This window comes from Anguilla anguilla, chromosome 3 (assembly GCF_013347855.1).
Source record: "Anguilla anguilla isolate fAngAng1 chromosome 3, fAngAng1.pri, whole genome shotgun sequence".
Taxonomy (NCBI): Eukaryota; Metazoa; Chordata; class Actinopteri; order Anguilliformes; family Anguillidae; genus Anguilla; species Anguilla anguilla.
In genome coordinates this window covers 12,556,120-12,698,002 of record NC_049203.1, presented here as the reverse complement: position 1 = coordinate 12,698,002, position 141,883 = coordinate 12,556,120, and the positions used below count along the sequence as shown (strand labels likewise).

The 141,883-nt window shown below is 45.1% G+C and overlaps 9 protein-coding genes across 18 annotated transcripts in view; 2 read left to right on the top strand and 7 right to left on the bottom strand.

The window, feature by feature from the left end:
• The window catches only part of rab39bb (RAB39B, member RAS oncogene family b), an 8,956-nt gene extending 8,126 nt beyond the window's left edge, over positions 1–830 (top strand). For all 3 annotated transcript variants that reach the window (XM_035411830.1, XM_035411832.1, XM_035411831.1), the window contains one exon: positions 1–830. This exon is cut by the window's left edge and continues 2,763 nt beyond it. The gene's annotated coding sequence lies outside the window, so the exon portion shown is untranslated.
• A 1,577-nt stretch (positions 831–2,407) lies between these two features.
• Positions 2,408–6,500, bottom strand: vbp1 (von Hippel-Lindau binding protein 1). The gene is made up of 6 exons (XM_035408055.1): positions 6,359–6,500; positions 5,206–5,330; positions 4,671–4,737; positions 4,455–4,553; positions 3,660–3,798; positions 2,408–3,168 (listed from the first exon to the last, which is right to left on the bottom strand). Exons 1-6 carry the CDS (start codon positions 6,437–6,439, stop codon positions 3,092–3,094), a joined length of 588 nt encoding a protein of 195 aa, XP_035263946.1. The 5' UTR covers positions 6,440–6,500; the 3' UTR covers positions 2,408–3,091.
• A 1,132-nt stretch (positions 6,501–7,632) lies between these two features.
• LOC118222207 (serine protease 23) lies at positions 7,633–13,691 on the bottom strand. Of its 2 annotated transcripts, none has more exons than XM_035407605.1 (2): positions 13,329–13,691; positions 7,633–9,981 (listed from the first exon to the last, which is right to left on the bottom strand). In XM_035407605.1, exon 2 carries the CDS (start codon positions 9,961–9,963, stop codon positions 8,773–8,775), a length of 1,191 nt encoding a protein of 396 aa, XP_035263496.1. In that variant the 5' UTR covers positions 9,964–9,981; positions 13,329–13,691; the 3' UTR covers positions 7,633–8,772. The 2 variants fall into 2 exon arrangements, with proteins under 2 accessions (XP_035263496.1, XP_035263497.1); XM_035407606.1 differs by lacking the exon at positions 13,329–13,691 and adding an exon at positions 12,863–13,246.
• Positions 13,692–38,812: 25,121 nt separating this feature from the next.
• Positions 38,813–45,435, bottom strand: ubl3b (ubiquitin-like 3b). Of its 3 annotated transcripts, none has more exons than XM_035409532.1 (6): positions 45,280–45,435; positions 44,232–44,267; positions 40,328–40,436; positions 39,729–39,815; positions 39,302–39,379; positions 38,813–38,944 (listed from the first exon to the last, which is right to left on the bottom strand). In XM_035409532.1, exons 2-6 carry the CDS (start codon positions 44,256–44,258, stop codon positions 38,892–38,894), a joined length of 354 nt encoding a protein of 117 aa, XP_035265423.1. In that variant the 5' UTR covers positions 44,259–44,267; positions 45,280–45,435; the 3' UTR covers positions 38,813–38,891. The 3 variants fall into 3 exon arrangements, with proteins under 3 accessions (XP_035265423.1, XP_035265425.1, XP_035265424.1); XM_035409534.1 differs by having other exon boundaries at positions 44,232–44,379; positions 45,280–45,428; XM_035409533.1 differs by having other exon boundaries at positions 44,232–44,383; positions 45,280–45,424.
• A 1,844-nt stretch (positions 45,436–47,279) lies between these two features.
• slc7a3b (solute carrier family 7 member 3b) lies at positions 47,280–68,764 on the bottom strand. Its single transcript, XM_035409530.1, has 12 exons — positions 68,436–68,764; positions 58,383–58,820; positions 56,327–56,488; positions 55,813–55,984; positions 54,721–54,839; positions 54,166–54,388; positions 53,332–53,471; positions 52,717–52,819; positions 51,989–52,218; positions 50,875–51,041; positions 50,564–50,672; positions 47,280–50,128 (listed from the first exon to the last, which is right to left on the bottom strand). Exons 2-12 carry the CDS (start codon positions 58,750–58,752, stop codon positions 49,983–49,985), a joined length of 1,941 nt encoding a protein of 646 aa, XP_035265421.1. The 5' UTR covers positions 58,753–58,820; positions 68,436–68,764; the 3' UTR covers positions 47,280–49,982.
• A 4,680-nt stretch (positions 68,765–73,444) lies between these two features.
• Positions 73,445–82,617, bottom strand: si:ch211-126c2.4. Of its 2 annotated transcripts, XM_035409432.1 has the most exons (12): positions 81,241–82,617; positions 78,375–80,450; positions 77,877–77,922; positions 76,678–76,839; positions 76,169–76,267; positions 75,749–75,865; positions 75,470–75,511; positions 75,125–75,175; positions 74,424–74,501; positions 74,200–74,250; positions 73,631–73,701; positions 73,445–73,536 (listed from the first exon to the last, which is right to left on the bottom strand). In XM_035409432.1, the coding sequence occupies exons 2-11, from the start codon at positions 80,415–80,417 to the stop codon at positions 73,670–73,672; spliced, it is 2,721 nt and encodes a 906-aa protein (XP_035265323.1). In that variant the 5' UTR covers positions 80,418–80,450; positions 81,241–82,617; the 3' UTR covers positions 73,445–73,536; positions 73,631–73,669. The 2 variants fall into 2 exon arrangements, 1 of the variants encoding a protein (XP_035265323.1); XR_004764414.1 differs by lacking the exons at positions 73,445–73,536; positions 73,631–73,701; positions 74,200–74,250; ... (1 more) ...; positions 75,125–75,175; positions 75,470–75,511 and having other exon boundaries at positions 75,848–75,865; positions 76,678–76,810.
• A 139-nt stretch (positions 82,618–82,756) lies between these two features.
• Positions 82,757–92,694, bottom strand: LOC118223189 (sorting nexin-12). 3 transcript variants are annotated; one of them, XM_035409435.1, is made up of 6 exons: positions 92,424–92,694; positions 88,732–88,827; positions 88,313–88,437; positions 88,073–88,163; positions 86,120–86,130; positions 82,757–85,882 (listed from the first exon to the last, which is right to left on the bottom strand). In XM_035409435.1, exons 1-5 carry the CDS (start codon positions 92,586–92,588, stop codon positions 86,125–86,127), a joined length of 483 nt encoding a protein of 160 aa, XP_035265326.1. In that variant the 5' UTR covers positions 92,589–92,694; the 3' UTR covers positions 82,757–85,882; positions 86,120–86,124. The 3 variants fall into 3 exon arrangements, with proteins under 3 accessions (XP_035265326.1, XP_035265325.1, XP_035265324.1); XM_035409434.1 differs by having other exon boundaries at positions 82,757–85,047; positions 92,424–92,693; XM_035409433.1 differs by lacking the exons at positions 82,757–85,882; positions 86,120–86,130 and having other exon boundaries at positions 88,061–88,163.
• A 2,372-nt stretch (positions 92,695–95,066) lies between these two features.
• Positions 95,067–106,713, top strand: foxo4 (forkhead box O4). Its single transcript, XM_035411703.1, has 3 exons — positions 95,067–97,686; positions 99,987–101,573; positions 102,258–106,713. Exons 1-2 carry the CDS (start codon positions 97,255–97,257, stop codon positions 101,541–101,543), a joined length of 1,989 nt encoding a protein of 662 aa, XP_035267594.1. The 5' UTR covers positions 95,067–97,254; the 3' UTR covers positions 101,544–101,573; positions 102,258–106,713.
• A 3,698-nt stretch (positions 106,714–110,411) lies between these two features.
• si:zfos-80g12.1 (sestrin-3) lies at positions 110,412–130,335 on the bottom strand. Of its 2 annotated transcripts, XM_035411705.1 has the most exons (10): positions 130,123–130,209; positions 127,911–128,089; positions 118,129–118,329; positions 117,546–117,728; positions 116,125–116,370; positions 115,628–115,742; positions 115,314–115,438; positions 115,012–115,178; positions 113,642–113,786; positions 110,412–113,276 (listed from the first exon to the last, which is right to left on the bottom strand). In XM_035411705.1, the coding sequence occupies exons 3-10, from the start codon at positions 118,324–118,326 to the stop codon at positions 113,187–113,189; spliced, it is 1,269 nt and encodes a 422-aa protein (XP_035267596.1). In that variant the 5' UTR covers positions 118,327–118,329; positions 127,911–128,089; positions 130,123–130,209; the 3' UTR covers positions 110,412–113,186. The 2 variants fall into 2 exon arrangements, with proteins under 2 accessions (XP_035267596.1, XP_035267595.1); XM_035411704.1 differs by lacking the exon at positions 127,911–128,089 and having other exon boundaries at positions 130,123–130,335.
• Positions 130,336–141,883: the final 11,548 nt, after the last annotated feature.

Below are 141,883 nucleotides of genomic sequence, written 5' to 3'. Positions count from 1 at the left end.
ATGAGGCAAAATTAGGGACTCTATGGCAGGTCCCTACTTAAGATCACCTGAAAAATGACCAAGGCAGAAGGAGTGCCCTTACTTGAACAAAAAATGGCTGTTTGTGTTCTTCCTTCCAAACCCAGCCTCACTGAGATCGACCAATGAGAACCCACCCCATTGTACAACACTGGCTAAGCATCTTTTGTTTTCCACAGTGGTAAAGGAAATGTTAAACAAAAAATCAAAGAACATTCAAAAAAACATTGGCTTCTCTTACTATTCCACATGCTCTGTGTTTCTCTCTGCCAGTTTTCTTCAACATGTAGGTGCTGGACTGAAATTTTCCAAATCCGAGCTGTATGATGTCATGTAGCCATTTTAAAATGGGTATGGATCTCTCTTGTCTAGCAAAAGCTGAATTGTACTAAAGATAATGAAATGTGACTTGTAATTTTTTTCTTCCTCGTTAAAACTAAAACAATGTACTGAATATTTATTAAGTTCTTATAGTCATGACTTTTTTTTAATCTCCCAAAATAGCAGGTGTCCCAAATTTTTAGTCAAAGGAATTTTAATGTGCTGACAAAGTACGGAGGTATTCAAAATAACATGCTAAGACAGAATTGATATGGATGCTGCAGCATTCTCGTTCCAATCTGAACTTAACTGAAACAGTTGGTCTATGCAAAAATTCAAGTTTGCCGTTTGAAATGTATTTTCACATGTGGAAGACCACAGGTTTACTACGAACTGGTATGAAAATGCAAATTTTCAATAGCCTGCTAGACTTGCCCTGGCAGTTCTTACTCTCACACTCCATGTATTCAAATAAAATAAACTACTACAAATGCAAATAGGTTTGAAAATAGATTGTCTGACACACCAATTAATAATTTCCAGACTTACGGGGCTGCAGTCTTTTCTCGTTGTGGGTTCATTTTTGTTAATTCATCTGTGGTCTTAAAAGTTGGTGATCTGGTTTGAATAAGAGACTAATAATGACTAAAGGACAGCAGACTCAACAAGGACAGGGAGTGCCAACAAGTCTACAAGTTCTAAGTGGTATGCAGTGTACTGCTATTGCCACAGCACCAGACAGAAAGCAAGAGTGCATACTACCCAAACCACACAAAAATCATCCAGCCATCGAGCCCCAAGTGAAACAAGTGAAACAAGTTAATACTGACCGGAGCAACAAGAGAAAAATGCTGTTCTGCATTCGCAACAGTAACTCAGCAGCCCAAGGGGGAAGTGAGCTCCATGTCACACTGCTTGTGCCCAAAGTACACTGAACAGAAAGAGCATGCGTCAATCAAAGAATAATTACAAGCTAAACCTGGCTAGAACAAAGAAACTAGGGGTGCAACATGAAATTCGTCAATGTCTAAACCAGGAACTCGCAGTCCTCATCTTCATGAAACACAGGGTCTGCTGGTTTTGCATTGTTACCCAGCCCTTGATTGATCAGCTCAAGCAGGTAATTACAGTCGTCTCACCTGAGCTGACTATAATGGGGGAAAACAGACACCAGGGCCTTTCAGGAGCCGGTTTGCATACCGGTGGTCTAAACAGATGAGTTTAACTATCATTCAACAATTTTCACATAAATTAGCTGAGACAGTGTGGTGTCTGAAAGCACGCTCTGGACAGCAGAAAACGTAGTCAGTGGTTAAGCCATGAAGTATTCTTTAAAACCACCTTGTAGACCCAGTCAGTGGTTTACTGCTTCACAGTCATTTCAGACCTGTGCTAAACGGGCCACGGTTCTTCTCCAAAGGTTTTTACTTTGGAGATTTTCAAGCTTGAATTCGACCTCTCAGCCTTTCTGCCTCTGGGTAAGCTTCAACACTGTCACTTAATGGCTAGGACTAGATTAGCTGGCGCCCACTCTGGTGAAAACAGGCAGAATTTGAAACCCCAGGTAGGTAATCGGTGTGGAGCGCTCCTTTGGCTTTGAGTGAAAACGAACATGTAAGGAGATCTGGGCCCGTATTCATAAAGCTCAGAGGAGGAGCGCAAATCTGGGAACAGTTTTGCTTTTTAAAAAAAATAAAAGGTTAGGATATGAATAGGGGGAGCCTGATCCTCCATCAGCACGACTACTCCGAGACCCTTTATGAATATATGCCCTGAAGCAGAAATACCCCGCTTTCCAGTCAGCTTCCTCCGTACGGGTTTGGTTCCACAATGTACAGGGACTGACATATTAACTTTCACTCGCTCCGTCCGCTCTTGTATTGAAATCGGGTATAAAATGAAGCATTGTTGAACTTACCGAAAAGGGAAGGTAAACGTGGTTTTTGCTTTCGTTGGGTCACCACAAATTTCCCTGAAGCTACATCTTCATTCAAAACGATTCTTAGCAACCCAGATTTTAATACATTGTTAAATTACAGCACGCACGCACACAAAACATGAAGCACCATATTTTAAATCACATTTGTCTTTTTAATTTTTTTGCCATTTCCCCAGTTTTCATCCTTCTTTTCCAGTATTTATACAGTGTGACAAATAAATACCACAAGACCGAAAGAGAGACAGAGGGGAAAACATGCATCAGAGGACGGGTTAGCTGAGGCGTGGGACTGGGGGTAGGGGCGGGGGGGTGTTTGTGACAAAAATCTGGGGCCGCTGTCTGGCCCACTAAAAAATAAGGTTCAGCGCAACTCTTGCCGACTGTTGTAGGATCAAAAGGTGCCCCGCGGAAAAGCCGCTGCACTGCTAGCACCTCCGATGCCACGGGCCGAACCTCACAGAAACATCACACGGACATTTCCTGGTCCTCAGACTCCAGCTGTGCCAAGCACCTGTAAGGGTTCAGGCTGCTGCATATAAATAAACAGACTTTTAAAAAAAACGTAATCACCATCCCCTAAGTGTAATCTGCCAACATCAAAAACCAATAATAATACAAACAATACAAAAAAACAGAGACTTGTTAATTTTGCGGTCTGAAAAATAAGCTTCTTAAAAAATATATATATAACTCAAATGACAATGGAGAGACCAGGTGGTAAAGTATGCAATGGTTTTTTTTCTTTTTTTAGAGGGGGGGGGGGGGGGGGTGGGGGGGAAGGGGAGGGTGAGAGTTATGGTGGGAGTTGCGCTCTTAAGACTTCTCAGCAATTTTTGAGAGATTGTCTTTGCTCCTTCTCTTGACGTCCCAGTTGTAGACACGTGCCATGTCTGGAGGGGAGCATGGGTTAAGGACTGTTTTTTCTTTTCTTTTGCACCAAACAGAAGTCTTTAATTATGACGGTTTACCGTGAAGGGGGCTGCAGTCGCCTCCCGAGCGACGGCACGTTTACCTTTACTTACCTGGTTAAAGATGTGATTTAATTCCTCTGAGTTCGGAAGGGAAGAGCTGTTCTCGGATCAGAATTCTCCTTTCCGCATGCTAATCTTGTCCAATTACAATCCAAACTGAACATGTACCGAAGTCATCACTGTGGTATCTTTCCACATCAATCAACAAAGTTGCATTACATCTCCCTCTAGCAACTGCACATTGTCACATCCATACTTAAAATTATCTTAAAACTATGAACAATAAAACCTGCCTTCAGATGCAGTAACAGTAACAAGATGACAGTTAAATCTGCGTGTTACACCTTCCTCCGCTGATTCACAAATAGTGCCCTCGCTCATTTGCACCCAGTGCTCAGGTGGAAGGATACTGACTTCAGTGGTGGTGAACTGGTCTCTCAGGAAGTTCAGGTCCTCCTCCAAGGAGTCGAGGTTCCGAGAGGCAGTGGCCAGGTTCTTCTCCAGCAGAGACTGTGCCTCATCGATGTCGTACTCCAACATTACATTCGCCTGGGCACGAGGATATATACATCAGACAACAACAGGCCCAATCGGCTCATCACGGCTCATCAATTACCTACGGTCTAGAGTATCTAGCATTGTGTCAAGCCTGGACTTCAGCACACCCAAGAGCATCACGCACATGGAATGTAACTTGTACTACCAACTAACAGTTGGTAATGATTCACAAAGCTAATGCCTATTGAAATGTTTTTCCTTTAAGTGAATTCAGCATACCCACATACAGCATGCAACAATTCAGTCCATTTTACCATCATGGTCATGTTAAACAGCTATGGCATAGACCATGTACGGTATATTCATTATGGTACTGTGTACCATAATGAATGTGTCTGTGTATGCATGCACCCATGACCAATTTTGAAGTATACTGGAAAACCAGGTACAAGTTTCATATATCTGTCCTCTTAGAAGTTCCAGATTCCAAATCCCATCACCCCCTTTGTAGAATCTGTTCATTTCAACTTGTTACTGTCACATTTAAAGGGTCAAAATTGTCCATGTGCATTTGACACCCCTAGATTTTATTGCTGATCCTTGCACAAGACAACTGCAGACAGAGAGACCCTGCTAATCCGTGAGTGAAAGCGATTTCTGACATTGATGGATTTTTCCATTTGGGAAGAGTTCTGATTAAGACTCACCCCAAGCCACAAGCAAACTTTGTCTGTGGGCGGTACCAAGGCCTTGCAGTGCACATTATCAGCCAACAGGAAGCGTGTCTCCATGGGCTCCGTTGTGTCCTAGAAAAAGAAGGGACAGGTAGAAACACTAACGCAATAAAAAACTGACAGAACATCGCACAAGGGATGAAACTGAAAGAAAATGGAAACATGAAAGATGGTAAATCCCATGCTTACCTTTTTCTTCTGCATGTGTCTTAAAATTTCTAACGTCTGCTTGATCTGTGGAATTTGGCTTTTTAACCTGAGAAACAGCGAAGCGAGAACAATTATTAATACCTGCTTCTGCTCCATAAACTTACAACAGTGTACAGGAAAAGACTGCACTCTTATTAGTTCATATGAATTTGCTTTAACATTTTATTTCAATTAATTTCATATTTTAACATTTTAGCCTACATTTTAACAGGGGATCTTTAACTCAATACATTTCTCAACAACTAAAGCTCTCCGCAGAATGGGGTTGACATTGAAAGTTCAATCACTCAAACTGAATAACTTTTTTATATGTCTAGTTTTTAAAAAGAGAATTCGTAACCATAGCTCTTCTTACTTTACTGTACTTTATTGATCAAATCTGCAATGAGATCCTGCTGAGAGCTGTAGAGTCAAAGGGCTTTTTTCAAGAAATTAATAGCCTCCTCATTTTTAGGGGGAACTATCCATTTAAACGAGTCATCGAAAGTTTGGGAACCACTGCCACACCCCATACCTCAGTTTCTTCTGGGCCAGGTTGAGCTCCATGTACTTGTACTTCTGATACTGCTCATCCAGCCTCCTCAGCACCGCGTCGGCCGTGTCATTGCCTGGCAGCTTCATGAAGGAGTCCACATCCTCCTGCACCCGGCACGCAGAGGCAGAGACAGAACAGAACCAGACAGCTCAACAACACAGACAGCTGCGACGGCACTTCGAGACACAATTCCATCTGCAGTGGCGAGTCACCAATCACGAATGACTGAGGAATTTATAGTCTGGATGAAAAAAATCTTCAATTTCTTTTTAAGGCTGCGCTTAAACGCACTTAACGCAAGACATGCATTTAACGCAAGACATGCATTTAACGTTGAAGTGATTCCGCAACACAAGACCACCAGCTGCATGATAATACTTATGTAGCTTTATATTATGTCGTTAATATTTTCTGTCAATAAGTTGTAGCTCAATAAACTTGCCGATTGTCTAGAAAAAAGCGATAATTAGTTATTACGTTGACTGTACTGTACATGGTCCATACACACGTCCGGTTTCTATGAAACAGATTACTACTGTAGTGTTATAAACGTACAATATTACACACTGCAAGTGAAATGCATTTAGCTAGTGCAAAAAAAAATAGCTAAACAACTACTGCTTAACTTAACAAACGTTAACAAACCATCTATCATTTACCGTTCAAGGAAACATATTGCCGATGAATTGTGTCAGTTGGAAAGCTAATATGTTTTTAACGGACCAGTAAATTAAAGTTAACGGATTCGTAGCTGAGGATTGTTAACGTTAATCGTATAGCTGTATACTGGTCGATATAGCTATTGTTGGCACTAGGCTAGCTCGATAGCTACACATGGTCTGAAATGCAGAGATTCTCTCTTTGGTGCAGACCTCCAATGTATTCACTAACGCTACTAGCTTGTAGTTGTCAGATTAAACCTTTGCTAGCCAGACAGCTAACGTTAGCTGCCTTCAAACTACCTTAAAAGGAGAACTAGCTAGCTAACGTTAGCACGTTTAATGGTTGCGGCTGGCTGGCTCGCGAAACAAAGCGAGACACAGTGCTTTGTTCTGCTTAAATTTCAATGCAGAAACCCGACAGATTCTAAAAAGTAGGCGCAGACGTGACAGTTTAACGTTTGTTTTCTCACCACAAAGACTGCTTCAGGGATTCCGAGATGTTTTTTCTTGTTCGCAACCCCGGCATCGCTACTTTCCGTGGTCGTCGCCATCTTGAAAAGATTACCCCTCCCTCCTCACGCAGAAGTTGAGCGTCACGCGCATGGAACGTACGTTTTCTCTCCCCACCCCTCTCTAGAGAATACGTTCCATAAATCAACATTGACGGGGAGTGAGCCAAATGTCCCTCGACTGGTCCGTTACGTATCATCTATCACTGAAATACTGCTTTTCTTGTTTGGCAGTTTGTTAAAATCAAGATGGTTCCTTCGTACTTATTTAATCATCACTGTATTGCTGGCATACCTGTCGCCCCAATTAACGATGTGTACCTGGTACCTGCAATTCAGGTGTTATCCGCTTCGTGTCTATATGTTACTGTTGTTGAATTTATAAAATGGATGTGATTAAATGGTTATACATTAAATAGAAAACGAGAGAGTGAGTTCGGTGACGTAGAAAATAACTTCGTTAAATAAATGAAGCTAGACAAAAAATGTAACAAAAAATCTAAAGGTCTTTAATTTTTTATGTTGGTACAGAATGTGTAGCACTTTGAACAGATTAGATTTATTTGACCAGTTTTTCTCTTCACTTGTGCCTGGCCTACATCCTAACATTCTCCATGCTTACATGTCATATGGTCGTGCTTGTGCAACATTTCTCAGGAGGCATAAAGATTTGCACTTTTTCTGTAGCAGTTGAAATATGGGTGTTTTATTTATTTATTTTGTTTTGTTTTTTGTTTGTAAACCAGTTTTACTTTTAGAAGAAAACAAGCCATATAGAAAAGTTTTGTTATACAGATTATTCCCATATATGATGTGGTCGCCGTCTTTATTTTTTTTATTTATGGGGGTTGAATGTGACAGGAGTTGCTTTGAGAATAGATTCTCCATTCTTAAATACACTCCATCCGATGAAAATTCTCTGTCACATTATTCTGGAAAAACTCCCAAAATACTGAATTGGAAAAACTACTAGTACCTAACCAAACCTGAACCTATCAGGAATAGTGAATGACTATGTGCACATTTGTAGAATTCCAAATGCAATTCATTGTGAGTGCAGAGCTGATAATCAATATTTTATAATGCACTGTGATGATGCCCATCCACACTCTGGAATTAAATATGATAGAGATCACATCCAACACATCTTAAATTTTCTGGATATATAATGTTGTGCTTCTACGGCATACACATGGACTATTAGATAAATATGCATTCGATGTAACACCACAACAGTTGGGATAGACAATCTTTTGTTTATTAAAATAGATAGAAGCATTTTCCAAAAAAATAAAAATGTACTGGCAACAACATAGAGATGCATCAGCCAACCCATCCACCACCACTACCCCACTTAGATAGGCCAGAATCAGGTCTTTTCCAAAAGTCATGTACAACAGCCAAACCTGCTCTTATTTCATTTTTCCTCCAACTTTTCTTTGTAAGATTATGAAGTGCTGCTGTGCTCTGGTGCTAAGAGTGAAAGAAGGATTAGTCTGGTGTTATAACCGGGCTGTAAATCGCACAAAGGGCACAGGAGAACTGAGTCACAGTCCCAAAATCTAAATTATCATTCTTGCTTATGTTTATGCATGCCTTTCACTTCCCACATTTCTTTTACAACTGACTTTCACACCTACACCTTTAAATTCAATGCACTGAAGCACACTGGTTCTGTCAGGAAGAAGCAAAGGCAGCTGCAGCCATGTCCTGAGCAGCTGAGCTCTGCGTTGTCTCTTCTGCAAAGTAGTGGTTACAGCGGAAACATCAGGCACAGTCACCAGGAAATCTCACACTAACACTAGCTTTTCATCTTATAAATAATGCAACCATATCCCAAAGGTTCAGTTGGGAGTCCATCTTGATGAAGGTGAGAAAAAAAACAGGACTGTGTCCCCGCCACTACTAGTGGTTTGTTTCACGTGATGGAAATACAGAGGCAGTGTAAGGCTGGCCAAAGAGAAAGTGCTTTTATAAGCTGCTGTGATTATGTCATCGGCACACTAGTCTGAAATAAATGCACAGCTACATGCCACACTGCCAGCAAACTGTTAGGAGTCAGGCAAGTAAAACAGACACAAAAAACGCACATTCAAGGAGTCAAACAAGATCCATAGTGAGATGCCTGTACCAAACAGCAAAAGGGGGTTGGTCCAGAAAGGAGTCCATACAAAGGTCAAACATTCCTGCTTTTAATCCGATTTAGATTCTTTCTGTTTTCCCCATGTTTAGCGGCTCGGGATTGTATTTCTCTCAAGCTCTGCTGCACTCAGAGGAAGTAGTTTGAGAGTTAATTCTAAACTGAAATAATCTGCCCCCTTTCCTCCGCAAAATCCCTCCACTCTTCCCCCCCCCCCATTCCCCCAGATGTTTTCTCAGTCCTTGCTGCAGTCCACCCGGTTCCCGTGTAGCCAGTAGCAGATCTGGGCGAACTTGAGCGGCGTGAGCCGCACGGCCACGTTGAAGTCGCGGTTCTCGCCGTCGATCTCCAGCCACTGGTGCCCGGAGAAGACGCCGATGACCTTGCGCTCCCAGCGCTCGAGGTCCGAGTCCCAGACGCGCCCGTAGACCCCCGAGCCGCTGGCCCCCGGCCGCGCGTCGCAGTGCTGGTAGATCAGGTCGTTGGACTCGTCCTCCACGGGGCAGAAGCGGTACACCAGCTCGCCGGGCCGGTCGCTGTCGAAACCGGAGAAGTGTATGCGCTTTCCCGCCAGGTCCTCGGAGGAGGGCGCCACCGAGAGGCGCATGAAGGGCCGGCGGTGGGGCCAGCGCAGCTCCAGCAGGGCGTAGTCGAAATCCATGCTCACGTCCTGCGGGCCCTGGATCCACCCCTTGGGGACTCGGGTCCTCCTGACACGCACCCAGCGCACCAGGGGCTTTTTCGGTGGAGCCTGGCCGGGCTTGGTAGTGTTGACCGAGGGTGGGGTCAGGAAGCCCACCCTCAGCTTGCGGGCACCCTTGACATAATCCTTCCCATCATGCACGCAGTGGGCGGCGGTCAGGACATGGCGTGGAGACACCAGGACCCCAGTGCAGCCTGTGGAGATGCGCACCGCTGTGGAGAAAGGGTAGTCGAGCAGGAAGTTGTCACCGCGGATGTTGAAACGCCCATCGGCGCCATAGATCTGCCGCCTGCGCCTTTTCCCGCGCCCGATGGCGGGAGCGGAGCGCCTCCCTCTGGCCAAACGCGGCACCGCGTCCATGATGAGTCCCTCGCTTTCTTCCTCGTCTCCGTCCTCAACGTCCACAGTGGTCAGGGTGCGCGAGCCGTTGTCGTACAGTGTCTCGAAGGCCAGCCAGTCAGCCAGCAGCTCTCGCCTGGGCTCTTGCTCCCCTCGGTGGTAGCAGCTGGAATTGCAGTGGGTGGTGAAGTCCAGCTGAGCCTGGGCACTGAAGCGGGGGCGGGCAAGCGAGCGAGGGGCGTGGGGCACCAGAGAGGGCAGGTGGCCCGGATGCTGGTGGGGTGGTCGCGCCCGAAATGACAGGGCGAGGGGGAGGAGCAGCAGGAGGAGCAGGAGACAGGAGGAGAGAGGAGAGGTGCCCACAGCTCTCAGGTGTGCTGACATGGTTGGGATGACGGTGACCTAAAACAAAGACAGAAGAAGAATAATCAACATATATATACTTGTTGGAAGTTTTCAAATTGTGTCACTAGAGAACATTTACAGTTCCGTATGAATAAATACAAATTCTCAATGACAGTGACCAGGAGAAAAAAAGGGGGGAAAAAATCATGATTTCTTTGCTGTATTCCAGTGAAAAAGCTCACTTTCTCCACGTGGGGGCAGACAAAACACACACACACACACACCCACAAACGCATACGCACATACACGCACACACATGCCAGACACACACTGACATACACACAGACAAACGCACCCATGCACACACATACACACAGATGAACCGACTCAAGTTACAACACAGATTAGGTAGGGCAGCCAGGCAGTCTGCAAAAATGTACTTTGATTAATGATGTTTAAAAAAAGATTACTTTTATTCATCGAAAACAACTGCGGCTCCCCCGGTGCCTGTGTGAAGCTAGTCATTCGCAAATACTGGACGCTTTACTGCCCAACATCTGCATGCAATCAGAACATGGCAGGTGGATTTTCAATCCCCCTCTGCTCCAGTCTGATTGCGAGTCCATGAAACCGTGCGACACCATCTTACATTTGCCTTGCAGGTCTTCACTTCACTTCACGTCCATTATGCCCTCCCGTGATTACAAAGCAGCCATTGTGCCCTTCTCCACGAACACCCCCACCCACTCCGCAGGTTTTCAGCAGGCCTTAAGGATGCTCACGAGGCTTAATAAGAACGTTTCACACAGAAAGGGAGTCGAGCTCGTCGCCCTCGGACATGCCCCGTGGGAAAAGCTTGTGGTCAATGACAAGTTTTTGGATGTGCTGACAAAAGGGCAAGAGGTGTAAGCTTGAATGCGTTTGGCAGCAAGTTGCAGCAGATCCGCTCTAAATGGGGCTGATTAATTGGGGGGACTAAAGGCTCTGGTGTGTGCGTGCATGTGTGTGTGTGTGTGTGTGTGTGCATCTGTATGCACCTGCATGTGCTTGGCAGAAAGGATGTCTTCACTCATCTTTTTGGTTAAAGCTCTGGGGCAAGGTGGGGCTCCTGCTGTGTTTCAGTATTATGGGCTACTCCATGTGTCTGCACTAGCGCATGTGTGGTTTGTGCATGCAGGCAGCTGGGACAGACCGAGGGAAACGTGATCAGCTTTAGGAATATGGACCCTCAGGCTGCGCTGGAGAACGAGAGAGTGAGTGTCTGGAGAAAAAAAAACTAAATCCAACAAGTCAGGGCAAGAAGATAAAGATGACTGCGCTCACAGAGACAAAGGTTACACCGCTGTATGGATCCAACCAGAACAGCACAATCACTGCACTGTTCATCCATATCTGAAACAGGGAAATTTAGTAGTTTGTATTACTTTCAGGAAAACACACAGGGTCATAGCCGAATTGAAACTGAGTCAAGAGCATAAGTGTACACAGAGCAGCTTTTTCCATAATGGGGCAGTCATGTTTTTACACACAGAGTACGTGATTGTATTTAAGTTGGGGAAAACTGCAACGCTGATTTTCTTATGTACACATGAAGCAGCCTTCATTGTTTTCAGACCATCATCAGTTACTCCCAACACAATATAAAGACATTTACAAACTTCAGAGCTTTGCGCTTAGAGAAGGTACAGAGAGGAAGCTCAGTCTGTGTTGTATGAATTTCATCCAGACTTGTCTTTTGCTCCCTGTCCATTTTCTTTCTGAAAGCTACTCTTAAAATGTGGCCAATGGAGGGAGAAATTGTCATGATTTTACAGAGTCAGGATATGTATATATGCTGTTACCTCAATAAACCTTAAAACATCAACCTAAAGATTTCAAAGACCCTCACACTAAACATCCAGTATAGACAAGGAAATTCCAGTCATTATACATGTATCTGGGGCCAAAAGAGGCTGGTTCATTGCAGGGAAAACTGATGATGGCCTGTCAGTGCGAATTTAGTCAATGCATCAACAAGACTGGCATAGGAACAAGATATCCCATAATATCCGACCTCAGTACTTGTTATCCTTTCTGAAGGATCCATTAAAAAGGATTCAGTAGTTTCACCACATGACCTTGAAGTTTGGTCACATGGTTGACTGACCTATCCTCATTTATAGAGGTCTTCCTGTAAGCACAAGGCATTTATGACAAGAGGATAAGAAGTAAAGGACTACTAACAAAGCTTCACAAAGCACAAAGCCAAGATACAGATAATTCACTTACAACTGGGAGTATGGTCAAGATTTGGCCATGGCACTTGACAAAGCAAGAACAAAATATGGATATTGATTAAACAAAATTAATCAGAAATGTTGCACATTAAATATTTTATTACATGGCATTGTTTTTGGAGCTCACATTCATTAAAAAGTATCTGTGGAAAACAATAGGTTTTCCCTCCCTTACATGTGTTTCTTGAAATGGAGAACTAAAGTGCAATGCACAGAAAAATGTTTAGTGTTAATTTGACTCTTAACAGGTAACATTTGGTCCCACATTCTGGAGCGGGACCAAATGCAATCTTATAAGAGTTGAATTGACACTGAAAATGTAACTGTATGCAGTCAGATTGAGTGTGTGCTTATGCCTCCAGTCCTCAGAATATTCCAGAGTCTCTCTATAGACCTTGCAAATACAGACTGCATTCCCGCATTTCTGCAACATCTTTTACCACCTTAAAAAACCCACCCTGGTCTTCCTCTAAATCTCCAGAACATACAGAGAACACATGCGACACTTCCGTGTCTAAATCAACTCTAAATCACAACATTAACAGGGCGTAGGACTCACGTGTCATACAAAGCTACCTTCGTTAATGCAGTTCTCTAAAGTGTCTTTCCCAAACGCAACTCTAACCATTATCTGAGAAACTAAGGAATTCCTTGAGAACAACCTGTTTCCCAGACGTCGCTTTTGTCCAGTGAACCCCCGCTTGGTCTTTTGTCTCTTCTCCCCCGTGAATGACTGTTACACTGTCACATATCAAGTCCCCTAAAACAACAAACTGTGTTTACTTGGCTCTCTCGTTCGTGCTGATGGGCTCAGGACCATGGTGCAATCGCAACTGAAGTTTGAAAAGATCATTTATTCTTTTCTTTTATCTGAAGGGTACCAAAGGGCCATACCGATTAAAATACGTCACTGTCACTCAACACAACTGCACACGTTATCAGAGTAAACCGCGATTTCAGTTTCTGCTGATTTGAAGGCGACTGTAGTAATGCGCAGAGCAGCCTATTGTGATATTGAACTTGCGCCACAGTTCCTAGTGAAGATTATGTTGAGACTAAAGTTACTGAAAGTGAAAAGTTGGTTAATTATACAAGAAAGGACATTTACAAAAAACAAATTACATTTACCTCTGGGACAATAAAACAGAAGGACCGTCCAGTTAAATCCAGATTACGTCTTCTTCCCCTCCAAAAACGCCGGGTAGGCTACTCCGTCTTTCTGTCTAACTCCCATCTCATATCTGTGAATGGCAGGTATATTCCTCCCCTCGGGCCACTTAGAACGAGTCCCTACTTTAAATCACGTATCCGAACCAAGTCGGGCCAAATCGAGCTGATACCGAGGTAAGTCTTAAAGTCTGCGCGTTTCTGTGCGTGTGTGTCAGTCTGCTCGTCCCGTGAGAGAGGCATAGGCAGCCCTGCACTTTCAAGCTTCTTCAAACTACCGATGCTGTTTTCTAAGTGTAGCGTTATTGTACTTTCCCTCGCGGTCCTAGCGCCCAGACGCAGTGTCTGTGGTCACAGACAACAGCGCGGAACGTTAAGCCACCGCTTGTTCACATCCGAAACCAAGATTTAACCACGTAGACCACGATAGAACGTGCTTATTTTAAAACGCACAGGGAATAGGTGCTATGCCATGGCATGCTTGCATTGTGTTTTTATTTGTTGAGGAAATGGCCAAACCGTAATTTTGCTCCAGAAAATTATTCTAGAGGCTTACAAAATACCACCTGCCAACTATAACGGCAAGGCAAGCAAGCCCTGTTTAGCTGTAGGCAATGGAATCCTTAAATAATTAAATGATAACGTTTTTCCTATAATCCCGAGAATTTCATGGTTTAGGGGTTTAGCCAGGTTTATGCATTCCAAAATGTCATTCCAATGTGTTTAACACCCAAGCCCTAATAACAGACTGTTTTTGTGTAACCCATCAAGGTATATATCATAACAACAACCATTGTTTAAGGTTAGAAATGAGCTAGAATTCATAAACCAAGATCCCTCGTCGCTGCTGGTTTTCAAATAGCTCACCTGAAGCAGGTAAGTGAAAGAGAACAGTGAGTGCAATTGTTGCCTCTAGCCATTGGGATTCCAGGAATGTTGGGGGGGCAGGGGGCAATGGCGTCTTCTACTCTCCCCTCTACCCATACCGGGGTCAGCCTTACCCCTCTAACCTTGATCTCACCCAGGCCTTCTCACACCCCCTGCCCTGTGGAATTCGGAACCCCTTTATTCCGATCCAGTCCCAGAATGCACCTCCAAGAGCTCAGAGGCAGGGCTGAGGGTACAAAGATCAGCAGCGGATCATTGTGAAAATCTTCCAGTAGCAACCAGCAGCTCAGCTTTCAAAGAGAATGTGTAGGCAGTGTGTAATGGTTTGGGACTTGGGCTTTTAAAGGCTGCAGGTTCAGTTCCCATGTGGAACACTGTAGTTGTACCCTTGAGCGAGATACATAACACAAACTGCTTCAGTATGTATCCAGCTGTGTACATGAATACTGTGTCAACAATGCAAAAGCTATGGTAAATGGACTGCATTTATATAGCGCTTTTATCCAAAGTTGATGCCTCTCATTCACCAGAGCAGTTAGGGGTTAGGTGTCTTGCTCTGGGACACTTTGACACGCCCAGGGCGGGGATCGAACCGGCAACCCTCCGACTGCCGGACAACAGCTCTTACCTCCTTAGCTATGTCACCCCTTAAGCTATGTAAGTTGCTCTGGATAAGAGCATCTGTTAAATGTCTGTAATGTAATGTAATGTGTATTGAACAAATCGTGCCACCTCCAATACATCAGAAATAAACAAGTGTGAGCATGGACAGCCCCCTTTGCAAGCTTTTCTCTGATTCATTCCACAGACAAAATACAGCCCCAACACATCTGCCAGAATAAAAGTGTCTTCATTTTTTTTTCTTCGTGGACTGCAGCTGACATCACATGGGTTTGACCTGCAGTCATGTCCAAAGGAATTTGGCTGAAATATTAGTTTACACATCTCTTCTGTACACTGTTGAGAAAAAACACTAATCAGCAGTGGTCAAAGGAGCTTTTCTCAGCCTTTGTACATTTGCACAGGAAATAATATGGCTGCTTCTTAGCTGAACTTTGAAGACAGCTTTTTGGATCAGTCACCAAGACAAATATAGCTGATGTTTTATTGCCTCCTGATCCCATTCAGCACCCTGTAAAGGTCAGCATTTTTCCCCAGGTCTACAGTCAGGAGAAGGAGGTCGTTATCGCGCACTGCGCTTCAGTTCAGCGGGAGCGCTGAAATTTTCCCCGCGTCGTTGCTTGCGTGGGAGTAGGGGGTCCGGTCGTAATCCCCAATGACAACAGTGCAATCATTCCAACTTCCCTTCTTATAAAAAGAGGCCTTTTCACATCTGGCGAGAGACAGACAGAGTGAAGCCACCAGCTGAACACAACTCAATTCGCGCCAACGGCAAAAAAATCATGACATTGCACTTATGACTTGTGTTGTTTACATTTGATGTACTTTCCATTCATACAGCTGTATATCGACTGAAGCAATTCAGGTTCAGTACATAGGGCAGAGGCACCAACTGGCAAGCCTATTCTATTAATCTAGAGTGTGGATGGGCCCTACAGTCTGATATAAAGTCTGAGCCATGCTAGTGCTGGTTGTTGCCATGCGATAGATTGGCAGCTTGTCCAGGGTGCGTTCCTGCCTCTTGCCCAATACATGCTGGGATAGGCTCCAGCACCCCCCGCGACCCTGCCCAGGATAAGTGGGTGTAGATAATGGATGGATGAATGAATGAATGGATGGATGGTGCTGATTGTGGCTGGCACCCCTGCAGGCTAGTGCATACATTTTTGTATCTTCACCCTGGGAAGAGAGAGTTCGCAGTTGTAGGGACATCTGTGACTTATCATGCACCAGTGCCACCCCCCTTCTTGGTCAGGCACCTCTGGCCTGCCAGCACAAGGGACACATGATGTGTCCTCCTCAAACTCCACGTCTGTGCAAGCTTAACTGGGGCGTGGGGGGGGGGGGGGGGGGGCGACTACTTAATGAAAAGAAGCAGTAGCTTGTTATCACGCACGTGTGAGGGGAGAATGTGTACAGTATGATGGAGAAGGGGCTTTGTGCAGATGCATGAAAGCAACACGCACATACAGCAGCAGGAGGCCTGAACCTGGAACCTTCTGGTTGCATGCCATCTCCCCAGAGCAGCAGCTCTCTGGCCTGGACCAAGCGGCCTGTCATTTGCAAAGGAGTGCAGACAAGAAACATTTGGAGTTGTAAAGGGACAACCTTGAAACTTTTGAATGGAAGTTGGAAACCCATCTGAATCTTGTAACTTAGTTTCATGATTTTAAATATTGAAATCAGAATAAACCACATCTCTTTCATGATGAAAGCCAGAAAGCAACTCAGAACGCATCGTGGCACAATGAGGGGGGGTTGAACACAAGACAGGGTTGAGCGTGCAGGTGGCTGTTATCAGACTCGACGAACAGCAGATAAAATTTTTCCTGGATCCAGCTAGCAAAGGTCTCTGATAGCTTAGTTTGCATTAAAAATACCATGTCAGGGAAATGGTCGAACTTCCACTTAAATAGTTCACTTCAAGTTACATTATTTTTTGGGGTGCTGGGGTGCATGACACACGGTCCACAGCTGTCCCTGATTCCCATCTTTCCTCTCCTTGCAGTGGTAATTAATATTATACGGCAGTACGTGGCAGAATGCCTAGCAGTCAGTGTGTGAGTCTCACCTCTGCGAGTTACCCCCCCCCCCACTCCCCGTGTGGGAGGGGAACGGGGACCTGGAAGCAGACGGTGTCCAGGAGGTGTAAATCTGCGAGGCCTGGAGCCGCAGCGATATCACGTTCCGCCCGCGGCGGGGAACAGGTCTCCTCTCTGCGGGAGGGAAAATTCCTCCACGTGTGTTGCCAAGGGCCCACTCGCTTCGCTCCCTCATTCCTCCTTTCCCTCCCTCCCTCCCTCCCTCTCCTTCTCTTTCCCTCTCCGTCTCTCTTATCTTTTGCCTGCTCTCTTCCTCTCTCTCCATCACTTCTGGAGTCTCACTGTCCCTTTCTCATCTCCCTTCTCTTTCTCTTTCTCTCTATTTCATCCCTTCTTCCTCTTTTTTCTCTTTATCTCTGCTTCGATTCGAGTTTTCATTTAGTGCTGCTCTTCGGGTTTTTCTTGTTGATGATGGAAAGCCTTTTTATCTAAGTGCACTGAAAAATGTTCAACGTTAATTAAGTCAGGGAAATTCAGTGTATCAGCGTAATGTTATCCTGGTAAAGTGCATTTATATCAACATATGAACTCTTTTCAGAGTTTCTGAATTCTGTCAGAGTTCCTTCGACACAGAATATTTTCCTGTTTTTCAGCTGAGACGGAGAGGAAGAGGGTTTTTTTGCTGGTGGTAATGTACCTCTTCTTCTTCGTTCTCTTGAGCGGTAAGTAATTACGAAGCCGGAAGAAAAGCAGTAAAACACCCTCAAGCTGAGGAATTTGGCTGGAATCTGGCCTCCCGTAACAGTCAGCCTCCTACAGTACAGTACGGCGGTTGTTCTCGACCTGTCCTGGCTTCACTCCCGACACACAGTGACAGAATGCCCCAAGCCGAAGGGGTGTGTAAACAGCGAGGCTCAAAATTCAACACCATTCATCCGTTTGTCACCTCGTCTTTTAAGGTGTCCCCAGAAGGTCCGCTGGCTTTGTGGCTTTCTTCCTCACTCACATTCCTGTGACTTCAGTGGAGCTTGAGCAGAAAATGGCTCCTCTGGAAATAATTCATCATGCAGTTCAGTGCTGGCTTGTCCGCATAATGAACAATTTTAAAATTCACGAGAGGGTTAATGATCCAACAAACTTGCATTTTTATATCTAATATATAACCATGTGTGTATACACACACATACTCACATATCTATAATTTATATTCAAAGATATTCATCTGAGGAATTGATAATTCCATTTTGGATGACGTGACTCATTTCAATCTGTGATTCATTAAAGTTGGGTACATAGAGCTTATTTAGCTACACTTTGGTAATAGACTTATGTACCTTTTTTTCCAGTTGAGGGATTACTGAAAGCTGATTCAGCTGGAGAGAAACCATAAAGATTCCAGGAGCCTGAGCAGGGTGTGTGTGCACAAGGCATACTTCAGATTTCTATGGAAATGACATGAGCGGCACTCGCAAGCTAAAACCTGCGTTCATATACTGCACATGAATGTATATGCACCTGAGGGGCATCTCCACAGCGTTATGCACCTCTTACAGGTGGTGGGCCGCACAGTAGAAGAGGTCACGTGTCTGTTACACTGGGAGGCCTTCTGCACGCCATCTTTTCCACCCATCCACACGCATGCATGGACACATGTTTGCATACACGTACACAGACGTGCGTGGGCACAAGTATGGCCTCGCACATACAACGCATGTACAAAGTTTGCACGCATGCAAGCACTTGCACACATTCAAGCATGTGCACACATTCATACAGACGACTGCAATGTTAAAAATACAGCGATATACACACAGAAGTACAAACAGCACCAATGCAAATTCTCACGTGCATATACTGTACAAATGCAAAAAGATGGACACACACACAAATAAATCTGACGGCGTGAGAGAGCAACGCCAATGCGTACTTATTCCGATACGCTCAACAGCCGCACGCACGCACGCAGGCAAACACACAGCCGCAGTTGTTCTGTAAAGGGGAAGTAATTGCTGGCCTGCGGTACAATGGCTGTCCAAGCATGGAGGGATTATTAAACAAGATCACAGGGGTTCTCCCCTTACTCTTTAATCGGATAATTGGCCCCACGCGCGCAAGCGCATGGCTAAGATACACAACAGCAGAGGGGGCCTTACACAACAATACCCACGGCTCTCTGACCCCCACCGCTTGAGCTGTCTGTCACTCAAGGTCTTAGCAGGGGTTTTTGGAATTTAGAGCCTCCAGTAATTCTTCTGTGGTTCGAGCCAAGAGTGCTAACAGTGTCAAACCTCCTCCGGTGAGTGTTAAGTGTTCAACCTCCTCCTTTACCTCTTCCTGCAAACCCCAAGTGCCCCACCTCCTCCTGCACCTCCTCCTGGGAGCACTAACTGTGTTCCATCTCCTCCTGGGAGTGCAAACTCTGCCAGTGTCCCATCTCCCTACTCTGCATTGGTTTCATTTGAGCTTCTATCTTCTGCCCACCTTATCAGTCAGCTTTATCAATCTCTCTCCATAGCCTTCCTTCTCATGCAGTCTGTCACTTCCTCTTCTTCTATCCTTTCCCCTCTACTGTCACTCTCTTGTTCCATCTAGTTTCTACATTTTCTTAACTCTGTACTACTCCCTCTGTTTCATCTGTCCAGCAGTATTAGTGCATTCCTTTCCATACACTCTTCCATCTGCCATGTTGGTATTGACATAAGATTTTCCAACACGACAACAAATAGAAAACTTCACAAAGAAAAAAAGATAATGCAATGAATATGAACTGTATTCATTCATTAAGAGTTTTGGAGAACATTAACAAGAGTTCTATTGTGTGTATAAATAATTTCAGCATTACTTATCATTTTAGTTTCCCTTTCTCACATCTTCTCCTTTGTATGTCTCACTTTCTCTCACTTTGTCTTTCTCTCATTCTACCTTTTCCTTGTTCCTTTTCTCTCTATCTCTATCTTTCTTGCTTTGCCTCTTCCTCTCTTTGTGCTACTGCTCCTCTTCTTATCTGTCTCTGGTTTTTTTCACTCTCCTCCTCTTCCCCACTCCTTCACCATACCCATCTCCCCCTCTTTCTCCCCTCTCTCCCCCTTTCCCCCATGGGCCCCAGCTGTCCAGCAGGGCCTGCAGGGTATGTGGTCAGACTTGTTTTCCCGCAGCATGAGGTCATCTTCTGTTTGGCAGCAGAGAACTAAAAGGGAAAAAAAATCCTAAAGAAAAACAAAGAGAGAGAGGAAGAAATGAGAAGAGAAGGGACGTGATGGAGATTAATCACTCTTATCAGATACTTAAATTTGAAAAGGAGATCGCTGCCAACCCAAACCTTCAGGTCCCGGCTGGAACGAGGGCAGACCTTTCCCATCCCGTTGAGGTTTTCTTGTCTCTCTCACAGCATCCCCTCTTCAGGCCGGGGGAATGCAATCTCTGCAGGTCAGCAGGCTCAGAGGTGATGCATTCTCTGAACCTGGAGGGTCGATAATCGGTGGGCGCACCCAAACACAAACACGACGAGCTTCCCGTGTCCCCCTGGAGTGCGTGGAGTGCTTATGTGTGTCTGTGCACAAATTAGAGAGAGAGAGAGAGAGAGAGTGGGAGTGAGAGAGAGAGAGAGAGTGAGAGTGGGTGTATGTGTGTTTGAGATAGAGAGAGTGAGAGTGGGTGGATGTGTGTTTGAGAGAGTGAGATCGCGTGATCGGTGCAGGTGCACTTATAAGCGCTTATCATTAGCTTAAATGCGCTGAGCTTGCACAGGATGTGTCCTGTTTTCTTCCGGAGGTTTCCATACAGATCCAGATTGCCATCAGCTCGCAATTCCAGGGCGCTCAAATGATTTCCAGAACATGAGCCCAAGAGACAGCAACTGTAACACAAAGCTAATAGCTGTGAGGAAATAGAAGGCTAGCAGCATGGCTTTTGTTCAAGGCCTACACAGATATTTCACCAGGAAAAAAAAACACACACATACAGTAATGCACTGTCATCACAAGACTACGCTGCCAAAGTTCCATTGCATTGCACTAAACCAAATATGTGCTGCAGAGCTAGCAGAGCAGTCCTCGCATAGCACAAATATTTATTGTTCCTATCACAAAAGCTTAGTGATGAAAAGCACATGTCCTGTGGCTCGACAAAACAGTCCCACATCTTTGCAGCAAACACAGACTGCACACACGACAGTGCATTCATTCCCTTTGTATCGCATTAAAAAAGTTACAAGGACACGCTTTCAGCCTCCCTTCGGCTCTAAGTTGCATAAATGAATTCCTCACTGCACATTTCTCAGGGGTAACTCATTTTTGCCCATTGCAATTACTTTACAGTGATGTATCGGTTGGAGATTGATCTTTTAAAGTCAGCAGGAGCAATGTGACACAAGAAGCATTCGAAAATAAATCCAAAAGTGAAGCGTACAGTGGGCTGTACCACACGTTCACCAAGCACCTGGCTTTCAAAAGGCCTTCAATCTACTTCGCACATGTTTGGTGGGTTTATAATTTGGAGACTGGCTGTGGGGTGTCATTTTATCTTGAGAAAAAGACTACAAACATAAGACCTAGCTACAAGCCACAGAAAAATAACTTCCTAGTGAATCATTTACCCAGGCATGAAGGGTAAATGCTTCATTCAGTGTCTGCTGCAGGGGTAGAGAGCTGGCTCAGCTCCTAGACAGAGAGTGACTGTGTGATTGCAGTTGCTTCAGTTCGTGTATGGGGGGGTTGTGTGCAGCACTCTCTCAGGTAACACCTGTCCATTACCTGTGACAGGTAATTAAGTGGTAATTGCCCACCATTGGCAGGCACAGCAAGATCACCCAGTTCTAGGCAATATCAGGAGTCATGTCCAAAAAGGTTTTTAAAAATCCTGTGGAGCTTACAAGAAGGAGCAATGATAGAGGTGAGAGAGATGGAGTGAGTATCAGAGAGAAGAAGAGTCGAATGAACAGATGGAGCAACGGAACAAAAACGAGTCATAGTGTAAGACGAACGGTCGAGAGAGAGAGTGTTCAGCCCGTCTGACTCAGCAGCACAGCTCATCCTGAAGACTTATAAATCACTGCCTCCCGTCACAGCGTGGACGCCACAGACACTCGGCTCCAAGCGCAGAGCCCAGCCTAGATTAGCCAAGCATTACCGAGGGCCTGGAGCATGTGCTCAGAGCGGCGGGAGCGCGTGGAACATAACGACCGCAGAGCAGGTGAATCCTCAAGGGAACCGCAGCGTTTTTCCATGCCGTTCCGAACGGAAATCCGTCTGCCGAGAAGACTCCAATCCCTTTCACAGGATATGCGACGGTCTCCACAGGGCCTCCCAAAGTGTGCTTCTCCTGCCCGCCTACCCCCCCCCCCCCCCCCAACCCTCATCCCACGTCAGAATATAGATTCCAGATATTTTGCCTGTTTTCAGACAAATTAACTGTCACAGATTTGCCACCTGGGAGTACCCGAGAAACAAAGCCTGTCTCCACTCTGCTCGGATCCTTCTTTCCTTTAATCTTTCCTTCCTTCCTCCGTTCCCCCTCCATCCACCCACCCACCCAAAAACCACACAACCAGAGTTACACATTGAAAACCAATCACACAGAGAGCCAGAAAGGGCAAGGGCCTGTGTTCAGGCGAACGCTCCAAACACGTGGGAGAGATCAGGCCCGCGGAAGCCCCAGGGACAGGAGCCCCGAGGAGTGGAGGGTCCATAAAGTGCCTCCTCCCCGAGCCCCAAATACTTCCTGCAGAGCCCCAAACCAACCACATGGTTCAGTCCCCATGGGGGTGGCTGCCCCCTCTCCGGTTCAGCGTTCAGGACCTGGTTCACTCTCCGTGAAGGCAGGGATTGACCGTATTTGAAATCAGGAATTTAAAAAATTGCCTTTAAAATATGTATTTACACGCCCCCATTTCATATGTAATACAGGTTGCTCACCTGCTATGCCTATGAATGGTTTACGCCTCCCACAAAGCAACTTAACTCCTCCAAACTTCTGATGTCAGTTCAGAAATGTATTTACGAAGGGCTTCTGTAACAAGATACTTTTGAGTAAGAGCGTTTTTGCTGATTCCAGTAAAGACTGACATTATGACAGAATTCAAATGGAACTCTTGCCCCAGTTTTCGGTCTTGAAATCTTGTGTTAACTCCATGTGTGCTTTTGTAATGAGTGTAGATTTGAAGACAGCAGCTGTTTGTTTGAGCAGTGCAGAGGACAGGCCAGACAGAAGGCTAGTGTTAGGGGGGGGGGTGGGGGGGGGTGGTTGGGGTGCATTTCCTCCCCGGGTCCGCGGCTGTCTCTTCAGCGCACGCACATGGCGATGACACTGGGCTGAGCGAGAGGCCGCCTGAATCTGGGCCAGAACATTCCGGAACGCTGCCCGTCACCCGAGGTGTTCCAGCGGGAACAATGACCAGTTACCAGGTAACGCTGGCGTCACGGTGAGCCAGAGGGGAGGAATCCACCCCAGCCCCTGCCCCGGACACAAACACAAACCTGTCGCCAAAGTATCTACTCTCACGGGGGAGGGGAGGGGAGAGGAGTGGAGCGGGGGACAGGAATGCGAGTGTACCTCCACAAACACGGGTTCCTCTGCCAAGCTACAGTACAGGCCATTAATAAACAGCTTTCATATTCAGAACACCAGACCTTTTTCTCTGCACTGCTTCATGTTCATTCAGCACTCATTCGCCATGGCAACCCAAAAACAGACCCTAAATTATTTTGGGGGGGAAAAACAGCTTCGCAAAGTTACATCTGTGAACCCCGCTAGGCAGAGGAGTAATTATCAGCTTCTCAGAGACGAGTCTATCCCTGCACACTCCGAAGAGATCAAGACCCCTATTCCAGACCCAACACAGAGACAAGATACGGCTGTCAGGAGCAATCAATCTTAGGCACATGCTAATTTTTCGTGGCAGAGACATGCAGGATTAATTAGTAGACATTAATCACCGGCGAAATGAGCAGAGGTTTACACCATGTTACTGGTGCTCATTAATGAGAAGTTTCTCCTCCAGTGCTCAAAAGCCTGGGTCTCTCACCGAAATCCTATTGGCAGGTTTTCACCAATCACGCGGCAGCGCGTTCTATCTGCCCAGCAGTACGGTTCTTCCCGTGTGGGTCAGTACAGCCAGCCGAGCCGTGGCGGCGCTGAATGAATCGCGTGGGTCAGTACACACGAGTTCAATTCACAGTGCTGTGCAGCGTACGATAGCAGGGCTAGAACAGCTTCTCTTATTCAACCGTCTCCTCTGCCAGATCTCTGAACCAAGTATTTGGACAAGTTTCCAGAACTGTGCAAAGTGGCTGAGTGGAGGAGAGGGATGGGGGCGGGGGGGGTGTAGAGAGAGGGAGGGAGGGAGGGGACCTGGAAGCATTCGTATTTATTAAAAAAAGTGGGGGAAGGAGGGGTGGCGGGGCAGGGGGGGAGAGAAGGGAGCGTGGCTTCTTTTCCTGCTGCATTCTTTCCTTCATCAGGAATTCACTGAGGTTTTTTTGGCGAGCCACTTTTATTATTGCATTTCTTTCCTCCTCACTTGGGAAAGACAAGGCGGCTCGTTCTGGTCCCCGTGAGGCCCGGAGCCGCCAGGGCTGGGGGGAGGGGGGGTGAGGGAGGGCGAGAGGGAGCGAGGGAGAGAGAGAGAGAAAGGGTGAGGGAGAGAGATAGCTTTAAAAGACTCACAGGCCTCAAAGAAATAAAAGCTCCATCGAGCCCCTTTAATCCTCTAACGACCGTGTATCGGCAGAGTCACAGCACTTTCGCCAGCCCAGTGTCAGACCCATCTTGGGTTTAAGAGGTTATAGCTCCTGAGATCGAGGCCTTTTCAGGTTATAAACAGCACCATTTTTCACCTAGGCAAGATGTACTTTCTTATTTTCCATCTTCTCCTTTCTTTAATATGTTGAAGAGGGAACTGGGGACTCCAGTACTGCAAGGACACTACGGGCTTCATTCCATTCAGAATCATATATGAACTTTTTTGTTTGGACTTTTTATTGGACTAAAACTCACATTGAGCATTTTATTCCCCCCATCTTTAATCCAGGAAAGACGAGAAGGCCGGCGAATGCAGCCGGAAATGGAAGATGGAAAAGCTGCGAGCTGCTCCTACATCCAGGCCACGGCACGCAGAGGAATCGACACACAGAACAATAGCGGCAGGGGCCAGACATAAAAACCGTTCAGCTATAAATCAAACTGCGTTTCTATGTCCAACTGGCAAAAGAGCACGTCTGGGCTCATAAAGTTGCTAATGCGCATTCTGTTTTGAATAAGACGCCCGCAGAATCAGAAACCCCCCCACGCCAAGGCAGATAAAGACGGGAAAAACATCAGCCGCCCTGACAGCAGGAATCTATTTTGGGGAAGCATGAAAAACAAAAAAAGGCAAACGTTGAAAAAAAAAAGAGAAAATTCATCATTGAACGCCTGAACTAGCAACAAAAACCCTGAGTCTGTGCATGTCTTAATCTGTTCAGAGATGACGTAGCGGGCAAGACCAGGCGGCAGCAATAAAATGTACTCTTTTTTACCACCATGTTTTTTTTACTGGTGGTATTTTTTTGGTGAAAGGTCAGGAGATTTTAAAAGCAGGTGATGAGGGTTTGGAACGTGCTTATCCTCAGATTTGCATGCTTTCATTTCCCACACATCCGGCTGCCCGATGCAAAGCATTTCAGCAGAGAGTCGAGGGGTGGGGTATGGGTAGTGCTTCAGGAGGGAGAGAGGGGGTGTGGGGTATGGGCAGTGTGAGGCAGGGACAGAGGGGGTGTGGGGTATGGGCAGTGCTTCAGGAGGGAGAGAGGGGGTGTGGGATATGGCCAGTGTGGGGCAGAGAGAGAGGAAGTGTGGGGTATGGGCAGTGTGAGGCAGAGAGAGAGGAGGTGTGGGGTATGGGCAGTGTGGGGCAGAGAGAGAGGAGGTGCGGGGTATGGGCAGTGTGAGGCAGAGAGAGAGGAGGTGTGGGGTATGGGCAGTGTGGGGCAGAGAGAGAGGAGGTGTGGGGTATGGGCAGTGTGAGGCAGAGAGAGAGGAGGTGTGGGATATGGGCAATGTGGGGCAGAGAGAGAGGAGGTGCGGGGTATGGGCAGTGTGAGGCAGAGAGAGAGGAGGTGTGGGGTATGAGCAGTGTGGGGCAGAGAGAGAGGAGGTGTGGGGTATGGGCAGTGAGAGGCAGAGAGAGAGGAGGTGTGGGGTATGGGCAGTGAGAGGCAGAGAGAGAGGAGGTGTGGGGTATGGGCAGTGTGAGGCAGAGAGAGAGGAGGTAAGGGGTATGGGCAGTGTGAGGCAGTGAGAGAGGCAGTGCGAGAGGAGGTGTGGGGTATGGGCAGTGTGATGCAGGGGCTGAAGTTATTGTTTCCTGTCCTCCCTTTCTGCACCTGTTCATTCACTCAGAAGGCTCTGACATGCTTGTAAACCCGGCCCTCTGCGTGGGCTCAGAGAGAGGCCACCAGGCCCAGGACTCTGGAGTCTGTGACGGATAAAGCCAGCAGCACTGAAGAGAAAGGGGTCAATATCAGGCCACCCAATCCGGCACGTGACTGACGCAACTTTCCACGCTAGATGTCCAGCGATGACGCATCAGGCTCTCGACGTGGCGCAGCCGTTAAAACGCGTTGCTCCAGGGCTGATGGTCCAGACTGGGATGCTGCCATGGTACCCCCGAGAGAAGCCCCCCCCCCACCTCCCCCTCCCCCCTCAGCTGCTCCCTGTAAACACAGGCCCGTATAAAATTGGCAGAAGAGCTTCATTAACATGTTAAATTTTTGCAGCCATTAGTGAAATGTGTGGACCATGTGAACAGAATGTAGAAATGTTAAAAAGTTTTGCTGCAGTATAATCTGTAACAGCTGGGTCTTGTGTTTTTCCCCCTTCAGCATCAAAACTCACTCCCCAACTCTCCAGTTTTTTTCCCCGACACAGATGTGGACATTGTGCAGACAATCAGAGCACTGAGGCACTGAGCTTTAATTGCAAACATAAAGAGTGCACTCTGATGCTCCTGAATGAGGCTAGAGCTAGATGACCAACTGCCACAGCATCACTCCCATGCGAAAAAATTGTATAAATTGTAATTATACTCCAAGTATTCAAAACTATTAAAAAGTAGACTTACTAGCATAGCATACTATTTTTTTACGTGTCTCACTCTGGAAAGACTCATACACAGTCATACACAGTGATACATATTCTCTGTGCCACGGATCTCAAACCCAGACGACCACAGTGTCTGTTGGTTTTTGGGGCGTTTCCACACTTAAGCGCATTTAATTTATGTTACCGATTGGCTAAAGAGTCGCCTCATCTTGTTTCCAAGGTCAGGACTGGCTGCTAATTGAATGGAAACCACAGAAACCAGAAGACCCTGGAGTCCTCTGGGGCGGGAGTTTGAGATGCCTGCTCTACACGTTCTTTACATTACATTACAGGCATTTAGCAGACGCTCTTATCCAGAGCGACTTACACAACTTTTTACATAGCATTTTTACATTGTATCCATTTATACAGCTGGATATATACTGAAGCAATTTCGGTTAAGTACCTTGCTCAATGGTACAACGGCAGTGCCCTACCCGGGAATCGAACCTGCGACCTTTCGGTTACAAGCCCCACACTGATACAGCGCAGCGATGTGCAGCCTTTCCGACGCCAGCCTCCTCTCTAGCACCAGCGCGTTCTCAGACACATCAGCTAAAAGCTCTTTTTGCTCTCGAGCTCTTTCGACCACCTCCCACGCAGATGGTGAAACTCATCGCGGGCGTTTCTAGGTAACGCTCCTCAACGTGTGACTGCTCCCAGAAACCTCAGCGTTGGCTCTGGAAGTGGAAGAACGCCGTTAATTAACGCTCATGACTCCGAAGCTCAGTGCCAATTAGTTCCCTGTTTTATTTTAACAAACCCCTTCCTTACTTCAGCCTCCCCCCATCCCACCCAGCACAATATATAATAAGGTACAGAAGGACCGTAAATCAGTCCAATAAGCACCTTGGCCAATAAGATGTCAGCGTGACGGAAACAGGGATTAGACAATCCAGACACTCTTGAAGACCTTGAATGGTGCCAGATTAAATCCATCTGCAGTTGGCCTCCAGTGAAATCAAACTGGGTGCATGTTTTCGCCCCTGTCTTCTCCTTCTCAGTTTGCTACACTCCTGTTCACGCAGGTAAGGGGATCCTTGCTAACAATGGTGGCCTGAGTCAAGTAACCTGAGCCCAGCACAGCCTGTGTAATGACGTTGCATCTGCAGCTTAACGGCCTGTTTGGGAAAGTGAGCATTAATAGATGTTGATTGATTGGTGGTTTTTACAGTGTAAAAAACGTCCAGAGGAGACTATCAATTTACCTGGCCAGCAATATGGTGGTCTTTCCAGCTTTCCCATTTAAAAAGCATTTCAATGAACTCATGTTCCGAACAATTTAACATAAGCCATCATAATTCATTAGCAATCATGGAGTCATAATCCTACCACATGCTCCATTTCTCTTTCTTCCTTTCTGTCTCTCTCTCTTTCTCTTGCCCTCTCTCTCTCTCTTCCTCTCCATGCTAAATTAAAGTCATTTTTCTCGTGAGGCAGTGCATGTGTCCTGCCAGAGTACACAGGCACAGCAGAAAAAAAACAGCATTTTTATTGAGTGTTTCACTCATTTTTTAATCCAGTGTTCCAAAGGCTCATGTGACCCTGCCCAGCGTGGTTTAACAGCACTCTGCCACCCCAGTAGCCAGAACAGATCCAGGCAGGCCAGAAACAACCGCACGGTCACAGCTGGGCACACCTCAGCTCCACAGCGGGGCTCAGGAATCCAGCGTCTCTGCCCGTGTTTGGCTCCAGACTCTGGGCATGCATGTGCCTGTGGGCCGGGGGGGGGGGGGGGCGGGGGAGAGTGGGGTGCCACCACAGACTGGCTGCTTGACCACAATCGGGCAGCCTTCAACACCCAGAGCTAGTGATGGATGGAGGACTACGTACAAAAGGGAACTGAAAATCTCCAGGTTTTCACCACAAAATTTATTTGGTTGGTCCTGGCGCACCTGTGGGTTTGGCCTTGCCTGAGATTGTGTTGTGATACTTCTCTTTGACCACACGGAGGTGCTGTGAAGTTAAAAAAAAAAAAAAAAAAAACTCTGATCCCTCCCCACAATCTCATAAACTGACTACAATCACAATAACAAGGCCTCTGCACCTGTGACTGGTCATTTTCGCTCGGTTTCCACGGTCACAGATCCTAATCCCATTATATGCTGCACCACTGTCAACCTGCAGCTTTCATCCTGTCACATGACTGCCAAACTGGCTTTGATTCTTTTCAAGTTAATTGGCTGTGCTTTACCTCCCAAACAGCACACATGCTGTTCATAAATCTCAGAAAGTCATAAACTAACAATTTAATGAATGAGCGAATGCCATGAGCTGGTGAAGCTTCATCAGCACACAGATGTGCATGCCGGAGCATCACATAAACACGGTGAAACCAAACAAACGCACAGTCTACATATCCAACTCGCACCAAATCATTGAGGCTCCCACCACAAGCAGAGGGATCCTGAAGAGTGAGTGTAATGGGGCGTAGCAACTGGAAAGAAAAATGGACAGCGGCCGGGGAAAAAGAAAAAACAGGAACCAGACAAGCAGCAGGAGTTTGGAGTGAGACTGAAAAGAATTTGTCAGTAAAAACTTTCAGGTGTCTTTCTTGGACGTGGCAGCTGGTGCCTCCGAGTCCCCCTGTCTCTGCGTGATGGAGCGATCTGACAGGGAGCCAATCAGCTCTGAGCCTGTGATCCGCCCGCCGTCGAGGCTCAGAGCTGGGAAACCGTCGCCCAGCCGACCCAGGGAGGATCCCAAAACTCTGATCCAGGGAAGCCCAGATCCTAAATCCCAAAACTCGAAACCTGGGCCTGGAGACACAGCCGTAGCAGGGGTCACACTCTTTATCCACAGCCTGGGGCTCGTAGAAGCTCCACTCCCTCTCTTTCTCTCTCTCTCTCCAAATTTAACCCTCCAGAATGAGTGCCTCTCTCTCTCTCTCTCTCTCATTTTCTTTGTTCATCCTCCAAGCTTCTTGTTTTTTTTTCATGCCTTATTAGCCTGCAATGCCTGCAAGTGAGCATATCCCATAAAACATCAGCAGGATCTTTTCTCAGCCCCTGAGCACGCTCTGTAACAGCCAATCCCCCCCCCCTCCCCCTTTTTAATGAACAGTGGTGCTCTTCCAAGGCATGAAGCGTGTTGTGGTATGGAAACTGGCAGTGGTGCTCGGCTAGCGGCTCTGCTCTTAAAGAGCAGACCAGCTGTGGGGAGCCGGTCCCGAAACCGCAGCCACTGCAGAGAGGGGGCAGCGAAGCGCCCGTCCAGTCAACACAGGAGCACCGCGCCGCGGGACGGGACGGGGGGAAGCGGCACAGTCCAAGCGGGGGACATTGGCCATTGTCCTGCATCAGGTCCAAATTGTTTAGAGTCATCCTCCATGCCACTGCCAGAAGGCACCATGAAAAGAATGAAAGCCCAAGATTGCTGGAGCCATCAGCTGAAGTGGACCGGAACCAGGCTTTGGAAAAACTCAAGTCCAGGGGTTCCAGAAGAAGAAATCTTTTAGATTCCACAATTAAATTCCCTCTGTGGTCCTTAAAAACGACAGAGAGCAACAGCTTTTTCATCCAATTAAACATCATAATCTATTGGAATAAGTGAAGTGGGCTATGTACCGATTTTCAAGGGAAAAAAACAACTTCCAGGAAAAGAAGACTTCCAGCTGCTTCTCAGGAGCCAAATGAAAGCCACACATTCCCTCACTGACCGGAGACCAAGGAAAAAGCCTTTCATAAAGACTATGTGTAGCAGCATGCAGCAGTGAGAACTCCAAAAAATTTAATTTGGGGAAAAAATGCTCTCCAAATGTCTCACTCTGGAAAGACACATACACGGTCATATATACACATACAGATGTGGGACCATTTAACAGCGGTGATGTCACCGTCTGTTGAGGGCCAGGCTGGGGGGGGAGCACAGGTCCAGAGTGGAATATCAAGGGAACCAATGAGCAGGTCGATGAAGTGGGGTGCAGCCAATCACACAGACTATGAGATCAGGCCTGGTCATAACACACACACACACACACACACACACACTCATGCACACAAGAGGAAAAAACAAACCCTGCTTTAATTTCCCTGAAAACCAGCAAATCTAACTTCATTAGGTCTTTCAAATAAAAATTTGTCATGAGGCTCAGCATCAAACAATCACCCTGCTCTCTGGTTGGTACAGTCATGACAGGACATCGTCATTCGCCACATCACCGCATACAACTGCTCACTTATTACAGTCTGGTTGTTTGGAACCACAAACATTGGAATTACAAGATAGAAATGGGGGGAAAAAAACAAATTCAGATCAAACGGTACATAGCAATGTTTTTTTTCAGGCAGATTCCAGGAAGAAAGGAACATAAGCAGGTTGCAAATGGCGAGCAAAATTCCTTGCGGTTTGGGTGGCATAAATAGATGGTAGGGGGCTGTTTATACTGATTTGTCCCTGTGGCATCAGAAACAGACGTCTGTCATAGCAGAGTTTTGATTACTGCGGTAGAGATGCCTGAGTGTGGCATAGTTCTGCAGACAGACCAGATGGGGGTACTTTTGGTGGAACTGGAGAGCCACACTTTGTAACACAGAAACCTGTGGCTTTCCAAAGCATTTGCAAAAACCAGCCAAACAAAATCACACTGAATAAGTCATTTGGAAAAAGAATGGGGGAAAAAAAGAGTGCTTTTTTAGGTTATGCCATCAGTTGAACCAGTAAATCACTGCATCAAAAGTAAAATAATATCATATTCACAAAATAAAACACACATTTAAGAAATGTTTTGTCCAAGATTGAGTTTTCCAGGCAACAAATCAATTGACTGACTGCGTAAGATCACACACCAGAAGAATATCCCGCATTAGAAGGGACACTGCGAAAATAAAATAAAATTGAGCAATGAAAGCTCCCTCTTTGTTGGCTGCACTCACTTCCTGTCTCCATTGGTTTTAATTTGAGTGTTTTTTTCCCCCTGTGCTTCTTTCCTTTCTAAAGAAAAGCCAGAAGTAGAGTTCAAATGGAAACCACCCCACTCTTGCATTGTTTTAGACCAAGAGTTTGCCAAGCCAAACAATATATCTTTTTTTATATATATATTATGCAAAAATCATACAATAGATGCTGGGTGCAAAAGCAGACTGTTGTCCAGGCCTCATCTGTTTTGCATGAATATTAGCAGCCACAGCTATGCGAACGTTCTGGCGTCTGGTCTCGGGGTTGTTGCCGATGAGGGGCGCGATGCAGGCCAGCTTTCTCCCATTCATGAGCCCCAAAAACTTCTGCCTCCCTCTCAATCAGCCCTCCGTTTAATTTTATAGCAAATGATCAGGGACATGTGGGGTTTTATCCAAAACGAGATAGAGTTAATGTTAAACCTGGCCCCTATAACATATGTAAATGTTTCCAGTGCTGTTAAAAGGTAAGGCCCAAGCAAGCCTTTTCACTGATCTAGGATCAGATCTTCCCTGTCCATATACACAGTATACAGAATACACATCTTATTCATAACATTTGACAGCATGGTTATGTGGGTATATTCACTTCCTGAAACACAATGCTCAGTCAAGATCTTAAATTATTTCCAGTGGCACGAAAGTAATAAATAAAAAAACTTTAATAAACCACTAAAGTCATGATGTGATGGGATCATATTTAGTTTCTAATTTTCTAAACCTAGATTGACCAAGGGGTCAATTTATTTACCGCCACGTAGTCAATTTATTTCAAACATATTTTAAGCCAAGTCATCAGTGCGACAGCTCTGCAAATTACAAATTTTTCCGGCAGTATTGCCTGCCACCTAATCATAGTGGTGCACAGCTCTTGATTTGCATAATTGGAGCCCGAAAAGCCAATCTCCAGACAGTGTGTAAATCACGGGCCACTTAGGTCCGCAGACAGAAGGGTGAGACGTGGAGCCAGAGCAGAAGGCCAACAGTGAGACAAATAAGAAACAAAAAAGGAGAGTTCTCATTCGTTACACTGATATTCAGTGCCTTTGCCATTTAAGGGGTGGAAACGCTGCATTCCCAACATGCTTTGCAGCTCCTGTCCACCACTGCACATGTCTCTTTACTAAGACCCCACCTCCTCCATGCTGCACAGTGTTCACGTTGTAAGACCCAGGTCTTAATCCTTTGGCACACTCTCCTTTCTTTCACAGCAGTGTGTTATTCGGTGCAGGGGAACAGTTGGTAAAACAAACAGGTGTGTCAGAACAACGATGGCCAACCAGGCCACTCCCCCCAATGTCACGCCTCACCGAGCTCAGGCGTGGAATCGCCATGGAAACCCATTTCAGGCCGTGCAGACTCACCGGCTCCTGTGCTGCTTCCGTCCTCGCTCTGGGCATCGTAAGTACGGGGAGTTCCGGTTCGCAATCGGAGCTTTCGCCTCTGCATTGCAGCACAGAACGTCCAGGGCTAGAGTACTGCCCCCAGGTCACGCCCCCCTCCTGGGGTTTGAGAAGATGCTTAAAACAGGAACGTTTCGGCTACAAAAGAAGGAGACGGAATGTTCAACATCAAGAATGTGGAGCAGAGTATCTGGTGGATCAGTACAATCTGTGATAGCATCACGCACAGGAGCCAAGGGGCAGAGTCTGTCTGTGGCTCACCTCTTGACTCCTGGTAGCTGTGTTGACCCCACCGCGCCTCCCTGCTTAACGAACTCATAGAGACGAGGAGGTGCAGAGTGGGGCTCCAGGACTGGGTTATATCCGGTGAGCAGCAAGTGGGAAGTGGGTTCACTGCACACGACCCTAGAACAAATACACAAAAGCTAATCTGACTAATAGGACTACTGGGACAGACAGTGAGGCAAACCGTCGAACACACACACACACGCGCACGCATGCACGCACACACGCATACACACACAATTTCACAGGTGACAGTGGTGCAAAGACATGCTGTTTTATATACCCTTTCAAACCCCCAATTAGGGGAACCTTAGGACAGAGATCCAGGGACATTGTGACACCCTCAAACACCCGCTTCTGTAGGAGCAGTCTGTATCTTATTCTCTGGCTTGTGTGTGCGCATGGTGTGTGTGTGTGTGTGTGTGTGTGTGTGTGTGTGTACGCACACTCACAGCTGGATTTAATATCACTAGGACTGACAGGGTAAGATAGCACTCTCCTCCGCCAGGAGGGAGGGCAGATAGGGGAACAGGGATGGGGAATGGGTGCCTGGCAACATTAAAACAAAAAGAAAAAAAAAGGTATAATTCACATCCCACTGCTAGGATAACGTCTTACACATCAATTGCTTTAATTGTGTTTACATACCGTTTTTAAAACATTTCCAGAGCTTTTTGGAAGGAGTTGAAAAACAGAGCTAGGAGGAAAGACACTGTGGCCTGCAGGAGAGAGAAGCACAGGGTCCTGGAGTACAGCTAGAGAAGAACAAAGTTCTGTAGAACAGCTAGAGAAGCACAGAGTCCTGTAAAACAGCTAGAGAAGCACAGAGTCCTGTAGAATAGTTAGAGAAGCACAGAGTCTTGGAAAACAGTTAGAGAAGCACAAAATCCTGTAAAACAGCTAGAGAAGCACAGAGTCCTGTAGAATAGTTAGAGAAGCACAGAGTCTTGGAAAACAGTTAGAGAAGCACAAAATCCTGTAGAACAATTAGAGAAGCACATAGTCCTGTAGAATAGCTAGAGAAGCAAAGGGTTCCGTAGAACAGCTGGAGAAGCACAGAATCCTGTAGAACAGCTAGAGAAGCACAGAGTCCTGTAAAACAGCTAGAGAAGCACAGAGTCCTGTAGAATAGTTAGAGAAGCACAGAGTCTTGGAAAACAGTTAGAGAGGCACAAAATCCTGTAGAACAATTAGAGAAGCACATAGTCCTGTAGAATAGCTAGAGAAGCAAAGGGTTCCGTAGAACAGCTGGAAAAGCACAGAATCCTGTAGAACTTCTAGAGATGCACAGTCATGTCAGCCCAATTAGGGGACAAAGCACAGTCAGAAGAGGAGAGAGGAGGCAGGGGAGTCACAGGTCCTGCAGCATCTGAACACAGGAACGCTGAGCAGAAGCAATCATTTCCACACAGATGAACGGATACGTACACTGCATATCAACAACTCAGAGTCCCGGACATCACCCGAGAGAGTCCCAGAGACAGGAGAGGAATGCTGGCAGTATCAGTATGGGCAGCAGGGCACATCCACATGGCCACTTCTCTCCTGGACCTCTAACCCACAATGCACCACTACTAGCTTTTTCCACATCTTATCTACCACACTAAATATCTAAAAGGCAATCACGTATGGTAGACAATGTGAATGCCGGCAAGATTTCAATCATTTATCCACACTTGGCCTAGAGTTGTGAGAGAGGGAAAATTAGAATTCTGTCAGTCTCTGCCAAACCCCTAGCGCTCATACAGGTAGGGCTCGTCTCCATGAAGAACGATGCCCCTGTGAGCGTTCCGAGGCCAGTCTTCTGTCAAACGTCAAGCAGGGGGAAATAAAAAGCAGCAAAAGAGCATCCAGATGACACAAAGGAGTGCTAACTGTTTAAGTTGAACAAATACTTTTTTTTTTTAAAGAACAAAGAGGTTTGTTTTTAGAACATAAATCAGGTGTCTTTTTGTCAGCTCTCTCGAAAATCCTCCTGCCAATGTCAACTGGAAAGCTGGCATCCAACACAGCTCCACGTCACAGGCACGTCTTTCTCCAAGACTAAGTGGAAAAAATCATTTGAATAGAGGGAGCTTTACCAAATATATCCCCCTCCCCCTCCCCCTCCGGACAAATAAAGAGTCCTTTTTGAAGAAGGGAAAAGTAAACTTAAGAGACGGGCAAATAAACACATCGGAACCGAAAATACCCAAAATGTCTGCAGAACGAGCCTCATTAACACAATACTGAAGAACCCTTCAGGCTCATCGTTCAAAGAGCATTTTAGACACCGTGCAAATACAAATTAAAACCTCATTCTGGCTTTAGTTTCCAAATTTAAAAAATGAAGCTTTAAAAAAGCCAAGAAACTGTCTGGTCCATGAATATTTTAGATCTTGACAGGCCAACGACTGCAATAAAATACTGAACTTAGAGCTGTGGTACCTTTAATAAGATGCTTGACATTGTACAAAAATGCAACACTGCCATCTACAGGTTGTTGACAACACTGCCAAAAATGATGCGTCATACACTACCAGGGTAGCAGCAGTGGGCAAAAGCAGACTTCTGAGCTTCCTTGCTTTCCCACCACGACCCATTTTTGGAACGGTTGTCATGTAGAAAATCGCAAGCTTTCATTTCACTTGGACCAAAATGGTCTTCCATTATCAGACCTTCACGCCCAAACCACCTTTACAAGTAATCTCGAGGTAACTTTCAATACAGAACAGATTAAATATGAATAGATATTCATACCAGTCGAGAGGTCCCAGCAGGTGCACTAGACCAGGTGTTACATGAACAGTAAAATGAGGTACACCACACTGAGGTTAACTTTTCCCTTGCATTACTCACCTTAATATTCGGCACACACCCACCCCCCCTCCCCCATCAATGGTTAGCACATGGATTTCGGCATGGTCAGCCTCTTATTTTTGGGTTCTATGCCTTCCGTTTCCATTACTGCAACTTCAGAAACTTTCAATGACAAAAGCCCCCATTCTTTCCAAAACACACCCTTTATAAATACCAAAAAGCAGTCAACACTCATTTTGAAACAGATTTATTCATTTATGATACAAGCTTGAAGCACACAATTGGTTTAATTCTTTTTTTAAAACAAATAATTTTCAGCACAAGTTCATAGCATTGACACCGCTGTACACAGTAACACACCCAGGGATGGTCACTTAAAAGGCAGAATGTAGTGGAACATCATTTCCCAGAAACCACCAACTACTCCTCCCTACCCTTTCCCGCCCTCCGGTCCCACACTGCCCAACCCAACACTCGCCCTCGCATACACACACATGCATACAACCCAGCAATCAATTTTACCGACTTTAACAGTAAATTAGTTTTTCCATACAATAGAAATGAGAAATTAAGTACAAATAAAAAGGAAAAAAAAAGAAAAAAATACATAAGCATAAAACCTCTTGAGATCCATCATTAATAATATTAATTCCTTAATCAAGAGCAAACCAGACAGAACAGCATCCAAACATTTAAAGAGGTAAAATGCAAACCTTCCTTTGCCTCTCCAGAGTGAGGCGATTAAGAGCGCCTAAGCCAGCGCTCCCACACCCCCCCCACCCCCAACCCCCCCGGTACCTTTTTCAATCACGTCTCTCCCTCTTTCACCGGATTCCAGCAGGAAGAAATGGCACAAGGTCACTCACAGAAGATGCCCCCCCACCCCTGCCTACAGCTCCCACATCACATCACCCCCACCTCAGCCCCCACCCCAGCTCCCCCGTCCATCCGTCCCTGTGATTGGCTCCAGCTGAGGTGCGGGTCCATCTTCCCTTCTCCCTCATAGTAACACGCGCATCAGGGGGCGGGGTTAAGGAACAGCAGGCTGTAACAGGTGCATGCCAGACGAAGCGCGCGGAGCGCCAGGGCGTGACATCACAAGGCCATTCTCACAGCAGCAGAAACACTCAGTCCTTCCACTCATGTCATTTACAGAAGGACAACACACTGACAAAGCAGAGACGGGGTCTGAGGGGTATCAGTCATTCAGGGTGCGTCTCCGCGGCGACAGCAGGAAGGCGATGACACGGGTGGGTGGGTGCCAATGGGCCCAGGTAATGCCCAAGTGCATTCAGGTCAGCCTTGGTAATGCCCAGGCACAGGTAATGCCCAGGAGGGCACAGGTAATGTCCAGGTGGGCCCGGATAATGCCCGGATGACACCCACCACAGAGCAGCGCCACGCACAGGTGCCGAAACGGCCGTCCCAAGAAAACCTTAAATCGGGGAACGCCCATCACCGTGAAAGAACGAAGACGCAGCCATTAGAGCTGAGAGTTAGGGCCAGTTTGCCCTTGTGCAGGATGGGACAGTTCTCAGGCCGTGCCGGGCCACCCTGGAGGAAACGCTGAATGTAGAGGGAGGTGCTTAAGCGAGAGGGAGGGGCTAGAGCGAGAGGGAGGGGCTAGAGCGAGAGGGAGCGAAATGTCCAAAAAGGCCCGTCACTCCAGCAAAAACACGGCTCGTAACAGCTCCAACACAACGGGGTGTGGAGGGTCAGAGCCGGGGTGTGGAGGGTCAGAGCCGGGGTGTGGAGGGTCAGCGCCGAGGTGTGGAGGGTCAGCGCCGGGGTGAGGAGGGTCAGCGCCGGGGCGTGAGAGAGCGCTAACAGTCGTCATCTCTGCACGGAGTCCAAGAGCTGGGAAAGCGGAGAGTTTCTCAGAGCCGAGGCAGAACCGGGTCCCACGGGCCCCACGCAGTCACGCAGTCACGCGTCGCTCCTCCAGGACTCCACGACCACCGGCTGCCGCTCCGACGCGGCGCTTCACGAGGTCGCGACGCCCCACGCCCACGGACGCTCGGCCAAATGGCGGCCCGGGTGTTTTTTTGGCAACAGGGATTCGTTCGCAACGATTGGCACGCAAGTCAGGAGGCTGAGGCGTAGCCGGGCCCTCTGGAGGGAACAGCCAGCACCCCAAAGCGCTCTGTCCTGCTTCTCCTCCACTCCAAGTGCAATGTAGGTTTGACAAGCAAAAGAATAATTTTTAAAAATGTTTGTGTTCCTGCTGACCCCATCCAGGAGCACTTCCTCAAAAGTTAAGGGTCATCAGGAATAGCCTGGGGTTGAGGTTGGTTTGGGGGGGGGGGGGGGGGGGGGGGGGGGGGGGGGGGGGGGGGGGTGAGATGAAGAGCCAGGCTTCCAGCTTCCGTCCTCAGGCTTAGGGGATGACGAGACCATATCGGGGAAGGGGGGGGGGGGGGGGGCATTTGCGGGTGAGGAGCAGGATAAGGGGGCGGGGGGGGGGGGTTGTGTGCTTTACAAAAGCAGACAGCAGCTGCTCTCTGTGGCCTTCTCCCGGTTCCTCTGACCTGGACAGGGGAGATGGAGAGACTTAAGTGGTGGAGAATCAAACGGGAGAGAGAAATTCCCTCAGCCTTCTCATAATGACTGCAGACTGCACAGGGAAATGGAGAATGGACATGGGTAGGGAACAGAGACACTGGGACATAGGACGTTTAGGGAAAAAAGAAGGGGAGCAGGTAGAGGTGAGACAGCAAACAGGAAGCAGAGCAGGTGTAGGTGAGACAGGAAAGGGGAAGCGGAGGGGGAGAAGGCGAGACAGGAAAGGGGAAGCGAAGGTGGAGAGGCGAGACAGGAAACAGGAAGGAGAGCAGATGAACAGAAGTGAACAGAGGGACAGTAGAGGATCTGAAATGTTCTCTCACCATGGGAGTTCGGCTCTGGCAGTGTCTCCCGCGCTACCAGATGCATGACTGTTGTTCTGCCCGGGGGAAGTTTGAGAGCTGTGGACCCACAGGGTGAGAAACATGCATCAGAGTAGCATAAACCCAACGAGATGCACTGAATCACCACGTCTCTCTCTCTCTCTCTGCATGCACTGCGTGGAAACACTCGGTCATAATCGCCTGGACTCGAACTACACGCGCTTTCAACTGCATAATGTTTTAATTCTACACAATTATCACACAAATTGTCAGAAGAAAAAGACTCATTTAACCCTGCAAGTCAAAACAAAGGACAAATGTTAATTGAACCCAGGCCAGTGCACTAGGACATGTGACAGGAGTGGCTGTACATCTGTACACCACATGCTCAGTGCATGAGAGTGTGAGAAGAGTCAGAGTCGCTCACCTCCCAGAGTGACGTTGCCATGGAGGAATCTGCCCTGAAAGATCAGCCGAAGGATGTTCGGGCTGCTCACCTGTTCCTCCTCCCAACCTGCATTGGGCAGCAGAGCCAAGAAAGCACCACAGCACAAGCACATCACCATCAAGGTAAACCAACAGTGCTGAGATGAGGAAGCAGCTAGCTTTTCCAGTCTGGTCGCTATCCCAGCTGTGCCATGAGCGATGGCGTGTCACAGAAACCAGCACTACAGTTTCGCCTCCAGCTCCTCTGGCACAGTGGTGGCCAGGTTCTGACTTTCCGCTCCTTCCATTTTCTCCTTAAAAGATGAGGGCAGTTCAAACTGACTGCCTTAACTGGTCTGACAACAAAAACCAGCAGGCAGCACCACTTTTGAGAACCCTTGTGGGCTCCTCACACAGGTGAAATCCAGCCAATTGGAGTAATTTGGGCATACAGGGAGGTACTGTACTTTTACTGGCAAAAACCTGTCAACACAGTCAACGGCAAATATGGACGGCCTGCCAACCGTCGACCCACATAACTTAGAGGTGCCCCCCCCCCCCCCATAGAAAGGAGAGCAGTGCCCCCCAAAATGAACTCACCCGTGGGCCAGTTGTCGAAGACGTACTTGGCGATGTCGGTGGCCGAGTCGTTGGGGGAGAAGGTGAAGTCTTTGGTCTTCCCACTCACAAGGATGAGCCGCAGGTTCACCTGGGGGAGGGAGGGGGAGTGAGCACAAAACCCAGCCAAACTGGAGGGGTCAGACCCCCAAACTTGGCACACAGACAGCAGGGGGGAGGGGGAGGGCATTATTCACTTTAGGAGAGCTTTCCCCGATTTAAAAACTGACTGGACCTCAAATGCAAATTTGCGCGAAGACTCGCCATATCGGACACCGGTGTCACCTTCAACGGATTCAACTGAAGCAGTTTCTTTTTTTTGTTTGTTTTTTTTGAAGCGTTAAGATCCCAGATGGCGAGTAGGCAGCTTCATCCAGAGGTTTCACTCAACTGAGCCCCTCCGTTATGCTCTCCATCCCCTCCCCCAACCTCCCCCCATCTGAGCCAACGGTGGTGGCGGACAGAAACACAGCTCCTCAGTGCAGTCGTTCCGGAGGCTTCTCTCCAGGCTGTTGGCTTAATGCGATAACCCCAGGTGTCCCAGACAGCCCCGGGCAGCATTATTAAATTTACATGGCCTGTGCTTCTCCCTGGGGGGTCTTATGGGGGGGGGGGGTCTTTTGTTCCAGACACTTCTCTACAGCAAGCACAGGAGCCCCTCACTTATATGTCCTCCTGATACGCCCACACATCAGGATACCTGAGAGTGGAGTTCTGGGCCTGGTGGAAAGGGCCCTGCTTGTCACACCCTTGTGTGATGCTGAATTTGTAGGAACCCAATCTCAGATTTCTCTGAGCCATCTCTCCCTGCCAATCAAAATTTTGGCAATGTTCTCCTTCCGAATCAGTCAAATATTCTGCCATGGTGTGCCGTCTTTTTAGAGTCCAACAGCGTTAAATTGTGTGGAACTTATGCAATTAATTCCAGTAAGTGATACTCTTTTCTTTTTCTCTATTTAGTTTAGCCTAATTTTCCGAAAAGTGACTCACTCACCGTCCTGAGGCCAGTGTACTGTAGTATGCTAGTTAGCTGAGCCAGAGCAGGAGGAAGAGGGGGCCCCATTTCATGTTGGGCTCTTGTCATTGCAGGGCTTTGCAATATGACTGGGGGCTGCTCATTTTCAGTCACCAGAATTTTGTGTCTCCATTTTATAAATAAAAAAATCACAAAACAATGTTGCGTGCACCTCTCTGCCTCAAAAATGCATTTGGTTCAATTGCTGACTTAAATATTTTGAGCCAAATTTTGAACTTGGATATGAACTGAACTAGGACATTTTCGATTGATCGTTCAATGGCATAAAAACGCTTCTTTCTTTCCCTTTCAGTTAATTCACAGCAAAGCAAAGATTTCCTGTGGCACGGACTCATTTTTGGAATTTAAAATATTTGAAATCTTTTTCAGATTAGCTGTCTGGGCCCAGGTCTGACAGAGTTATTCTAACAGAGCCAGGCTCTGCAGTAATCCCCCTTTTGTTGGTGACAGCAGACCAAGGTCACCTGCACAGAGCAGATCATTTCTGTGTGCGGCTGAAGATTTCATTTCTATTCATTTTCATCTCTGTGCCGACTGCTCCAATAATTCATCCAATTAGTGAATGCAAATTTGAACAGGTTATGACTCACAGTAGGACAGTGTCACTCCATGCCTCTGAAGAAAAAAAAACCTGTTCTGTTCCAATTCCAACTGCACACTTAAAATGTGTACACTGACTTAACCATGTCATCAGGGTTCTCCCCCTTTGTCAGGTTCTCTCTCTTCCCCAGTCTCTCTCTCTCTCTCTCTTTCTCTCTCTCTCTCTCTCTCCTCCTCCTCTCACCCTCTTTCGCTCTTCTAATCTTACAGGTTGCCATGGCGACCAAGATGAACCCACACCGGCATCCTGGCTGAATTCAGACGATCCACAAACCCCATGTTGCAGCACAATGCAGCCGACCACGCATCCGCCCCCACCAATTCTGTCTAGAAAGACCCGCGACCAGAAGCAACGCTGCTCTTTTGAGCGCCCGAGACGCCAAACGTACCGGACGAGCTCCTTCACAGTCTGCATCCATCACTCACCTTCCCGGCCACCGAATTTCAGAGGGAAAACCAGGTGGCGTCTGACCATCCTCATTACCACTGCCCGAAATAGCCTGAGAATCTGACTGCCTCTGTTCACCCCCCCGCCCCTCAAAGTCACTCAGACTTTCCCCGAAAGAACCCTCTTATTCACCGTTTTTGTTTTGTTTTTGTTCCCTGCCCCTCTGCAGTTTTAAATGCACTTCTTCTTTTCTAGGTTTTTCTAAGACCGGCTCCTTCAGCATTACATCACTGCGCTCCAAGACCAGCATTTGGCCCGACTTAAATGCCCTCCTTCAGGAACGAGAAGGGGGAAATGGGGGAGGGTGGGATGGGGGTGGGGGGGGGGGGCACAGTTAGTCTTGGCGGCATGTCTAAAGCCCAGCACTGCCCATGACTCCACCAGCCACAGAGAAAAATAATAAGTGTACATGTAGCAGTTTATGTGTCAAACATTAATTCCATATTTGGACATATGCGAGGCTACATGTAAATAAGGGCTGGGAGACAGAAATGACTGAACTCAGAACTGGACAATAATCTGTAGTGGTCCCCTCTGCCTAGGTCTCTACACATCACAACGGTTCCAGGGTCTCATAAGTCACTGTTAGATCAACAGTCCAATGCATTAATTAAAAGGACACTTCTGTTGTGTACAGCCATCATGTTTTTCCGCCAAATAATTTGGCAAGATAAAAACAGGAAATCCAAATCAGAAAACGATACCCCCTGGGAAAGGAACAGATTGGATTGTAAAAGCAAAGAAAACGAATGCTTTGATTTTGATTTATTTTCAACCACTTGTTTCCAAGAAGAGAACAGAGAGACTAAACAAACATGCACAGGACCTGTATGTTTACTAATACAGCCCTGTGCTTACAAAGCACAGGAAGCCTCCTGCTGGACTGACGGACGTACTGCAGTAAACACACGACAGGGCATCATGGATGTGCCATAGCCAGCATAACGCCCATAGCCCACCAAACTACCACCCCCCACCCACCTACCCACCCACCCACAATCTGTCCCACGAATCACTCAAAAAACCTGGGCCATATCCTCTGAAGTTTTTACACTTAACAAAAAAGATCGACATAAATCGAGTTATTTACTCCGACAAATATGATCGCCTTCCCCTGCACGGAAGAGGAAGTTCATTTGCACGTCATTATTTATTATTCTAGGAAACCACTACAATGCGAACAATTTATTTATTTTTGGTATTTTTATTTTTTCAAGCACAAATTAAAAAAACATTTAATACCACCATCTGAACACAAAAGGTTCACAGCACAAACCATTACGCACTGAACACCTTAAAAACAATACTGTCGCTTCCAGTTTTGATCCCGACAGGACAGTTTGATAATACAGGCTGCCTCCGGGAAATCTCAGCAGGTCACCGGGAGGCATTGTCCTGAATACACAGGGTAGTCTACGTCATTTTAACTGACTGGATGTTTCCCTTGGGGTGGGGTGGGGGTTTAGGGAACGGAATTTAGTGAACAGGAGACCAGATGTGGTACAGAGATGATTGTCTGTTAAATCTGGGCTAATCTTAGAAGCAAGCTCTGACATATGGACACAGCAGAAACGGGTAGTGCGGGAATTTCTTTTACGTACAGCGTTAAAGCCATCTGTTGTAAACGCAGCACCCAAGCCCCACCTCCCACTGTTGCATATCTTATGATTATCAACTTAGCGCAAGGATCCCACACACTGCAAGGCAGAATAGGAGATTTAACTGTCACACCTGCGTCTGAAAGACGAAGGAAAAAAATCCCTCAGATGCAAACAGGATCGGGCGCACAGCTGTGGACTCACCGTGTCTGGGTCCCTCTGAGTCGTCATGACTGTGGTCTGCAACGGCAAGCAGGGCGGAAGCGATGAAGCGTGGAGGGGAGGGGGTTAGACCCTTGGCACAAAGAGCCTGCTATTCGTTTCACGACTCTTCACACTCACCCACTTAACACTGCCTAGCACCAAATAACAAGTTACAAACTAGCAAGATACTTCTTGCATATGAATTGAGTTACCAATGTTTCCAGTTGTTATCCACCAACGTAACGTTAAACTGGAAACATTTACAAGTAGCTCGCAAGACTGTTGCAACCTTCCAATCTTACAGTTAAAGTAGCAACTAGCTACATGTCAAACGCAATCGATTACAATTAGGCTAATTACAGGCAGGCTATATTACAGGCACAAGAAATTCGCCAAAATGCAGCTATCCAATTAGGACGTGTGTTAACGCAGCCGAGTTAATAGTGATGGTATACAAATATTATCTCAAGCACGTTTAACACTCGGTTAACATTATGATCATATTTGCTATTTTATGATTCAAAACGTCTGGTTACCAATGCAATGGAACTTACAAACAAGTCAATTAAAAAAACGGTGTGTATTGCAGCTAGTCTAGCGTACTGTGTGTTCAATTAAAAGTCAATTCTATATATTTCACAGCATTAGGGACTAAAATCGGGTAACTGTTACATGTTAGATTTCTTGCAAACGTTTAGTCAACACCACCAACTAGCTAGCAGTAGCCAACTAACACTACTGCCTACTACTAGTGATAGAACCAGTCAGCTAAGCTGGCTGGCTCGTTATCCTCCACTTAACTGGAAAGCAAGCAACAATTTAATAAGTGGTGAATGTCAAATTTGATAATGTGAACCCTTCAAATAACCTAAGCCAAGTACCTAGACAGATCCTATCTCGCAGTTTGGACGGTTTGTGCGCTGCGACAGGAAAGGGAACTGGAGCGGGCAATAAACACGAAAAGCAAGATTTTCTATTCTCTGTAGCGAACTATCAAGAACACTCGTTTCAGACAGGCTATAAAATTGGACACGATTCGAAAGCATACCAAAGACGATAAGATGTCCGTATCAGCTAAATGTTTTAGAAAGATGAATCCACCATTTGGGACGACTTTCTCAGCCTGAAGAACACCAACGTTAGCGAGCTAGCTAGCAGCAAGGTCCAAATTAATGGCAGAGTATTTAAAGACGACGGAAATCAGCTGGCCGCCAACACAGGAAACGCAATAGGCCAAATGCACACTGGGAGCTATAGTTTTATTAATATGAGCGTAGACATCTAGAGTGAACAGCTAATTTTCCCTCATATCAATTTTGTAATTCACTTCCCACATGTCATGTTTATTATTAAATACCAAAATGAATACAAGGCCACAACCTAATTTGCGGATTTACAATCAATTTGACATTCTGTTTAATTTCAGTTTCTTTCAGTCTCGACCTGATTTTGGGTCGGTAGTAATTTGTTCACATCAGTTGCCAGTAATGTACATACAGCTTTAGTGGCAGAATTATTTTCTTGAGGGCAAAGTGACTTTTTTCCCATAAAAACACATCATAATAATAATTATAATATTATTATGTGTAATACTACTACTACTACTAATAATAATAATAATAATAATAATAATAATAATAATAATCCTTTTTTTTACCAAGATATTTTCAAAAAGTATTGAAAATATAAGCTTTTGGGCAGCATCTAGTTGAGGATGAATTTTAATTGTGCTGCCAACCCCTGATCCAAATTATGGGGGTGGACATGTTTGTAACATCCTTTCATTCTCCCAGTTTCTCACTGTCTTCAATACGTCTTTGTGTCTGTTTTCTATAATGTTTTGAATGAGAGCCAAGTATTACTGTTTCTGGAGGACATTATTCCCCCCATGTAAAAATCCCCTTCAGCCAGAAGGCAGATCAGAAGAGCTTGATCCTGGTTATCAAGACCAATGGGCAGACATTGTTGTCATATTGGTCAGTAGTTTCTCACATTTGAATTCTTTACTTTTATTATACACAATCAACATCTCTGTCCTTCAACAGTTTAAACTTAAAAATTGTATGCTAACAAAGCTTCACTATGTAAGTTATTTAACAATGGCAATTGAATTATAAATCAATTTTACATTAAATAAATGATCAATTGAAAATGCATGACTTAACGTATCTAATCAAATGATTCATCTGGACAGAAGGTCAAACATTCAAATTTTGCCATTTAAAGTAATCTCCTTTCAACGTAAACTCCACCTCAAGGCCTGGGTGATACAAGTGATGAATGGCCATAAAGAAAGTGGGAAACCAATCTCCTTCTCAGAGCCAGGGAGGCAAGTGAACTGCAGTCTGGTACCTGGTGAGAGCATAGCGCAGGTGTCACGCAATCAATCACAACGGAGACCGATTAGGTTCTTAAGACCCACCATTCTGGAGCCCACCCACATTCCATTTCTCTCTCTTTGCGCATGCATCAACACAAACCAATCCCAACCCACATATAACTTACAGAGAAACAACAGGGAGTGGGCAGGAGGCAGTTGTTTTGAACATTTTCCTTTGCATGGCTATAGTGTACGTGTATACTGTGACTGCAATGGGAACGGAGTTGGTTTTTCCATTAATATCAATGGTTGTGTCAGTAAATTGTGAATATTTTCAGTGAAAATTGTTGTTTTGAAGCATTTGTCATATTGTGATGCGATATGTGCCACTGGTACACCGGTTAGCATTGTCATCGCTCCAAACAAATATACCTTTTTTGTTTCAGGCTTTTTTGGCTCTTGGGTCAGTTTCCATTAATGCTGCACAATTGATTCACGGCTGTGAGCAGCCCAGAGACAGAACGGCCTTCTTCATCTTCCAGAGCTGGCGCTGCAGAGATTACTGTGTAAAAGGTACTAATCAGTACTTCTTCTCATCTCAGCAAAATCCTATAACAGTCCAGCAATAAAGCTGACAGTGTGTGCTCTGTCCTCAGATTCACATTAAAATCCCTTAAAACAAAAGGTCTTTGAGGTGAAATGCAGAATTACGCACAAGGGAGAAACCGTGTAATAAATGGTTTTAATTTCAATATTTCAACACCACAGAATTCTCCAGGGTCAAATCTTCCGCTGTATAATACAGATACCAAGTGATTACATATCAAATTAACATGACATTCACATATGCAAAATATTACAATAGAAAATGAAACCCACATAGAATTGAATTGGTTTCATTAAAAAACCTTTTTTATTTTTAGGAGAGACAAGGTTATATATCATGTAAAACTAAATAATTTTATTTGAAATACACTTAATTTAAAAGTTCAAATAGACATAACACATACTGTATTTACAGAACAGAAACACAGAATCAACATGACATATACATAAATAAGCGAATATATATGGATATGTAACAACATTAAGAACACTTAAGTGCTGGTTTTTTTCAGTTGCAAGAAGACATAAGAGCACACCATGACACAAGGGCTTGGCCATACTGGTGACACTGTAAGAAAGACATGTAACTACATCATCCTATGCTTTGTAAGGTCCTTCCAGGACTTCAGTAGTGTAACAGAGCTGGGCTTTCGCTTTGCTATACAAGGCACCTCAATCCAGGGCTCAAAGCTGTAAGAATAATACATTTTTAATCTTTGCCTTACAATTAAAAAGCTCAAAAACATATTCACAAAAATGCTAGTTACACCTGATGGTGCAAGGAACAAATGAATGAAAAAAAAAATTAAATATTAAAAAAAATTGATGCACATATGTACATGTTTATGTACACTTAGAAAAATAGGAGACTAAAATACTGATTACAAAAGACAGAAAAGAGAAGAAGAATGAGCATTCTCGGGGCTGAGGGCAGGAAGAGAATGAGTGAAATTATCGTGCAATTTGACACCACAAGTGTCTTCAAAGCTGAGTGAAGTTTAAAGCTTCAAGCATGTCATCTCAACAGAAGCTAGCCGTTATAGCCTCTCCTAACCGTCTTTAATTAACTTTAAACTGCTGTCTTTGAGAAATCTGTCTGGAAAAATGCTACTGAAATAGTTGCCAAGCCACCAATCGCACTTCTAATTTTAGTGCGGTTTGGAGGCTCAAATGACAGGCTAAGCCAAAAACTAAAAGGACTGGAATATACAAAATATTTATTTTCCTACAAGCACTCCCCTATGCGGCAGTCTCCAGAATATGAATATACTCTTTGGGGAGGGGAAAGAAAAAAAAAAAAAACTTTTGGTGCCAAGACGAAGACAACGTAGGCAAACCCCACCTCCCTTCATCAACACCCCCACTCCCGCAGGGAAACTAGAACTTGTCTGGCTCAAATGAATCAACAGAAGACTTGTAACGGCAGAGATCGATTTCACAAAATTCAGATCAAGATTTAATTACAAGCTCAGTCAGGGGGTTTCAATGACCAGGACAGAGAAATACTATGATAGAACAAGAACATTTATATCTGTATAGGACATTCATACTCATCTCAAGTAACTCCAATGTCCAAAGGCATTAAAAAAACTGATGAAACACTCCCAAATGCATCGGTTAAGAATCCCAAACATCAGACCAGGCAGTTTCATCCGTTTGAAAGTGCACTAGTGTTGGGAATAAATTTACTTGATATTTGTAATGACTATCTGTCAAGGCACAAAATAAATTCATATATATTGCCTCTCTTGGCTTCTCTACCAACCCAGGTCCATTTACGGCACAATTAAGAACTCAAGTAAAAAATAATTATGGGCTCGTCCATATGGGGGAATATTATGTTTCATTCTTCAATATCAGAAATTATATAGATGTCCACTTTTTTTCTGACCTATATATTGACGTATTTAACAAAAATATGTGGACGTATGTCTATATGAGTAAGGACTGCTTAAATACATCAGGATAAACATAAAGCAGTTACTCCTGAATAGAAGCACTCATCACAATACAAGAAAGATGACCTTCACTTGGGTCAAAGATTGTCAACTTCACATCCTCACACAGTATGAAGTACAGGGACTAGGCCCTAGGGGAGTCAGATCTCTTGTATGCTAGAGATCTCCTCCTGGATTCTGCTGGAGCATGTGGTCAGCCATTACAATCAATGAGGACAATGCAGTGACACAGTGGGTGAGAAAGACGCAGCGATACCCTGTTTATACCAGACTGGTCCCGGCAGACAGCAGCGGACATTGCAGCCCAGCGGTTCTGTCTCGGCCACGGCCAATAAGCGGAGAGAACCGGCAACCGTGGCAACCGCGTGTGTGCAGCACGGGCTGAAGATACTGTAAGTTTCTTTTTTGTCTAAGCGACCAAGTTCCCTCTTTTCGATCGACGCGAATGCTGAAGAAAAAAGGAAATACATCTCTGTGACATCCTGAGAGGATGTTGTTACTGAATTTGTACGCTTCATAACTACTTGCAAAGAACATTGGCAAATACACTAAAGTGTACTAACTGTTGATCTGCGCTTCCAACAGAGCTAGGTTTGTTAATACTCAGTTCTTAAACATCTTTGGGGTGGGGGTGTGGGGCACATGAGAAATGTTACTGGTATCAGCCCCATAAGTCAGCTTCACACAACCTGTCGGGTCTGACAGAGATAAACATTTACAGAGAAGGCTTCAGAAAAGTGGCGAGGTGATGCTGATGAGTCTCATGTTTCGCAGGTGATTCAGGAAGTGCGATGCTGTAACAGGAAATGACGGACGGACGGACGGGGGTGGGGGGTGGGGGTGCGTTCCCCACCCCGCCCCCCTCCCTCAGGGCGCCATGGCCTCGGCCTCGCTGTCCTCCCCCGCCAGGTAAATGGGGCTCTTGGCTCTGAGGGCGGGCTCGAATTTCTGGGAGGACCCGTTTGCGGCCTCCGAGCTGTTCCGCACCCCGTAGGCGAAGTAAATGAAGAACCCTGAGAGTTAGAGAGGGGGGGAAAGACAGACAGGAGAAGGGGAGAGAGGGGCAGATGGTAGGAGAGACAGAAGGGGGTGCGAGACAGGAAAAGAGGCGAGGGGGAGAGATTGGGGAGGGTTATATGAGAAAGAATAGCACTCAGGCTCTATTGAGTCTGTCCCTGCCCACCGGAACCATCATCAGGTCACGCTAACCTGGCAGAGACATTCTCAGATCAGATTTCTGTCACACAACGAAGGCTTTTTTGGAAGCGCTAATGCATGCGAGCACGATGCTCTTCTCTGCTCAGCACTTAGGGCGAACTGCATTACGCTTACCAAGAACAGAAAGAGCTTCACCAGAAAGAGCCAGTTTTAGTCTCACTCTTAAAATATTCACACCGCTCTTTCAATGGGGCGAAAAAAGGGACAAATCAGAAAACTGTGTCACTCACCCACAACCATCCACACGGCAAAACGACACCAAGTGCCCAGGTCCAGCTGCATCATGAGGTAGACGTTGACGAAAATGCTGACCAATGGCAGCACAGGGAGGAGGGGCACCTGTTGTACGTGCGTGTGTATATGTGCACGTGCGTATATGTGCGTGAGAATTTGGAAAGGAGAAAAAAGGAGAAACAATTAAGTCATGAGGGAGAATATCAATAACCAAAAAAACAACCAGTGGAAAGAAAGGGGGACAGGTGGGATTAGAGAGAGGGAAGAGTATAAGAAAGAGAGCAGTGGGACTCGGGTTTGGCGGTACCTTGAAGGTGAGCTCCTCCTTGCTCTCGGGCTGTCTCCAGATGATGAGCAGGCAGACCGCGGAGAGCAGAGTGAGCAGGCCGCACAGGGTCACCCAGAGCGGCTGGCCCTCCACCACCTCCGGGCCCCACACCGCCAGCACCACGCAGAGCAGCGTGAACAGCACAGCTGAGGGAGGCGGGCGGGAGGAACGCGGTTAGCAGGAATTACAAACATCCACCTGAGAAACGCGGCGCCGCATTCTTAACATCCCGTCTTCCGCTGACACGCCTTACGAATATTCATGAGGGCATGTGACCAGGGAAAACGTTATTGCGAAAGGCTGTTCTGTAAGTACAGAGAATGGAAGGAACATGCTGTTCTCCTGTAGGATTGTTATGTAGTTACACCAATTATGATGTCATAGAGAGCTACCTGTACTGCCGTGGTAACAATGAAGAACCAAACATCCACAGAAATTGCTCGATTTTCTTGTTCAAATCCTAACCTTTAAAACTTTTCAACTTCTAACTAACTGTCTCAAGTCATCTGTAAGGAAAGCTCAATAAAGAATAGTTCTGCGATATATCTTCTCTCAGCAGCCGAGATGGCAGATAAGTAATCGCACACATCCGCTCTCATATGAGTTTGCTGTTCTGAGATTTTGATGACATCATACTAAGCGCAGGTCTATTGTACACAAAGCAGGGATTTAAAACCCCACTCCCAGCGTGCTGTAATGCTTGCAGGCTTTTATTATCTTCTTTCAATCAAGAGCCAGTTTAGGCCTCAAGATGTGTGGACTCCTCAGTCCATCCATGATATTGCACTAAGCACTCAAGTACAGAAACACTCCTATAACCTGCAGATACTGTGGCCCTCCGAGACTTTTAAAGTTTGAGAGCCTTGATAACGAGCATCCTCTGAATTCATTAAAGGCATTGAGAAGTGTCTTTGTAAAAGACACTGGGAGAAAAAATATAAGCTAACGTGCACAGCACTATTTATACACCTGAAATGCCCTTCAAGCTAATTGTTATTCCTCAGACAGAGGGGGGCGGCAGGGCATGTCGGGGGGGTGACGGGGCACGTCGGTGGGGGGGTGGCGGGGCGGGGAGGGGGGGTAACAGACTCACAGATGACAGCGGTGGTGATGTAGACGATGGTCCCGGAGGTCTTGGTGGGGGAGTCGCAGCTGGGCGAGAGCAGCAGCCTGAAGGAGAAGCGCTCCTTCAGCGGCCGCGTCTCCAGCTCCGGGCCGTACTCGTCCCCGCTGTCCCCCTCCGTCATGGCCATCTTCTCCGCCCCCGCCACGTTCTCCAGCTTCCCGCTGCCGTCGGAGGAGCTCAGGCTGCCCGGCTGGTACCTGCACAGAGAAGGAGGGAGGGAGAGAGAGAGAGAGAGAGAGAGAGAGAGAGAGAGACAGACAGACAAACAAAGAAAGAGAGAGAGAGAGAGAGAGAGAGAGACGACCACAAACACATTATTTATACCATCCCAGCGAAGTGCCAGGGATTCCATTTATACATCTAGACTTGTTTTGCATATTTCAGAACTCACTTAATGCATATCTGCGAACAAAGAACCAAAAACACCCTCATTTCTTTTAATGGACTGTGTACCAGCTCTGCCCAAACTGATATTTAGTTATGCAGGGACATTAAGATAATCGCTCATCTTGCTGCAATTTATGGTCTGCTAAACAACTTCAATCGCAAAAGCATTCTGCAAACATTTGTCGTTCCTTGCGCATTTCAGGACTGGTCACTGTGCGGGTGTGTACTTCCATGTGTGTGGTCGCACGTGTGTGTCTGTGTGTATTTGTATTTTGCATTTGTGTGTGTTTATGTGGTGTTCCTCTAACCTCAGGATCAGCACACACACAGCCACCAGAGTGTACGCCAGCAGGGTCCCAATCGACATTAGGTCCACCAGTGCGGCAAGGTCAAATAAGAAGGCCATGAGAGCTGTGGGGGAGGAAACCAACACGTTGTGAGCACACAGTGGAGGGACCTGTTACACCGGAGTGCAGCATGGAAACAGAGCCAACATGGAGAGTAATTTCACTAGAGTACAGCAGGGAAACAGAGCCAACATGGAGAGGAATTTCACCAGAGGGCAGCAGAGAAACAGTGCCAAAATGGACAGTAATTTCACCAGAGGGCAGGAGGGAAACAGAGTCAAAATGGAGAGAAATTTCACCAGAGGGCGGCAGGGTAACACAGCTAACATGGAGAATAATTTCACCAGGCAACAGCAGGGAAACAGAGCCAAAATGGAGAGTAATTTCACCAGAGAGCAGCAGGGAAACAGAATCAACATGGGAGTATTTTACCAGAAGGTAGCAGGGAATAGAGCTGAAAGAGTGCCTTGAGCCCAGAAAATAGCAGATCAGCACCCACATTACACAAACAGTCACTTTGGGTTGAAGCTGATGGTCCGGAGGGACCATTAGCCCCGCCCCTCGGCCCAGCCTCACCTGCCACGCAGCCAGAGACGATGGTGGCCAACAGGGGGGTCTTGGTCCTCTGGTTGATTCGGGACAGGAAGCGGAAGAGCAGGCCGTCCTCCGCCATGGCGTAGATGACCCGGGGCATGGGGAACATGGATCCCAGCAGACTGCGGGACAGAGAAGTGGGCGCAGTCACCAAAAGCTGGACTACACACGTGTGAATGGCAGACGAACACGAAATGATGTAAAAGTTTATTATTCTCCCAATCATCTCCATCTGACATGCGGGGGAACTGAGCTGGAGCAATGCCTGCCCAGATGTAAACGTTCTCAGCTGATGAGATGACTTCAGAGCCTTTACAGATGAAATGCTGCTCATTTGGAACTACTGAGTTTTAACTGCTGTCAGATCATGAGACCAGATTTAAAAGATGGTGGTTCTGCTCAAACGACTCATTGCTATGGAAACTTTTGATGTGGCCTTTAATGAGTAACATTCAAGGTCCCCCCCCCCCCCCCCCCCCCCCCCCACCATTCTCATTTTGTCTGCTGTGGTTTTGATCTGAAGCTGAGCTTAGCACATTGATTATCTGCTGCCAAGTGAACACTCTGCACTAATTTAATGGTAAGCAGCTGTCCACCAACGTGCCACTCAGTCCAGGAACAAAACTGAAATTCTAGGAAAAAGCTGTCTGGTTTTTGGTATCCTAGCAAGGCCATACTAACATGCATTCCGTTAGGGCAAACATAACTGGTGTAACTTCCTCAATCTTTGCCTCCACCTGATTGGCTACATAATCCTTTGTACTCTCTACCCGCTCTGATTCCCGAGCCTGCGCTCCAGCCCCACAGCGCCCTCACCTGGTGGAGAGAGCACACAGCGACCCCACGGCCACGATGTAGCGGGCGGGACCCCAGCCCACGTAGCTGAAGGCCTCGGGCAGAGGGCTCTGGGTGTTCAGGATGTAGTACGGCATCATGAGGGTGAGGGCGGCGGACACGCCGAAATAGGCGAAGAAGCAGATGAGCAGGGACACCACGATGCCGATGGGGATGGAGCGCATGGGGTTCTTGGCCTCCTCGCCTGGGGGAGGGAGACCGCCGCAGGAGAGAGGGCTGTGTTAGGTTAGGCTACAGGTCCGCAACTCACCCGAAACTCAGCAACAACATAAATACGAGGTCATTATAAATCACACAGTATTGAACTTAGTAATATCTAACAGACACTTCTAAAAATAAATTTCAAACATCTAGCCATTAGCCTCCAGGATCCCATGGGCATGGGAATATAAATTAAATTAGGTTACTTTAAAAATAGAGTCATACATTAAATGGTTGAACACCAGTAGTTTTTAAAGGGGTATCAGTAAAAGTGAGCATTTCTCATGTGCTGCTGGGACAGAGAGAGGGGCCTACTTGTGGTGGCGATGCAGTCGAAACCCACAAAAGCATAGAAGCAGGTCGCCGCGCCGGACAGAATCCCGCTGAACCCAAACGGCGCGAACCCGCCCGAGCCAAACATCTCCTCTATCGACCTGCGAGAGAGGGGTGAGGAAGAGAGGGATGAGAGAGAGACGGGTGAGGAAGAGAGGGATGAGAGAGAGACGGGTGAGGAAGAGAGGGATGAGAGAGAGAGGGGGGAGAAAGAGAGGGATGAGAGAGAGAGGGGGGAGAGAGAGAGGGATGAGAGAGAGAGGGGTGAGAAAGAGAGGGATGAGAGAGAGAGGGGTGAGAAAGAGAGGGAAGAGAGAGGGGGGAGAAAGAGAGGGATGAGAGAGAGAGGGGTGAGAAAGAGATGGGTGAGATAGAGGGGTGAGAAAGAGAGGGGTGAGAACGAGAGAGATGCCGTTTAGTACACATCCACCGCACACTGCAACTCAAAACAGGGAGGGGAAAAAAAACACAAGAAAACCCACTTATTTCCAAAAAGGACATTTTCACAATCTTTTTTTTAGTGAATCAATTCATTCATGTTCGTTCTAATAATGAGTGTTAAGTTGAATGGCAACCAGCCCACATGGGCTAATAAGACACCTTCATGAATTTCATATTTTTCATGTTACCTCCATCCAGAACTTATTGTGGCTTGTATCATTGTCTTGATGTTGTAGCTTCTTAGCATAGGTTAGGTCAGATTAATTGTTTACTGTGAGAAATGAACTTAATGTGTTCATGGCTACGAATAACTGTGGAAAATGAGCATTGTACCTTATCGGACCTGTGTTTTGTAGTTGTTCCAATGACTTTTGGTATGCACGTATTGTACGTCGCTTTGGATAAAAGTGTCAGCCAAATAAATGCAACGTAATATCTACAACTCAATTACAGTATGTATCATTTTCATCAATACACAACAGTAATATAAACTCTGTTTGGTAATGAGTGGCTAGCTATATTTAGAACACAGATGATAACCCTGTGTAATCTGCACCTCTCAGCACGACTTGGCCGATCATTGCATTTGAACAGCTGCATTATCGCCATGGCGATCCCGGCATCGTGACTCACTCTGGCGCGGTGATGTTGGTGCGGTTGCAGAAGTCCTCCACGGTGAGCGCCCAGTTGCGGGTGTCCCCCTTCACAAAGCCCGAGATGATGACGAACCCCAGGACCACCAGGTTGATCCCGGTGAAGATCTTGTTGACCAGCGCGGACTCGTTCACCCCGAAAGCCAGCAGGCCTGCAGGGGAAGGGGAGCGTGTCACCACCCACACATCACAGTAGCCCTTCATTTAGGCAAAACAGCAGAAAGCTCAATAGGATTCAAAGCTACTGAACATACTTCTGGGTCAGGGATGATGTTAAGAGTTAGGTATCACCTATGAAACGCATGACTTATCCTAACACAGCACTGGATTTCTATGGATGACCTTGAAAATATGTACACTTAAGTTAGCTTTGTACCTCAAAGCGGAAGCCCAACTGCCATCTAAGCTCTGAGCCACAACTGGATTCTGTTGTCTCTCTCTTATTTTCATTTTTTGGAGTTATTTTCCTGTGAGTGGAGAGGGGGGTTTCTCACCGGTAAGCAGCATGATCAAGATGAGGGCGAAGAGGTCTGGGTATTCGGCCAGAACCCCCCCAGGAACCTGCATCGCCATGGAGGCCTTGAAGAAGCTGGAGATCTTCTGCTCCACCAGGTTATCGAAGGTGGAGCTCCAGGCTCGCGCCACACTGGCTGTGCCTGAGAGAGAGAGAGAGAGGGTGTGGAGCAGGAGCAGGACAGGAGCCAAGAGAGAGCTACATCAAAAAACGACCTTGACGTGTGTTTGAGCGCCATAAGTCCTTGTGATTGGAGGAGGTCCCCGCAGTGCTTTCCAGAGCCACCTAGGTTCACCTCTCGTCTGCACATCTGATTGGTTCAGGGTTTTGTCAGAAATACAATAGGGACCAAGAGTCTGAGGACACCACCAAGTCCGGGTTGTTTTCATTATTTATCAAGGCATAATGGAATTATGATACTCTGTTTACAATTCTTATTCAAGACTACATTTTCTTTTCACGAGTCAAAAATGTGTGTAGGTATTTATTGAAGGCCAAAAATGTTAAGTACTTGGTGTGTCCGCTTTTCACCTTGTTTACTGCCTTCACTCTACTTGACATACCACCAGCTTATGCAACACCTCATCTTTCATTTCATCACAGCACTTTTCAACACTTCCCATAGATCATCTGATGATGCTACTTGATGTTTGGCCTTTTTCCTCTTCAACTGTTCCCATAGGTGTTTGGTTGGGTTCAGGTCCAGTAACTGTGCCATCCAAATAAGCTCCCCTTGTGCTCAATAATGTATTCTTGAATCAGAATAAGTGTAACTGGAGAATCATAATTGCATTATTCCTTGATAAATAATGAAAGCAACTATGACTTGGTAGTGTCCTTAGACTTTTGATCCCTATTGCATGTTGGTTTTAATTAAGTCTGAACAGCTACCCCTTAGACATACATCTCAATACCAACAACTTTCCTCCAAACCAACACTGTATTTGCACCTGAATGCAAGATCCAAGTTAGTAGCACGTAATTTAACTTTCTGTCACTGAAAAATTAAATGAACATCTTCATGCAACCACCACACGGATGTCACATTCAAATCTTTACAAAAGGATATTTTACTGTTTGTTTTTTTGAAAAAGAAATTGCTTTAGCCAGAAAAAGTGCACATAGAAGTACTAAACATTTCCAGTCGTTTAGCAACCGCACTTTGTTATTCAATGCCGTGCTAAGAGCAGGATGCACCGTGAGAGCGAGAGTGTGAGGAAGAGGCACGTGCTTCACACACAGGACAATTCTGACGCAAAAGGGCAGTTGCATCAGATTCCCAAGGAAAGAATCCTGATTGGCCGTGCCAGTCACACCTCAGCCACACCTTCAAATCATAAATGACCCCACATAGTTTTTTTTTACTGAGTTGAGTTTGCGTCAATAAATAGCAGGACTCGTTTGGACATTTGTGCGCTACTGCTTGTGAAAGTGTTCGCTAGCTGCATGTTCCTTAAAATAGAACCACGAACAGGTAGCAGCCTGTCAAATTACACAGTGCATTAGCTGCCCTCTTCCAGATAATCACTTTAATAAACACTCTGCTAAACCTTTAGAAAAGAGAGCGCATGCAAACTTTCAAAATGGCACACATAGTACACATAGTAGTTTGGCATCTATGGCCTCTCATATTAAATTCCCTGAGTGTCAAAGCTTCTTTTTACATTTTGTTTGGATCCTGCTAATTTGACACGGGGTGTAGGCATACATGTATGTCTCCATACCATGGTTTTGCTTATGGTTTTAATCAGCCAATTGGCCTGGATTCATTTGAAATTTGTCCTACATTTTGACTAAGGAATAAATTAAATCCTTACTTCATTATTTTTTTTTTTCGCCATGTAGAGCTTGGTGAGTTAATATTTGTGATGGCTGAAATTGCCAAGCTGTGCTTGAATTAAATTGTCAATGAAAATGAAGGACAAAGGTTTACTGAACCCAGGCCCTTGCATTGTGTTTAAGTCCCTAAATCGTACTGACACTGCCTCGAAATTGTAGCATCTTTTTTAGCCCACACACCCCCCATCCTGACTCACCAATGACATAGGAGAGGATGAGGTTCCAGCCGGTGATGAAGGCCCAGATCTCGCCTACCGTGACGTAGCTGTACAGGTAGGCGGAGCCGGTCTTGGGGACGCGGGCGCCAAACTCGGCGTAGCACAGGCCCGCCAGCACGGAGGAGAGGGCGGCGACCAGGAAGCAGAGCACGATGGCGGGCCCCGCCTTCTCGCGGGCCACCTCGCCCGCCAGCACGTACACCCCGGCCCCAAGGGTGGCCCCCACGCCCAGGGCGATGAGGTCCAGCGTGGACAGGCAGCGGGCGAACCGCGACTCCTCCTGGGAGCAGTCCAGAGCCCGGCGGCGCAGCAGGGCCTTGCCGAAGGACGCCAACTTTTTACCGGCCATGGCGGGTGCGGGCGTGGCACGCGGGGGGAGCGTGGGAGAGAGCGGAGAGAGGAAGGCTCGTTGGGTTCCTGGTGAAAGGAGAACGGGGGAGAGCGGAGGTTAATACTGTTCACATGCAACGGGACATCACCGACCAAACTACTACCAGTAGAGGAGGAAAAACAAGAAACAAGAAACAAGAAATGCATCTCTGTTAATTTCACTGTCTACAACACCACACCCTGTGCGCAAAAACAAGAATTGCTGCAAAGGATAGTAATTAAGCACAAACCCTTTAAGCTTTGCTGTCCAAATGTAACTTTTTGAGGTACAGTATGCTCCTTTCATTTCACAAACGTAAGGGCTGGCAGGTTGTGCAATGGCAGCGCTTGTAAAAACATCCAGAGTACGACTTGTATTTGCCATTCCCATCAGCAGCTCAGTAGTGATTGCATAAATCTGCACTTATGTAAGATGCACACGCACATGTTCACACACACATACACGCTCACACACACACAAATACACATACACACACACAGTTTTACAGATTTCATTTCTTATTTATTTTTCCTTGCTTTTTATTTTATTTGTCAAGTTTTTACAAATAAAGTTTATTATTATATAACTACTAAATATATTACTACAATATTCTGCAAAAGTCTGAGTGTCTTTCTTTTAAGAGGCGGGGTACTACCACAAAGAAGGCAACAATAATAATAACTAAAATAATAATAATAATAAATTTGCTAAGAGGCTGCCTCTAACCCATTGGGAGGTATTAGGACGTCACACACTCCCTCAGTGATGTACAAAGCGGGCGGCCTCTGTTTACCAGCGGTGCGACCGGGGGTGAAGGTCAGGGACTGCGTAAGCGCTGCCCCCTACGGGGCCGGCAGCCTCCCCGCGTGCTCCCCGCGTTATCTCCGGAGCCCCTGAACCCGCACACAGCCGCACACAGAACCGCGTGCGCTGACACCTGACAGGGCCGCGCCCCGCAGGCGCTCGGCTGCCTGACATTTGAAACGCGATGCCGGTGCGGAAACCATGGCAACAGCCGCGACGCGAGCGGGAGTTACCGCCGCGCTGGCGGGGGAGGCGGAGGGGAGACGTGACCGAGCGCACGAAGGGGCCGTCACGAGCGTTACGCGCGCTCGTGTCAGCTTCCATGTTCAAACGCTCGTCATTAAAGCGCCTGTAGACTTCGCACCTCCTGAAAACTCACAAACCTCACTTTCTAGTGCAAAGGTTGCTTCTTTCTTCGTTTTGGCAAAACAAAAAAAAATAATTCAGAAAGGGAAGATAGGAAAAGGGAAAAGGAAAAACAGAAAGAAAGAGTAGCGAGAGAGGGCAAAGGGGGCAAGGGGCAGACAATAAGAGGGGTGAGAGGGTTGGTCCGAGAAGATGGCGTGGGAAGTTTGAAACACGAACCTCCACAGGAGAGGCGCACGAGGACCCGCTCTACCTGGACCCCGGTCAACAGGTCACACAATAGAGGACCGCGTACAATCGCAGTCATCAAAGAGAAACGGTCCAGAGAACCCGCCGTGCTCTCCACGGGGGGGGGGGGGGGGGGGGGACGGAACAAACAGCGCCCCCATAAAACAATGGCTACAAAGGCTGCGGAGCCAGATGAAGCGCCACCCCCTGGCGCGGATTTCCCCGTCCGGCGCGGCGCGGCGCGGAGAGGAGCATCGGGTTTCTCCGGGGCTCGCTGAGCTCAGGCGCCATCAAATTTTCATCAGGCGCAGTCTGTGCGACGGACCGGCCCGCTGCACACAAAAACCACCTCTCACCTCCAGCGCCTGCACCCAGGGCTCGCCCAGCCACGGACCAGGCTGGCTTCCACCATTACTCAACACTTAACGGGCCCCTTAAAGCAGCCGACCGAGCGACCTCATCCGCTTTTCTGGGATGGATCTGCTCGCCAAACGTCGAGCTGAAAAGACGTTCCAGCCAACCCTGAGGCTTCTCCCACTTCTTTATAATGTCCTTCATCCAGTGGGACTGCCTTGTGCACTGAAGCAAGTCAGGCTAGCAATGCAATGCAATGCTCACCTGCAATGGGTCGCCTAGGAATCGAACCCGCAGAGAGCGCAGCTCCCTAACCGTTAGGCCCCGCCCTAACGCGGGCTCACCCTGCTTGGATTACCGTAACTGAGCTCATTTCTCCCCGTATCAGCACATCAATAAGAACAGGAATCGTTTGTTGTCCTTCCCGTCCCCCAATGAAAGCAAAGTTATTTCAGTTCCAGGCTCCTCGCTCCTCTGCGGGAGGTTCAAAAGGGTCAAAAGATGTCCGAGATCAAACCGTGGGCCGATACCTGCTTCGTTATCGACACGGACGCAGGCTTCCTGCGACACGGCACCCCCAAATATAGAGACGTCCGCCAGCCCGACCAGAAGAAATATCAACACACAAAAGTATGCCTTTATGTAAGCTCAGCAAGTGATCCCACTAATAACAGGGTAGTGTGGGGGGGGGGGCGTGTGGGGGTGGGAAAGGCTTAGCTGAATACTACAGCCCCGTGGAAATTGCCGGAAACACTGAAAGGGAAATTTCTGTGTCTTTCTCAAATGATTTCAGGGTGTAAAACCAGACAGAATCACAGTGATAGTGTTCCAAGCCTTCAAGAGCAGCAGGGCTCTAATTTACACACACACTTTCTCTGGAATGCAAGAGAAACTTCAAACAAAGGTAGTCACACCCATATATGGACAAAGGCTAAGATTTCTCATTTATTATATGTGTTAGTTTTGTAGCTTCATTTCTTATGTTGTCAGCTGCTTATGGTAACTTAATTGAATAAAGTGTATTTAATAAACGGGATCAGTAAAGCATATTCTATTCTATTCAATACTCTACTTTATATTCACTAGGCAATTCATGAAAGTTCCCAGAGTTCCCAACAGCGAGCTAAACAGAAGCCGGCTGAGGACCACAGTGGACGTACTAAGTGCCAAAAATTCTCTCTTTTTTTGAGCCAACAAAATTCCTGTCACAATGAGAAAAAAAAAACTTCTGCCAAAACAAATTAGACCAATTAAAATAATTTTTTTTTTTTAATGGAACAAAAGACTGAACTGCAGACACGGACTGATCAGCCCACCAAGATTGGAGCGTACCATGTGCACTTGAAAGGGGAAGGGGGTTTTGGGGGAGACGGCGCCGTTCTCAAGGCTGGCCCAGCAGCGTTTCCCACCCCTCCGCGGCGGCGGAGATTAGCGCCGTCCGTCCAGGTGACTGAGGTCGTCTGTCTCAGACAAGCGTGACGTGCTTGGGGTGGAATTCGCTAAACCGCTCAAAGACTCTTAGGCACGCAGTGTGATTCTGTGATTTCGGAGGCGGCGGTAGGGGGAAGCGATTTGGGGGGGGGGGGGGGTTTTGGTGTGCAGGAGTGAGAAGGGGGAACTTGAAAGGTAGCACATCTAATCTGACACAGACGTCTACATGCACAGCCCCTGCACCCACACACCTGCGCAGTCCCGTGGGAAAGGGAGAGCCTGGAGCACTCCACACACACGGGGAGCCAACACTACCAAAGGGCTACGGCACACTGAGCCAAACACCGCAGACTCACTGGCCTGACCCTCAGTGAGGACAAACGAGAATTTTAGCACCATTCACACCTGCCTACACAGCCCCAATGGGCTTACTGACTCAGCCTATGACAGGAACAAAATAAACCACCTCATTAATACCATTAGGACTCATAAAAATATGTTTTTAATAAATTAATATTAATTCTCTAAAAAAGAAATGCATTTACTGTAATTGGAAAAATCATAAAAGGTATTTTGTCAAATATTTTGTTTTCCATATCCATCGTGTGACCCACCAGTGGGCCTCAGCCCCCGTCAACAGGCAGTCCACCAGCGCGAGAAGTTTAGAAGAGGTGAGAGAGGGGATTACACTTAAAGGCAGGCTCGAATAAAAACTCATCAGCCATCAAGAGTTTCAGAATGCTTAAAGAAAAAAATGTATTCAGTGCAACCACACAATTTTAGAATACCAGGTGTGATCTTGGGAGATGCAATATGCTAAATCTTCAGGCAACTCAAAACGCAGTTAAAAGACTAGATTGATGCGCACAACTGACTTAGAACTTGTCGTTATGGAAACAGCCATCTAATTTGTTCATCGCAGTTCTGATCTGCATTCTTTTCTCAGTGACATTCCGAAGAATTTGTTTTGAGAACTTAGTTTTGTTTCGAAAACTTACTGTTTCTTGTCCCGTGTGTTCTCACAGCTTTGAACTGGGCGTAAGTACACTTGACACAGGGTACACCTGACACAGGGCTCTGACACACCACACTGCCGTAGACATCAGAGCAGCACAGCAGCCAGTCACAGCTCTCTCCACTGAAAAAGGCACGCAATTCCAGTTTCTGTTGCCGAGGCAACAAAGGAAGTACAAAGACAGTTGGCTAAGGGGCCAGTGACTGCAGTGTTGCTGGGACTCGTGTTCATATGATCCTTGATCCCCCTCCTTACACCACAGAAGGGATCACTTATCGCCTACCCACACGCTCCATCTGTAAGAGAAAGGTAACAGTGACACTAATTGAAATTTTAACAGGCCTAATAGGACTGCGTCGTAGGAGGAGGGGATAATGAGGGGGTGGGGTGGAGACAGGGCTGTTTTTCAAGGTCAGCCTGTCAGAGAGTGGGGGGTTTCACATTTCTATGAATGGTTGTGTCAGCTCCACAGTGTGGCCAGCACAAAGAGGATTATCGCCGGTTACACAACCTTCCACACACAGGACGTAAGCAACTCCCTCAGCCTCTTATGTATAGGTTTTCTGTCACAGACTATATAGATATTTCTGCCTCCCTGATGTTGAAGCCAAACTTTCCAATATGATGTGGAAAATAGGAGCTGAGTATCTGGTGAGTTTTGACAATCTGTGCTTCCTCCTCCTGCTCGGCCATTCCATGCTCATTTACAGCAGTCTCTGGGCTCCTCTGCCACAGCTTGGCTGGCCTTTTATGTTGTCTTGATACTGTAAAGTTGCATCTTCACTGAGCTGTGTCACAGTGACACTTCACCAAGACTCCATATGTGGGGGCTCCACCTAGACAACAGCCTCTAATCACTTAAAATAAGTGACTTCTGCCAAGAATAAATAAGCGTCTATATTCGACACAAAGGAAACGTGGCGTGTGGTCTAGCCCACACAGGAAAATAAGAGAGAGAAGAATTAAGCATTCGGTAATGCCACACCAGTCTTCTTTAACAGCAGCGAGGTCGAGGAAAAATCCATAAAAGTTCAGTGAGCTGAACTGAAATTCCATTCATGAATCACAAAAAGCCCATAATGTTCTATGACGATTTTTTTCAGTTAGGCTAACTAATTCACTGCATTTCATTTCTTGAATTGGCAGCAACTCGGGACAGCAGTCACATTTAAATATCACCGTTCATATTATCTTCTGCCTTCAGGTGGGCAATCACAGCCACATGCAAGTTACCTACTTCAAACACTTTCCGTTCCCCGCTCTCCACCTCCTAATGTGGCAACAGCAAGAAACTTTTAAGGGGGTGGGGGGGTAGAAGATCGCTCGTGAGGTATGCTGAAATCACAGGGTTGAAAACCATGGCAGCTCCTGGAATCTGGGACCTAGGTTGCCATGGTTACCCCCCCCCCCCCCCCCATCTCCACTGCTTTTCTGTGAAAGGATGAGGCGGCTGCCACGAACACACACTCCATCGTTAATCACTATTCACAGGAACACATACCGTGAAAAAAGGGCAAACTCATTACTTCTGCCACATTGACAACACACACACCAGAAGACTGGACCCCCCACCCCCATAGACTCCAACATATCCCAGGACAGTTCTTTACAAAGCGGATACCGGACAGTGCAATGTCTAGGATGCTTAACATAAGTGTCCGCTTAATGAATGTAATGGGATGTAAGGGCTGCTTAAATTGTGACTTGAGAGAGCCAGCCGTTTGTGTGATTCAAATGAGCCCCCTCCTCAATGGCAGGGCCCTGGAGTGCCTGCCGCCCCCGCCCCCCCTCCCCAAACGCCGATGGCAGAAGAGACGGCGACACACGGGCCAGGCACGGAGAGGGCGCCCCGCGGGCACTCGGCGACGACCTGCCGGAGCCGAGCAGCAGCGACGCCCGCCTTTACGCAGCAGATGGCGGCCCCCTCTGCATGACTCACCGCTCCTGGGACCCCCCGGGGTGACTCAGCCAATCTAGACTCATTTACTCAGCCGACATCAGGAACGTTCCAGACCGGCAGCCGCACATACAGATGAGCACTGAGAGGAGAGAGAGAGAGGCGCAGCCAACCTGACGAGGGTGACTCACTACCTTCTGTTTGTCTCATTCACACACACACACACATGCACACACACAAGCCAGGCACCTGCAGGTTGATTGTAACCCAGTTTACCCTCCAAATAAGCTTCCTTTATTTTTCTTTTAAAGGGGAGAGGACAGACTGCGCATCTTTAACACTATTTTTACTTTATTTAGACAGGGGAAATGCAGAGAGGGCAACAGATCAAAAAGGGATTACAGCAAAGGAAGTGCCATAACAGGGGTCTAACCCCCAACCATATGAGTGGGGGTGATATATGCATTGAGAGTCCCTACAGACTCCACGCCACATGTATCAGCAACACTGTAAACATTGAATGCAAGCATTTTAATAAAGCATCTCTGCCTATGCGAGGCTAACTGATTCAAGGCAATGATGCCAATCAAGCCACCCGCTTACCAAGTCAAATTACTGCTGTATCTTTCAAACCAACAATTTTTCACTGTATGGGGATCAAAACTTTAATAATGTTACAAATTTTCGGGCAACAGTGAGGAAAAAATGAAGAAGAAAAAAACCTAAATGAAATGGAAGAGTGAGCAAACATCAAAACCTGCCAACTAACTTCACATACGTGCAGGACACCACAAATATGTTACGTTCAGACGCAAGTCCAGTGTTTACGCTTCATACACACCTGAACAAATACTTGCTGCCAACCTCTTTCCAGCTGTCAGGTCACACACAAACGCTACACGCAGTTTGGCCGCTATAGTAAGATCGCTATACACTGAACCGGATTGAGCAGGACCGTACGTGAAATTCACGCTGCCGACTGAACATGCGTCAGAGCCGCTACTACTCGGACTCGTGCAAGAGTATTGATCACTTTGCCTTTTCTGTTGCTAAACTCGTTCTGCAAGACCACATAACCAGACCATATGCCTGTATTTCCAGTGAAGCTATCTGGAGCAATGTGATTTTTAAAATTCCAGTCGTTTTTTTTTTTTATATTAAAAAGACTTTATTGATGTGCTGCTTTCTTACGAGAAAGAAATGTATCCATCTGCTAACCACTTTTGAATCGTCATACAAACCAATCACGTTTTTTGAGTCAAAGTAGCACCTCAAACCTCTTCTTTCTTCATTTCCAATGCTGGAAATCTCATCAAAGAACAAAGTACCAGACTGCCACACACACACACCAACAAGGATGGGAAGACAGCACTGAAGGGGAGACACCATTCACCATCTCTGGGGAAATAAAAGTCTTCCAGCATCCTATTAGACAGCAGTCTGTCTGCAATCTGTCAGTGCCCATCATTCATACAACTACTGTAAACACTCTTCATTTTCAACCATTATATCAGGAACAAGGGTCGATAGTTCATCTTGTTTGTACAAGAGCAAGATTAAATTTATATAGCTCTATCGCTTTATCAGATTAAAACATTCAGATATACAGCCCAACGCTGGAATCTTCCAATATTACACAGAGCTGAATTATATGTTGATCCTTAATTTCCACATTAAACATCAGAAGCATCGTCCTTGCCCTACATTACAAACTCCCGAAATTCAAGAAGAAATATACACTGGTAAAATTTTTTTTTTAAAAACACTCACTCCTGTATTGAGTAGTCTGAAAACATAATGTTACCAACAGCAGAGTTTCTCCTTTACAAGATTAAGATCTGACTTTGTTAACTGAGCAATGCATGAGATTCCTCCAAAAACACAATGCAAGCGGCTGCGCAATCCATGTTTTACAGTGGTAGGGATTGGCAGGCATATATTTGTGCCAAAAAAGTAAAAGCAAAAGCCTATGGATTTCACTCTACGCATCTAGTTCTAAAATGTTTCCAGCTCTCTTACATAACTCAAACTGATTGGCAAGAAAGTTTAAAAGCCATTTATTCAAAAAGACCCGTAGCCAAGCAGCACTGACTGCTAGCCAACATACTATAACCAAACGGCTGTCGGTTCTGGAACCAGTGACGTTTTAGTAGCGCATTTCCAAAAAAAATCTACAGCAAAATACCTGGGGATCGTCCGTTCTAAAATATCACTTGAGCGACTTAACCATCCATTTTAATATCCAGTCTAATCTACCTAATTCTACGTATGCATATGCAACTACTTATACTAAAATATAAATAAAACCAGTGTCCTAATTACAACAAACGTGACGTTCGAAGGACTTCAACTAGTTCAAGTACAACTTGATCCCGACTGATGGTCAGACGCTACACTAGATAAATTAAGTAACTGAAATAATTCTGGCAGATGTTACTTCTGTAATAGTCTAGACACGTATATAAAATGAGTTCATTCACCGTTATGCACGTTTCTGCAGGAGCGTTGCGCATGTTGCTGGCTAGCCTAAATTATTCATATAAATTCTTAAAACGGCGACTGTTTCTAACGTTATACAGCAATTTCAACTTCGTTAAATTGTCAGTACGAATAAAAATGGCACATGAATTGAGAAAATTGATATGCGCTAATATTGACAAACATTCCAACTGCACGATTTAAAAATTGTTAAGGCGGGAAAGAGCATTTAAAATGGCAAAGCTGCACAGTAGGCATTGAATGTTACTTAATGGTCTGAATGCATATACCAAGCTAGCCAGCTAACGTTTGGTAGGTAAAATTGTAGGTAAACGGCAAACATCAGCCACGGAAGCTAAATTACTTGCATTTGTATGTGCCCTGGGGCTGAAGTGACAGCTGAGTCATTTGACTTGATCCCGTCGTTTGGGTTCGGGTTGTTAGTTAGCTACTGTGTTGTGGCGAGCGTCGTTGTAACCGAGTTACCACAATTTGATAGCAATTAAATCAACAGTTGTATTTGTATGAAACAAAAATGAACTAGTCTGCAAGGAAACTTCAACTGGTTTTCAACACTACGGAGACCAAATGAGCCTTAAATTTATGTATTAACTGATGCGTTGATATGACCCACTTCCACGTTAACTAGACAATCAGTAGCCTATAGCTGATTTTTGCTTGCCAGTGTTAGCTAGCTGAACAAATGCATTAAATACTTTATTGTGCTTTTCATTTTTGTACACCCCGTGGATTAAAACAAACGTTAGCTAACACAAACCAGCTACATCATTTCGTTAAGCGACACACTGGCATGGAGCTATAAGTTTCAGTACATAAGTATAGACTACACTTAGACAGCGCGTGTAAGCGCTCAAATCAAGCATCACTAAGATTGAGTACACATGCAATAATACTCAATAATGCCGCTGTCATTTTGCTTTCTTGCTAGTTATAGCCTATTATTAACCAGCTCGCAAGCTGATGGGCTACGGTCGGCAACTTATTTACTCCAACCGATTTCTAGATATATAGTTTTCTGAAAAGCCATAGAAAAATAAACACAATCCAAGAAACAGCTGGAACACGTACCCTGTTGGTAGCTTGTTACGTCAGTGCAATGTTGGACTGCCAATGCCAAATGACCTTCTCAGCTTCTGGCGAACGAGGAATCCAGTCAATTTATGTTTCACAAGTATAGGCAGAAAGCGATGCTTTGAATGTTAGCGTACTACTAGAGTCACCCGAGCGCGGCGTTGCAGTTTGATTCACTCAGAGCTTACTCGAGAACCTTGTCACAGGACACTGCCGGAAAACATTACCAAATTTGGTAACCATGCAGGTGCGTCAAGGCAGGAGGCTGAGGGTTTGTTGTGGTACAGTAACCAAACTATAGTCTCAAGTGAAGGTATTTGCAACAGACGTGTTACACCCCCCTAAAAAGGGCTGTGCAACTGGTGGAACCTCCATTCTGTGGGAGGGTAAGGCTTACCAGGAAAAGAAAAAACGTTATTCAGGTCAAGGAACTAATTTTGATGGAACTGATTCATCGGCAGACAAGATGTTTGCCTACTTCGATATGATTCAAACAAATATAAACATTTTTAGGAACAGCTATCTTCGCAATTTCTCGGATAGATCAAAGTCTTTTTTTTAATGCCGTGCATTTTTATGCGCAGCATTTCACCCATGATAATGTTAGTGAAACAGTCGCTAAGCCCAAAGTTGTTGTATTTGTTCCACACTGTCATCTAAGATGGTTTTCGCACTTAGTTCATCTGGGAGTGGTTCTAAACCCTGGTGTGTTTAATTCTTTGTCTCAGTTTATCTGCAGAAGTGAGAGAAGTGGTTTTAAACATCTGCGCCTGTAATTAAGTTTGTTCTTAACTTTGACTTTCAGGTAGTTGCAAGTGTTGGACTTTTTCTTCACAAACTCCATTTGTTGAGATAGTTTTAGTGCTTGCTGAAGTCACCAAGTTATGTTTGTAAGAAACAAAATGCATATTTGCATTTAATTCTAATACTAATTCTTATTATGAGTGTGTGTGTTTTGGGCAGTGTGCCATCATCTTGGTTCGCTGAAAGGAGCTTTCACAAGTGAATATCATAAAAAGATGCTGAACTTCAATATTGACTGTTCTTCATTTTAAACCACAGCTTTGTACTTCCTATTAGCTGAATAAGCAACAGTGAGGAATTTTTCCCAAGTTCATTCTCACAGTGCAGAAAAAGTTCACTGACCCCATACTAAAACAATTTTGTAGGTGGTCACTTGTCTGCACAGTCACGTTTTCCCCCCTCCAGCCTGAAGGCTGTCCTTTCACTGGCTCTTTAAAGTCAGCAGGGTGGGTGGCCTAACGAGACAGCCCACACTTCAAAGAATTATGAACTTCAGCCTGTTGTGAAAAACTTAATGTTCTTTGACATTTATGTGCCTACCAGTGAGCAGTTGCCTGAAATGGCCACTTGTTAATGGATTATATAATGGCCCCTACAAGTGAAAATTAATACTACTAATACTACTGTGGCTGTACATCTACCTTTTTGCTGTATATGAAATTTGAGTTCATTTACATGGTGTACTCTGCACTTTGTAAAATTATCAATATGAAATACATTTGGTGTCTGGCTGGCCAACTCCCCATAAATATGCCAAATCACATTCTAATGACACAATTCAATCCTATTACTGATAAAATAAAGGCACGGCAAGCCAATTATCACACAAACTTTCATTTGTTGCCATTCTTTCTATTAAATATTTCCTATGGTTGTTTTGGTTGTCAAAACAAGTTTACTAAAATTACTCATGATGTAGCCCTCCTTCTGTATAAAGGTCTTTGTATTTGGAGCTCGATTCAGAGCATATGCAAAACAAAATCCCATAAATGTTTGGAAAACCGTAACCAACCCTTTTATAGAAACGTCAGATTGTTTGTGTGATTTCTGTACTTTTGTTTTCATTAGTGGGGGCATTCTGCCACTCAGAATGTTGCATGTTTTTGTTTTTTAAATCAAAGGTAATCAAAAACCACTTTTCTTTTTTTTTTTTTTTTTACACACTCCTCCAAGCTCTAACAGACAGTCGAAAGTGAGGGGCAGAAGTGAAGCATTACATTATTAGGCTGCACTCAAACCTGATTACCTGCCTGCTCCCCTCAGCAACACTGAGCCCAGATCATCAAGACCACATGTACGGAGCAAGGCACTCCTCATTTCTGTCAGGGACCACTGATTTCAGATCAGCCACAGCATGTGTATAAGTAGTGCTGCGGCAGCATTTCGCAATGCAGATACCGTCTCGACCGAATCCAGGTTATAGGATATCAGACAATGCAAGACTGATCCAATTGTTGCATATTCATTATACGGACATAATTCTGTCCACTGGCATAAGTGTGGGACGACAGTCACAATTTTAGTCAGGAGATGCACTTCTAACTTAATTTAATCCAACTGGATATGGCTGGAAACTATTGGCCTTTTTAAAAGGAGGGAAAATACGGTTATATTACTTGGACTCCAATAGGGGTTGTAAGGGCACAGCCAAGGTCAGTGTTAAAAGGAGGACATGTCAATCAGGTGGTTTATGTTGATGAATCATCCCCAATTTAAATTCCATTTCAGAGAAAGTGAAAGGAGGTTTGCCGTGGTATTGCTGTTTCACTTCAAAACATGATGAAAGGGCAGAGAAAAATAACTGACAAAAAGAAAATGTCTGACTAAAGTAGGCATATACATGCATAGACAATACATATCTGAACGCGTATACCCGTCCACTCACATACATGTATATTCACATACCAACCCAAACATATTTTTGCGCACATATGTCTATATTCAAATACATACCAAGTTATTTCATGCAGGGTCTAATAATTTTGTTATAACTTGAAAAATATAACTGAATATAACTGAAAAATTGAATTAACTTTCTATTGGATGCAGTCAAATTGCTGGCTACATATTTACCCATCATGCTGAAAACCCAGCACACTCTATTGTGTTTTATACATTTTTAAATGTTACACAAGCAGATTACGCACATCACAAATAAGCACTCTTAAATACCCCCCCCAAGTCCTGTGGTCTTTCGATATTGTGCATTCATGTCTATATTTCTTTATGTGCTCATTTTAAAGTTTGTGCATTGTGACCAACCGGGAGCCTGTTTAATGAAGCCAAATTACTGAGTTAGTTGGATAACTGCACTGAGTGAAACCCAGAACCCCCCAAAATCTGGAATATGGACAGAAGTTAAAAGAGCTATTCTGGGTTTTACTTAGCACAGTTATCCAGCTAACTCAGCAATCTTGCTTTGCAAAATATCCCCCAGTTTGACTACATCCTGTATTTATTATTTGATTACATTTCTTAAGAAATATATGTATATTGTATGCTACTCTATGTATCTTCCCCATTCTTTTAAATTTCCTTTCTCCCTCTGTTGCCTGTTTAGGCTTACCAGGATAAGAAAAAAATGTTACATCAGGGAACTGGTTTTGATGGAGCTGATTCATTCGACAGACAGATTGTTTAGAAACAGTTTGTCACTCTTAATTTCTGGGACAGATCACAATCTTTGTTCATTGCCATGCATTTTTAAGCCCATCATTTCAGCCATGCTAATGTCAGTGAAACAGTCACCAAAGTTGTTTCCCATGCATTTGTTCCACACTGTCATCTAAGATGGTTTTCGCACTTAGTTCATTTGGGGGTGGTTCCGAACCCTGGTGTGTTTAGTTCCTTGTCGCAGTTCATCTGCTGAAGTGAGAATCCTACTATTTCACTCAAGTGGGCGACAAGATACAGCACAACATCTAGAATTTAGACTGAGGAAAATCACTTTTGGCTCTCGAGAAAGAAGATTCAGTTACAGAGAGAGAATTCTAATGTTTTGAACATACAGCGGCACCTACGCTCTGCACGTCTTACAGGAAGAACACTTTACAACTCCAAGGAGCAGAGTGGAAAGGTTTAGAACATCTGGGCCAATAATCAAATTTGTCCTTAAGTTTGACTTTCAGGTAGTTGCAAGTGTTGGACTTTTTCTGGGCTGCAGATTTAAGGCAGAGGAAACCACCAAACTCTGCAGACACTCCAGGCCTCTAGTATTGGAGTTTGAGATACCCAATTTATAAGACACAAGATTCATGCATCTGTTTCCCTTCTTTTTCAATAGGTCAAAGGCAACACTGCTTTCAGGACCTACTCCTTGCCACATAATGTTAAACAAGTAATCCTGCATTTTAAAGTACAAAATTATTTCATTATTTTTTTTAATTAACATTTTTTGAGGTCATTTTATTTATGGTGCAAAAATAAGAACATCAGGGGATGTGAAAGAATGAGTGGCGTATGTGGGCGAGTGTGAGTGAGCGAACAAGCGTGTACGTAAGCAAGTGAGCATGCGCACGGGAGAAAGAGAGGACAAGTGGGAGAGAAAGAATGACAGAAAGGGAGAGAGAAAGAATGACAGAAAGGGAGAGAGAGAAAGAGAATGGCAGAAAGGAAGAGAGAAAGAATGACAAATGGACTGCATTTATATAGCGCTTTTATTCAAAGCGCTTTACAATTGTTGCCTCTCATTCACCAGAGCAGTTAGGGGTTAGGTGTCTTGCTCAGGGACACTTCGACACGCCCAGGGTAGGGATTGAACCGGCAACCCTCCGACTGCCAGACAACTGCTCTTACCTCCTGAGCTATGTCGCCCCTGACAGAAAGGGAGAGAGAGAAAGACAATGACAGAAAGGGAGAGAGAGGAAAAAGAGAATAACAGAAAGGGAGAGAGAGAGAAAGAGGATAGGTGTTGGGTTTATAGAGAAGCTCAGACATGACAGCACCGAGCTGTGCAGTGCAGGGGGATTTTGGCAGAAACTCCGCTTTGGATCCAGACCCTCTCTACGGCCTCTGCCACAGCACAGCCCCCCCCCCCCAGATTCACAGAATTAACCGCGACCAGGAAATTCTTCTGCGCCCACTCCCGCCCCCCCACTCAAAAGCACAAGACTGAATTCACTGGCTGGCCCCATTACAAAACACGCCAGCGCTGGTCACATGTCCAGCGACCTAAACCCACACAACTACCGCTGTGAAATGGATTTAAGACTTATTCAACAGAAACTTTATTGAATACAATACGTATTTTCATTAGTTTAAAAAAAAAATTTAAAAAGTACTCCCATGCAGATTGCTGCAAAAGAACAGAAATTGCAGTCAAAAAGCAATCCACAAGGATCTGAAGGCAAGGAACATGTCAATATTTACCAAAGTTTACTTTAATTTACCGCTCGCCTAGCTACGGCTTCGTGGCAACACTTGCTCCTCTACGAGGTCCTCTGGTCTCGCTCCTGAAGTTCTAATGGAGAGAAAAAGCAGGAGCTGAAGCCAAAGTGGAAGCAAGTGTGAGATACCCAACTCCTAAATGCACCGGAGAACATTTTACTGCCCCACCCCAAAGCCAAAATCTTGTGATTAGTTAGGTCTGTTTAAACCACTAACTGAATTTCATCTCAATACTCAGGACACTTTATAACTATTGGCTGTTAGTTCTTCGTGGGCCTAGACAAGTTGTGGAAAATGTGCTCGCTCGAATAGAATGATGTAAATAAATGTGCTTCCAAGTCAATCATAAAATGAGTTACTAATTTTCCCCCTAAACTGTTTTTCTCCTAACACCAGGTTTGTCTTGTCCTCACCATCACCACCCATTATTTTTCATTTTTATGCTTTAATTTCATTCTCTGTGCATAAGCTTGCACCTTCGTTATTTTGTCTTCTGTATTAACATCATTGTGCATAAATAATTTATTTTCCATAAAAAAAAGGAAAAGACAACAGACAAACAGTGGGGTACCTGCTCGCAGCCTGGCGATTTCCTCTCGATACCTTGCACAGTCTTCACAGCCTGAAAGAAGCAGAAGGGCTTTAAGTGTGATGCACAGTGAGGGGAGTCGACAGGCTGTGGTTCTGTGGAGACACTGCCCTCTGCTGGCCACAGTCACCACTCTCAGCTTCAGTCAAATCCTGGCAGCTGTAATCCCCCCACAGCTCACAGGCAGTGAGAGAAAGGGGCTGTACCTGTGGCCTGCGTTCCTGCACCCTCATTGGTTACTCCCGGGTCATCATCGCAAGGCCTGCTCACGTCTGAGGGAGGGGCTAATTAGGGGACAGGATGACAAGGGAGATCACTGTTTACTGAAGTAAAACATGCATATCTGCCTTTTTGTGTGCAGAGCAAAGAAGAATGGTAAGAAAGAACACTGCTTGCACACTAATCGTTGCTCCAAACACCAGCACTACTGTGGATCTTTCTTAGGTCTTCTATGATTGGCTTATAATGCACCACACATACCGTCTATAGCGATCATCTGAGCCCAAAGCACACTTATAACACATTTTCACCCCTTACACAAATGTAGAATAAAAAATGTAACACGTCAAAACAGCTGTGTGTACAATATGCGTGAGACTGGTGCCGTGTTTAATGTGACCGAAGTGAATGTAAGAAAGTGCACAATGTGTGAACATATTTTTCTGTCCTCCACCATAACCCCCCTCACAGGGGCCCTCTCCCGACCCCCCAGTGGGGCCCCAACCCACAGTTTTGGAGTTCCCTCTCAAAAACACATCAGGAATACAGCACAGATTGAGGAGGTTACCGTGTACCACAGAGAGAATAAGAGTACGCTCATTTTGGATAGAACCATAGATATCAACACAACAGAAGGAATGGCAGTGATACATCTCCTCGCTTAATGAGAGGATAATTAGCCACTCACCAACTTGGGCTGCAGTGGGCTGCACATCAGGAGGCAGGGGAGCCTTTGGGCCTGCAGAGACAGGATTTAAAGGGTAACCATGGCAACCCCCAGACTTACTCTCCCAAAGAAAGATAAACATTTAAAACCCTTTAAGGGTCTCTTCAAATTTCTATTTAAACTCTTCCAAATTACTCAAGGCAAGAAATTTTGTCTTCTGCAGACCTCCATACTCCAGTACAAATGCATCACGTGCTTTACCATTTCTCAGTTTCACAAAAGGAACCACATGCAGAGCAAAAAAAAAAGCCAAGCAAGTAATTAACACACACACACACAAAAAAAAACCTTGTGTTTTGGACTTACCAGACTTTTTTGTTGCCAATACCCCAGATATCCGGCCCCCTCCTAGTCAGCCAGTAGAAGAAAAGGAAGAAAAATGACTCAAGCAATCAAGCCCTCAGTAAGCAAATCTATCTAAAAAATTTAAATAAAAAAACATGAACTTATATATTTTTAAAAAGTAGTTCTGCATAGTTTCACATGGCTTAACTTTGCACAGGCAAGGAACTGGCGAAAAAGATTCAAACCAAAAATACTTCCAAAAACACCCCCCCCAACCCCCTCAAGATATGGCCTCCTTACCCAGATTCTGCAGCTTTGACTGGGGGCCTCTGAGGAGAGAGGCTGGTCTCCTGAGGCCCCTCTGGCTTCCTGCAGGACTCCCTGGGGGCTCGCTGATGGTAGCGTGCGCCAGGGTATCTGTGTGACACAGAGCAGCCAGAAGCACGAGTTTACTCTGCTGAAGGAGGGTCTGTGAATCCAGACAAGTCAGCAAGAGTTTCACTGAAACTCATGCAACCATTTTGAAGCTGCCTGTTTTTAATAGCCCATAATAATAATAATAATAATAACAACACTATTTAGCTTAGCAAAACACAAAGTGCTTTAAGAATTAGAAGAACATAGAATTGAATAAAATAAATACAACCAAACTGCATTCACTTGTCTCGTGGACATCAAATTGCATCACTGGTCAAAATGAAGGGAAGGAAATTCTCATACCAACTTTCTTCCTCTTGGAGAGGGGCAGAGTTTCCCCAGCGTTTGCCCGTGGCTGCTTCAGGGAGGAGGTGGAAAGCTGTGTGCTCTTTACCTTTGGTTCTGTCAGAAGTGACATCACAGACACAGTTAAACACAAGCCCACAGGGTCCCATGGGCAGATAGGAATGACTGCAGTAGTTGGCGTGATCTAGGGGACATGGGGCCCCCGTCTTTCTCCCACTCTCTCAATGTAATTTGAGTTTAATCTGTCTTTTTGTTGGTTTTGTCTTATCCTGGGGGGTACTGCGGTGGGATGCTGAGGGGGGAAGGCTTGGGAGGTTCGGTTAATGTGGGGTGCCACTGTTTGGGAGAGATACTGTGAATAATGGGAGTGGCTGGGGGAGGGGTCAATGAAAACACCTGTATGACAAAACAACACAATCTTTCTGCCAAGTTCATCTGATACACTATGCTCTGTTAACCACAGATTCAAACGTTCCTAGATTTAACCTCGACCGGACAGGACCAACCTCCTAAACCCAGAGGTCTACTGCCAGCCGCTGATCTCAGGGTCTGCAGCTTGGACGTGGTCTGACCAGTAGGCCTCAGAGCCAGCAGGGATGGGTCGGAGGAGGACGGCAGCTGGCCTGAGGTTCGAGGCTTCTGCAGGCCAGAAACGGGAAGCTTGTTTTCTGAAAGGCGTTAAGATGATCAATCACAAACAGAGAATCATTAATGTCACCACGCTTCCATTCAACACTTGAGAAAGCAGAGCTGGGACCAGGCAGGGTGGTGAATGAGAAGACACAGTGTAGTGTAGTGTAACGGGTAAGGAACTGGGCTTGCAATCTAAAGGCTGCAGGTTCGATTCCCGGATAGGACACTGCTGTTGTATCCTGGCCTTGAGCAAGGTACTTAGCCTGCATTGCTTCTGTATGTACCCAGCTGTATAAATGGATGCAACGTAAATTCTATGTGAATGTTGTGCAAGTCACTCTGGATAAGAGGCGTCAGCTAAATGCCTGTAATGTAAATGTAAATGTAGGGCTGGTCGATAAGCCATATTGATTATCGAATGTTTTTTAAGCACAAAAGCAGTCATCGCTGCCATGTAACCTGTCGGCTTTCTTTCGTCTTTTTACCCCCCTTTAACTACATCTGCTGCAGTAGAAAACCATCCGAGGCCCCGTGAAATGCTTCACGAAACAAAGCAACACCTCTCCTACCTATTGGCTGTTGATAAGACATTCACTCAGCAGCAAGGCCTCGAAGTTTCTACGCGACTGACAAATAAATAAGTAAATAAATCACATGATCACATGTAAACCGTGCGACTTTGCCGCAGGTTGCAGATATCAGCGGTGATGTTTATTCCCCCGGAGCATGTCACGAGGCCTCTGAAGTTCGGATGTCAAGCATCACATCAGGTATGACTAAAGAAAAAAGGCCAAAAGAAAGCCGTAACGCTCCATGGCGGCGATGACCGTTGTGTTTTACTGCCCAGCTCTGATACACACTTTGTGTTGAAATTTTTAGTTCCTACGGTTTCCTCTCAATGCATATAGTAATATGTTCACCCACTCCCCTCCCTCTCCCCCTGAAATGCAGGCCTACATTTCCCAGGTGGAGGGCGAGGTCAGCTTCCTCCCTTCCCTGAAAAGGGCTTTGAGATTATGAAAGATGCCCAATAATAATTCAATCAAAAATAATTATTTATGATCATACTCACCAGAAATTGAAAGGCGTCTACGGCTGGTCGTAGAACCAACAGAAGCCTTTAAACAAAAGCACAGGCTAAAGCATTACATACATTTATAATGACCTCAAACTCAAGTTTACAATCATGATATTAAAAAAACCAACATTTTATCACATTATTTATTATTTTCACACACAGGCACTTCATTCTAATGAGTTCCCAGCCAATATCAACCACACAAAGAAGCAGGTCAGCTTGCTGTATAGGGACATTTGAGCTTTTGATAGTTCCAGTTTGTCCTTGTGTCTATATAACAGTCTGCTTGAAATGCCATTTATGAGACTTTACTTTGTCCAGCTGTTCATTTATAAAGCACCTTGAACACTGCATGAAGCATGTGAATAAACATTATTATTATTATTTTTTTAAATCTATTAAGCATTTGTTTTCTTTCAATTTAAAACTGAAAAGAGAGTGCCTACAGCTGAATAGCTGAAGCAGAATGCAGTTAGAGCCAAGGTATCGTACCTCCAGAGAGCTGGATGCTGCCAGGTTCCTCAGAGCTCCCCCAGTCTTCCTGCTAATTCTGGTCAGAGTAGAGGACAGGAGGGAGCTAGCCCCTGGAACCTGGAGGCCAGACGCCGTCTTCGGGGGCGGGGCCAAAGACAAACGGGAAGAGGGAGGCCTTGGGAGTGGGTGCAGCGATTTGGGGTTGGGGATGCCTGAAGGGCAGGCGAGCGACTTCCTGTTTGAGGGTTGAGCCTTGGCACCACATTTTAAAGGCAAATCGGAAGGTCTGGTGAGGGACCTGGTGAGAGGCTTAGCACCAGCAGGAGGGGGCTGGTGAACCAGGGGAAAGGCACTGCTATTATTCCCATCAGAGGAGGCTCCACTGTGCTCGACCACAGACAGCCTTTCGCACGCCTCCGAGGGGGCAGGTTTAGTAGCGAAGCTAAAGGATTTGGGCACGACCAGTGGGGTGGATGTGACCAAAAAGTTGGCCTTCATTTCCAGCGAGGTGTCAAGGCTCCACAAGCTGGCCCCTCCACCGTCCTCCGTGTCCAGGCTTTGGCTAAAATTGCAGTTGCGGTTTTCCACCTTAGTCAAGGACCCCAGCTGCCCTTCTGCCCCGCCTTCGGCTTCACAGACCCCAACCGGGTCTTCCTCTGAGCCCAGCTGCTTTGTCGCATTAAATGTCAAGTTGATCCCAGCCGGGGGTTCATTCAACTGGTCCGACTGCAGTTCAATTGTGACGTTCTGACACCCCGCCCTTTGTTCGGTCGATCCCGTTTCGGGTCCGGCGACATTCGGCGTGGTCAGATCCACGGTCAGATTGGGTCCTGCCACTGGCTCATGGTCTGGAAGGACATTGAAAGTGCCGTTCTTCAACCCCAAACTCTTTGTGCTGTCCTCCGACCAGGTTCCGACACCACTCTGCTCCGTAATGTCAACAGTCAAATTGGGCTGGGCCACAATCTCACCAGACTGCAACTCAAGGGCTTCTTTTAAATCTGCCCTCTCTGTGCCCATAGCCTCCGCCTCTGCAGTGAGTCCAACTGCACTCTTTTCCGTAATTTCAAAAGTCAAATTCGAGTCAGTTACAGGAGCGCCTGAATGGAGCACCAGTGTGTTGTTATTGCTGGCCTGGGACGATGAGCCCTCTTTAGCGATTGGGCCAACCCCAGACGCTGCCTCTGCTGTGATATTCCCAGCCTCAAGCTCCAAACTCTGGCCACCGCTGCTCCCCTGGCTGTGAGACAGGTTGTATGTATCATTGAGCGCTGACATACTGGAGCCACTGACATTTCCAGGGCTTTTGAACAGCTGCACCTTTTCCATAATGAGGGGGACTAGGCCTTTCCTGGAGTTGAAGCAGGGGCTAGCACTGAGAACCCTAACTGATTCTTTGGCTCCCTCCTCTCCTTCTGCTCCCAACTTCTTGGCAGTCTCCTCCACCCTGTCGTTCGCCTTCATTAGGCTTTCCAGCTTGTTCGTGGCCTCCCCCTCCAGCTGCAGGCAAGACGACTCCATTGTGTAGTCCAGGCAGCTGAAGTTGGCCACGGACTCTGCTCCAATCATGCTGATGTCCATTGCGTTCCCGCATTTCCCAAAAAAGAATCCTCCTCCTTCGACTGCCCGCAAGGCTGTCCTGTATGGGTAGCGCTGGATTTCATCAATCACATTGGCGCATATCTCCTCACTTGGTTTGCCATGTATCTCTTTCCCACTGAGGGGAGATATCTCTGGTATAGGGGACAGAAACCCCAGGCTTTTGAAGGAAGGCGTGAGGAAGGTTCTCAGGTTAGCACGACCGACTTGAATCTCTCGTTGTACGTTCTGGCCACTTTGCAGAGTGACAGAAGGCAAATTAAAAACAGCATTTCCCATGGACAAGTCCTGCCCTTCTCCAGAGTCCATTTCCACCACTGGCTCTACCCCAGGAACATCATGCCTCTCCTCTTGTGCCAGAATGTCTAACTTGGGTGGGTGGGTGTCAACCACCGCATCCACAGACAGATCTGGCTTACAAGCTACCACACTAGGGGCTGGCAGACTAGGAGAGAAAGCCATGTAGCCTTCAGGATGCTGCAGGTTCTTATGAACCTGAGAGACATGAGAAAACATTTCACATCAATTCATTATGATTATTTATTGGTTGTTACTGCACATATATCTATTCAGCCATCTTTGTTGTTGTTCTTTTCAAAAGGATTTCTTGAAGAGTGTTTAAAGGAAACTGTTTTGTCAATCAAAACTGTTGCCCTGTACAAAGCAAGTTTTTGGATTCATCATTAATTGGTGGGGCAGAATCACAACTTACTGCCAACAGTCCAGTCATATTTGATGAACAGTACAATAATTAAAATTGGAGAGTAAATTATGTGTTGTTCAAAAGTAACTAACTGAGAGTGTCGGTTTGGCGTTGACATACTGTCCGAAAATGAGCAGAGATTACTGCAAGGCAATTTTACAGAGCGTAATCACCAGCCGAAAATATCTTTTTTCATCATTTGGAATTTCAAAAGAACGAACGTTAGGGTAGTTGACCAGTCACTGACCGCGCGTAGGGAACGCCCCAAGTCCTTAAAAACACTTAAAGGAAAAATAACTCAGTTACTGGTCTAGAACTCGTTTACGCCAATTCGCCCCTTTAGTAGCTTCACCTTTTTAAATTTAAGTAACGTTAACAACGTAGTTTTCTATAAAGTATCTGAACACGACACTGTCGCCAAGTAAGATGTTGAGCACTCTAGCTCATCCAACATAAAAAAGAAACTAGCTAGTCAGAACAGTTTAGATGGCTATGAAATCATTCTTTAGACCAATATCGCTTGTCACCAACAGCCAAAGTACCTAGAAAAATATACTTTAGTACTAAACAAATTTTACTCACCAGTCACACTGACTGTCAGAGCAGAACGTTTTATTAGCTAATGCAGCAGTAGCTAGTGACGGCTAATGGACATACCAACTCTGTTAGCTAAAAATATATGACTAGCGAGTTTCAAAAGTGGTGTCTTTGCCTCTCATCGGCTGGAACTGGATTAATTCGCCCTATCAGCGAACAGAGATCTGTCACAGCAAATAACGAACATGAATAGTTAGTATAGGAAGTTTCGTCCAACCAATTAGCAGGCTCGTTATTCAGTCAGCGCGCACAGACTTAAACTGGCCAATCACAGAGAACAGAAACACATCGCTGTTTGATTACGTCACTCGGAACCTAACCAAAGAAACTGGATAAACCGTGTTTGAAGTTCTTTGAACGGGCTGCATTAAAAAGCTGATCGGTAAAGCGTACTCCCATAAAAATGTTGTATACATGACAGTCATTCATGAAAATATATACGCAGTACTTGTTATATACAGTACTTTGTGCTTTCAGCTACATAATAGTCAGTACAATATGCCAGATTCAGTGATGCGAGTGATATCAATCTATTCTATCGATACCATGTGCCATTTAATTACAACACAGCATCTCATGCATCCGCAACGCTGTTCAACAAAAAATGATATTACTAAATTCTACATTTATTCCATCATCTGCAGAAGTCTGGAAAGTGTGCCAATAGTGCTGATAACATCTTTCGAAACCTTCAAAATGAATTCCATTCCATGACGATTCATATTTTTAACACGGTAACATTCCCACTGGAACCAGAGCCCTGTCAAACAACTGACGAATTTATGTCTGGAAAAGTTGATTTTTCAGATGTTTGAAACTCGCTGTATGAATGACGTGTCAGTGTGGTCAAAATCTTATTCTGATCGGCAGGTCAAGATGCAGAGGTCTATGTAGATTTGTAATGCTTTCATTTCTAACGAAAAAATGTAATGAATATAATTTCATATGTATCCCCGCAATTTTTCTGTAAAAATACCTTCAACCATACTCACTGCTTGTGGATACAATATTGCTTTATCTGAAACTTTTATGTCAGCACAAAGAAATATTTATCACTCCACTCCTTATAAACAGAGCACTCATAACTCCACTTCCATTTTGAATCCTCCAATTGACACATCATTGTTCAAGTTTCTATGAGAAGTGCGTTTGCAAGAAGGGGTCCACTCATTTACAAATGCCTTCCTGCATTGCCCAGTCAGGCCCTGACAACATTAGTATCAACAGCAGGCAGTTTTCATCTCTTACCCATGTGAATGAAGCCAATTCACAGACAAGACACACAGACAACAGCAAAACAGAAGTGAATATAAAAGAGCTACTCTGCTGAAAATACTGTCCTGGGAAAAAGAAGGAAAAAAAACCAGCACCGTGTGGCAAAGCTTTTGCATAGCTGATCAGCAAAGTACTGCAGGTATGGATATAAATTCAAGTAAGCGTCAGACACTGGCCAGGATATTATGCATTAACCTAACACACCACAGGAATGGTTAAGGCATCATTGACTGTAACAATTTTATTAGTGGGGTCTGACACAGCAAAGCAAATCTTCAGACACTCAAAACCAGTAGAAGTACACAGGCTGACAATTAAACAAGGTACTGAATGAGTATCATATAAAAGCTACCATGGCGCAAACATGCAGTACAAAGAATTCAGAAGATCTACAAGCACAATTTAAACTCTTTTTTTTCCAAAGACAGGGACAACCAGCTCTTTATTGGGTTTTCACAGTGGTTTAAAATGAACATGAATATCGGTCATAGCATTCCTGACAGAAGATTTGAAACAAAGCCCAGATTACAATTTACAACGGTTACATACATGTAAAGTTCAAAAAGAATAGTAATAATAATTGTTTAAAAAAAAAAATCATATGGTCAAAGCATGTTCATATAAAACATTCACTTTGCTATTTGGGAGTACATGTAAAAATGGGGAAAGGAATTTGAGGAAGACATGGCCCATTTCTTTTGGCATATTTATGAATAGCCCCACCTCGATAGCACAGTCCCAAATGTGGGTATGAGCTCACAAGTGTGCTACTGCTGGCACCAGAGAGCTACCCCTGGGGTTGAGAGAAATTAATGTAGATACACAAAGCAAGCCTTGTGGGGAGCACTTTGGGACAATGATCAACAGGCCAATTTTCAGCTGTTAAGAGGTAGCAGATATGGTACGACAACTGAGACTTTGCAACGGATGCCTCGAAACTGAGCAGGGTCTTCAGAACAAGCGATTTTTCGATTGTTATTAGATCTCATTTTCAAACATTATGTTTAAAAAAAATCAGGACATTCAAGGGTGCAGTATGATGAATGGAATGTACAGAAAGCTAAAAGTTGGGACAGATTCTCTAATACCCCCCCCCACCCCCAACATCCCACCCTCTTCTCCAACCAGGTATGACAAGGGTAAAAACTGTTAGGGTCTAAGACCGTTTACCTGCTAGTGATGCAGAGGCATGGTTTGGCCTCCATACATTTCCACTTATTTCATCAATCTCATTTCCATGATGCCCATGAGCAAGTGGTGCAGGTGGTAGTGTGGAAAAGTGGTGAAGGAGCTGGGCTGTGACAAGGTTTTTCAAACAATTTTCCCCAGGGCCCATATTTATTTTATTACATTTTGCATATGGACCAAACATTTTGCTTGTACTGCGTCGCGTTTTTTAAATAAAATGTACCTTGTGTGTGTAAACAAAGTCAATGCCTTCTTGAAATACACCTAGCAATCAGCTATTATTCTCTAGTGACTGTAGTCATAGATATGCCAACACAGCAGGTGTAGACCTTATCATTTTTTGATGCACCGAAATAAACTCCTTATTTTTTCCTTATTCTCAATGATCAAAGGGCTCAGAGAATACATATGGCAGGCTGCACATAGCCCTGGGCTGGTAATTGAAAAACCCTGTTCTACAGCCAAGGATGCAGGTTAACTGCTGTATCATTTGGCAAGATAACACTGTGAAATCCAGTTTTAAAACGGATAATTCTGCAAAAGATGTGCAATCCAAATTGCCCAAGTGAGGAGCGCTTGCTGAGTAGGTAAAGCAATACCAATTAGCTGGCCTGGGATGAAATTGTGCATCTCTTTCACAAGTCACCGTTGGCCAAAAAGCTTATAGAAAGAAATGAGACGGCAGATTTGCACACCGCACTTCCAAAGACAGAAGTGGTGCTGGCAAAATGCAACAGGCAGCATGTACATAAGGTTTATACTGCTGCCAATCATGACAGTCTGCCCTGTGAGTCCAGTCGGTCTGCATGACTGACGGGGCACAAACAGACCCACAACTGTGCAAGACAATGTTTTTGTAGAGTGGAAAGGAGTCATACCGAGTAGGCTTGGGTAGAACTAGAAACTGAAAGTGTGGAATGTCTGCATTGGTGCTGATAACAGTCTCAACAATATGACAAAGAAAAAATGATAAAGAAAGCAGAATGCCCCACTCACCCACCCACCCTCCCACCCACCCACCTGCCTCCAAACCCCAAAAACAAAGTCAGCACGAATCCGCGATGCGCCGTCTTCCCCCAGCAAGACCTCACGTAGCTGCAGGCCCGCTGGTGTGGCGCATGCAGTCTGCCGCAGTGTCCCCAGATATAGATATATATGTACATATTATTTACATGAGAGAAAGAGAGAGAGAGAGAGCTGGGTGCAGCTGGTGTGGTCACCTGTGGTTGAGGCCGCTTGGCTTTATCGTGGTCAGACGATAAAACCGGCAGCCAGGCCGGGGGGGGGGGGGGGGGGGGTGTAGCGCTCCGCGTCTCAGCATCGCTGGGGCTAGATTCAAAATGAGATTCAACTGTAAATTTTAACTGCGGTCTACCCTCTCCATAGGATTTGACTGAAAACTGGAGTTACTGACCGCTGCCCACCCGGTCCACATCCCCCCCCATGCAAACCCTTTTAAAAGGTACATTAATGGGATTGGGACATTATTTGTGACCCGTATGGTGATGAAGCGCAAGCTGATTTTGGGAAAGTTATTGGCAAATCAAGTAGGATTCGCCATGGCGCTTCCTGCTATAAATGCTGCAATAGAAAGCTTGTACATTATTCTATGCCAGAAATGACACATGGGTAACAGATTAGGTGCAAATCTGCACATTTCAAACACACATATACTCAGCCATTTGCATTGTCTGCTGGAGCTTTAGATCAAGGCCAATCTATCATTTCACATTTCCCCCCCATAGAAGTTTTCTGTCATCATAATCATCATCATAATGTTTTTTTAACCCATTTCACATTATATCCATGGGATTGGCCATAAATCATCCACAAAAAAAATAGATTTTCTTCAAGTCTCCAACCATGAGAGAACATTTTAAGTTTAGGCTACGTTAATACTGCAAAATGTTATCCTCCTTTTTGATGATGATGATGACGATGATCCAGTAGAGCAGTATTGGCCTGAGATATATGCAGTGACGGTCTAGACTCCACATACAAGAGAGCCTTCCAGAAGCAACAAGGCCTGCAAGGCAAGCTTGAATCAATGAAGGGGAAGTCACCAATGAAGATTAACAGATGGATTCTCACCAATTTGATCTGAGATTAAACCAAGCATGCAGCAAAGATACCAGCCACTACTGAGATGTTATGTTACATGTTACTGGCAGGAAATGGAAACAGGAGAGGGTATGCCAGCCAGAGCAGGTAGAACCAGTTTCAAAGGCAAAAGAAAGAAAGACAAAGAAATTGTCATGTAAATGCACAGTTCTCCAAAACTTTGCCCCCATCCCCCAATTTGTAATTACTGTCAATGCAACAGCAGGGTTGCCAGAGTTAATAATAATAATAATAATAATAATAATAATAATAATAATAATAATAATAAAGAACAACTTACTTTAATCATACCTAAAAAGAAATGGGAAGAAAATGTGTGATCAAACAGCCAATGAAAGAGAAAAGAGCACCTTTCCCTGTCCCTCAGTTCACTGTGAGAACGCATTAATCACGCACTCAGTTACTCAACCACCCGCTGCACCCAGCACCACAAAACACTACCATGTCACTTCCCTTTTTAACTTAAGTACAGAAACATATCAGAGACACAGAACAACTGAGCATGGACACACACACACTTCCGCAACCATCACCCTCACTCACTCACTCATTCACGCATGCACACACACACACACACACACACACACACACACGCACGCACACACAGAGGCATTAAAAATGGAATAAATGATTTTGGCTCCTGTTTTTACTAAACATATAGGAAATCTTAACTGATTTAGCCAAGACAGAAGAAACAACACAGCACATAATGCTGAAGTCATGCGAGACAAAACTGCTATTTTTATATGACGAGGGTCACATGATGACAAAATTCCCACATCACCCAGAGATGCTCCTTTTGGTTTGATGCTGTCAGCATGTGTTTCCCCTCTTGAAGTGCACACACAGCAGCAATAAATTAATAATACTTAGGAAGCCACACTGGTCTGGATGGATGTCAAATACAAAAACAAATCAACTGAGGAACTGATTTAAATAACCTAAGTAAGATTCTTGCTATTGCAGGAAGCAAGTTAAGGTCTGCGGACAGATAAATGTCAAGGGACGATGTACACTCCTACTTCAAACTTTTTGTAAATTACATCTAGTGAAGAATCAATACATGGCAATTAAAATGTAAATAGTTTCACAGTAAAGATTCTGATACTCCTTGCCCCCATACAAACAAGGTATATCGATTAAATGTGTTTTTGTGTCCATATATATATATATATATATATATATATATATATAATTTCAGATGTCATGAAGATCTCATCTGAACACAGTAAAGGTTGACAGTTCCTCCTACCTAAAGATGCTTCAAGAATACACAAACATGTTGTACAGGAATGGCTGCAGGAGGCTGCCCTGTCTGTCGTTCAGCCAAACCAGTCTGAACACCACGCAGCTGACAGGTGCGAGACTGCCCAAAGGTGCAGGTACACACCCGAGCGCGAGACAGCCCTGGAGCGGGTACATTCCTCCCCCAGCATCCCCGGGGCCTCTTCCCTTCTACCGCGGAGCAGCCCTGGCATTTAGGCCGAGACATAATTAGCGCGAGTCGCCCCCCCCCCCCCCCCCCCCCCCCCCCAGCTTCTGCTGCCACGGTGGGTCACAGCCAGAGATGCGTCAGGGCTCCACCGCGCTCCCATTTCAGGAGCATTTGATGTGCGCTAACTGGATAAACGATTCAGGAGCGAATCTACTGATTGGGACACATTAGTGCGCTCCATAATTTCACCTCATAGGTGCACATGTGCACCTTGTAAAAAATGTTAGAGCCCTGCACGTGTGCGAATCCACACCCACAACACATCCACAGGTCAGCAACCCAGTCGACTGCATTGGCTGTGTGACAAACACGCAAGTGGCCAAGGTGAGTTTTGCCCGTTGTGTTAATTTATTGTTAAGAAATTAAGTTAATTAAATTGTATTTCCGGATAATTTGTGAATATATGTTTTGTAGGGAAACCCTGAAGCCAAAATATTTTGCTGCATTCTTAATGCCTCAGTATATAAACATGTACACAACCCATGATAAGCAGATAAAAGTTCACACCAGGTTAATAACACAAAAAAGTCTATAAATGAAAGCAGTCTCTATGCTTTACGTTTTGATAGAATATATATTTATATTTCTTAGTGTAAAAATAAACGTTATTCTGCTTTAAGTGGTAGAAGGGTGGATTGGATGAAAACAGCAAGAGAACAGCTCCTCCCTCCCCCACGTATCAACGCACCCCCCCCCCCCACAGCCGCCACCCCTCTCCCCTGGTCCCTACTGGCGTACTTTTCCAGGGATGTAGTTACGGTCAATGCCCTCCTCCTGCAGGAACATGTGCAAGCAGCGCTCATTCTGGGCCAAGGGGTGGCCAGCAATCCTGAATAAGGTGACAGAGAGAGAAAAGAGAGAGAGAATGAGAGAGAGAGAGAGAGGGGGAGAGAGGGGGGAACACACAGATATTCAGGTCAGCGGTAAAACCTGTGGGGAACTCTTTCTTCTCGGCTCTCCTGGCCAAAATGGCCGTACCTGTTGATGAACTGCTCCAGGCCCGCCCTCCGCTCCTCGATGAAGGACTCCTCGAAGATGCCCTCGTCTCCCCGGAATGGCAGCTGTCTCTTCAGGGCTTTGCCAGGCAGAGTGGGCACCACAATCTGTCAGAGAACGACACGGGGCAATCTCACACACCCTTTCCATTTTTACCACCCCAGTCCCGCACACAAGACTAGAGAAGCAACAGAAGGATTTGCATGAATGTGTACACAGTATGTGTAAATGATAAAAATATTTAAGATACATATGAACCATGACATGAGTCGGATCAGCGAAGCACTGAGAGCTACTGCTTTAGCCGGTCAAACTGCTCAGAATGGCTACAGCCGTTACACGTCACACTGTGGCGCGGCCTTCTGAAATCCTGATAATGCACATTCACCCTAGCTGCTTACCTTACTATCTCTCTCCAGCTCATTCTTTAGCCACTCGAAATCGCTGTACCTTCTCCGCACACACGACTCCTTCAGCTTGAAGATGGGAAGGTTTGTCTGCATGTTAAAAAAAAAAAAAAAAAACAGCAAAAAATATTTTTTAAAACCAATAAGAACAAAAGGCTGCTGCACCTTACATTCAGTTACAGTACAAAGAATCTGCTATGTGAACAGAACCAGAGATGGATCAAACTGAATAACTGAACTGCATTGGAGTGTGTCACTGAAAAGCCAGAACCACTCAAACTACCAGTAACTTTTTCTTTTATTACTGGTCTCGTAAATATCTAGTAAATGTTGTTGCTGCATTGATAATGTAGTTGTACATTGTGTGTGGTAGGTGACTTGCTACTTGAATGTACCGATAGAAATAAATTGTTGGTCTCCCCATCTATATATCCATCTTAACAGGTAAGAACTGGTTTTGCACACAAATTCAATGACACAAGCTAAAAATAAAACCATCAGAACAGCTATGCTCCATGGAATACAAAACTAGTTCAGACCCTCCAGATAATATTTATGACAATTTTTATTATTTAAAGACCCATTTCAAGCAGCTTGTTTTTCCACTTCAAATTACAGATGACAAACCACGTTCAAGTCCACCTGTCACTCGGTGGTCATGACTTCACTGTGCATGCATTGAACAAAAATAAAAAGGTAAAATAAAAGTGGAGATAACGCTCATAGAACCTTACAAAGAATGGTGACCCGCTGAAAAAGCAAGACTTGCATTTCATTCCATTTTTGCACAGTGAAGTCACCACCACACAAAAACCACACACTGATACTCTCACAGGATGTTGTCCTAACTTAATTCTCTGTGTCTTTGCATTATCAGCGAGCCCTCTCCAGAACAACAGCCGTCTATCAAAGTTTGGCATCTCTTCAGCCATTAAATTAGGACTATTCAATTTAGCGTGGCCATGGCTCTGAACCAAGTGCAGCCCAGCATAGATGATCTTTAGCCTTCATACATCCAGGGGCGAAAAAGCATTATTCAATGTCCAGGTCTGCATCTGTAGGGTGGTGTATACTTCCTGCTAGTGACAGAATAATAAGTCATAGCTATGCATGTTTGATGGCATCCAATTTGTTTACACGGAAATGTACAATACACCTTAGGCAAGCACTGTTTGGATAACAGCATGTGGAAAATAGTTGGCTTTCATCCACCATATTTAAAAATAATCACAAGGAAGAAGTAGGCTTTCTGAAAAACTGTGTGGTGGTACGGCCATCTTGTGTCACGGCCTAGAGGAGTGTTAAGTCTCAGCCTTACAGGACAGGACAGCCTTACAGGCCAGAGCACTAAACTACACATACAGGTCAAGGATTCAAGCAGCACTCTGAACCAAGTAACAGTTTTTACTAGAATCAGGCAGTGCACTGAGTGGAATATACCAGCTTTGCAGCCTTGGCTGTAACTGACTGACTATGACTGGGAGTCTAGGACAGCAGGACAGAACTGGCCTGGGGCAAGTCCATCAGAGGAGTGCACACAATGCAGCAGCAGTCTACTTTAAGATGGCGGCAGGGTTTAGCACCACTGCCAATTCCAAATTCTGCATGGGACAAAACATGGGTTCAAAAAAAACATTATTTGACATCAAAATAACATTTCGATTGAAGTTATTGCTCCCTAAAATTGAATCTATTAACATTTTTAGTGTTAGTTGAACTGGTACTTTTTTAGAACAAAAAATCTGAAAAATTACATTTATTATTAGAATTTAAACTGTTATTTTTATTATGTGTCTAAATGTAGACAATTCACCATTCACTATTTCAGTATATAACATTAAGACTACATTCCACACAATTACTGCCAGAAAGAAACTCTTGAGTGGCTCAGCAGCACAATGGCTAGTGCTGTGACCTCAGACAGAATGTTCTCCATGTCTGTGTGTGTGTGTGTGTGTGTGTCTGCGGGACAGCCTGTGTTTGTTGCTACCTGGCCTCGCCAGCTCAGACTTGCAGCCCGGGGAAAATGCCTTCTCTAATCCGCTGCTCCTTGTGCTCATATGAGTGTGTGTGTGCATGTGTGTGCCTGTGTGTGCATGCACGTACATGCACATGCATGCGTATGTACATGCAGCAATGAGCAACAGTCCTAACTCGGGTTGCATCTGAAATAAAGCACATGTCAGGTTCAGCTCTAATTAAACCAAAAACCTCCAAGAGCATGATGCAGATTGTGAAAGAGAGGTGCCAGAAACCACCCAGATACATTTACTCATCAGAGAGGGTAGCATGAGTAGAAATTGAGGGGACATCCCCAGCCCTTCCACTCCCAAACAATTTAACTTGGCCATTTCCCCTTTTACTATTAATCAAACACTAGTAATGCTGCTGCAAGACTTGTCACAGGGCAGACACAAGCCACCCACAAGCGAACACTCCTAAGTCTCAACCAGCCTGCTCACCAGCCTGCCTGCCCGTGTTTTTCGTTACATCCCCGTTCATCTGGAAGGCCTATATGATATCAATTTGACCATGTTAACAGAAATAATTCTGATTAAGTAACTTGCTGGATAGGATAATAGAATGGCCACACCCAATTCTTCAACCTGTAAACTTCCTTTGACGAGCAGTTTTTTTCTTTTTTTTTTATATTTCAGGAATTAAAGTTTGGTTACTAACGTTACCAAGGTGAGAGCGATGAGCTGGACCATAACAGCTATCCACTTAAGATCTAACCGTTTCTAGCTTCTACGCAAAATACCGAATAGCTTCCGACTAAAGTCTCAAGCTAGCAATACAAAAATTAAACTAGATATGCTAACTAGGGAACGTTTGACAGTCACAATGCAATGAATAGAACCATGCAGATCAGTTACCCAAATGTTAGCAAGCTAGCTAGTGCAAAATGAATACAAATATTAAGGTAACTTGGCTAGTTTATACTTCAAACACCACTATAAACCTTGACCTGGTTGCAATGTGGTCATGGGCTGGAGCTAGACTGGTAGCTACTCTTAAAAATGAGTAAGGATTTGTGAACCTAGCTAGCCTACATGTTGCTGTACTTTCCACCCATCCGGTTGGATAAATCAGCTAAAATAAAACAAGAACAGCTAACTAAGCTATTAGTAATATACACAATTATCTTCCCTACACTCACCAATGACAATAATTACCTGGCAAGCTAGCACCATAATTTTAACACTTCCCGTCCGCTCTTAACACACAAAGATCTTTCTAGAGTCTGAGTATACCTAGCTGGCTAACGTAATAGCTGACAAGCAAAGCAGTCATTGTCATACCCATTCTCATTTCCATCGTATAATGGTATGTTAGCTAGCTAGTGTCAACTAGACGGCTAACTACACTAGCTGCTAGGTATCTAATGCTAATATCTAGAGTTAGCTAGCTAGCTATATCGAGCTTCTGCATTAAGACCGGTGATATTACGTTAACGATAGCTGGCTACATAATGCAATAAGACAAATGAGCAACAATTAGCTAGTATAAATGAAAACTTTGGGTCTTTTCAAATTAAACCCCGAGTCCCAGGCCCTGCCCTTGTTTTTTCTTACCGTCCGCAGTCATGTTGCATGACTACTACCGCGATCCTCATCCATAACGTTACAGGACTCAGGCCCGACCTAAATCCTCGGCCTCGATTTCTTGTCCGAACACATACTTACCCGCATTCGCACTTCGTACGTGGTGAAACGGCTCCGGCCAACTCCAATTGTCTGTGGGTCGTACACATCGATTTCAAGAAAATTACTCGGGGGACCATACGCATCTGTGAGGTCCTGAGGTTTTGAATTTAACCGGCGAGTGTCAGCTACGGTAGGCTCAGACATTTTCGCCTTCGATCTCCCTCATTCGACGTAAAAACCTAAACGGCAAATTCAAGGTGCAATGTCCACAGCCAATAGTAATAGTGCCACCACCTTCGGGTTGGGCCATCCTCTTTTCTGACAATGTTAACGTTAACCAATAGCTGCCAAGAGCACCAATCAGACCCTGGCCAATAGGAACCAACTAGCTACATACAAATAAAACTATGTAGTAATATAAAACTATAGTAAATGCATTACCATCTGTTTGTACCATACGCTCATTAAATACATAGCTACACCTCATATATTTCAGGTACATGTCTCAACTTTCACGAATATTGTATCAAAATTATTTTGATTTCTAAGTGTGTTTATGCACACTCCCTCACATGACAGTGATCACTGCATCTGGATCATAGACTGTATGTAAATGGATGCATTTTGTAGCGTTCAGCAGATGTCTCCCTCCTGAATTGCGAAGTGGTGTGTAACAATGGATGTAGGGTTGGTTGACAACCGGGACAGTTTTGGGAAATAATAATAATAATTCTACAGAAACAGATGGTCTATATCCCAATAGGAAGCGACCCGATATGTTAGTTGAGAGCACTGAAAAAGTTTAACACCTGACTGCTATATTATAATAATAAAAAATAAAATAATTAGAAAATAATAGTTAAAATGCCACAACCAACATTTGTTCCAAGCCTACGTCTTTACTGTGGAAGATAACTTACTGTATAGCTTGATTTCAATGTAATTAATATATATATATATATATATATATATATATATATATATATATTAATACATATATTAATACATATATATATATATATTTCAATCTAAATAAAATGTATGACGTAGTCTACCTGTTCGTGTGCAATACACACTGTTTGGGTTTAATCTATCAAAATGCATAATTACATTAAAGGGTAATTATTTACAACAGACAATTATACATTTGGATTAATGTTCTTATTCGTGTAACTATGCATGACCGACAAAAATTGAGTCATTGCAAAAAATAATTACAAGCGTTTTCGATTTCTGCGCAATTTAATCAGATTTCCTTTGCCTCCCCAAAACTTAGAAATAGCAGGCTGATCTCGGTTAAACCAGGGATCTCCCGCTTGGTGGAATACATGAGCAGGTGCTGTAGAGTTTCTGTGTGCAGTACGATTTGCTCTCAGGCCACGGTTACACATGAAAGTAAACACCAGCCAACATTAATGATAGCTTCTAGGTAGACATTTCAGATGTGGGCTACCTAGCGTCTAGTTACCAATGATACTGAGTGTGAAATTTCAGTTGTGGACCTACCAAGTTTATGTGGCGCCTACAGTTAAATAAACATGAGGTAATACAACAGCTACACGTCCCGTTTGTGAAAACCCCGCCTCACACACTTGGGAGTTCCCTTCTCGTGGTTGTGGTTGTGGCCACGGAGTTGCATCATGCGGCTTCTTTTCCACCTCCCACGTTCTCACCCCAGTTCAAAGTTGAACTGCGTACACGGCGTAATGGGAGTTGTAGTTTTAATTTAAGATTTTCGCAATTGTTCGGTGAGTTGCTATTGCTGGAAGTCGGGACAAAGCATTAATTGGTAAAAAAGTGCTGCATCGACGTACATTTTCAGATACTGCAATGAAAACTTTGCAAGATTTCGATTTTTATTAAGTACAATGCCTGAGGAAAAAAGGCTTTATTTCTTTCAACGAGAAAGATTCTTATAAATGTAAAATTTAATGTTTAAAGGTTTTATTTTAGAATGGTCAATGTTTTAGGCGTGAATACAAGGATGATTATTTCTTTAACAAATGTATCTAACAATAATAATAATAAACAGTTGCACATCCGCAGGACTTCAGTTCTTGTCGGGTTTCACATTTTGACAAGCCTACTGAGTAGCAGTCCAACGGCAATCTAAGGGTTACATACGGTACCTGTAAAACTTCGAGTGGAATCATCGGTTTAAAAAAGGCTGATAAAAACTCGCAGATACACAAAACTCCTTGGTGAAGTGTTTATGTTAAGTGTTATGCAAAATACACCTACCTTTCCTAGTGGGTAAATCAACATGTAGCTATATTGACGATTCCTACACACTTGTTTGTGTAACATTTAAAAGCAACGTTTACAGACTACTGCTCTAATCCCAAATAACAGTTTTCAAATTGGCACATTCAAAATTATTGTATTTACACGCTTTCATTTTAGTCAACAATTATCTATCAGCTTGTTGCTGTTCATGATAAACGGTGCTGAACAAAGTACGCCACAAGTTCATTGAGCGTTAAGTAGCTAATTTGGAAATCTAATTAATTATGTCATGAAGTGTCTAGCCAACTTTAGCTCGACACACATGGACCAGACTTCAAGTCTGTTACATAACGGTGATTTCGACACGCAAAATTGGCTTACTGCTCGTTCTTAATTTACACTTGCTAAACTAAAGTAGGGCGCTTAGTTATCACATGACTTCATTTCCCAGCAACCCTTGACACGCAAGCGCAGAACAAGTTGTCCTGCTGTGGTAAACAGACGTCAGAAGGGAGGCTTCGCGTCGAGTCATAACAAAACAAAACAAAAAAAGATATCCGTGTAGTGAGTATTTGGATATACAGATTATGGTTGAAACAACGCCGAGGGCCTAGGAGGAAACGATCTGAAGAGGACACAAATGGATCTCTTCGACTTTCTTTAATATTTTTAACTCCATAATAATTGGAGTTTACGTTAGCGAGTTAGCTAGCCAGCTATTTGTCATGTTAAAAGAGCCGTGGTTGAGTTTTGCCCGAGTGACCGCAAAGTGAGTAACTGCACTCGAGGAGTAGAAGTGGACGCTTATTGTCACAAGGGTGCGTGCCTGACCCCTTTTACTCAAAATACGACAGAAGAGAAGAAGCGCAAGGACAGAATCTGAAACGAATTGCCAGCTCGTCCTGTGGCCGCGCGAGTGTCGTATGGTCTGCCTCCCGAGAAACATGGCAGTTGGTGGCACGCGCTTTCTAGCAGCGTGGAAGAGCGTGCAGCCCTGAAACTGGAGAAGTCGGATTTCCCTTTCCATTATTTCCATCACACCTGTTACTTGTCCAACATGACCAGACTTTCTAGTAAGATTGTGACAATACTGCCGTTCGGTTGTTGACAGAATATACAGCTGCAGTTCTTTGTTATTCTAAATTCACCGATGTTTTTCTAGCTAGCTTGCTAGCGTTCGCTATGCGTTTTTCGGTCTTCTACGCTTCCAGTAGATACGGGGTTCAAAATATTCATGAATGAAGAAGTTCTGAAAAAAGAATAACTGGCAACATCAGTTGCAGCGCACTCTTTCACTGAAATCTTGCTCGTTAGCTAGCTTGCTAGGTAATTTTGTTGGCTGCAGTTTGTTTTAGGTTAACGGTAGCTGGCTGCTTTAACATTAGTCAAATGAACGGGTTGCTTAATGTCAGAGTGAAAGGGGTTCTCAAAATTTAAATTAATATTATTAATAGAAATTTGTTCTGAAGTTTATTATTATTATTATTATTATTATTATTATTTTGCCAGACTTGGTCATTCGCTTAAGCTACAAAATAATAAAAAATAAAATAAATGTTAGCGTCGCGGTCGGGCGGTCTTCTGTGGAATAGGGAGGGGGAGATTGTTTACAACTCGTAGACTGAAGCCAGTCAGTCACATCGCTCCTTTGTAATACTGACCTACTACGGTAATCCTCTTTTTTTTATTATTCACATCCCTCCATTGTATCGCCGGGATTTGTCGACTATATATTTTTTTATTATTATTATTGTTATTATTATTAAACGACCAAATATAAAACGTGGGAAGGGGGAAGTGAAATTTGATCTGTTTAGGAGAGAAAATATCAGGTTTTTTGATTATTCCTTTTATGTTTTTGTATTCATCTCGCCACTTTACTCAAACACGGTTCTTTTTGTTTGTAGTAAAAAAAATAACTAAGACGGATTCGTAAATTGTGCTTTATTAAAACTTGAAACAGTACAGTATTTGACATTGGCATCTGCATGGACGATTTGCCATCTTGCTTCTATTCATTTATAGTCAGATTCTTTCTTGTACTTAATCCTGTTCGTTTTATGTGCATTCCTCTTCGAATTTCCTTTGTTCTTTTTATGTAAACAAAACAAACCCGTTCCAGCCTCTTTGCCCAGTTTAAATCTGGAGGTTTTAGCTAGCTACTATTAAGGAGATTATATGGTCCTTTTAATCTCCAATCGGAGGATTAACTGACGCTATATTGGTGTAGTCAGATTATTGCGATTCTTCTCAACAATTCGCCTGTTATTGTTATTGTGAGAGTCTAGACGGAGAATGAACTTGACTTCTTGTGACAAGGAGCTCGAACAATTTGCAAGTCTCTGTCTCCAGAGGTACAGTGTACTGTAGACCCGGGCAGCCACATTTTCCTCTATAGCACGCACGTGTCCAACAATACTCTAACGATTTATACAAATATATATTTTTTTAAATGACCGAGTTTTTATTTAATTTAATTTTTTTTGGTGTATGTTCATTTTCAAATTTACCGTTATAGTATAGTTTTTTTGTTTTTTTAAACAAATTTTAAATAATAGCGGACAAGTGCTGATAATAAAAGTAAACATACTGTTTATTAACTAACTTTTCTGAAAAAGAAAATATTCAACAAACAAACAAAAAAATGGAAGAAGAAAAGGTACCCCCGATCGACCCAGACTTTGAGCCTCAAAGCCGCCCGAGGTCGTGCACATGGCCGCTGCATAGGCCCGACATCTCAGCTGTCAAACAGGAGGGGGCGGATGGTGCGGAGTCCACCGCGGGAACACCGCCCGCAGAAGAGGACAAGCAGGAGCCTCCGCAAATCACATCCGAGCCCGAGAAAGCGGTCACTTCAGAGGGAGGCGCTGTGACCGGAGTGGGCGGAGCGACACCTCGAAAGGGTTCTTCGCGACGCAACGCTTGGGGGAGCCAGTCCTATGCAGACCTCATCAGTCAGGCCATCGAGAATTCACCTGAGAAGCGGCTAACTCTGGCGCAGATATATGACTGGATGGTGAAAACCGTGCCCTACTTCAAGGATAAAGGAGACAGCAATAGTTCTGCTGGATGGAAGGTAAATGTGTATGGCCTTTTGTAGCTCCCCTACTCGCCCATGTTACAAAGCCAAAAGCATGTAATTGTCATTTTGATCAGTCTCCACAATGGTCACAGTTGCATCTGTATTGAAATTATGTCTGTTCAGTTTAACTTATGTGGAAAAGAGACAGAATATTATGACTATTAAGAACGCTTTATGGGCATCATTTATTCATTTTAGCTATATCCCCAGACAGCTTAAATTACAAGACTTAACCCCACAAAGGAAGTAATGTAAAACTTTAATGTGACTCTTGACTGTAACTGTAATATTTCAGTCATATTTGCCCTAATAATTTGTTGAGCCATTAGAACATGGAGGAGTCAAGTGCATGAGGGCTGGTCTGAAAATCTCTAATTGATGGCTACAGTCATATCACCTGTCAAAGGGTCTCAGAGCTCTGTATGGTGAAGGAATAACTGACCTCATCTACCAGTGGTGTTTTGAACCAATCAGTGATGTTTTCTAGACCCAAAATCTCACCATATTTCAGAAGAGCGGCAAGGTTAGATGGACATCCATCCATCCGTTATCTATACCCGCTTATCCTGGTCAGGGAGGTGCTGGAGCCTATCCCAGCGTGCATTGGGCGAGAGGCAGGAATACACCCAGGACAGGTGGTTAGATGGACAGATTTGGGTTTTTTAAGTGTATCTGGATCTTTACATGTCACAGAATTATGTTTGAATCTGAAAACATTTTAGGATATGGTGAAACTTTAGAATCACTGTCCCTTTAAATTTAATGTAGCGAAAGGTTTGCCCCCTTCAGGGCAATCAGTCTAATTACAAGCACAAGTTTTACTTACACCACATTTTCACCCAGAAGTGCCTCAGTCACACTACTAAATACCTAATTGTAAATGGACCTGTGGAAGTTCATTAAAGTGGTGAGAAAGGCTTAGTGTTTTGTTGGCTACAAAAGGAAGCGTTTGTTTTTGTGCGCCTCAGATTAATACCTCTAATTATCCCGTATTGCCCCAGAGTCCTAATTTATGGCCCCGGTGTGCACACAAAAACACACCGTAGTATTCACAAAATGATATAAACAGGGACTGATTTCTCTCGAGGCGCGTAGATGGAAACAAAAACGTGGAGAGGGTTCACGCAGATTCAAAACTGCGTTTGTGGACCGATCCACTGTAGCCGGCTGTCAGGTTTTGAGCATCTTTCGGCTGGACGCCATAAAGATGCATTGAAAACGGATGCAGCCGTGTCAGAAGAGCGTGAACGCTCATGTGCCGTGTGGTATTCCATACAGAGTAATCCGATAGTCAGCTGCGGTCCATACCGAGGCTGCATTCCCACCACCTCAGCTGCTCATAAAGTTATATGACTGGTATTTCGTAGTGTTGGGGGGAGCAGCAGGAGGGGCCGGTGTAGAGTGAGGACACCACGGGTCACTCTTTAAAGGGGAGGGTTTTAAAATAAGAACAAGTGCGGCCGCTGGCCAGGAATGGCAATTTCTTTGGCGTTTGTTTACATCGTTTATATTGAACAGGTTCATTTGTGTATTCAAACGCATGCCGTTTTCCTTTCATGTAAAGACACTTTTTAATTAATTCAATTTTTTAAAATCATTTGCTGTGGACAGGAGAGATCCATTCCTCGAACGAGTCATTGATGAGATGGTCACAGAAGAACTTGCTCTCAGTACTAAAATAAATTAAATTAAATATTTAAACACCCATAATGATCTGATAATTTTTCGATTAATTTTTCAGTTTATTTTGATTTCAGTTCATTTCCTGAATTGACCGAGTATGGATGGGAGTTCCTGCGGTTTTTATGGCATACATACATTCATAAGGGCCGTTCTATGTTTATCTAATATTGAAATTGTAAATTCCTCTACTGTCTCAATGTCTTTTAGTGCAAAGAAATCATAACTTAGTTATAGTTTTATATATATATATATATATATATATATATCCCCTGTTCAATGAAATCAGATAACCCAGCAACATACATCTTCCATCTGTCATCAAGATATTTTTAGGATGGGATCCCACATCATAGCGGTTGCCCACTTATCCTGCTGTCTCAGTCTGCGTTTCTCATACAAGATTCCCTTTGAGTACCGAGGCCTCATTTACTTTAGAATTCTCATACTTTGCTGTTATTGCCCTAGTTTTACTTTGAAAAGTTCAGTACGTTTTTGACAGCCGTAGGTCTAGTTATACGGTGTCCGTATAGCTCGGTATATACAGTGAACAAATTACTCCGTGGGAACTAACGTGTTCAGTGATTGTGTCCTACGCCTGCCTCTCTCCTCAGAACTCAATCCGCCACAACCTGTCGCTGCACAACAAGTTCCTGCGCGTTCACAACGAGTCCACGGGCAAGAGCTCGTGGTGGATGCTGAACCCGGAGGGGGGCAAGACGGGCAAGGCCCCGCGCCGCCGCGCCGCCTCCATGGACAACAGCAGCAAGCTGCTCAAGAGCCGCATGCGCGCCAAGCAGACCAAGAAGCAGGCGGGCGGGGCGGGGCCCGGGGGGGCGGGGCCTGGGGAGGGCGGGGGCGGGGCCGGAGGCGCGGACAGCCCCGGCTCCTCCCAGCAGTTCTCCAAGTGGGGGGTGAACAGCAGCAGCCCGTCGTCGCGCGGCAGCCTGGACGACCCGGACATGTGGACCAGCTTCCGGCCCCGCACCAGCTCCAACGCCAGCACGCTGAGCGGCCGGCTGTCCCCCATCGCGCCGGGGCACGAGGACGAGGACGAGCTGCCCGAGGAGGGCCTGCTGGGGGGCTACTCGGCCAGCACCAGTGTGCCGCCCACCCTCACCGAAACGCTGATGGAGGACCTGGACCTCATCGACGGGCTCACCCTGATGACCAGCCAGCAGGGCGGGGCCAGCCCCAGCCCTGCCCCCCCGGCCCCTCCCACCCCCCTGCCCTCCGCCTCCACCCTCCTACCCCGGGGCGCTGGCTTCCCCTCGTACCGCCCCCTGCTGCCCTCCAAGCCCCCCCAGCCCCCCGCCCAGCCTGGGGTTCAGTCCTCCGTCTCTCAGGGTGCCGGCTCCAACCCTCCCTCCACATCCAGCTTTGGCAACTCCCTCTTTAACCCCCTGCCCGCTCCCGGCTCCCGCGGCTCCCACTTTGGGGTGCGCGTGCCCTCCAGCCTGGAGGCTCTGCTCACCTCCGATTCGCCGCCTCCCAGCGACGTCATGATGACCCAGGTGGACCCGCTGATGCCCAGCCAGGGTAGGGCGGGGCTGCTCGGACTGGGCGGGGCCATGGCGGAGGGTCGGGGTAAGACCGGACAGCTGCTGCTAGGCAAGGGCATGGAGCAGAACATGAGCCTGCAGCAACACCAGCAGCAACATCAACAGCAACACCAGCACCAGCAGCAGCAGCAACATCAACAGCAACAGCAGCAGCAGCACCAGCAGCACCAGCACCAGCACCAGCAGCAGCCCCAGCACCAGCAGCCCCAGCTCGGGCTGGGCATGCTGCTGCCAGGCATGACCCCGGACCCCTCCCAGATGACCGCGCTCAAGGCGCAGCTCGCACAGGGCTCGGGCTGTCCGGCGGGCAGCGGGATGCTGCTAGGCGGCGGCGGCATGGCGTTGGCGGGCGGTAACGGCGGTCTCCAGGCCGTGGGCCCGTTCGCCAGCCCCAGCTGCTTCCTCCCCAGCCAGGACCGGCTGCCCACCGACCTGGACATCGACATGTTCACCGAGAACTTGGACTGCGACGTGGACTACATCATCAACAGCGACCTCATGGACGGGGACGCCATCGACTTCAACTTTGACCCCATTCCGCAGGGCGGTCAGGGTTACGCAGGCCCCGCAACCACCCAGAGCTCCTCCCACAACTGGGTCCCCAGCTAACTCTCCAGCGCCTCCTGCAGCCTTGGCCAGGTACTGACTCAACACTGCCAACAACCGCTTAAGACTCCCTTCCCCTCGACACTTAGCATAGAACAGTATTCAGCAGTACCGGCCATTAGTGTACAGTCTCCCTCGGCCTCTGCTCTTTCAGTGCTTTCATTAGTGAGGCTGGAGCTAAATGAATCAGGCAATAGAAGGACTTACATATAATCAGGCAAACATATTCCTCAGTGCCCTTACTTCTGAATGTATGGAAGCTGTTTGAATAATTGAGCCAAATGTAATTATTGGAAAGGACTTTTTCAAACAAATTGTGCTTGACGACAAAGAAAGGTAAATTAATAGATCCTTGGCTGAGACACGTTGCTGAGCAACAATCGGCAGTGAGGAGGGAGGGAGGGAGGGAGGGAGGGAGGGAGGGAGGAAGGGAGAGAGAGAAGCTTCTGGTTTCCTTAATCTATGCAGCGCTCATCCTCGCCAGTGTCCCTCTTATCCTCCCTCTCGCGTTCCTTTCCCTCTCTCTCCTTCATTTCCTCCCATTGTTCTCGCCGCATCCTCCCCTCTTTCCCTGAAGGGCCTCGTCCCTTTCTCTTCTCCTCCCCTCCCCCTTTCCCTCTCCCGTCCTCCGTCTATGTCCGACAGCTTTAGGACACAACAGGGATGCTGTTGCGTGTCGGAATGATCTTCATTTGTATTTATTTTCCATTGTTGCAGGACAGATCCGTCATCAACCTCACACCCCCACCCCCGCCCCCCAAAAAACAGAGGACAAACCCCCTGTGGGGATACGGGGGTCCCCACTTCTCCTGCACCATACCTCCAAACACATCAACTCCACGGTGTACTCGTTTCTGGTGACTGCTCACTCGGTCTATGCCAACTATGTTTTGCGAGCTTCTTTTTAATGTAGTTTTTGGTTTAAGTTCTGTCGTTTTTTTTTTGTTTTTTTTTTTACAATTCCATTTGTAACACGAAAACCAAACCTCATCCATGTCACGTGCCAATGGTAATTTTTCCTCCTGAGAGAGAGAGAAAGAAAGAGAAGACGGAACCTGGAGATTCATGCTGGAATACTTTGTGCAAAACTTTTGGACCTGGCTAACTTTCTTAATGTTTGATATTGTTTTTGCAACGGCCGTTACGGTTGTTATGTCAATAGGGGGGTCACTGATAACAGCGTAACAAAGGAAGGGAAAGACTGTCTAAGTGGAGCACAACGGTAATGCTTACACGCATATTACTGTCACTACTATTATTACTACGGTCCTAGAGACCGGATGATATTCCTCTTCCCCTTTATCTCTTTCGTCTGAAGGAGAGAATGATGATGCACGCAGAAAATAAATGTCATTCGGCTTTTTTCGGGGGGGGGGGGGGGGGGGGGGGGGGGAGAAAAAGGCGGCTCGCGAGAAAACGAGTTGTGGATCCCAGCGACCTCGTTGGTCGTGAAGATCCTCGATTGAATTTGGGCTCCAGATCAACATCCCCTGAGATGAGGAACTCTTCTGGAGGGCAATCTCAGCGATGAGCCTGTTAATGTGAATGGTAATGGACGGGGCGGTTAAAACCATGCTTATTCGATATCGCATTAATGGTACGAAAATGTTCTTGATTTTTTGGGGGGGAGGGTGGGGGGGGGGTTATGAAATCGCTCGGATGAAATATGTACCAGGTTTAATAGCATGGCTGTTTAAAATATGCATTTACCTTACGGCATTTGTGACTGCCACTCAGCAAAGAGCCTTCGCCAGTGCAGAGTAGCGACTATTTGCAAGGGTTTCATTCTGTTGACATTTATTGTGTACAGTTAAGCTAACAGTATACTGATATGAAGAAATGTGACTTGTGTGCAGGGCATTCTGGGATAATGTTTCTTTCCCCCCTCAACGTCGGTCAATTGTCAATTGGCTGGCCTTGTATTCTGATGGTCCAGGATACAGTATGCTTTCTTTCAGAGTGAAAAGTTTGAACTTTGTGTACACCTGAGTATGTTTACAGAACATTCGCAGGGACAAGAAATGGTTCTAGACCCCCCCCCCCCCCCCCCCCCCCCCCCCCCATGACCTTTCTCCAGACAGAAGGGGGGAGGAGAACTGTTGTTCAATTTAACAAAATGGAAACGCATTGGGTTATATCCTCAATGCAACATAGAACATGTAAATAACCCTCTAAACTAAGCAAATGGAAAAACTCTTGACAAAGGTACAGTTCTCTTGGAGCTTTTCTTGTCCTTTTAAAGTAAGGAAAGTGCAGCTTCTGCCTTCCTCCACAAACTGGAGAAACGGGCTGATTATGAAATCTTTTTTTCTATTGCTGATTAGATTTTCATATACTAACCTTTTGTAAGAAATGAATACAGTGTAAACAAAGAAAAAGTATATTTGATTATAGGTTTAATATACAGTTCAGATGGAAGTTATTAATTAGTTGAGTGTCATTAACAGATTAAAAATATATTGCTACTGTAAGCAAAGAAATTAATGCGTTCATTTTTTAATCAGAGGAGAAAATTCATTTCAGATAATTTTTAACAATCATTTTCTATATATTTTATTTTTTATAAGAGATGAAATGCACGTAGATTTTATACATAACCAAAGGAACACTAAGAACAGCTTATCAGATTTAGGAGCGGCAGGACGTCTTTCAGTGTAGACGAGTTTCAAAGAAACTGGCTCACAGAATATTACATTTAAATGAAGAAGATGAGGCGAGGAGGAGGAGGAAAGCTGGTGTTTAGAAGCTTCAGTCTGTTTTTGTTTTAGCCTTCACAGTCTGCCGAAGCCTCACTGAGGCAGGCAGGAAGTCTCTTCACTTCACGGTTCGGAAACAAGAACACTGGCCTGTCGCTAACGGCCAGGCTAACCTCAGCCACGTAGAAAAGGTGCACGGCGTGTTACGCCCCCTCTTTGAGTAGAACCCTTCATTTGGCACTTATTTACCAGACGGGCGAAAATCTCCACGTTCTCGTTCGGCTCACGCGTATGCAGAGATCTCGGATCCCTAAGCGCTCGTTTACAAAAACTGATCCGGTTAAATTTAGAAAGGAAACAGTAGATGCCCTAAAGGAAGTAAAGAGGTGACCTGATGGCACTTGTGCATTTTTTTTGGGCAATTCCTCTGATTTTTCTGGGAGAGAAAGGTAAAACAGGCCCCGCCCATCCTACGTGGAGCCCTGACCAGCTACCATGGCAACCAGAATATTTAAAGGTTGTTTAAAATTGGAGCATATTCACATCTTGCAAAGGTTTCGGTTAAAAAATAAAATAATTTGGAATGGCAGATATCCCCTGAAATATGGCATTCTGGGAAGAGTCCTAGGATTTGATATTGCTGGTTTGTTTTTTTTTAAAACAAAATAAATAAGTTTCCAGGTTGGAAAACTGCCAGTGAACACTATCGCATGTTGCAAGCTGTATCAGATCAAGACATGACAAACTTCTTTTGTTATCTTTTGTTTTCTTTGTCACTGTACAATTTTTACATTGGTATTATGGTTTCTCGAGAGGAGGATGTGTAAGCTTTCCACTCTCTTAAAACAGTTCTTTCCAGCTCTCTCAGATTATCAATTAGGAAATCTCACTCATAGTTCAGCTGCAACCAGGGTAACACGTAAAACCAAATCGTAAAGCATTATGTTGTTCTCTTGCTAAACCTGTGCTTGATGTTATCCCACATGCAATTGTACATGATATGTGAAGAATTGCTGTGTTCTTCTTTGGAGTCATTTAAACTTCAGGGTTTTGAAATGATTTATTAGCGTCACAAGCAACGTTGAATGAACTTACAATGTTTATACGTAGTGGTTAGAGTGAGAAAGAAAAAAACCGGTTGTCCCCCAACATTGTAATTTTAAAAAGATTGCAAATACACTAACTTAATGCTGAACAGTCTACAATTTAAGAGTATATGTGATGTATATCTGCAATTATATTTCATAACATTTCATACAAAAATAAGAACTGATGGCTTTGTAAGAGTGAATGATTGTTACGATGATTTTATACCTTGATGAACCAGACTTGTTTACGTTGTAGCCCATGTCTTTTGGGCATTCTTCTCTTCAGGTTCTCTGCTGTGTGTGTAAGTGTGTGTGTGTGGGAGAGGGAGAGTTTGTGATCCTGTTTGTTTATCTCACACAAGTTTGAGAGCGCACGAGTGAGAAGGTGACTGATTGTGTGAGTGCTTCAGTGTGTGTTAGTGCTACTGCGCGTGCGTGCGTGATTTCAGGCTTGGTATGAGAGAGAGAGAGTGTGTGTGTGTGTGTGTGTATGCGTGAGTACCGAAAACCGCTTAAGTGTGACTGTGCCTAAAGAGGCGAGGGACAGCCTGAGTGGTGAGAAGCTAGCGTGACATGTGACCATGTGATGGGTGGCAATCTAATTGTTGGAAAGTTCACGGCGAAGAACACTTGGTGCGGGTGACGGGCCATGCGAGTGTTAGGGGAGAATCACGCGAGCGACACTGTGGAGTGACAATCTTTGAGTGTTTGAGAACGACTGTAAAGTGCGACAATCCTGTGTTGAACAGTCAGCGTGACGGCTACAATCTCGAGCGTCAAATAGCCGGTGCGAGTGTGACAGCACAGCGACAATCCGCGTGCTCAGTATTCGGTGTGGGAGTGAGTGTGGAATATCCAGTGTTAGAGTGACCGTCTGAGTGCTGAAAGAGTGTGAAGAGAGAACATGCCCGCTCAGACAGTGTTTGCTGGGCTGCACACCTCAACCCCTCTGCAGGAGGCGAACCCTCCTGCTTCTGCCCTTAAATCTGCCCTTCTCTACCCATTCAATTTACTTCTCTTTGTTTTCTCGTTGTTTTGTGCATTCGTTTCTTCTCATTATTTTCCTAAGTTGAAATATAGCATGTAGTTTTCTTCTTTTTCTAAGAAATAATTGGTAAGCATCCCATTTGATATTACTTTAGTACTTGAGGGTTTAGTTTTTTTGTTTTGTTTTTTTTTTGTTCTTTTTTGATGAGGGGAGGGGTGGGGGGGAGGGGGTCGGGATTGGTGAATTGTACATAGCCAGTACATGTGTAAGTTTTGATTAATTCTGATTTTCTTTCTTTTCCTCTCCTGATTTCACTTTACATATTGTAAAGTTAATTTGGAGGTGACAGCTCTAAAAGCAGCCCCAGAGAAAGGAAATAAACTAAATCTTTAACAAATTCAGAGGTGATTTATTTCATTTCTGAACGTTGTATTTATGCATTTCTTCTTTCCAGCCTTTCAGGTGCAGATCTTAAAAATTGTATATGGCCAAGACAATACCCATGAACACCAAGATACAGTACCTTGAATAGTGTAATGATTTAAACAAAGCAGTCAATGCAGACACTAACCATTGGTGCAATCAACAGTAGCCACAACAAAAGACCCGCAAGTAATTTCTCAAACTGCACAACTGCTTAAAGCTTGAAAGATCTTACAGCTGCTCAGGACTTTGCTCTCTGCTCATTTCATGTAAACAAAAAAGGGCTTTTACAAGCGTGTGGTATTTGGTGTTTGTGTGGTGCTGAAAAGGACAGGATTGTGTAGCGAAGACAATCTCCTAGCTCTACCACCCATGTCCTAGTTGAAGAAAAAATGGGTTCAAACTTAAAATAAAATGTTTTGCCTAGAAAGGTGCAGCCTGCAAGGAAGCTTAAAAAATATTAAGCAAAAGGAATGAAATCCCACCACAAAACTGCATTATTATTATTATTATTATTATATTAATAACTGTTAGTAGAGTGCATTCCTGGCATGGTGCACAAACCACAAAATGTAACATTTTAAGGCAAACTGGATATTGTGAATATGAAAATCAGCTGAACATCTGTGGTGTTAACCGCAAGAAGAATGTGGTCTAAGCAAACAAAGAGCGGAAGAAGTTCTGGAAAAGTGATAAAAAATGCCTTCAAAGATGGTGCTCGAGCCTGAGCCTCCAAAGATTAGCTGATGTGAAAGAAAGAATTTTAGCTGCCAGTTTGCTTGCACTATAGTGCTGTGGATTGGTTCCCATTGTGTGCAGGAAACTTCAGTGGGATGTAATACAAAAGCCCTGTGTGACCCACACTTCAGGTGCTGGGAGCAAGTCCATCAAAGGTTACCATGGAAACCCAAAGAAACTTCAGCCGCACAGACTGCCTGACAGAAGTTCAACTTCAAATTTCCCATAATAACCTGAATGAGGAAAGTGGCACTGGGGAGAAAAGGGCCTCTACGCTGTCTCTGTCCTCCAGGACTGTGATAATAGCTCTCTCTCTCTCCAGCAACCGAGGACAACAGCGATCTGTGTGAGCCGGTGCATGAATGCGGAGACTGAAAACGGAAGAGAGGGAGGGAGAAAGGGTTTTTTTTTGTTTTTGTTTTTTTGACAATATGGACAAGCTAGGGGAGGGGCTGAAGTTGGGAGGGTGGGGTTATGAGAAGGCAGATGGCCACTGCAGACTTTAGGAGATAATAGTTTCATTATATTTTTTCTAGCTCTCCTATTTAATTAAAAGTTTTCAAATAAAAATAAATACAATCAATGACCACATACACATCTACTCTTGCCTCATGTATAAATTGTCATTTTCACAGGTCATTTTATCGGTAGAGTATTTATATAGGGTGCATTTACACTTCCTTATAGTTGACCTCTTTTTGAGGTCATATTTAAATGTGACCCATATTCCTTCAAGTGGTTTTTTTTTGGTGGTGGAAGGGGTGGGGTATGTGAGGAGAGTATTTGAGGCTTGGGAAAAGTGGCAAAAAAACCAGGCCCAGTGACTGGGAATCACAGGCTTAGCCAAGCGGACAGTGATAAATCAGTGGAGTGAGACACTTCTCCCACAATACAGCCATTCAACAGCACACTGAGCCACAGAGACCAGGGCTGAAGATTGTAAAGAAAGATGCCAGAGGAAGAGTTTGGGCCATATCCAGAAACGAGACATACATTTCCATCAGCAGAGCACAACTCGCTAATTCAATAATTAGGCCTTGGTTGTGAGAAACAGCGGTAGCTCCAACTGCAAACACCAGTGTGCGTAGCCATGGAAACACTTAAATGCTGCTTAATAGGGTTTTGGGGCACCCCAAGTGCCAAATGCAGCCTGTATGTCTGCCAGCCTCATGAATTCAGCACAAGTACAACTCTACTCCTCCATGAAAAAGTCAACTCATGCGTAGTTGATGGAAGTGGAAAACACTACCTTAGGAGTCATTCCAGAATATCCTTTAAAAAATCTCAGTTTGAAAGCACTATTGCTTGAAGCATTTGCATGTTGAGCAAGCGTTTGTGCACTACAAGGTGGCATGTTGATTTCCTTTAGTAAACTAAGAAATTTCCAGTGTCAGTTCTATGTAATCAACTTTTAAGAAGACGCACTAATAAAACATTTCTTTTAAATGACGGTTTCGGTTTTCGGTCTTTGATCTGTGCAATCCACAATGCAATTATTCATTTCTGCGTCTAGGTGGCGTACTTGTATAAGCAAAAGATAAAATAAATCGTCATAGAAATGGCTACATTTTCAAAACATATGAATGTGCAGCTTTCTTATTGCGATCATCTCTAAAGAAAATGTCTTCCAAGACTGATTTTAAGTCATGATTCCTTTCCTAACTGCGAATAACTTGGGGAGAGAGGCAATCACGTTAAATGACACAGTGGAGGCATTAAGCACTCCCAGCAATACTGCGCACATTTAACATGGATAACTAAAAACTTCCAATTGCTGCGTCTTACAGACCTAAGTAACAGCTAAGCCATGCCGAATAATAAACCGGCATCAGCCGATGGCAAAATAAGTCTCAGTAAATACTCACTACGACCTTCTCTCTGTACATACGACGCCGCAATGGCTGACGAGATGCGTACGCCCCTGAACGCATGCGTGCGAGTAGCTGAACTAGCTATGATGTGTTGTGCAACTTGCTCAAAGAGTATACTTCCAAGCAGCCTACGGTAAGTTGATCGTCGACGAAACAGGTTGGGAACCGTTCTGGATTGATGTAGCAGTGCCTGATGAGTCAATATGTAATGTGCCCGCGTGTGTTAATTGCCCCACCAGCTGTCCGAATTTCTTTAAATGCCACTCTTGGGACTACGCCACAATTCCACGACTCTCTAAAGTTAAAACTCGGACGGATTATTTTTTTCCTCTAGAGAACACGTTTTGGCAGATTCTCGGCAACAAACCCATATAAACAACTGAACCATTAGCCTATTAGGCGATGGATTGTACTTTTTTTTTTACACTCGCTCAACGGAAGTGTGAAATAATTGCTCTAATGCTAATGTACAAGAGACAAACCGCTACTTTACCTGGGAATTCCGTTGTAGTACATCTGTTCGTAGAACATGTACACCAGGAGTCTGCCATTTTCGGTTTTGCTTTTGAAACACCACCACAAAACAGGAGCTTACAACCTCTTTCAGGTGTATTCTTCCCCCCCCTCCCCCCCTTCTTAACTTCTGAAGGCCACATTATCACAGAAATATGTAGTCGTGAAAGAATATCATAACCCAGGACTTCAGCAGTCCGATTAATATATTTTGCAATGTATTAATTGATGAACATTGTTAACAGATTGTAGACTGACAGGTAAAATCAGTGCAAATAGTGGACTACTTTCTGAAACTAACCCATTTGAAAATGGGAGGGAACCAATGCAGCACTGAGCTAAAATAGGTTTGAGGGAGAGAAACACAAAACACATTTCTAATGACTAACTGAACACCAGCACACAGTGGGCCCATAAGACTGTTTCAAATCCTCAGCTTACAGGAAACATTGTCGCCAGCAATTCTTACACCACACCAAAATGTTTTTTCCCTTCATACACTACAAAAGAAAAATTGTTAGCACTGGCTCAGAAAAAAACAACACAGACACACATTAATAGAACATATTCATCTTTATAGAAAAAATAAGTCTTTTCCAGGTTTCCAAAACTTTTTTTTTTTTTTTTTTTTACTTTTTTCCCCATTTCAAGTTACTTTCTTTTTTAAATTTTTTTTTACTTTTTCTTTTTTGTTTGTCCATACATTTACGTGGTAAATATCAATAGCCTGGGCTACAGCCATGGCCTGCCAGTCTCAGTGTTGGTGTTACTGTCTTTTTAGTACTTTGGGCTGGAAGGGAAGCTTGGGCCGGCTCCCTTTGTGATGCTCTATCTGCCAGGGAAGAGCTCCTCCACTGGATGACGTGGAAGTGATGTCACAAATAGGTGCCAAAGATCAGCCAATGCCTTTAGCCGTGTAGTGCACCAGAACCCAACACTTATTTTAGCCTTTCCTGTCCAGTCCCATCCACTTGCGGAGTTGCTGACTTGCTCGGCGTAGAAGGGTGAAGCCGTGCTGGGGTTCTGACGCGCAGGGGAGCTCGCGATGAAGACGTTGCGCTCCAAGACGGGCAGAGCTTCGGAGAGCCTCGCGGAGCAATCCGAAAAAGCGATGCCTGCCACTGCAGCGGTTTAGCCCAGCCCAGTCAACAACGGTGGAGTCAAGAGTTCAGTCCTCCGAAGATCTGTCACAATTCTGCACGGTCTAAAAGTTCCCGACTCAAAAGGCACCCGTTCTAAGCGCTTACGGTGGTGCAATTCAAACGCAACTTGAACATTCGGGGGATTCGTCAAGCGTCCGTGGCCGCACGCAGATACGTACATTGCTTCCGATATGCACACACACGGCCATTTTCAACAACGATGGCCACACAGGGGTTCTTCCAACCTCACTGCCTCTGAAATATTCAGGGTGCAGCACCATGGGAGGAAACATAGCAGCAAAAACCCAAAACGTTAACAAAACAAGTAACGAGAGAAGAACAATCGTAAAAACGTAAAGTAAAAATGAAACATTAAAAATAAAAAAAGGAAATGTTTATAGTTGACGGTACCAATGTTGTTCAGCATGAAGAGCTGTACCTTCACTGAAAACATGTCAATTGGCTCATTTCTTCAGGCTAAATTGGGGGGGGGGGGGGGGGGGGGGTGAATATAAATACACAGACAAAGTGAATCCTCTCTCATTTAGTCAAGTAAGCATCATCCAACCAGTCGTGGCTCTGACCTCTGTTCAATGGACAAGCCCCAGACTCCAATACAATCCTACAGTTCCAATGCAGTCTGTCTTCGCCTATTTGGTACTCAAAATAGTAAAAACAAGTCCTGGTCATTCCAAAATCGTGGGAACTTTTTCTTATTTTGCACCAATCCAGTTTGTGGCAAACCCTGAATGACGCACGTACAAACAACAACAAAAAAATTCACTGAGACTACCGGACCCCTACGTCTGCAGGGTGAAATATGAGACAGGAATTGACCCCTGTAGCCGTCTTTCTGAATTATAGCAGATGAGGTCAGCCTAGTTAGAAAATTCCTTCATTTGATCTCGTGTCTTGAGGTCAGAAAACCATCACCATAGCATATCACGTCACCACTCTGATTCCTTCCTTTACAGAGCTGAATTCGGCCATTTACTTTACCCCGTTACCTAAAAGAATGTTTAAAATGGTGCAATTTTACCAAAAAGGCACAGGATGTTAAGAGGAAAGCCACCCTCAGGTTGAGTCTGGACCCGCACCCTGTGCTGAACATGCCTTCGGGGGCGAGCGTGTGCCCGTACAACGCCAGGGGGAGAGGGTGCGAAAAACCCATTCTTTCACCAGCCCTGATCTCCAATCAGGTCTCAGTTCAGTACGCAGATCGGTGGCTGCTCTCTCCCTGCCCTCACAGCCTGATCCGAGGTCAGTCTCGCGAAAGTGGATCAGGGGAGGTGAAGGAAGTGGTTTTGAAACGCCGCGCCCGTTTTTCCACATCGTTTCCGAATGTGCAGAACCGCGGGGCGGCGAAAATCCTCGCATCGGAGAAAACGTTTATCCGCACCATTAAACAGCCTTGTGTTTACTGTGTTTATAAATACACACACATATATATATATATATATATATATATATATATATATTCTTTTTTTTAAAAGTGCTATTAAAAAGAAAAACTATTGTTCTGCAGTGTTTTTGTTCAGGCCACTCAGCAGGAGCCATGCCGAGCGAACGCAAGTCATGACAGAGGACGAGGACAACGTGGGAAAAATGGAAAAAAACAAACAGGTAAATGAACAAAAAGTCAAATAATAAAAAAAATACAAAAAAATTGAAACAGAATTCACCAACAAAAAAAAAGAGTAATAAACACGAGAGACATTTCATTGGGTGTTTGAGAGTCTCTCCGTCTCAACTTCCTCCTCCGTCACAGTCTAAAGAATTTCAATGTTCACCATAGTAATAATATTAATAATTGCACATTAATCGTCGGCAGCAGTGTCACTGCGAAAGATGGAAAATAAAAAGGGGAGGGGGGGAGGGAAGTGGGGGACGTTGCAGACAGAGAGGACTCCACCATATTAAAGTGTTTTTGGCAAAGAGCTTAAACCAGAGTGTGCCTGTCAGGCAGCAGAAATATCGCTCGCGGATTCCCGGGATTTTACCCTTCTCAATGTCAAATGGCGTTCATCTCCACCTCGACAGAATCTGAGCCCCCTCCCTCCCTCCCTCCCTCCCTCCCTCCCCCGGCTCCAAAGCGGTTTGCTTTCTCCTTCACCTGGCAAGCTCTCTATGCACCGGGACTGCCTCTCTGTCTCCTCCCTCCTTCCCTCCCTCCCTCTCTGCCTCCGCCTAGGCGATCATATACTGAGTGATAGCTCTCAGTGCGTACAGCAGCTCGGCCTGCAGTCTGGCCTCCATGATGAGGACGTTAATGTGGACCTGCAGGAGACAGGAGAGAGAGAGAGGACCGGAGGGTGAGAACACACACCTGCTGAGGCACACACACCATCACAGGTAGCACTGACCCCAAAAACTGATCGACCCATTCGTAAAAACAAGGAAAACAACAGCTTAATTAGCCCGTGTGGGATAAGTGAAGTTCTACTGAATTTAAGGGGAAACAAAAGAAGAACAGTACACAGAGCACAGCAACATTTACAGCTGTAAAGGTTATAAAGGGTCAGCAACATGTAGAGCTATAAAGGTTACAGAGGTCCAGCGTTATTTCTGCTGTATGTGTCTTAGAAAATGAACAGGCCGGGGGGAGGGGGGGGGCGCTCTATGGGAAAGGGGGGCTCTCTCACCTTCTCTGCAGGTTTGAGTGGGGCCCAGGGCAGGGGACACAGTGGGCCCTTGGTGGCATCAGGGAAGCAGGTGACACTCTTGATGTAGAGCTTCATCCCACGCTCCAACAACTGATTGACCTCCCCGTAGTCATAGTCATCGTACCTGCAGGCGTACACACACACACACACACACATTAGGGGGTCTAGGGGGTTCAGACAGAAAGAAGAAGCTTTCTCCCCAGGTAAAGCTCAGGAGACTCAGGTCTCGCTGATGGGTGTAGCAGTGAAAACACCGCTGTGGGAAAACAAGGCACACAGCACTCCCAATACAAGCATCCCCAGAGAAGAGGACACCATTACATGCAACTTCCTGCCCCCACCAAAGCGCCTTCCAGAACAAATATGGCCAGTGGAGAGACCACTGGGGAGAAGTCTGGATTTAGAGGTGACAAGATGGACGGCCGTGGTACCGTGTGACCTGCCAGCGAGTCTGGTGCTGGTGAATACTCCCAGACCACCTTTTTTTGGTTTGTGCTTCGCTGATGAACGACTCGGTGTTCGACTGCGGTCACTTTCACGGGCGAGTCGGTCAGCGTGTCTATAAAGAGCCGTCCCCTGATGGTCGCACGTCCCTGACCGCACGTCCCTGACCGCCGCGGTCACGCCGCTCCGCAGCTGGAACAGCGGGGGCCCCGCTCTTCCTCTCGGGCAAAGGATGCTGGGGGAATTCCCAGGAGGCCGTGTGGTGGAATAAGATGAAGAGAAATAGACCGGAATGGCCTGAACAGGCACTGAGCTCTGTGTGTGTGTGTGCACGTGTGTGTGTGTGTGTACGTGCATGTGGTACGGTGGGTCAAATATATTACTTGGAACACTTTCAAAATTTGTCTGTTAAGCTAAAAAAATACATCTATTTTAATCCGTATTCAGAATATGTGTACTTTGGCCATTTTATCTAGTGATACATTCCAATGAAAATCCCCATGGAATCTGCACGAGAGTTTTCAAATGCATTTGGGGGGGTGCAGAGTGCAGGTTGGGCGTGCAGAGTGCAGTCTGCAGTAGATGACAGGCGGGTGACGCTGGGGTAACGTGCCTGTTGCTGTGGGTGAATAGGCGTGTAGTACAGTGACGAGACAGACCGATTTCCATTTTTCAGAGCTCACCAGCACCAATCAGGAGAATATCCATAAATGAAGCAAATTGACTGTGTGATTGACAGTTTTTAACAATGGCTCAGCATGCATAGATTGTGAATGCCTGCCCCCACCCCCACCTCTGCAGAAGACGAAGTCGACACAGCGAGAAAAAGAGAAAACGGACTCTCCTGCGGTGTGGTTAGCAGGACCCTAAAGAGCTGTAGGAGCGTTAAGACTCCGCCCCCTCACCTTATCCCGAACATGCAGTGGATGTAGTTCCAGATGGCCCTCTTCAGGTCGGGCCCGCGGGGGGAGGGGAGGGCCGCCACCTTCCGGAAGCGGTCGTCCAGCAGGTGCCCGATGTCCGAGTACAGCCTGTTCGCGAGCGAGAAGCCGTGGTCCTCCCACGAGTAGTCCTGCGAGCGGGAAACCGGGACGCTACGGTCATCCTCCTCACCACGCACGCACGAACGCGCTCGCGGTCATCCGTAACCAGAACCCCCGCGTTCAGGCGCCCGTCGCGAGGCCCCTCCCTCACCACCTGCGCTCACCTGCACTCTGAACACCTGGAAGTGGTCCTCCTCCCTGCGGGCGAACTCCTGGTACCCAAACGCCGGGTCTGAGTCGAAGCGGGAGGGGTCTGCAGCACACACCAGCTCGTCCTCTTCGTCTACGTCTGAGAGGGCATGATGGAGATCAGCGGGGTGTGCATCTCTGTACAGGGCAGTTCGGCAGGTACCCCTATACGGGGCAGTGGGGCAGGTACCCCTGTACGGGGCAGTGGGGCAGGTACCTCTGTACGGGGCAGTGGGGCAGGTACCTCTGTACGGGGCAGTAGGGCAGATGTGTGGGGGGGGGGGGGTACCTGTGTACAGCAGGGTCTGGGAGTTGAGCAGGCGTTCTCCTCTCCTCTCCTTCTCCTCCTGTGCTTTCTGGATCCTCTCTCTGAGACAGGCCACCTCACAGCTGGAGTCCAGAGACTGGCGGGAGACAAACACGCTCAGAGTTACTCCTCCATTACCACCTCCACCCTCCACCCTCCACCCTCCATTCCACCCGTGGAGATCTCCACAGGGCCCACAGCCTGGAAATGTACGACACAGATGAGTGACATTGGCTTCTGGCAACCTGACTGAGTCTGCCAAGTTTTAACCACAATTATGTAATAGGTCAACGATTGAGTTGGCTTGAACAGTTTCCTCCACCTACGCAAGACCGTAAACTGGTTACCCTAACAGCACAATGAGGTTATGAAACTGTTAAATGAGGCTACAGAGACCAATGTCAGCCCACCCTTCCTCACTGTTCTGGGGCCGGTGACAGTGCACATCACTATTGGTGGCTACAGATCATGTGACTCACCCGTCGCCGTGGCGTCCTGTCTGAGGGAGCGGTGGAGGGCGGGGGGACAGCCCCGTTGCCGTTGGCAGCGTCACAGTAGCAGTAGCCGGGGGGTGTGCCGAGGGGGACTCTGGGGGTCTGCGGGGGGTCCACGTCTGCCCCGGAGCCGAAGACGAAGCTGCAGAGGGCGTGGCAGTGAGCCAGCAGCACCACTGCCTGCACCAGCTCTGCCAGCGACCAGCACTGCTCCCCGTTCTTCAGCAGGGCCTGAGGGAGGGGTTACACCAGCATGCGCTACCATGAGGCTAAGGCTAAAGCAGCTTCATAATATTAATAATGATTACACCAGCATGTGCTACCATGAAGGTAAAGTAGCTTCATAATATTAATAATAATACACCAGCATGTGCTACCATAAAGCTAAGGCTAAAGCAGCTTCATAATATTAATAATTACACCAGCATGAGCTACCATGAAGCTAAAGTAGCTTCATAATACTAATAATAATACACCAGCATGTGCTACCATGAGGCTAAGGCTAAAGCAGCTTCGTAATATTAATAATAATAATCGCACCAACATGTGTGTTAACACAAAGCTAAAGCTAGGTTAATAATAATAAAATTTCTTACTCTTTTCATTATTACTATTTCTTTGCCATCTGTCCCATATCCTGGCAATACACACCGCCTGCATCTGACATGCCTATGCAGCCAGGCCGAGTGCCGTGCTTCTGGGTGCATCAGAAGCACCGTTCATAACCACTTGCTCTAGAAGCAGCTGCTGTAGCAGGAGGTGTAATGGTTGGGGAATTGGGCGCTTAACTCTGAGGCTGCACACTCAGCTCCCAGGTGAGCAGCGGCGCTTCAGCTGAACATCGGGCCGTATGAACGGACTGCACGTAAAAGACCAGCGGGCTGCACCGCAGACAAGGGTGTGAGCGGCGTAAAACGCTCCGAGTTCAGCTGAAGTGTAATATGTAAGAGACCGGTGTTAAGGTAGCGAGGGCCACTGTGTAAAACGCTTCGGGTTTAGCTGAAGTACAATGTCTAAGAGACAGGTGTTAAGGTAGCGAGGGCTACTGTGTAAAACGCTCCAGGTTCAGCTGAAGTATAATATGTAAGAGACAGGTGTTAAGGTAGTGAGGGCCACTGTGTGAGCTGTGTAAAACGCTCCGTGTTGAGCTGAAGTGTAATGTCGAAGAGACCGGTGTTAAGGTAGCGAGGGCCACTGTGTGAGCTGTGTAAAACGCTCCGTGTTGAGCTGAAGTGTAATGTCTAAGAGACCGGTGTTAAGGTAGCGAGGGCTGCTGTGTAAAACGCTCCAGGTTCAGCTGAAGTGTAACGTGTAAGAGACCGGTGTTAAGGTAGCGAGGGCTACTGTGTAAAACGCTCCGGGCTCAGCTGAAGTGTAACGTCTGAGAGACGGGTGTCGAGGCGTACCTGGATGTGGGAGCGGGCGGTGAGCCAGGGCCGGTGGGCCAGGACCTTGTTGATGTGGTCGAGGTGTCGGAGGCGGGGCGGGGCCGACTCCAGGCCCTGCAGCCAGAGCGGGTCTCCGCCCACCCGCAGGAACTGCGCCGAGTGCAGGGACACCAGGTAACCGCAGTGGTGCCGCGCCGCCGCCTGGGGGGGGGGGGTCAGGGGTCAGGGGTCAGGGGTTCATTCACTGAACATGCGTGTACCTGTATGTGTGTGAGCCCCATAATGTTTTGGACAAAGACTTTTCCTTTTTCCCCTGCTTTTCCTGATTTGGCTCTGCACTCCACATTTTTAGATTTGTAAGCAAACAATGTGCATGTGGTTAAAGTGCACACTCCCAGCTTTTACTTAAGGCTATTTTTATACAGGTTGGTTTCACCCTGTGGAAATTACAGCAGTGTCTAGACATAGCCCTTCATTGCACCTGTACCTGTATATGTGTATATATGCATATGTGTGCACCTGTATGCTTGTGCATACCAGTATGTGTGTGTGTGTGTGTGTGTGTGCGTGTATGTGCGTTTGTCTGTGTCCACGTCCTCACCATGATGGCGATGTAATGTCGGTAGGGCAGGGGAAGAGGCCCGTCCATCTGCAGGATGTAGTGGTGGCAGCGCAGGAAGCTCTCCAGGTACTGGGGGTGCCAGGCCATCTGCTGCGACACCGCGTCCAGGCGCCCCCTGCTGGCCAGCGCCTTCATGCACAGCAGGGACGCCCTCTCCTTCTCCGAGTTCACCTTCATCACCTGAGGAGGAGGGGGGCGGGGGTTAGAGGGGTGAGCGGACTACCCTCAGCACCACGGATGCGTCACAAACCACCTTTACAAACATGCCCCCGTCTTCATAATCGATCTGAAGCTGAAGATGTGGCATCAGGCTGGCTGGAGGCCTGCGCTGGTTCATCTCCCCCCTTCTGATTATGTGCATTTTGGCGAATGTGCGCAGTGGGACTGCAGAGCGCGGTTTTTAAGAGAGCAGGCCGGGGGAAGGCTTTGTTCCGCTGATCCCAGGGGGGGGGAGAGGACCTTAAAACAACAGCGGCGACGCTGCCAGCAGCATTCCTTGAATAATTCACCCGCAAAAAACAAACAAACAAGGCCTGAGCCTTAATCCTGGAGCCGGAGCGGGATGAACGGAGCGCTCGGGAGCGGGCCGACCGCCGGGCCGACCGCCAGGCCGAAGCCGCTCCGCTCCGCGCTCTCTGCCACGTCCGCGCCACAACGGCCGCCACGGCTCCCAAGATCCGGCTGACGCTCATCCGCACGTTCACACCAGACATCTTCATTACAATTACTTTTTGTTGTTTTTGAACTGTCTTGTTTTACTTATGTTACATTGCTCATAGCAGACTTGCATGTACAGCCTGCAAGCCCACTGTATCAGAAAGCCTCGTGTACACCGGACTTGAGTCCACAGACTTCAGACACCAGTAGAATTATTGCAGATTACCAGCCATTTTGGAAGAAACTCTCCCAATGTTCGGGACAAAATTCATGTGACTGTGCATTTCGGTTGTTCACATGTTTCAACAGAACTTCTCAGGGACCTGTAGTTTCCTGTAGATTCTACCCGAGTCTCATTTCATATGTGCACACCTGACCCAGTTCTGGTTCACACCTTTTGTCACGCGTGACGAGACTGGTCAGCTGACCACGAGCAAAGAGCCTGGAGTCGGTTCCTGCTCCGAGCCCCGCGGGCCTACTCCTGAACCATAACGCACGTCCAAAACAAAATGGAAAGGGTGCTTGCATCCCCCCTGCCTGACCAGCTCCGCTGGGCCTTGCTAGAGTCCCAGGGCGAGAGGATCAGAGACAATCCCCCCCCAATGGTAACTCCCACAGGAGCCTGAGTTTTGGGGAATGAGCCCAGAGAGAGGGGGAGGAGACACAGGAAGGGACGGAGAATCCTGAGTTAGTGGGGAGAGTGAGGGAGAGAAACAGACCGAGGGAGAGGGTAGAGAGAGGAAGAGTGATGACTGGACAAGGAAAGAGGGAGGGTGGGGAATTTGGCACACGAGGAGAGGGGAAATTGGGGGAGGCATTTTAACACACAATACTGCACTGGGGCATTTGGTTGTATGTATATGCTTTGGCAGCACAAATGGATGGTTGTCAACACGCCAATAAAGGAAACTGAAATCTGAGCAAAAAATCCAAGTGCAAACAGAGAGAGAGAGAGAGAGAGAGAGAGAGAGAGAGAGGTAGAGAGGCCGGGGTGAGGGGGTGGGCTGACGGTGACGAGAGGTTACTCATGGGGAAGGAGAGGTAAAGGATTGGGGAGCAGAACAGAGGAGCAAAAAAGGGCAGAGAATGACTCACTCACACAAAGGGAAACCAATTCAGCTGGCTTCACACGCTAACGAGGCTAACAGGCTAAACAAAACCAACTGTCCACAATGCAGACGGACGGGGGAATGTGCGCGGACAGTAAGCTACGACTAATTCTTTTCATCTTATTTTCATTATTTGATGAAATTCTTGAAGTTTAAGTTCCAATCTCACTTTCTACGGCAAAGCCTCAAATTTGATATGCTTCTTGACGAAAAAAATCCACTTCTTTAATCGAAGCAAAAGGCTCGGGGCCAAACATTTGCTAACACTACGCACGTAGACACACGTGTGTGTACGTGCAGTTATTTGGATAGCTGTACGGACTTTCACAGATAATCCATCACATGTTAAGCCCCCTGATCTAGTAACGCTCGAGCACGTCACGTTAAACGCTCATCTCATCTGTCTGTGGAATGGAACGGGCTAGAATGGAATATCACCAGGTGTTATGGCCTGAAGTTCCCCGCAGTGGCCAGGAGGGGGCCCCACACCTAAGGGACTATAAATAGCAGGAGCGGAGAAACAGCTGGGAGAGCAGATACACAAATAAGACCGATAAACACCGTCCCCGAATGAGTGCAAATAACCTCCCAAATTCACACAACCAGCTATTCAGACACCTACGCATCTCTGCAATCTAGAGACTGGTGGACCAATCAAATTAAGCACCCAAGACCAACCACTGATGGTCTTCGTCACTCTATTTGAAAAAAACATTTTCTTAAATTTCTCTAAAAAGTTTCCCTGCTGCAAGTGAAAACAGCCCCTGAGGACCACGGGTGTTTATATCAGGTGTCGAACTCTCGTCCTGACAGGACGTAGTTTCTTCAGGTTTTTTGTCCAGCAGCCAATTTTGCACACTTTAACCATTCAATTACTTAAACACTTAAGTGATACTACTACTATTAATACTAAACCAGCAGAAAGCAGCAGACACTGTGGCCCTCCAGGACTAGAGTTTGAGATCCCTGCTTTGTGTCAGGGCTGTGGGGGGCCATTTCCTATAAAGGAAGCTAGTCTGCAGAATAGCCTCATAATGCACTATGTAACCGTGATATGTTTTGACATGTTTGTGCAGATGAGCACTTGCTAAATACTATGGGGGAGGGGCGGGGGCCATTCCTTGTCTGTTAAGCTGAGAGGGAATGGCAGAGAAAGGGGGGGCGGGGATTGGTGGGGGGGGGGCGTGGGAGGGCAGAACGAAAGAAAAGTAGTCCCCTAAATACAGATGCAGACAGCCTTGACCCACTTTTCTCTGTCAAGGAAAGTCGCGGTGGGCCCGCCCCCCATCCACCGCCCCCTTGGGGGGTAACCCCCCCTGCGCGGCCCCCAGTGACATCGATCCGCAGGAACAGGTGGCTGTCACCGCCCCCCCCCCCCCCCGCTTTGGGCCAACGTGGCTTCGGATTCCTGAGCGATGTGGACATCAGCGCGTCCCGGGGCTCGTCTGGGCATGCTCACACCTCCGAGGCCGCAAGGCCGCGTCCTCAGGGCCCGTCCAATCCCCCAGGCCCGCGCTCGCCCCCCCCCCCCCCCCCAACCCCAACCCAACGACCGGCGAAGAGGCGGCCTGCACAGCAGCCCTGGACCACATCTCAACATAACAGGACTTCCTCATACAGACGCTTGGCCCCAGGAAGCGTATGCAACATAACAAGACAAAAATAAACAAGCGTTCGTATTGAGAACCGCTGTCTCGGAAAACCACAGCCAGGGCTCGAGATGTACACGGTTACTTTTTTTGAGACCGGAAAGGTTATTTTCATTTGACAAGTTAGTCAGCGCTGCTCTGTACCTGCGAATGAGGCGAACGGTTGACCTCATCATATTTTGAAGCAGTGTGCTTGGTAAACAGGGCTGAAAGCTCTGCGGCTGAGACGGTCACCCACGCGCGGCGAACGCGGCCTGCCTGCAGCGAGTCACCGCTCAGGGGACCAATATCACACGCAGGCCGGTAGGCATCTGCAGCTTTTACCTGAAGTAAGGCCTATCCCACCCAAGGCCTCTCTCATATTATATATGTCATGGATTAGCATCTTGATAATGAGAATATCAATAAAACCAACAGTGGGGGTGGGGGGACCTGCTAGATCTACCGCAATTACAAAAGATGTCACACTGGAGTCAGCAAAGGCACTGCACGTATGGAATTCACATTCATTCATGGTAAATACAATCGTCAGTAACACCATATAGGCCTGCGTAGTCAGTAACATCATATTTTTAAGGGTGCTCAAAAATGCTCACCAGATAGAATCAAGAAACACATTTTCCTCTCCATGAGAATTATTATAAAGAAGCTGTTACCAAGATGATATATTTTGACCTGAATGCACATAATTCTTTTGAATTACATGCAAGCTATTCCCATATCATTATTACGCCATAATACGTTTGATTATAATAATCAGATTTTGAGGTCAGCCTTAATTTTCAGGTGCAAGTGCCACATTTTCGCGCCGTTTATTCACTTCTTAGTTCCATACTTTCTAGACCCACAGTATGAATGAATCTTCCTCACAGTCACAGCAAGTGAGCTCACAAAGGAACCGCCCGACGCAAACGTGTGAATCTCTCGCACCCTTGGCTGCCAGTTCATGGATCACATCTGCGCTCGTTCTAAACGCGTCTCCAGTTAGCGGACGAGGCGGCGGCGGGCGAGCCTCATGAACATAGCGAGCGCGTCGAACAATCATCGGCTGATCCGCGAGGGGGTGAGGCGGGGGCAGGCTTAGTCTGGCTGCGGGGGCTGGGGGGGGGGTATTTTTCGCCACTCTTGCTGGAATGCGTGCTGATTGAGCTGAGGAGCTCCGGGAGCTTGCCCCCGTGGGACCCGTGTGTGGGGTATGTTATCGGCTGACACCGTGGGGCACTGCATACGGCTCAGAGGGGGGGGGGGGGGGGTTGAGTCCAGATGCCCCTGGGTGGATCAGACAGGGGAGGGGGGATTTGCCCCGGGGTGTCTGGAAGTCAGTGTCACATTAACCCCCTACAGCAAAGAGCTCAGTGACGAGGCAGTGGTTAAAATCCACAGCAGCAAGACACACTTTTAATCGACTGAGTGCAAGGTCCTCCGTCGTTTTAAAACTCAGCACATGAACCGTAACCCACTTGACAGCCACATAACAGATACTAATAAAACTATGACAATTTGGCATGACCTATGACCCTGGACCACTCAGCCCATCTGTGGCCGACACAATGGGACGAAGGCAAGGATATACTGCCCGCCAGCGATGACATAATTTTCAAGTCTGAGACGTCATGACGGCATCTTCCACATCCCAAATTTTCTGTGCTGATCCTTAATAAAACACCACAGGTGCTGTATCGCCTGTCTAACAGCTCACAGAAACACAACACCTCACTCCTCTCCCCCTTTGCCGAGAGTGCCAACTACATTTCCCATATCACCACAAATAAATGAAACTCACTGTCTCTCACACAAACGGTCTCGCACGGGTGAAAGGTGTGACTTGGGTCTGCACCAGTGAAGATATGACAGTGCAGACATCGCATTTCAGGATAGGCTTGTTCTCACCAGATTCCTCAACTGCAAAAATTAGACGTATTGGGCAGGTAACAAAAAAGGGAAGCAAGACAGATCAGATCCCGTTCAGCATTTAGTCACAGAATAGTAGGGTGTCCCCACTGTGAGTCTACACGAACACAGTATCCATTTACTCACTCAAGCTGGTTGCAAATCACAGTCTGCATCGGCCTGTTCCTCAGAGAGCTCTGTGATCAGGGCCCTAACACCCCTCCCCCAAATCCACACTTACAGACATGTGAGGGCATGTTCAATTCAGGCAAGTCATCACAAAAGAGGAAGTGACATCACAAGCACTCAGTCAGCACTCTCCTGCCCAAATTCACCAACCACGTCTTCTTCTTGACCCTACACTAAAATTCACTGTGCCACAGGAGGTGCTCTGCACACATTTTGTAAAGATTTTGTTTTTCTCCCAGCTGCTCCCAAGTTAATTGCTCATTTATTCATGAATTCATAAGATAACAATGTTGTTTTGCATGGAATTCAGTTCTACACACGGCCACCCAACAGTGCGTACAGCAGAAGGTGGAGATGTGGAAAATAAGTGTGATGTTTTATGGTTGTGCAATAAAGACTCAGGGTATCATAGGGCAGAAAGTCTGCTCCTTTAATTGCTCGCATGCGAGTCCTTGAGTGTGTTTTCATCCCCTTAATATAATGGTGCATTCAGCAGAGCATCACGTGAGATAATTGATTTTCAACATGCAGTGAAATTAAGTTAATTTGAATGCTTCCTTCATTAGGTTAAACTTGCGAATGCAGCCCAACCGCACACAGCACACAGCCCTGAGCAACGGGGAAGGAGGCACTAGACTGTTTAATGCAACTAGATCATGATTTGGAAGAAGCAACTGAACCAGCAAATGCACATCCAAGGGATTTTTTTGACTTCTCTCATCAGAGTGTCAGCCTGGTCAGGCTCATGGCACCACAAGCTCATGACTGAACTTGACAAGCAAGTCTACATTTTTCATCCAATCACCATTAAATATAACGCAACCCCTGGACCCACCCACTGTCCCTGGCTCTGTCAGTACACACCAGCCATTAACACAACTCTACTGGCCCAGCCAAACACAGGTAGTCTGTACACTGCTGAAAGCAAGCTTGAAAACTAACAAAACATGGAAGCGCTAGGAGGGGAAAGGAGTGCTTGTGTTACTGATCACTGCTGACAGAGTCGAGTTCCAGTCCACCCCAGCTGAGCTGGCAGCTATGCCACATATTCAGCATTCAAGCGCAGTTAGGCAATAGGACCTTATTTTGAAACCGGCTTAAATATGCTCACTGGTGGAAATGAAGGGTTCTCATTCGCTCATTTACGAGCCAGTGAACAACTCTTGACCCCAAAGCGCAAGAATTGAGGCTGCCCCAACCAAACTGAACAAAGCTTTGCATCTGTATCTCAGGTTCACACCTGCAAAATTAGGATATCCCTGTGTTAAATGTACCCGTGTTAAATACACCATTTAATTATTAAATTAAATATTTAGTTTGTCGACAAAGCAGCAATGAATAAGTACATTTTCAAGCAGCAAAACGTATTAGGCCTAACTCATTACAACACAAAAATTTGGTTGTCAAATGAATTCCTTAGATCTTTCAGTTTCCTATACAATACTACAGAAACAGTATTTTTACTTGAATCGGTACATTTTCTGAAAGTCTGCATGTGTGCGTGTGTGTACAAAAGCTTATAAATCCCCTTTCAGAAAAAATAAATTCCAAAACCCCTCACAAGCAAAAAAATAAACAAAATTTTTTTATTTCATTGAGGTTGAGTGAGAAAGTTAGAAGGCGAGCTGCTCCCATCCAAAGCGGAGCTACACCTGGGGGGTGATGTAAATGCTATGAAAACCACAGTCACCTTGAGGCAGAGCCGAAGCTTTGCTAACGTAAACACAGTAACAAAGACTGACAGCCGAGGGTGTGAAACCAAGGGGACGCTTTGAACAGAAAGCACACGGAAAAACCACCGACACCAAACAATAAACCTTACCATAGGGGAGGAGGTCTGAGAGGAGGAGCGCGCGCGCACACACACACACACACACACACACACACACAGAAAGAGGAGAGCACAAGATGAAATTTTGGAGGGGGGGGGGGGGGTTGTGGGAGATATTTAATCTGCATTCTCTGCAGGCCTGGGGGTCGTCATATGCCCGCTGTTCCTGCTAGCGTTACCGCAACACGCCCATCTCGCTACAACCGAAAGGCACTCGCCCTGTTTTTGGCTAAGCAACCCGAGCCAAGGAAGAGCTCACTGGGGCTTATTAGGGGAGAACATAAGCCCCGACACCAGCCGGCACACACACACACACAGAGCTACATATAAAGACATGGCAGACGGGCATACGTACTCCCAACACAGCTGCACACACAGGGCTCAGACTGACCCGTGAGCACGCACTGAGCCAAACACACTGAGCCAGACACAGGCACTCACATCCGCTAAACCAGTGGTCACAGTACCTCAACACAAAGAACATTTCTACTGACCCTGCTAGTCACGGCAGCCATATACTAGCCACATACCCAGTGATTCTAGCAGAGTAGCCAGCTGAGTGGGCTAAAAGGAAGCACACCCGTTCTACATTCAGACTCAGAACTGGGAAAACGGATCAAAAGTAATAATGAAACAAATCAGACCGATCTTTGAGTTACTACTAATCCCTCTGCCTTAAAAACATATATGACAATACTATGACAAATTAGCAATATTTCACCGCACTCATCGTCATCATCATTTATGTTTTCGCCACATCCAAGTAGAATTTAACTTAATCTGGAAAAAAGTGAAAATTAAACACAGGAAAAGCTCTTAGTTGACCATACAAAGCGCATACCAAGAAGATGACCCTTACCAGACTGACTGTTAGACTTGGCAAGTTTGATTACACAACTCTCCAAATTTTTTGCCTCATTTTAGAGAAGAGGCTTTAAAGCTATTCGCTACACAAGCAGAGGAACGGCAAGCCTGCCCTGCAGGCGAGAGCGATGCAAATGTAGGGGATGTCTAATAAAACGTGACAATTCACCACTGCTCTTTTCCATATGCCATCAATCTTGGGACGATCGCTCTCAAATCTCGTCGCTAACAAACCGTGGTTTTGATTTTCTGATTTATTCATGCTGCATGCAAAAAACCCTACAATAACATTTCAGTCTCTCTCTTTCCCAGGCCTGCAGGCACCTCCGCTCATCTCTGCTCCTTGCAAAATTCATATTCACAACGGCTTGCTCCGACTCTGGAGAGATAGAAAGAAAATTAAAAAAACAAGGGGAAGGAAGGGGGGGGGGGGGTTAGGGTTGCCGAAAAGGCGATTCTTCTTATTCGTCTGCTCATGCAATGCCTATGCTGCCTGTTCCCAGTGTAGAGGAACACTGAACAGAAGACTCCGTATCGTTCTGCAGACACTCCTCCTTTGTGCCTCTCGCCCCCTCCCTGCCAGAGAATGTGTGAAGGTGGCATACTCCGAGCGGGGTCCTATCTGCTGTCTATGTCAGCAGATAAGAACGTGTTTTAACGCGGGTTATTTCTGTACGTTTCTTTTACAGCCTCCAGAAAATGGAGGCGGGTAGGAGAGGTAAGGAGGGGGTGGAAGGGGGGGGTCTACTTTAGAACCAGGCTGTGGGATTGTTTGTGTAAGTGTTGTGTAGTGTGCTCTTGTCACAAAATGTTGTTTTTTGTGGGGGTTTTTAAGAGAAAAAAATAAGTGTGCAAATCTCCTTTGCATATTGGACACCCTACACACACACACACACACACACACACACACACACACACACACACAAGACACGGCTGGTCCCTTGCCATCTGCCAAAGTAGAACACCCCCCCTCCTATCCCCTCAGCCTGCCCTGGTTAAAACAAGACTGAAGCGACACACATGCAAAACAGCCCAGGAAAAACTCAACACTAATTTTTCACCAATGGCCCACTTACACTCCCACCGATACACACACACACACACACACACACACACACACACACACACACACACACACACACACACACAACTCCACAAGTCTCCCTCCATTCCAGCTGAACTTGAACTGGTTTTGTCACACAATACAAATGTTTCAAAAAATTAAAAAGCACAGGCCACTGTTTGCCCACTGGATTCCTTCTCTCTTCTTTGTTTGTCTTTCACTCAGGTTGGTCTGCAGACTGGCTAAGTGAAGCTATGAAAGTCTCTGCACAGTATGCAAGGCACGAGCACACACACATACGTACACACACACACACCCACAGACCTAAAAATTTAGCCTTTGCTGCAAAATGGGGGATAATATCAGCAAGGAATGAATGAATTGAGTAGAGGGCATGCAGATTCTGAAGAAAAAACCTGAAAAGAAGACGGATCAATTACTGACGACAGAAATCGAGTATAAATACAAATACTGTCATAACCCATTGTAAATCCTAAATGAATATATACCTATATCAGTCATGGCATTCCTCTATTGTTCTCCTGAACGTTAAAATTGCAGTAAACAAGTTTCCCTGTCCGCAGCGCCACCCGTCAGACAACCATGGAAAAGCAGCCCGGAAAGGAGAAAAACAACTTTGATTGGCAGTACATCCAACATCACTGCACACAAAAGACTTGCGGAATTTCTGCAGGGAAAGAAGTCGCAAATAAACCTCACGCAACAAAAATCCGAAATAGAATTCTTAAAAACAAAATACTTAAGTTATTAGATAAATCATAGTGTGTGAGCCTATGTAAATGTCGTTTTCCTGCGTCAAAAAATGACAATGACCTCTCGGTTCCAAAACACCAAAACGAAAAGAAAACGGAACACATTTGATCATATGAACAACGGAATGGGGAAAAGCATGCATCGATAAACGAAAAATTCTCACTTTACCCTTACGTGCATATCAATACAGATGATGTCATGTTTGCTTTTTCACACAATAAGCACAATAATGAACGATACGTGGGCGACCAGTTAATGCAAGCTTTGGACACTACTGTAACATAATTGACAGCAAGGCTAAAAGATGTAAGGAAACAAACAAAACGTACACAACTTCAATGTTCATTGTGCTTACAACAAATAAAATTGACAACCCGTAATAATTGATTTGGCCATGCAATGTCTAACGTCATATTTCCTAGCTAATATTTTCGTGCGTGCAAGCTCTCGATAACTACCCTAACGTCTGCAAGCTAGCTACAAAGCCGTTCTCAGTCTCTCAAACAGAAAATAAATCGTGTGAAGGCATGTTAACATTCTACAAACATACAATGTTCATCACTGAATTACCAGATCACTGCATTCTGTTTTCAGGGGGACTTTAATTTAGTTATTTTACTTTGGCAGGCGACCTAGCAAGTTATCAATTTGCGCATAGGTTTACGCGTTAAACTAGCAACGAGTAAACTAGCTAGTGGATAAATACACAATGATCTGTGCTGAGTAAACGTATCGTTCGGATTTATGACGCACTACTAGCTAACTACTCAGCTTCATATATGCTAATAGCTATCGTGATAAATTGCACATGCAATTAATAATTTCCTTCTAGGTAGCTTACAAGAAAGCCAACAAACCACTGAAATATCTGACAACTTAACCCTCTGTTTTCTTGTTAAAAGTAGCTAGCTAATCAATATTCTAACCAAGTCATCTAGCTCAGATAGCAGGCTAGCGACTGTTAATGAGATCTGCAGGCATTCTAAACTTTTCAATGGGGTAGCATAGAGTGAGAGTTTGGAACTGCTGCTGGGTATTTCAAAACTACACAGTTGGCTACATTTTTCTTAATGCGGACAGAAAAAGAAACATTAACACACAATTCTGTCAAACGTTACCTTGCATGATAATAGTAAGCTGAATTGGCTAGCCAAGTCAGTCTGCGAAGATTAGCTAGTGTTCCCCTAGCGCTAACGAACAAGTGACTGAGGAGTGCAGATCACACATTCAAATAAAGAAACAAAATCTAATTCGCCTTGAAGCTCAGCGATGGGCAAGTTATCCATAGGCCACAGTATACCCTTAACTAAGTATGAAATACCAAATTTATGTCCCCGAAAACCAAACTCCCCATTACATTTCTTCGTCAACTTAGCCTAACGTTAGAATGATCCCCTCCCCCTTCAGTCAGCAAATAATAGCTAATGTTAGCTAGCTGCTAGATACTTAACCAGCGAGATAGCGGTTTTCGTTCGCTTCCTATGTACGAAGTTGGATGCATTTGCAGCACGCAATAACTCTTAAGGTTAGTTAACTCGTATAATAGCCACCATCTAGTGAAAGGTATATAACCAACGTTAGCAAACTTGGTTTAAAAAAGCCACATTAACAGTGTACAGCTAATGTATATACGTCCTAATTATCAATGCCTTGGAATATGGAAACAATGACTGCTACTGGTAAGACAGCTAACGTTAGCTGCTGATGAACAGTTATACTTACATAAACTATTTTGTCGTAACGTTTGCTACTTCGTCAGTGCCTTAGCAATTTACGAATGAATGAACGGACCACTGATAACTTCTGCTAACTCGTCAGCTAGCTAGCCACCTCTCAGTCAACTAACGCTAGCAATTAAGCCATTACTAACGACGTTAGATCATTTACATGACTTTTATTCAGTTGACATCGTATATCAACAGGCATGTTCTTTCTCAAACTAAGTACCTGGTTTTGGACGCGCTGGCATTGAGTTCCGAGAGGGTAGTCCATTTTTTTCGTGCAGATGATCATTTTCCTCTCGGTTAGTGCATGGATTCAGGTCCTCTGTCTCCCTTGATGTTATACTGGCTAACAAAGCACAGCCACTGCGCAATCTACAACTCCAAGCGCTCAGGAAAAACGGATAAGAAACTAGACTGACAGCTCTCGACCGAATGCATCCAATCAGAACAAAGAAAGGGAAGGCGACGGGGCAGGACTTTGTGGAAGGACAACAGCCAATCAGATCCCCTCACAGAAATTTTAGGCCCAAACTGTCCCTTGTGTCTGAGCCAATCAGCAGTGGAATTTAGTGGAAAATTACCTGTCAGTTTGTTCGATCGACTCCGCCTCCATACTGCAGTGTGTTTTTTTTGTTGCTGATACATTACAAAGAGGAGGCCAAGGTTGAAGTAGCCCACCGTCAAAAAACAGGTTTATTTTGGATCTTAAGTATAATAATTACCCCCCACATGGATATTTTGTTTATTCTACTGCATGTTAGGGATATAAAGTATTTTTCATTTTGATTTATACCGGAAAAGGGGAGGTCAGCAGATGTGCCAAGTGAACAATGCTGGTTGTCAACTATGGTGGGCACATTTTTATTTTCATAGCCTCTCAAAGCCCCCAACATACAGTCTAATTGTGCATAAAGAATCTTTTTTTTTTTTTTTTACTTTCACTGCACATAATCTGATCCTTGAGGCATTTTGCTGTAATTCAATTCCTGATAAACTCAACACCGAAGGTCTACGTTACTGTGCATATGATTTTGTACATAAAATATGCTACCTGTCTTGCATACAGTATGCATTTTTAAATTCTGTTTCTAAAAAAACAACATGGTTGCAATCCATAAAAAGAACAAATAAAAATGTAGCGCTCGGCCTTCGTGGCTACAGTCACATTCAGATTGCTCCCTTATGACAAATGTGAAATAGAAGCATGGAAAGGGGGTGGACAGGCAATTTAGCTGCTTATTTTAACTCTCATTATAAAATCATCTACTACCTTTGCATTTAACAATGAAAACACAATGACCACTTGGTGGAAAATAACCAATAAGAAGAAAAAAACAACCTAACACGGAGTGGTCCAAAACAGGCAACTAAGCTCCTCCCCTCCCTTCTCCAACTCAACAGAGTCTGCCTCTTTAATTCTACTAATCTACTATTTAATTCAACTAAAGTGATAGTACATTTTATTTTCAGATTCAGTACTGCTTTGTTTATATTTTCTTTAAAATAAGTTTCATGTTAGTGAGCGGAGTTTATAAATGATGTTTTAAATAAATGATCATTAAGAATATGCATTTAAAATTTGATCCTACAGACAGATGAGAAGTTTTTTGACAGATTGGAAAAAAATGTTAGAAATAATGTAATATTTGAATGGCTTTGAGAATGTGCAAATGTGTTGGGTTATATTCTAAAATGACCAATAGCACCATGCTATATGTTAATCGTTTGCCTGTCAGAACCATTAATAAAGACTTTCTTTAAAAATTACACAGAAATAGGTTCCAGACCATGATTTATTATTTAATCCAGGGTATGTCTGTACTGATTCGTCAAAAACCTACTCTGACAAAAAAAATAGGCGTTAAATGTGGATCATGTCTGGGCATGTTAGCCTTGCCATTGTATTCTACCCATTACAGCGCATGAACACAGTTAATTAGTTCTATTCTCAAAAGTAGATGTATGACTTTTTTTTTTTTTTAAACAGATAAAGAGAAAATGTCAAAAATGCATACAGAAAACAGATCAATTAAAACACAGATCAACTAGCAGCTTTGCAGATGAAAACAATGATAAACTAACACGGAGGAAGCAGGCTAATAGAGACTTATTGATAAACTATGTTTCACTTGTAGAACCATGACAAATTGTGTACCTGGTGAGAGATGGCAGTATCAGAGTGTGAAGTAATGTGAATTTTCCCTTGCAAAGCAGCTGTTTGTGACGGCAGGATATTTGCATAGCACCCATCTATGTGGTGCAGCTTGTTTTCTGAGCCTACTGTGTGTGGTCAGAGCCTGACTTGGATTCGAGGTTGGGGATGGGGGCAGGGTGGAGGTTGAAAGGAGTTGTTATAAGTTAACTCTAGCCGTGCCCATTGCATTCTAGTCTGTGTAATTGCCATGCCTGATGTTTTCAATTATCAACAGGGAAGTGGATGACATTACAGTTGCAAAGAGAAAAAAATCAAGACATAAAACTTAATGTCCAGGAATGCCAACCTTACATTGTTCGGCCTAGTGATCCATATTGTCGCATTGCTCATCTGTACATGAAACATGAAGCTTGACATAGGCTATAGTTGAGACAATTATATTGACGAGACGTTATTAGCAGCGTGAAGAAGCAGTGTAGGTGGTGGGCAGTCCGTGCATTACTAGTTTGATATAGTGCATGTATCGTTAATGTACACAGCCCACAGTGTGACTGAATGGTTGTTTTAAAAAACAATAGCGTGTGATGTCTAGCCTAGCACTGTTGTGTTATGTACTGTCATTAGTGGCCATAGTAATTTGTTTGTTTGTCCATCTGCAGTGTAAATATGTGTTCAGTAATACACAGTTGTTCATGACAATAGGGTCTTAAAAGCTGATGTGATTATTCAACAGTTGAATTCATTCCATATTGTTGATTTTGATTGTTTAAATCCTGAAAATTGTGCTAAGTCTAATAGTGGCAAAAAGCAGTTGCACAACATTGTTCTCTATCCATAGGGGACAAATAAAATGTTTTGGGGTTTTTTTTCACAGAGAAACTAACAAGTGAATCGTCCACACTGTGATTCTCCTTTGACCGCTTACTCATTTCCAAAGGGTCTTCATTAGCAGGTACTCCTACACAGACACCGACAAAGCAAAACGCACCAAACCAATGTGTAAATCTCCTTACATGTACAATTTCTGACATTCAGAAATGTAGAGCCTGTAGCTCATTTCATCATGTAATGAAACTGGCACACACAAAAAAAAAATTAAATAGGCTCAAAAATGATCAGTTGTTTCCAAAGATTTCCAAATGGGTAGTGTGTTTGAAAACCCCAGAGAAGCACAGCCATGGTTGGCTGAGAATACAATGAACATGGAAAGCTTTATTCCTCTATATTTATTACATTAGGAGTTCACTGCCTTTGGGTTCTTGTGGGAAACCTGGCTGCTGAAAGCTACAACCATCTACTGCTTTTCCCACTAAAGCCACTTGAAACAGGTTCAAACTGACCACTGTGAAACCACTCACAACCAATTGTTTAACAAAAGGTTCTGCAACATTTCAATCCTAATTCTACAGCTCAAGGAGAATATACGCTGCTTTAACCCTACAAGGATTCTTGAAACATTGTACGGAATAAGTGTAGGCCAAAATAATAGGTGACCAAGTCATACAAAAACTCAAAAATTGCTATACATCGATGTGAGGTGGATGTTTTAATAATTTAAACCACAATGCATTGGATAGAGCAGCTATTCAGAGCATGCAGAGGATTATAAAATAGAATTGCTATTGCAAAGTTTCTGTTTGGGATAAGCGTTGAGTACAAAATAGTGAGTGGCTCCAAGGCATTCTTCTTATAGTGGAGAGAAACGATTTTCCAGTGGCAACAATGTATCATTAGGACTGAAATTCCACATAAAAGAGTGATAGTTGTACAGTGTTCTACTGTGACCAATTGTTACACAATAACTGTGCAACACTGTATATATATATATATATATATATATATATATTTATTTATTTAAACATCAGAAAGGGTTGGAAACTTTTTGAAAACAAACAACTGAAAACAAAATCTGGAAGCTGAGAGATCATTTATTTTCAGATCAAACCCTTGATGCATTTCCTAAACCTCAGCTTGTAAACTTTTTCCTGAAGATGTTTTTTTAAAACCTTGAAAGTACATATTTAGGAGAACAACTTGTACAGCATTAACATAAACTGCAATAGATAAGTTATTGGTAAATACATGCAGAATAATATTGGTATTTAAAAACAACCAATCCAATTGTTCATACTTTGCAAAAGCAAGAGAAAATGTTAAGAATGAAAGTCCAAGCCACTAGTGGGCCTTGAGCACAAGAAGGAAGGCTGAAGCTCAGCATAGCTGTTGCTACTGCCAAGTGAGCCACAACTATTAATGGCTCTGTTTGTAAATTGGTGGGTCCACGTTGCTACTCTCTGGAAATTTCAAAATGTCATTGCAGGCCCTCTCCAGCATGTGACAATCAGCCATTGCTACTCCCATCCAGAAAGAAGCATTTTAACTATGACCTTCTGACCCACGTTACGTTCTGCATTGACTTATTCAGTCAACACTCGCCAGGAGTGAATAGCGTCCTTGTTCTGTAGCCAGTCGCAATCTGTGCCTTAATCAGTTTTGCCCTCTTCAATTAAGTTGTTTTCGTTCTCTCTGCTCACACAATGCCGTGACACAAGAAATATATTTTTATGGACGGTAAGGAGCCAGGCATGATAGAGGAAGGAGAAATTACTTTTAAGTTACCAGTTGGAAAACAAAAAGTAATTTACATTTTTATGAGCAACCTTTGGGTTTCTCTGTGGTATTTAACAAGAGACTGAATAGTTAACTACTCCTGTCTGCTTGTTTATATGGATGCATGTATCTTATGGTATGGTTTTGAAAGGAGGCATCACAGAAAGAGACTCCTTGGAAAGAAGTATAGCCTACTCACTCCTTCAAGCCCCCACTGTTACCTTTGTGTGTGAGGAGAGAGAGCGAGAGAGCGAGCGAGCAAGAGAGAGAGAAAGAGAGAGAGACCACATATGCACACAATCTCTTCCTTTTGCCAGTGTAAATTACTTTTCTTGTCCTCTCCATCAAATTAATGGAGGTGCCAGATGGAGAGGGATTATCAGTTTTTTTCTCAGGAAAATCACTAAAATATGTAAAAACAAACAGAAAACAAATAGCTGATAGTGTCCTCACAGAACAATTAAATGAGTTCTGCATTGACCAAGATCAATACGTGTGCACAATGTTTCTAACGGGAAACGCTGTGTGTGGTTGCCTTTGTAATTTGAGCATAAGTATATTTTTTTATTATGGTTGCTAGTCAGAAAAGTACACACAAATTCCCTTTCCGTGGTGTCTAGTTACCCCGTCCAGGCAAAGCACCATCAGAACTGGGGAGGGGGAAGACGGTGACGGGAAAAAGAATGGTCTAGACAGACCAATGTTGTATGCAAGCAACATTGGAAGAATATATAACTTCACAAGGTATCCTCTATCTCAGTGTGTTCAAATGCGTATGGTTTGTTAGTAGGCCTGAAATAAAAATAGCCAAAGATTTTCACAACTATGTCATCGCAAAAAAACAGAAGCTGTTATCCCGCTGGGTTGAAAGTAACCCTCCTCCCCAATGCTTGGCCTGCTGTTCACTGACACAATTTGGGTCAATTACTTTAATCGTTTAACATATTCACGTAGCAGTGATTTTACGATACTTAATAAATAGATTATACAATAAGAACAAAAATATGTACAATGGGAGAAAATGGGTGGACCACTATCTCCAACCAGTAGCCCGTTATGGTATGATTTTAAAAAAGAGATAATTAATGCAAACATTACGGTCCAGGGAAGTTAAGTCTGCGAACAAGCTCAAAACTATGCAACTCAGTTGTAACAAACAAGTTGTGCACAGCAGTACAGCTAACGTTAGCTATAATGAATAAAATTCAATATCAACAGATGCCAAGTCCAAAACCACCATTCCGAACCGAACCATCTCTTACCCAAAAATGAAATCATATGTTTACCGTTTCTCGTTTGTAGCGTTAGCTAGCGGTAAATTCAAAATCTGTTAACTACTCAGTCTGATAATGGAATTAGCTACACGTTTGGCTCGCTATTTTAGCAAAGAAATCAATGGGCGAGAGGGCCGTGGCTAGCTTGCTCAAACGGACTTGAAGTCTGCATTACTCAGAATCGACAAACAGCAAACTAAAGCATAATCTGACAAAGACTATCAGGTGGCAAACTCGAAAGCGAGGCAGCCTGCTGTGCGCCGTAACTTTCAATGAAATTCCGCCTAGTAACAGCAGCGGAATAAAAAAGATTGCTTCAGTTGTCTTGACCAATGGGCGCACGGGGAACCATTTATTTCAGATGCACTGTTCTCATAACCGGAATTTAAACACAGATTAAGTCTTGCGGACCGATGTATTGACCACTATTGTGCACGATACACGCATCCCAGTCTTCTCAAACTAATGGTGGCCATAGGCATATTCAGAATCATACAGGTATATCTCCTGCTACACAACCGCACAAAAGAACAACCTTATTTGTGAGAGTTATATCGTGTGTGTAAGAGAGAGAGAGAATTGTTTTGAGACTTTAGACTTGGACTTCTGTTCTGACAATATAGAAAATGTATGTATGCTTCTAAATGTACAGCTGTTCTCTGTCATGCTGTTCAGAAGGATGTAATATAACTCCAGTTCTTTATGTAAACAGTAATTATTTTCTCTGGAAGGCACTGAAGCCTGTGCCAGATCTGGAAAAAAAACAACAAAAAAAAAAAACAGGACAAAGCAAGGCAACTGAAGTTTTGTTGGAGAACTACTTCCTGCCATTTTTGCTGTTTAAGAGGCTTGGACTCTGCTCAGGTTAAAATACCAATAAGGGATTTCTATTGGGGAACTTTTCCAATCTTCTGAACCCTTTTCTTGGCCTTAGAATGAGCAAGCAGCTGAAAAACTATCAAATGACTTTTGAAAGTAGATTTCCGTTTACTTGATTCCTCCCTCATCTGGAACACACAGCACTAACTCAGAAGCAGGCCTTAATCAGAGTCTTACAGGAAGTTGTGAGAGTGATGCACACCGATGAGGAAGTTGATATGGACACAGCAGAGAAAAAAGAGCATTCTGAGGAAGCTGACCACTTGTACAGTCATTGCAGGTTTACTGGGAGAATAAACTGTGTGTTAGCCAGCTGGCCCAATAAAACCTTTTTTTTAGTTTTTGGAAATGCTGTGTCATCATGATTTTGATAATGGTGATAATGATGACAGCAACGAAAATGAATATAACCTTTTCTCAAGTGTTTTTTCCCCCCGAGTACTGCTTACATTGATTTTACATTCAAATAAATAAATCTTTTGACATGTGAAATAAAATCTGGCCAAAACCTGCAATGTCTAGACTATTAGGCCCACTGCACAACTCAGGAGCAGATATAATCATTATTTCTTTCCCACATTTTTCACATTTATAACATATTCTGTAAAATATTTTAATTTTTGTTTATCACCATGGCTTTATTTGCAAATTTTTATCGAAAGATTTTTCATCATAATGCAGAAAGCCAGAGGTAAGTCCCAGACAAGGATCTGGCATGAAACTGAATAAATGCGCTGTGGGGAAAGTGAAATCATCCATGGTCTAAACAAATACGAAGACTGAAGAACATATTGTCTAGTTTCACTTGAATGGTGTCACCTTTTAAATGAGAAAATGAGTCAAACAGAACTTAGAGTGAGGCCGCAGAAATGCATTTGGAAACTCCTCAAGATTCTTTAAGTACAAATAACAAACAACCATACAACCCTCATGTGATCCTCCCCCACTCGAGAACAGAGGGAGCTTTATAAGAATCTGAAACCAGCTAATTCAGTGCTATACAGAAACTGTACAAACAAGTACATGAAGTTCATCATTTGGGAGTGGAAAAAAGGGGATTAGTAACAGATGATATGTCATTCATAAGGACAGTCCAGGGTTTACTTATTGCAGTGCTGTTTAGTGTTGTACTGTTACTACTATTAGAGTCTGCAACAGCAGAGAATCCTGAACCCCAACCACCAAAATCATTCATTTACTGATTTGCTTTGAATCTAAGTTTAATTTAAATAATAAAAAAAAATAAACAGACATAGAAATGGTCAAATATACAATATGACCATTTTGTATTCCAATAAAAATCATTAGATGCTCCATTTTATTTGAAATCTTAATTAGCAAGGGGCAAGTTATGTTACTGAGACAACTGAGAGGCTATTCACTCTTTATTCTGTGTAGCACCAGTGGTGGCTGGTAAGCTACACAGACTGGAGACAATATACATTGCCATTAAACTTATCTAGGATCTGTTTGGGCTTTTAGCTGGTAATTGATAAGATTTGGATATGGACAGGGGAGATTTAATTCTAGATCCAGACTCCCCACTCTACAGACAGTTTGTGAATGTAGCCTCTTTTGTTTTGTATGACAAACACACTAATTTCATTAATGATCACACAACATTAGATGCAGTTGGCATACTCTATTATAGCTCTTCTGCCACCATTTCCAGTGCTTGTGCAAGTGAGCAAGATCACTGTATGAATAAATGTGAGGGCTACCTTTCAATTTAGCATATGAGGTGACCCCAAATGCTTTTTATAATCACCGGACAGAACAGAATTATTTTGGCTTTCGATGTGATGGCAAATGAAAATTCACTGTTACTGGATATTCTGAGTCACTCTGACTTAAAGGCAGTGAAGTCACTTGCACCACTTCCTTTTTATGCCTTTTGAAATCTATGCCTGTATTTGAATTTGAATTAAGATTTTTATTAAAAATTTTTTTTTTTTTTTTAAGAATGCCAAATTATTTTTCATTGCAGTATTTCCTGAAAACATTCTAGAAGTTGAGTTAAACCTGAAAGGCCGTGAAGGGGGACTCTCCTACTTCCTTAATTTGCAGTTCTTGTCTGAGACAATGTCCAACGAAAAAAGCCCCACAGCGGTCTGCAGCTGCTTCCGCACAAGGGTTTGTTGTCCATGTAATTCCCAGCATTGACTAATCTTACGAAACTCACATTGTAACCACTTAAGTATTCTTTTAAAATATACTAAATCTTCCCAATCATACATTGTTTTCGACATAGAATCTACCATTGTACGGCAATGTAAGAGTAAACCACGTCTGTAAAATTACTGTTTTCAGAAAACATTCAGTACATGTAATATTTTACTGGGATGCAGAAACATTGGATAGAGGCCTAGATGTTCAAACCTTCATAAGCATAGAGACCAATAAAAGTCCTGCAAATTTTTGGCAATTTAAAAATTCAAATCTGTATTCACAAATATTCAGAACAAAACTCTTTTTTTTTATTGATGCAGGTTTTGGTTAGTTAACATGTTTCAAAATTCTGGTAATCTCAAGAATCAGCTGGTGTGTTATTTAATTTTACCAGAAACTAAGGAATGAACATATGTGTTCAGTCCTGGTATTTAGTAGTCTTAACTTGGAAGGTCATGGGCTTTCATCATAAGATGCATTCAAAAAGCTCCCATTGCCTCTTGACTTCACACTAGGTCTTTGCAGAGGCAGATTTGCTGATGTAAGTTCATGTGAGTGCATTCGTACATCAGGCAAGATCAGAAAACTGACAAGTTTCCAAATCTCAGACTTAGCCACCAAGGTTCTGGGATTCTAGCCTGATGCTTCCTGGTTCTTTCTATAGAAAAAGCTTGTTAAAAACTAATTGAATTCTGGGAAGAGGTTGGTATAGGAGCGTGCAGTGAGTAAAGTTAGCCAGAGACCCTGGACACATTTGTTAACAAATGATTTGCTTTGTTGATAACTCATTTTGGCCAATCTGTGCACAGGCTATCTGAACCCTGTTGCTGGAAGGCCTTATCTACTTCTGGATTGAATGCCAACTTCTGCCCTTAATTATTTAATCAGCCCAATCATTCATGTGATCTGACATTTTAGCTTACACTTGGTGACAAACTCACAAATGACTGCTGAAGACTTCCAATCTCCCTCAGTTTTCCACCAGTAAGGTGATGTCATGACTTGTTTTTACTTTTTTCTATCCCTGGCAGGTATAAAGAGCCTCGGGGACTCTGTACCCTACTCAGGACTCCCACCAGATCTTTGAAAGGACTGCTTATTCATTACCTTCATCTGGATTTAGTCATCACAGGACCTGAGCTTCTTTGTTACCATTAAAATTGTCCGCCTATTTTCTCCAAATAAATTTGTTTTTACTGAGATATTTTTCTAGTTTTCTGCAAGTCTTTGGGGAAAATGGCAGACAGGGTATCACAGTGATGGTGGCAGAAGGGGGGAGGGCAGTGGCTAAGCTAACTGGCTCAGGCCAGGCCTGATCAATCTAAATGCCTCACCCTTCAGACGGTGTGTGGTGCAGATGGGTCCTGGTCTAGGGTAAACCAGCAGCAGGCAACATCTCCTGTCTGCTACATGTATGCGTTCTGTTCCCACTGTCCCACATTTTGCAGTTCAATTTCATTGCCTTTTGTGGAGTCAGGGAATATCTTTTTTTCAGCTTCTCCTCAAATTGGCTGAATTGGTGTTTTTGATTCCCTCTCAGAAATGGCCATTGTCTGGCCACCTGCTTGTAAAGAGTACATTGCAAGAATAAAGGTGGACTGATTCCCAGTGGAGTATTCGTCATCTCTTTCAAACTGACGCCCTGCTGAGACACAGCCTGGACTTGAACCCAGCGATATGATACGCGTTTCTGCCCTGGAGGGGACACAAGCCTGTCCACACACATTGACCGCAGACAGGCCCATGATTGCTGGTAACAGGTCATGATGCAAGAGAACCAGGCCTGTTACTGCTGAAGCTGACGTGCTCTTATACCCGCAACCAAATTCTTTCTCAGTGTTTCATTAGCAGTGACATTGCCTGTTGTTTGCATCATACTGAGAAGAGGCTCAGACGTGACTCTGAGATTACTGTACTCTCTAAAAGGGTGACAAAATTGTTTGTTACATTATAGACCTATGCTCTGCTGAGTGATGGCATTCTGAGCACGTAATAAGGTAGAGGCAAACCACAGCCATGCTGGCATTGCACCCACTCCTTCCTGTTTAACTGTAGCTACCCACGTACCAACTGCATGCCTGCAATAGTGCGTTGTTTTCCATAGCATGCTCTGCTAATTGAAGTAGGTCTGCTGTAGGACTGTAGGTGACAAAAAATGTCAGTGAAAATTGAAAGAGACAGAGGTCATAGTGGTTTTGTCCTGTCAGCAGAAGAATGAGGGATAGGTGGCAGAGAATTAAAGGCAAATGCCTTACTGAAGACAGGAAGTACTGTCTTTACACAAGGTGTTGTCAATGCCCAAAGAAGCTTGCCAGGTCATGTAGTCAGGACAGAGACTTAGGGTGTGTTCAAGTCCATATCTGACACGGTGATGGACGTCCTCTAGACCGTAGGAAATTGATGAGTCAGGATTGGCTGAATGGTCTGTTCTAGTCATTATTATTTTCTTATGGGCCTCTTAGCATCTTAACAGGCCTCATAAAAATGTGTTTAAGCGGCATTTACAAATTATGCAAGATGCAGAGTCTGTACAAGGTGCATATTGCTAAATACATCTCCCTATTTGAGCATTACATTGTTTGTGTTCAAACAAAAAATAATATACATTTGAAAACAGAAGCAGACTGCATATGAGTTTGATTGGTCATTGGTGGACTTTTTTGCTTCAAGATTCAAACCAGTTAAAATTTCATTCACATAATGGTGTGTTTTCCCTCTCCTCAAAACATTGTTTACATAAGTATATCCAATATAATCAGTGGAACAATCTGACAAGGAATATTGGAGAAACTGGGATATATAAAGAAGCCCATCTGTGTCCTATAAACCTGCTGTCAAATGAGACAAGCACAAGAATTCATACTTGCATCAACAGGCTGTTCATGGAAAAAAAATTA

Coding starts and splice junctions, on each gene's coding strand:
- vbp1 (XM_035408055.1), bottom strand. CDS start 6,439: ATGGCGACGACCACGGAAAGTAGCGATGCCGGGGTTGCGAACAAGAAA. Junction 5,331..6,358: donor TCCCTGAAGCAGTCTTTGTG/GTGAGAAAACAA, acceptor TGCCGGGTGCAG/GAGGATGTGGACTCCTTCAT. Junction 4,554..4,670: donor GACACATGCAGAAGAAAAAG/GTAAGCATGGGA, acceptor TTCTTTTTCTAG/GACACAACGGAGCCCATGGA.
- slc7a3b (XM_035409530.1), bottom strand. CDS start 58,752: ATGGCCGGTAAAAAGTTGGCGTCCTTCGGCAAGGCCCTGCTGCGCCGC. Junction 55,985..56,326: donor CTTGATCATGCTGCTTACCG/GTGAGAAACCCC, acceptor CTTCCCCTGCAG/GCCTGCTGGCTTTCGGGGTG. Junction 50,129..50,563: donor TGCCGTGTGGATGGTTGTGG/GTGAGTGACACA, acceptor TCTAACTCTCAG/GGTTCTTCATTTACTTCGCC.
- foxo4 (XM_035411703.1), top strand. CDS start 97,255: ATGGAAGAAGAAAAGGTACCCCCGATCGACCCAGACTTTGAGCCTCAA. Junction 97,687..99,986: donor ATAGTTCTGCTGGATGGAAG/GTAAATGTGTAT, acceptor CTCTCTCCTCAG/AACTCAATCCGCCACAACCT.
- ubl3b (XM_035409532.1), bottom strand. CDS start 44,258: ATGACGACTCAGAGGGACCCAGACACG. Junction 40,437..44,231: donor CTCAGAGGGACCCAGACACG/GTGAGTCCACAG, acceptor TCCCTCCCCCAG/GTGAACCTGCGGCTCATCCT. Junction 38,945..39,301: donor GCCAGAGCCGAACTCCCATG/GTGAGAGAACAT, acceptor TCCCCTGTCCAG/GTCAGAGGAACCGGGAGAAG.
- LOC118222207 (XM_035407605.1), bottom strand. CDS start 9,963: ATGTCAGCACACCTGAGAGCTGTGGGCACCTCTCCTCTCTCCTCCTGT.
- si:ch211-126c2.4 (XM_035409432.1), bottom strand. CDS start 80,417: ATGGCTTTCTCTCCTAGTCTGCCAGCCCCTAGTGTGGTAGCTTGTAAG. Junction 76,840..77,876: donor TAGACGCCTTTCAATTTCTG/GTGAGTATGATC, acceptor AACGCCTTTCAG/AAAACAAGCTTCCCGTTTCT. Junction 76,268..76,677: donor TAGACCTCTGGGTTTAGGAG/GTTGGTCCTGTC, acceptor CACTTCTGACAG/AACCAAAGGTAAAGAGCACA.
- si:zfos-80g12.1 (XM_035411704.1), bottom strand. CDS start 130,188: ATGATCATCTGCACGAAAAAAATGGACTACCCTCTCGGAACTCAATGC. Junction 115,743..116,124: donor ACAGGACGCCACGGCGACGG/GTGAGTCACATG, acceptor GTCTCCCGCCAG/TCTCTGGACTCCAGCTGTGA. Junction 115,179..115,313: donor TCCAGGTGTTCAGAGTGCAG/GTGAGCGCAGGT, acceptor TCCCGCTCGCAG/GACTACTCGTGGGAGGACCA.
- LOC118223189 (XM_035409433.1), bottom strand. CDS start 92,588: ATGTCTGAGCCTACCGTAGCTGACACTCGCCGGTTAAATTCAAAACCT. Junction 88,828..92,423: donor CGTACGAAGTGCGAATGCGG/GTAAGTATGTGT, acceptor TTTAACATGCAG/ACAAACCTTCCCATCTTCAA. Junction 88,438..88,731: donor AGCTGGAGAGAGATAGTAAG/GTAAGCAGCTAG, acceptor GTTCTCTGACAG/ATTGTGGTGCCCACTCTGCC.